Consider the following 143,018-nt stretch of genomic DNA (forward strand, 5'->3'; position numbering starts at 1 on the left):
TATCCTTCAATACAATTTTTTTAAAAAAAGAATGAATGGTTTCCCTGGTGACTCAGATGGTAAAGAATCTGCCTGCAACGCAGGAGACACGGGTTCGATTCCTGGGTCAGGAAGATTCCCTGAAGAAGGAAATGGCAACCCACTCCAGTATTCTTCCCTGGAGATTCCCATGGACAGAGGAGGCTGGCAAGCCCCAGTCCTTGGGGATGCAAACAGTCAGACACAACTGGGTTACTAACTTTCACTTTTCGATAAAATATTTTTTGAAAAAGGACGAATAGAGGTAGTAACAATGACTAGCCGAAACAACAAGAAGAGTTATGGTAAGGCCGTTTTAAAAGTAAAACGGATAAGTCACAATCTAGAATTTTGTAATCAAATATCGTGTCTTCCAAAAATGAAACAAAATCAAAACCTTTCAGACAACAGATTAAGAGGTTCGGCTGCTGGCAGATCTATACTGAAAGATACAGTAAAGAAGGTTCTTTCAAGCCAAAAAAAAAAAAAGCTCCAAATGAAAATACAGGAGATTAGAATAGGCTCTGGAATTAGTCCTCTGGGAGGACTAATGTGTGAATAATAAAAATAACTATATTGACTTTTAAAATAATGTTGAAAAAATATTCTAAAGTTTTAATTATATTTAAAGTTAAAATATATGACCATTAAGGCATAAAGGGATGGGAGGCAATCAGAATCAAAATGTTACACTGTCCTTTCTTGGTGAAGAAAAATAAAACTATTGATGCACAATTTAATAAGTGAAGGATGAAAGTTGCAATAAAAGGGGACAAAAAAGCAAAATTAGTTAATTCCATACTGTGGGATAACCTTGTTCCAAAAGGAAGGAAAAAATGAAACAAAGAACAGGTGGGGTGAATAGAAAACCAGAGGCAGACTGAAACCCAACTGTATGCGTGATTAATTTGAGTGTTAAAGTTCAACAATTTTAGGCAAAGATAAAAGCTTCTGAGCTGAAATATATTGAACTGAATACATGTATTTTGGTTTCAAAATGTGATAATATAAAACACGTGTTTTCTCATTGTTAAAAAAAAGAAAGAAAGAAACTAGATGGCTTCTGCTACCACTTAAGTTACGCTGTGCAGTGCTCAGTCACTCAGTCGTGTCTGACTCTTCGCGACCTCACGGACTGCAGCCCGCCAGGCTCCTCTGGCACGGGGATTCTCCAGGCAAGAATATTGGAGTGGGTTGCCATGCCCTCCTCCAGGGGATCTTCCCGACCCAGGGATTGAACCCAGGTCTCCCGCACTGCAGGTGGATTCTTGACCATCTGAGCCACCAGGGAAGCCCTAAGTTACACTAAGCAACATCAACATTTCCTAAAGCTCCTGGAAGATGTAATCCGAATGCCTTTTCTACTATGAATAGTTTTTCCTTCTTTGGTCAGAACACATAACCACCAACATCCTTACAGGATGAAGTCAAATGATAGGAGAAGCAGGCTATGGCTTCCTCTTTGCGCTGAGATAAAATTCTCTCTTTTGAAGTATAATTGACATATAACAATATGTTATTTTCAATGACTCGATATTTGTATGTATTGCAAAATGATCACCACAATAAGCCTCGTTAACATCCATTCCCATACATAGTTACAATTTTTTTTCTTGTGATGAGGACTTTTAAGATCTACTCTCTTAGCAACTTTCAAATATGCAGTACAAGATTATTGACTACACTCACCATGCTGTAGATTTCACCTCCATGACACTTACTGTATAACTGTAAATTTGCACCTTCTGAGTTATTTCATCCACTTGATTACACCTTTGGGGACCATAATTGGATTCCTTGGCACTGCATGTCAAACCTCAAAAGTCTTCAATTCTAGACTTCTTGTTTCAGATGGGAACAGAATAAACTCCTTAACATCACTTAGCCTCACTTTCTAAAACTTTTTAATGGAATTACTAATAACCACTCTTGATGTTTTACAGAGTGCTTTGAGGATGAAATAAAACAAAAGATGTGAGATGCTTAGTAAATCACTCAGTCTCTCTAAAAGATTCCTCTAGCTATCAGACGGTGCTGTCCAAGGTCATTGTGACTGATGCACCGCAGCAATGTCCCTGTGAAGGGAAAGGCCTCCAGCACTGAGACCCTGAAGACCACCTTGTGCTAAAATAAAATCAAGTGAACAAGGTTGCCCTGGGCACCGGGTTGTTCTCACCCTAGTGAGTTTGAATGAAGCCAGATTGGGATTTAAGGGTCTGGTGACTGATGTCTTGAAGGGGATTATTTGGACATGAAGTTCTCAGGAACAAGTTCTCCTGGGATCCATCCACAGCTCCATGCCTCATGTGCTGAATATTTTAATTAAAACCTTGCCTGTGGGGACCAAGTACTTAGGGAACTTCCTAGGGAAATTCATGGCCGTATGAGTTGTTATTTCTTTTCCAGTACACCCATCTGTTCTCAAAAATAAAGAAAAAGAGGCTATTAACATTCTCGGAAGCAGCTGATGCGGACGTCAGAGAGCAGGAAAGGAAATAAGGAGTGGGGTGCAGAACCGGACACACAGGCCCCCGACGACAGCACTTCCATCAGTCCTGTGGGATTTCTTCTCCTTTTTTTCTCTTTGGCCGTATCAATAAATACCCTTCTTTAAAATTAGGATATAGTTGCTTTACAACGCTCTGTTAGTTTCTGCTGTACAACAAAGTGAACCAGTCATATGTATACATACATCCCCTTAGACCTCCCTCCAGTCCGCCACCCCACCCCTCTAGGCCACCAGAGAGCACCAAGCTGAGCTCCCTGCACTACACAACAGGTTCCCACTAGTGATCTATTTAACACATGGTAGTGTGTATATGTAAATCCTAATCTCCTAATCAATCCCTGTTTACAATAGCCAGGACATGGAAATAATCTAAATGTCCATCAACAGATGAATGGATAAAGAAAATATGGTACATATATAAAATAGAATATTAATCACCCATAAAAAAGGAACGAAACAGGGTCACTTGTAGAGACATGGATGAACCTAGCATGAAGTTAATCAGAACGAGAAAAACAAGTATTGCAAACACGCTTCTGTGTCTACCGTGCCCCCTGTATTCTGACGTCACACCTGACTGTGAGCGAAACCCAGCAAATGACAGTCACTCCAACTTTAATCTCACCCAACACTGATCTTGGCTTCATTTTATGCACCTGCAGATGAAATTTTATTTCTTGGCTTTCTTACAATTAGATATGAGTTGAGTGGTTTTGGAAGTGATTTATCTCTAAGTGGTAAAGACCAGAGCTTCTTACATTAATAACATTCACATTACAAGTGACTGCAAAGGTTTCTGTGGGTTGGAGGAGACAGTGGGAATAAAAAGGCATGTGGAGTGCATAGATAATATAGAGAGCGATATATAATATCTTATAATATATTTAATTTTAGAAGCCACAATCTAAACTATCGTGATAAGCTACCTCTTGATTAAATAAGATAATGCGTGTCATAGCAAGCATTCAATATATATATGTAAATAATTACTTATTTGTCTAAGTACTGTTTTTGAGCATTGCAAACTATATGTCATGCTTATCTACACCAGTATTTCTGTCCTGGGTCAGAATTTATTTCAGTCTTTGCAGAGTTTTTCCATCTCTGTGGATATGAAGGCCCAAAATTCTCTTAGAGAATAAGATTTTTTAATTCCTCAGGAGACATAGCATCTGTCCAGTATGCCCTGCAAAATTCAAGGTGCCAATTTGAGTTCTTTATCCTCTGTGCATTGAAGTATTTTTCAAATTCTGAAAGGAGGTTCAGATGCGAAGAGCTGACTCTTTTGAAAAGACCCTGATGCTGGGAAACATTGAGGGCAGGAGGAGAAAGGGACAACAGAGGATGAGATGGTTGGATGGCATTACCGACTCAATGGACATGGGTTTGGGTGGACTCCAGGAGTTGGTGATGGACAGAGGAGCCTGGTGTGCTGCGATCCATGGGGTTGCAACGAGTTGGACATGACTGAGCAACTGAACTGAACTGAACTGAACCAAAAAAGGCTAAGGACCACAGATAGAACTGTCATGACTGAAGCACAGCTGCTCTATTTATGAGGAGCTGGGGCTTGCCGCTTTTCTCCCCTGTCTGGGTTCTGTATGTTCAGTGCCAGATAATACCTAGATGGTCTTTTTTGTCAGAGCCCTGTGGAATGCTGGTATCATTCCATAAATCCTAAAAATCCAGTGTCGTCAAGATTTTTAAAGTTTGGAAACAACATTTCAAACATCCCCATCCTAGAGTTCAAATGCTCATCAGCCTAATAAAGATGCTGAGAAGTACTGCAGTCAAAGCTGTTTAACTCATCTCCTCATGGAAAAGCTCTTTCCTGTGTATACCTATTAACTCCCGCATAGCATTAGTGTTTGGGGGAAAAAAATCTCTATTAGACAGAAGTGTGCAATCCATGAAATTCATACAAAGTATCCCCTGGGAGCAATTTATTTCAGAGTTGTATTCTTTGAACATTGCACGCCAACTTTCAGAAGATTCGTATATGACTTGCCATATATAATTCATGATTCTCTCTCATTATGCTGAGCATTTTGTAAGAACTCATTTTTTGTCACGTTTACCTTTCAAATGCCATCAAAATGTCTGAATGTTTTAGTTATCAATAAAGCCTTCATGCATAAATGAATAACTCAGAACCTTTTGTTTGTTTTATTGACGGGGAAGCAAGTAACCAACCAACTGTCCCAATTTTCCCAGGACAGAGGTTTCCCAGGACTGGAGTCTTTCTACTAAATCTGGAAAATTCCAGGCAAATTGAGACAAGTCGAACCCAGGTCTCCTGTACTGCGGGTGGATTCTTTACCGTCTGAGCCACCGGGGAAGCCCGGTGGGTCATGCTAAGTGGTGGTAACTTTTCGTTTTGCTGATTTTCGTTTGCAGTAGTTCCATTTGTTCACTCTGTGTGCATGTGTGTGTGCGTGTGTGTTGGGAATTGAACTAAACATCAGCCATGAATTTTTTGTTGTTGTTTAATCCTCACAATAATCCAAGGAAATAGGAGGTATTCTTTTGTCTCTATTTCAGTGACAAGGAAATTAAGACAAAGATTTCACACCTGGCTCAAGAATATACAACCTTTCTCCAAAGAAAACCATATTTGAAAAGATATATGCACCCCAGTGTTCATTGCAGTTCTATTTACAATAGCCAAGACATGGAAGCAAACTAAATGTCTATCAACAGATGAATGGATAAAGAAGTTATGTGGTACCTAACATACAATGGAATATTACTCAGTCATTGAAAAGAGTGAATAATGCCATGTACAGCAACATGGAGGGACCTAGAGATGATTATACTATGTAAAGTAAGAGAAAGACTAATATCATATGATATCACTTATATGTGGAATCTTAAAAAATGATACTAATGAAATTATTTACAAAACAGAAACAGACTCCCAGACTTTGAAAATAAACTCATGGTTACCAAAGGGGAGATGTCTGGGGGAAGGATAAATTAAGAGTTGGGTTAGGATTAACAGGTACACACTGCTATATATTAATATAAAATATATAATCAACAAGGACCTACTGTATAGCTCAGGGAACTATACTCAATATTCGGTAATAACCAATATGGGAAAAGAATCTGAAAGGAGCAGATATTTGTGTGTGTGTAACTGAATCGGTTTGCTGTACATCTGAAACTAACACAACATTGTAAATCGATTATGCATGCAAAGTCGCTTCAGTCGTGTCCTACTCTCTGCAACCCTATGGACTAGTACGGCTTACCCTGCGGAGTCTGGTAACCCACCGGACTGCTCTTTGTCCACGGGATGCCGTCCTCCAGGGGATCTTCGCTGGAGGGTGTAGAACCAGGAGTTTGGAATTACCAGATGCAAACTATCATATGCAGAATGAATAAACAATAAGGTCCTACTGTATAGCATGGGGCACTATATTCAATATCCTATGAAAAACCATAATGGAAAAGAATATGAAAAAAAATCAACTATACGTCAGCGTAAAATAAAAATTAAATTAAAAAAAAAAAAAAAAAGAATACCTCTGGCCCTGGAGCCACTTCTGTCCTGCCTTCCAAACTGGATTCTGCAGGTACGGCAAAGAGATAAGGTCATGAAATTCATCTTTGAAAATAAGTACTCAGTAATTCATGTGGGAAATAATGTGGAGAAGGCTAATCCACTTCCTGCTGGGGGAGATAGGGAGGGAGAGAGAAAGAAACCTGGAAAGCCATCATATTGACATTAATCCAAGAGGCGAGTAAATTTGAATATGAGTTTTTAATATGTTATAAACAGGCCAAGTGAGCCGAGAGTTATTTTTAGCTCTGAGTTATGAAACACAATCACATGGGGAAGTGGCCTACATTTTCAGCTTTATATCTGGTGAGGAGTTTTGCCACCTAAGTGAAAGTGACATTTTGCCAACCTGTTTGGAAAAGGCAGCTGGAGTCCTACAAATTCTGGGTGTGCTGGGCAGGAGTCTCCTTGATGTTGAGGGGAGGGAGGTGGGAAATCCGGGCCCACTCTCTGGCGACATGTCTCGGGTGGGGCCACTTAAAGCTTCTGTACCTCAGTTTCCTCGTCTGAGAAACAGGAGACAGTGGCAAGGTCAAGATACAATAAGAGGCACAGAGGGCCAACAGAGTGGGTTAGAATCCTGCTTCTACCCCTTAGTTCCTGTGTATCTGAACTTCAGTGTTGCCGTTTGGAAAACGAAAAAAAAAAAAAAATTAATTCACCTCTCACAGATTGAGTGTGAATTTTAAAGAGATAATGTACATTAAAATATGGACAACAACTGGCGTGATAAAGGTGTCCGATAAAGTCATAAATCCCTTGCCTTGAACGTTCAATCATCCATCCACTCAGGAAGACGTGCTGAACACCTGCCACGTGCCCGGTACTCAGTTAGGTGACGGGGGGTGGGGGGGTGGTTCTCAACCCGCTCATCACCTAGAAGGATCCGGTGACTCGCCTCCTCTTCATCCTTCAGGAAGGCACTCCACATCTCTAAGCCTTGCTTTTCATCAAGCATAAAATTAGAGATGGAGTGGGAATTTGGAGTTATCAGATGCAAACTATCACATGTAGAATGGACAAACAACAGGACCCTACTGTATAACACAGGAAGCTATACTCAGTAACCTCTGATAAACCATAACGGAAAAGAATGTGAAAAAGAATGTCTGTATATGTATAACTGAATCACTTAGTTGTACAGCAGAAACCAACGCAACATTGTAAATCAACTACGCTGCAGTTAAAAATAAATAAATAAGAAATACATAAAAAATTAAACTAGGATACTAAAGCAAATGCTAATAGAGTAATTGGGAGAAGCAAACGTGCTCAGCAGCTTCTAGAACACAGAAAACCCTCAGGAAACATTTAAGGAAGGGCGGGGGGGTCTCCGAGTCTCTTTACATCTGTAGGGAAGATGAACGCTGTGGGCTCCTACCCTCGAGGCTCTTATTTTCTGCTTGCTTCAGAAAACAAGTCTGGAGGTTTAAGATTCTATCTCTGATAGTTAGCAATAGAAATCATGATCCTGAGGGAGGTAAAACAATATCATTTGACCGTCAGAAACTATCATAGAGTTAAGAGTGAGTGAGGAGACTTCTTTTATCATATTCACTGAGAAAAGGGCTCTGAGGCTGAGATTCAAGTGCATGTGGCTCAATGCGGTGCCTTAGGGACAGCGCCTACGAGGGACCAGGGCTGTGATGCATTTGCAACAATAACAGCAAAAGTGAAAGCGTTAGTCAGTCAGTCGTGTCCGACTCTGTAGGACCCCACGGGCTGTGGCTCTCCAGGCTCCTCTGTCCGAGGGCCTCAGCCGATCCCTCCATGAGCTCTGCAGCGGAGACGGCCCCTGGGAACTGTCAGTTGTCGCAAGGAGACAAGGAGCCAGGCCTTTGTGTCCCTCACTGACCAGTCTTGGATACGAGTCACCTTAAGGGAGGTGGCTCTCTTCAGTCGAACATAATTCCTGGAGGGAGTTCAAGTGTGAGGTTTAATGAGAGAAATGCAAATCAAAATCAGAGAGGTCCCACCCCACACTGGTCAGAATGGGCAGGGTTTAAAAATCTACAAGTAACAGATGCAGGAGAAGGTGTGGGGAAAAGGGAGCCCGCCTACAACACTGGTGGGAATGCGAGCTGGTGCAGCCAGTGTGGAAACCTGTATGCAAGTTCCTCAGGAAACAAACACAGAGCTGCCAGATGATCCATCTTCCCTGTAGCTCAGTCAGTAAAGAGTCTGCCTGCAGTGCAGGAGAGCCGGGTTCAATCCCTGGGTCGGGAAGATCCCCTGGAGAAGGGAATGGCAACCCACTCCAGTATTCTTGCCTGGAGAATTCCATGGACAGAGGAGCCTGGCGGGCTACAGTCCATGGGGTCACAAGAGTTGGGCACAACTTAGCAACTAAACCACCACCGCCACCACCATATGATCCAGCAATCCCACTCCTGGGCATAGATCCAGACAAAACTAAAATTCAACAAGGTACATCCACCCACACGTTCACAGCAGCCCTATTTACAATGGCCAAGACAGGGAAATAACCTAAATGTCCATCAGCATATGAATAGATGAAGATGTGGTACATATATTCAAAGGAATACTCCTCAGCCATAAAAATGAATGAAATAATGCCATTTGCATCGACATGGATGCAGCCAGCGATTATCACACTAAGTGAAGTAAGTCAGAAAAAGAAAGACAAGTACCATGAGATATCGTTTATATGTGGAATCTAAAGTGTGGCACAAATGAACGTATCTGTGACACAGGAACAGATTCACAGACATAGAGATCAGACTTGCAGTTGCCAAAGGGGAGCGGGGGGAGCGCTGAGGGGAGAGGGATAGACTGGGAGTTTGGGGTCAGTAGCTGCAAACTGTTGCATCTAGAATGGGGAGACAGCAAGGTCCTACTGTATAGCACAGGGAACTATATCCAGTCTTCTGGAGTAAATCATAATGGGAAATAATATAGAAAGGAATATATATATATATATGTTGTTGTTGTGTCAGTTGCTCAGCCGTGTCTGACTCTTTGTGACCCCATGGACTATAGCCCACCAGGCTCCTCTGTCCATGGAATTCTCCAGGCAAGAATACTGGAGTGGGTTGCCATTTCCTTCTCTGTGGGATCTTCCCGACCCAGGGGTCAAACCCAGGTCTCCCGCATTGCAGGGAGATTCTTCATCATCTCAGCCACCTGGGATGTCCCATATATATATATATATATACGGGGTCCAAGCAACTCACCGTGCATCCTCTCTGGGAGACATTATCATTGACATAGGAGATGCTTGGAATTAAAGAGAGGAAACGTTCAGAGTAGCCAACTAGGGAACCAAAGAGAAGAAGATGCAGCGATTAACTTGAAAGGCAGCGAGCTGGCTCTTGGATATGACTTTCTCCAGCTCTAGCCAGGCCCACGTGTCAGGTAGGTATGAAGTGATGTTTTCTGAGAAGGCAGCAAGGAACGTGTTTGTAAGACAAAGGGTGATGCTGTCAGAAACACCCAAGGAGAAGCAAAAGAGGGTTTTCTCGAGCACAGCCTGGGTGGTGGCCACCCGCCACTGCGGTGTGTGTGGCGCCAGCGGCGGTGGAATCTGTCTCGGAGTCTCCCTCGGCCACTTTCTGGACATGAGACCACTTCCCCTCCCTGGGCCTCGACTTCCTCGTCTTAAACATGCAACGGTGGAATGGCAATAACCCTCAGGTCTCTTTTATTCCTGTGTACAAATAACTCCAGATCTGAATCGACATTGTCAGCAAGAAAATTTGGTTAAAAAAATGGATGACTTGACAATTGCTTAGCTTTCTGAAGGAAGTTTAATTTTGTAGTAAGGCTTTCTCTGTATCATTCATTTTCCTTCTGTCATGCCCATTGAAATGCTTATGGACTTTTGTATCACTGAGTGCTTTTTTCCTATTCTTTTGCCATTTTGCATTTCTACTCTATTTTTCAATTTCTTGTCTCCTGTTCACTGTACAGTTCCTGGATAATTGTCCCTCACGCAATAGATATATATGTTAGTTACAGAGATCTGCTCAGGCCAACATAAAGGGGGAAGATGGAGGTAACTGAAAGGACATCGGGAGGCTGAAAGACTCAAAGGAAAACTGGACCAGAGGCAGGTGGTTATTACTGTTGTTCAATCACTAAGTCCTGTCTTACTCTTTGCCACCCCATGGACTGCAGCACACCCGGCTTCCCTGTCCTTCACTATCTCCCCGAGTTTGCTCAAATTCATGGCCATCGAGTCAGTGATGCCATCCAGCCATCTCATCCTCTGTCGTCCCCTTCTCCTCTTGCTTTCAATCTTTTTCCTGCATCAGGGTCTTTTTAATGAGTCGGCTCTTTGCATCAGGTGGCCAAAGTATTGGAGCTTCAGCATCAGAGGAACCAAAGTCATCTCAGAGGCTAAGGAACAGAAGTCCGCAGCAGAGAAACCACGGCCTGACTGCAGTGGCCAGACACCCGCCGACGGGCAGATGACTCCAAGCCCACACGCTCCCCCACTTCATCGGCTTCAGACTTGAGTGGGGGAATGAGAACCTGTTATTGGCTGAACTGGGGACTCCTGTGAGGCCCGTCTGCCCCTCCACACATCACAGTTCAGGGATCTCTCGAAAGAAGGCAGGAGAGGAAAGACTCTCGTTGCCTCAGTTCCCACAGACTTGGGTGGGCACGGGAATTCTCTCGTCCATCCAGTAACTGAGACCACTCTTCAAGGAAGTCAGAACACTTTCAAGAAGGACCATGGATTCTGGACACGGCAAGAAATGGTCACTCAGTATGACAGACTGCAGGTTCTGTTATACTGACTGAAGTAAGTCAGAAAGAGAAAAATAGGCATTATATATTAACATCTATATTTGGAATCTAGAAAAATGGTGTGGATGAATCCATCAGCAGGGCAGGAATGGAGATGCAGACGCAGAGAACAGGCAGACGGATGAAATGGGGGAGGGAGAGGGTGGGGCGAACTAAGAGGGCAGCGTTGACGTATATACACGACCGAGTGCAAAGCAGACAGCTGATGGGACGCTGCTGTGGCACGGGGAGCTCAGCGTGTGCGCTGTGGCCGCCTAGAGGGCTGGGATGGGGGTGGAAGGGAGGTCCAGGAGGGAGGGGATGTACGTATACGTGTAGCTGATTCACGTTTTTGTACAGCAGAAACTCACACAACGTTGTAAAGCAATTCTACTCCAATTAAAAATAAACTTTAGAAGAGAGTATATAAAAAATGAATCAGTATGATCATCAACGTCAAAAAAAATGATCAATGGCTGTTCCAACAGGTGCGGAAATAACTTCTTAGTGGCTATGCGCTGACACATAAAATGCTGGACAATTTGCCGAAAGCAAACCGATGCTTTGTTTTAACAAAGATGCAGAGGCAAAGCCATTTTAAATGTTCCCCTGTAGTAGCTGGGATTCTGCCTTTAGCTCTGGCAGCTGCACAGTATCTAAGCTTTCTTTAGTGGTGTTAGAATCTATAGTATAAACTCGAAAGTCTTAATCTGCAAGAGAATGGTCTCCACACAGTTGGGCACCAGCTCACAGCCTTCCAAATTTATTTTCGATTATTTTTCTTCAAGAATATTACATTTCAGACAAACAAGACCGTTTGCTGACTGCGTCTGCATACTGCCCTTGCCATTTCCCTGTGTGTCTCTTCCTTGTCCAGAGCAGATGTCGTGTTCTTAGAGTCTCCACCCTGGGATCTAGCCTCTCTCTTCTACCACAGCATCTTATGTGCACCTCTTGTAGTTGTTTATAATTTTCCACATGGAACTAAAGCTACTTATACCTAAATATTGTCCTCACTGTATTTTATACCATAAACTTCTTTAATACAGGAGCTGTTTGATATACTTTTTTTAAAAACATTTCTGTTGTGAAATACACCCTATACAGAAAGCATAACCGAAATTTACATGAACTCCTTTAATATAGGAGCTATATTTGATTTACCTTTGTTAACATTTTTACTGTGAGACATATATATTTTAAGTGCATAAAACATGTAGGCTTAGTTTGACAATAGAAAACTCCAATATATCTACCATCCAAGTCAAAAATATAACAACAGCCTCTGTACATCCACACCCATACATCTGTTTGTATCCATTTGTGGTTTGCTGTCTTTTTATACAATAAGAGAAAAATGGCTGAAAGATCTGGGGGAAAAAAGTACATGTGTGTTTAATTTCATCAGTAATCAAATAAATGCAGATTAGGACAACAATCAGAAAAACACTGACCTCTCTCCAAATTGGCATAGTTTAAAAACCCAGTTATACCAAGCATTGGCAGTGGGAATTCACACACTGTTGATGGGAAGATAAATTGGCATAACCAGTTTGGAAAATAACACATATTATTTAGTAAAGTTGAAACTGGATATAGCCTATGATTCAGCAATTACACTTTAAAATAGATACACCCTAGAGAACTGAGTGTCTATGTGGACTGAAATACTTGACAAAAATGGTCACGTCAGCACAGCTCATCTCTACCCTAGAGATAAGCCAAATTAAGATGGACAATAGATTGAACAATTAAATTTTGTATTTTTCTATTGGGTTGTCTGACTTTCTCACTGATTTGTAAGAAGTTTAAAACAAACATTTTATACAAACATAGACACAAGTGCACACACACTAACTTTTTAGCTGGTTAAGTACACTACAAATATATTATCCAATCCCTCCTCCCACACACACAGACACACCTTGCTTGTGAATTAGTCACAGACCAGTGACTGAGAAGTCCCATGTTACGAATGGGTGATAGGACTCCTGGGCTTAGATCTGGATAGCTGAGCAGTGATATCCTACAGAAGTTTCCCCATAAAAGTGCAACTTCTCTGTGGGGAAACAATCGTTCTTATAAGTCCAGGTTCTTCATACGGTTTGATAGGAGCAAGTCTCAATTGTCTTTATTGCAGCATTACTTACAATAGCCAGGATATATCCTTCAACAGATGAATGGATAAAGAAGATGTGATATATATATAATATATCACATATATATATATGTATATATAGATGTGATATATATATACATATATATATATATATATATATACACACACTGGAATATTACTCAGCCATAAAAAGGAATGAACTGGGTCATTTGCAGTGATGTGGATGGACCTCGAGTCTGTCATACAGAGTGAAGTAAGTCAGAAAGAGAAAAAACTAGTATCATATATTAACACACATGTATGGAATCTAGAGAGATGGTACCACCAGTAAGTGGTAAGAGTTTTGACTAGAGGCTAATTCTTTTGTCTTGGAATTCTGGACGTTCTGCATCATCCCTTCAGAGTCTGGCTGAAGTTCTAACCTCTTCCAGGGAGCTTTCCCCACCCACAGGATTCTTTCTCACCTCTGAAGTGTTCTAAATATTATTTTCTTTTTTTAACTAGATAATTTATCAGATGCTTTCAAACTCAGTAAAACGAGCTGAGACCATAGAGTTTGGGAAGATCCATACACGACTGACACGATGTATAAAGTAGGTAACTAATGAGAGTCACCGCAGAGCACAGGCAATCTACTCAGTGCTCTGTGGTGACCTGGATGGGAAGGGAATCCAAGAAAAAAAGCAGATACATAGTGTGAGCTCTGTATCAGCTACACATACAGCTGATCCCCTTTGCTGTGCAGTAGAAACTAATAAGACAACACTGCAAAGCAACTACATGTCAATAAAAATTCATTTTTTAAAAAAGATGAGAAATGAATTCCCTGGTCTTTCCCTTCCAACTGTACACTGCCAGGATCTTTCAGTTTGTTTCTTTTCAAGCCTTGGTTAAAATGTCATCTCTTCAGAGGGGCCCTCCTCAACCCATCATAGCTTCCTAAATATTTTCTATACTCCTCCCTTAACAATAATCACAGGACTTCCCCGTTGGCACAGTGGATAAGAATTTACCTGTCAATGCAGGGGACACAGATTCGATCCCTGGTGCGGGAAGACCCCACATGCCACGGAGCAGCTAAGCCCGTGTGCCACACTACTGAACCCACGCTCTAGAGCCAGAGAGCTGAAACTCCTGAGCCCGGGTGCCTAGAGGCTGTGCTCCACAGCGAGAGAAGGCACCGCAGTGAGAAGCCCGGCCATGGCAACCGAGAGCAGCCCCTGCTCCCCGCAGCTAGAGGAAGTCCAAGCATGGCAGCAGAGACCCAGCGTAGCGAAAATAAATAAGCATCTTAAAAAAATAAATAAATAACCACAAGCCTTCGGTGGTCATCCATCTCAAAGTACGTGTCTTGTTCCACTACCCAGTTTGCAAGCTCCTTCCGAAGCAGGAACAATGCAGTATATTCCTGGCTCCTTCACGGCCCTCACACCTTGCCTTTCCTGCTGCTTGTACCCAGTAAATCCTGGCCGGGGTTTGGCTGTCCCCGTGGGGTGCAGCATTCAAAGAGCCAGGAATGACAAGAAGGACATGCCCTGGTCCATGCAGCTTCCGTAAGATAAAGGAACACTTCCTGCCAACCAAGTCATTGAACACTGAGTCATCCTAAAGTGCATCACATCAGTCATCATATATGCAGGAGGATTTGCTTTGTTGAAGTAGGAATTATATCTGATATCCTTAAATCCGTTTCTATTCTCCAGACTGCCTTGCCACACAGCAGGAACTTATCATGAAAGGCTGTCCTTAAATGATTTATACATCAAATAAGTCATCTATTGAAATTTACTACAATATGAGGCTACTTTTCTTTTCTCAGAAGATTGAGCAGGGACGTCAAGACTTATGTTCAAATCTGGGCTCCTTTTGTTACTACTCAGCAAGTAAGTTAACTTCTCAAAGAGTTGATTTCCTCAGCTGCAAAATGGAAGTACAAAAATCCATCCCCAAGTGAACCAATGAAAGTAAAATTTTCTTTTGATACATCAAGAATTTTACAGAAAGTAAAGGATGAATAAGAGTCAAGTAAGATTTGGTTCTTATGAGGGGAAGCAAGTTAAACTGCAGGGATCAGAGTTTTCGATTGTAAAATGAGAGAATTGGTGTAGATTATTTTTAAAGTCTATCATGGCTAAAGAGTCTATGAGTCTGTAATGTTCACTTCAATTGTCTAGGACTCTACATATTTTAATTTTTCTTTCCATATACATAAAAGCTAAACAAATTATCTCATGCACAAAGTTCAGTTCAGTTCAGTAGCTCAGTCGTGTCCGACTCTTTGCGACCCCATGAATTGCAGCACGCCAGGCCTCTCTGTCCATCACCAACTCCCGGAGTCTACCCAAACCCATGTCCATAGAGTCGGTGATGCCATCCAACCATCTCATCCTCATGCACAAAGGGAGACTCTTATTTAAAATAATTCAATCATGAATCTTTTTTCAAAAGGATAATCTACCCTGATGTAAATAATTGTCCCAATTCATGTGTTTTTTGCATTCTGCTTTTGGACATTTCAGGAAGGAATTCCTCCTGTGCGTTTATTGTGCTAACTTGAGTTGCAGGCTTTACCCACAGTGTCTGTCCTGCCTCTGACCAATGCTGCAGAGAGAAGGTGGGTGTTGCTAATAACCAAACGAACATATAGTCTCCGTTTGACAGATTTCCCGTGTGGACGTGAAAAGTTCGCTACAGTAATCTGTATTCTGTAACTGATGTCTTATTGGAAACAAGACGTCTCCTTCTGAGTAGCTTGCGTAAATGAATGCTCACGTAATATCAGCTTAAAATGGGTCTGCTGCAGAACTGGGGGCTTGGAGGACAGGAAGGTAAGTAATGGAGGGGCATAAAGGCTTGCACCCAAATAGGGTAGACAGAGTGGAGCAGTTCAGGAGCCAAAAGCGGAGCGTACAAGAACAGTTAAGTGAGAGCTATTGCAGGAGTCTCAGCTGCATCAAACATGCATTCTTTATGACGGGCCTGTTGCCATCCTTTATCTCGTGTTATCTTTACCGTTTAGGGCCTCCCAGTGGCTGAGTGGTAAAGAATTCACCTGCCAATTTAGGAGATGCAAGAGATGTGGGTTCAATCCCTGGGTTAGGAAGATCCTCTGAAGGAGGAAACGGGAACCCACTCCAGTATTCTTCCCTGGAAAATCCCATGGGCAGAGGAGCCTGGCAGACTACAGTCCATAGGGTTGCAAAGAGTTGGACACGGCTAAGTGACTGAGCACACACACATCTTTACAGTTTATCCCAAATGTTGGGTTCAAAGAAATCAAATGACTTTCCAGAAGTCATACCACTGAGAAGAAGAGTAAGAATTTTCATCCAGCCCTTGATACTGGAACCAGGACCTTTATACTCATTTGCTGTCACCTGTAGTGCTAGTTTGAGGTGACTTCAATTTAAAAAAAAAAAAAAAAAGCCATATGTGGGCATTAGGCTTTTAACTCTTAGAAGAGCCACATACTTTTCGGCCTAAACTGGGAGATAGAGGCAGGAAGAAACATGCCCAGAAACACACATTACTGGGCACTGTCATAGTTTTAATACAAAAAAGTTTAAGTTTTCATAGGACCTAAGTGCTTAGTGGTGAGAGAGGTTCTTGCCCAGGCTGAGGATGAAAAGAAAAAAGGAACACAAAACAGGAAGATGAGAAGGGAAAGAGGAAGTAGAAAAAGAGGAGCAGGGAGAAGAGGAAAGGGACTTCCCTTGTGGCCCAGGGGGTAAGACTCTGCTGCCAGTGCGGGGCGCCCAGGTCGGAGCCCTGGCTGGGGAGTCAGCCCCCGTGCCTGCTGCAACTGTGAGTCCACGGGCTGCCACTAAGACCCAGTGCAGCCAAAATAAATGAATATTTTTTTAAAGGGGAACAAGAAGGAAAAAAGTTAATGGTTATCTATCAAGTTAGAGAAAGAAGCTGAGCTATGAGCGGAATACACTCAATGCTCGCATAGCTCTTCCAACACTCACCTGCAAATCAGGCCCCATGAGCTCTGTAACTCCTAGAGTCACTGAGAAGGGCTCCTCGGTGAAGCGGATCCTGGCCAGTAAAGCCTGCTCTCCGGTGTGTGGCTGAAAAGTCCTCACTGCTCAGGCAGGGGGTGGGAGGATGGTGAGGCAGGTCCCGGCTGTCAAGGCCTCGGATCCACAGGAAGCCCCCATTGCTTTCACGTGATGGTGACCACGTGTGAGAGAAGCTTTCTCCTCCAGGTCGGCCTCATGTCCGTTTCTGCTTCTCTCTACACAAGAGCCATGGTCAACCTTCCTCAGACCGACGCTGCCCTGTGCATAGCAGAGTCTGATCATCTCAAAATCAGCTTGACCTTCTAAGCTCCCTGATTTAGCCCACTGAGATTTCTGGGTTTGGACTTCCCTGGTGGTCCAGGGGCTAGGAATCCCCCTGCCAATTCAGAGGACACAGGTTTGATCCTGGGCCCGTGAAGATTCCACATTTGGTGGGGCAACTAAACCTGTGCACCGCAATTCCTGAGCCCCTGTGCCGAAGCTACTGAAGCTTGTGGGCCCTAGAGACCGTGCTCCCAAACAAGAGGAGCCGCTGCAAGGAGAAGCCTGCAGACCACAACTGGAGAGGGGACGCCGCTCAGCACAACTAGTGAAAAGCCTGTGCGTGGCCGCAAAGACCCACCATAGCCAAGAATAAACAAATAAACAAAACCTTTTTTAAAAAAAGATTTCTGGTTTTCACATTGAAGGTAAAAAAAAATTTGAGATCTTGAAAACATGAAGTATGTGACAACTTAGACTCATCGTAGCTCTAAACATTAAGCAGTTGATGATGAGAAGTAAGATTAATCACCACTCCCTTCCCACCCACACACATCCGTTCATACCACCTAGCCCACGAAAGCAGACCTGAAGGTGGACTTTTGCTGTGAGTCATGGTCACTGCTATCTTAAGAAGTACATTTCCGCAGGCTTTTTAATTTTTGCTCGTCTAATTACAGAACATCTGAAAGGAACAGGATTTTCAGAGGTGAACTGAATTATTGAAAAAGCAGAAGCAATGAGGGCACAAAAGACTACCATGTGTATTCATAAGAGATTCACCAAACTTAAGGATGTGAGAGGCACGAGCATTTAATTCAAAGACAAATATCCTTTCTCATAGCCCTTGGGCAAAAATTTTTTTTTTCTTTAAACCTTCTGCAACCTTTGGTAATTATGTTAGATCAAGGCCAGAAGCATAGAACAGAGTGCAGGCACTCAAAACAGAGATATAGTTGTGCAAGTTAAATTTTAAACAATTTAACGACTGAAACAAGGGGGCTTATTGTTTTCTACGCAGGTTGCGCTAACACTTTAAAGGGAGGGACTTCCCTGGTCGTCCGGGAGTTAAGACTCTGAGCTTCCAGTGCAGAGTGTCCCTCCCTTGTTGTAGAACTAAGATCCCACAGGCTGCATGGTGCAGACAATAAATAAATAAAATGTGGGGGACACTTTAACAGAAGGAGATGGAGAATACAAAGGTGTACAGCCTGTGAGTGAGGCTGGGAATGCGAGCAGGCCCAGAAGGGTGGTGGGTGGAAGGACTTAATGCTTGGACCAGCTCCCTATCCTTTCAATTACAACCTTTTCTGAGACTCTATTAAACATATTGAAACATCCTCTGTCAGCATTAGAAATTTTAACTTTCAAATCCATGGATCGAAGAAATGAAAAGCATAATTCTGTGATAAATATTATTCAATGAAGATGTAGTCCTTATACCCAATTTTAGTAACAAATGGAAATTTCCTCCAATTAAAATAAGGAGAGGGAAATTCGGTGCATTCGGTCTCTGCTTTGATCTGCTTTAAAGCATGTCAGGAAATGAAGGCGAGAAAGATTCAAACATCCCAGGGTGTTGTTCGCTAAATACAAGGTTATTTCTTCTGAGTGAGACATTTCAAAGGGCTGCTTTTTACCACTTCACCTAAGTGCAGAAGTAAGCACTATTCTTGGAGAAGAAAGAACTGAAATCTACCAAACCTCGAAAGATGAGATGGCATCTAAGTCTGAGGGAAATTTTATCCATTATTACCTGCCTACTTCCTTGTTGTTTTTCAGTTGCTCAGTCGTGACTCTTTGTGACCCCATGGACCACATCACGCCAGGCCTCCCTGTCCATCACCAACTCCCGGAGTTTGCTCAAACTCATGTCCATTGAGTTGGTGATGCCATCCAACCATCTCATCCTCTGTCGTCCCCTTCTCCTGCTGCCCTCGATCTTTCCCAGCATCAAGGTCTTTTCTGATGAGTCAGTTCTTCGCATCAGGTGGCCTATGTATTGGCCTACCTCCTACTCACACTGAAAGACTGGGGATTAAGTTTGTTGAGTATTTTCCAGACAGCATTTTTCACCTCTTTGTTCCTGAGACTGTAGATCAAGGGGTTCAGCATGGGAACCACCACCCCGTAAAACACAGATGCTATCTTGTGCGTGTCCACCAACCGCGTGGAGCTGGGCTGTAAGCACATGACGATGATTGTCCCGGAGAAGATGGACATGGCCGGGAGGTGGGACGCACAGGTGGAGATGGCCTTCTTCCTTCCTTCTACAGCACGTGTCTGTGCCACGGCTACGCGTGTGAAGAAGTGGGAGATGAGGATGACTGGGGGCGTGAAAAAGCCGTGGAGGCTCAGGACGAAGAAGACCGCCAGCTTGCTGATGGCGTGCGTTGGAGCACGAGGGAGCCAGGGGTGGCGGGGTGGCGCAGAAGAAGTGATTGGTTTTATCTGAACCACAGGAGGAGAGTCCGGGTGTGTCTGCTGTGTGGATCCAGGCACTGAGGAAGCCACAGATGAAGAGCCCACCGTCAGGAGACGCACACGCCTGCTACCGCAGTGCGGGTGGGGTGAAGGGGCCTACAGACGGCTGCGGGGCGGTCATAGGCCACGGAGGCCGGGAGGAAGCCCTCAACCGTGGCAAATCCGCCAAAGAAGAAGGCCTGAGCAGCACGCCCACGGTAAGAGATGACTGTTCCCCGAGTGCGGCGCGCCCACCATCTTGGGAGCCAGGGCTGGTCAGTAGCCCAGATCTGCAAAGGACAGGCTGCTACGGAAGAAGTACGCGGAGTGTGGAGGCGGGGGTCCGGGTAGATGGCCACCATAATCCCCACCCACCCAAAGTGATGAGGTAGGTGGACAGGAATACCTGAACGAGCGGAACCTGGAGGCTGGCGTCGTCTGTTAATCCCAAGAGGAGGAACTCTGCTGCTTCTGTGCTCTTCTGCATTGAGGTTTGCTTCAGTTCAGCCTGGTGATTAAAGAAAAGGAGCCATAAACGCAGACGAAAGTACAGAGGGATGATATAAAAATAGGAAACGGACATCTAGCAAGAAAGTCCTATGTGTGAGGCACATGCTAGAGTCTTCTATCACATCACAACAGCTACTCCTGTAAGGCAGGTGCAACAGAGGGTGAGATGGCCTGATGGCATCACCGACTTGACGGACACGAGTCTGAGTAAATTCTGGGACTTGGTGATGGACAGAGAAGCCTAGCGTGCTGCTGTCCATGGGGTCACAGAGAGTCGGGGACACGACTGAGCGACTGAACTGAACTGAACTGATTATGTCCACTTTACAGGTAGGAAAGTTAAGGCCTGGGCACTTAAGACTGACCAGAACAACCTAATTAGTAGAGGCCAGAACTAAATTCCCATCTTTATACTTCTGAACCCAAAGTCCATACACTCAAAGTGTGAATTATTACCTGTTTACATCCTTGGAAAAACTATGATATGTCTGGTAGACTAGTTTTTAAGATTTTATTTATTCAGTTTTAAGTTGCGGAGGAAGGAGAGAAATGGAGAAAGATGGAATTCAAGGGAGAAAACGCTTCAGCTCTGCGTGACCTTGGTTTATCTGCAACTGCAGCGATTAGACTGATAAGGAGCCTTTTTTATCACATGAAAGGAGACAGTCCAGCCTCTTGAGTTTGGATGAGAATTACACACACGAGCGTGGCAGCTGGCGTCCGAAGATGGGTTCAGCTCGCCTGTAAAACGCTGTCACTCAGGAACCGTGATAATACTCCTGTACTAGCTTCCACTTTCCACCATCGTAAACAACGCTCCAAGGAATACCCTCGTAGATGTTTCTCATACCTCTTTCTTTTCCCTTAAGATAAATTCCTAGAATTTTCTATTTTTATCTTTCTCTTGCTTATTAACAGCTTCCATTCAGTAATGTACCAATTAACTCCCCAACCTGCACCAGTTCCTGTTGCATTTCGCCAGTCCTCTCTATTTTCTTTTTTCCCTTTTGATATTTGGCACAGCTGTGTGCTCTGTAAGTGAGCAGACACAATATCCTACCATCTACAGGAGGCAGTTTCCTGATGTCGCACATTAGAACACTGAGGCCTCTTAATTGCAGTGTCTGTACAAAGTCCCAGAGCGGGATTTATCAACCTCAGCGCCGTTAATATTGTGAGCTGAACAGTTATTCGGTTATAGGTGGCAGTGGCGGTGGGGGAAAGGCTGTCCTGTGCTGCGTAGGAGGTTTACAGTATCCCTGGCCTCTGCCCACTAGATGCCAGGAACACACCCCCTTCCTTAGTTGTGACCACCAGCAATTCTCCAGACCCTGCCAGAAGTCCCAAAGGTCCATGGCCTCACCCCTGGTTGAGAACCACTGTTCAGGAGATTATAAAACTCTATTTGTGTTCACACTTCAGGTAAGCACAATGTCATGAGTTATGTGTATTATCTGTTTCACAGCACACATATATATTATCGACCCTACTCAGGTATATGTGGCGTGTGTACTCAGGCACTAAGTCATGTCCGACTCTTTGCAACCCCATGGACTGTAGCCCGCCAGGCTCCTCTGTCCATGGGATTCTCCAGGCAAGAATACTGGAGTGGGTTGCCATTTCCTTCTCCAGGGGATCTTCCTGACCGAGGAATCGAACCCAGCTCTCCTGCATTGCAGGCAGAAAGTTTACCAACTGAGCTATGAGGGAAGCCCTTATTCACATATAGATGTATATATATGAAGAAACTGAGTCTTGGTAAGATAAACTGACCAGTTCAAGATCTAGAGCTCCAGCCAAACACTGCTGCTCACTGGTGAGGGAGTCCAAGGAGGGGAAACTGCTTGCCAAGTACCGAGGTCCCTCAGCTAAAGAGACACACACCTTCCGATTTCATAACCCAAGTGTCTTCCCCCAAAAACAAAGTAGGGTGAACAAGATGGAAAAACTCCAAGAACGAACGGCGTAGTCTCTGAATTCTATTCCAAAACATCTTCTCAAATGCTTAGTCAATTTTCTTGGTTAATGCTGACCACCCAATTATATGTACCTAAGCCATAGGTCTGATCTCTAACCTTTATTCCCACTGCCCATATTGAGTTGCTCCAGAATGGCATCCTGGTACATTATTAGCCTTCACAGTGTTTCTGTTCTCCTGATGGACAATCCCTTCCATTATGCGTTGCCATCACTGTTCATACATGTGTCCGGGCCCAGAGCAGCAGACAGAATCCTGAGTCAGGGCGGAGACAGGAAGGTCCTGCTGGTCCCCAGCATCTCTCACGGCCTGAATCCACACCCCATTGCTGAGTGCTCTGCCCCTCCCACCAAAGCCCTCCAGAGCACAAGCTTTTCTGCATAGCCCTGAAATAAATACCAGAAGGAGCCTTGAAAAAGCAGAGACATCTTAACAAGTATTAAAGACATTGCTTTATTTAAGAAGTAACAAATAAGAGGGAATTCTCTGGTGGTCCAGCGGTTAAGAGGCTGCACTTTCACTGCCCAGGACCCAGGTTCAATCACTGGTCAGGGAACTAAGATCCTACAAGCCACACGGTGTGGCCAAATAAATACATAACAAATTGGAAAGTGTGTTGAAAACTGAAAAACATTAAAACTTTAAGGATGAAGGGATAATAAAGTCGAAATCAGCAAGACAGATAATCTGAAAATAAAAGTGTTATCAAAATTGCTTCTAAAGGGGTTTGAAGAATCACCCTCAGCCATCACATTCCATGGGGGAATCTTCAAAAGAAGAATCTCAGTGGAAAACTGTTAGACTAAATTCCATGAAAAAGAGATAAAGTGTGAACCTGTTCTGTGCGTCAATCTCCACCGCCTAGGCCAGTGCCAGGCACAGAGTAGATTCTTAAATATTCATTAAATGAACGGATGGACTAGAAACTCAACAGTTGAGTGAGAATCACAGCTTTAATGTTTACAAGTGTGGGACTGTAGGCAAGTCAATTTCCTCTAATAATAGAGAATTATGTAAGATAAAATATGAGAAAATCTAGCCACTGTGTGGTCTATGATGGGTCCTCAATACAACTTAATTTATCTTTTTATCAAACTGTTGGTCAATCAAGAGAAAGCAAACTTATGGTTACCTAATGGGGAAGGAGGTTGGGGAGGGATAAATTAGGGGTCTGGGATTAATAGATACACGCTACTATATAAAAAGTAGATAAACAAGGTCCTCTCGTATAGCACAGGGAGCTATGTTCAATATCTTTCAATAAACCACAATGAAAAAGAATACATATGTATATATGAAAGAATGTAGATGTGTATACACATACTCATAATTGGATCACTTTGCTGTATCCCAGAGACTAGTGCCACACTGTAAATCAACTATATTTCAATAAAAAAAAACAAACATTTTTAAAAACCAACTGGTCAATCATATAACCTCGGTTCCTGGATTTTATTAGCACCAGCTGGTAGCAGCGTTGTACACAGAAATGACTATGTCATTTTCTGTTTAAGAAAAGGTGACCTAAAGATTGCCTAGGTAATTTTGTCTTGTCTCAAGTTTTCACACGGCAGAGTAAAGTGGGGAAAGTGGAATTGAGTCCTTTTTTATACCTTCTTCTGAGCCCCTTTCTCTTAGACAAGCCCATTATTTTTATCAACAATATGAAGAATGCTGGGGGAAAAAAAAAATCAGAGAAATCATACCCGGTTCCTTGGGAATTTTGAGGTCTTAATTCAGAACTGCCTTCAACTACAGGGCTTTTGAAGCCTGCAAAAGAAAAGAAGCACTGTTCAGTCTCTGAAGGCCTCAGATTTGAAAGAGTAAAAGATTTCCTGAGGCTACGGAGTGAGTGTAAAGGCAGTTCAGCCACTGTTACAGTTTGTTTCAGAGCTGAAGTGAGTGGTACCAAACTATAGGAGAGGCCTGGGACCAGCCATCTGTGTAGATGTGGAATCCTCTGGGAGGATGTTCTCTAAGTTCTCAACCCCAACCCAGGGCTAAGTACCGTGCAAACAAGTAATCAAAGCACCGGTTTCCTGACGGAATGAGACATCACCGTGATATGAAAGAGGCTGAAGGGCCCGGGGGAGGACCAGGCCTTCAAGCAAAGGCTAAAATGATTGATGATCACGTTCCATCAAAATGCCTTCAAAGGCACTACTGGGTCCAACCATCCGCACTCTGCCCGTGGAAGACTTCCTGTAAGTATTAGGATTTGGCTCTAAGACTTGGAGAGAGGTAGTGTGGTCGAGTGGTCTAAGGCCCTGGATTTAGGCTCCAGTTCTTTTGATGGTGTGGGTTCGAATCCCACCACTGCCACACCTTCAGGGTTTCACTTTTGAGACTTCCCTGGTGGTCCAGTGGCTAAGACTCCATGCTCCAAAGGCAGGGGGGCGTGGGTTCAATTCCAGATCAGGGAACTAGACCCCTCATGTTGAAAGTAAGAGTTTGCATGCCACAACTAAGACTCGGCACAAGCAAATAAATGAATATTTTTGGCCTTCCCTGGTGGCTCAGATGGTAAAGAGGCTGTCTGCAGTGCTGGAGACCCGGGTTCGATCCCCAGGTCGGGAAGATCACCTGGAGAAGGAAATGGCAACTCACTCCAGCATCCTTGCCTGGAAAACTCCATGGACAGAGAAGTCTGGCGGGCTACAGTCCATGGGGGTCACAAAAAGTCGGACACGACTGAGTGACTTCACTTGCTTCTAAGATTAAATGGGGAGAAATTTTAATTGTTATTTCACTTAATGTTCACTCAACTGTATAAGAACTCTATTATGTTTCAAGTCTTACAGTTGTAAAAACTCCAGTTTATATCTAGCACCCCAATCTTTTTTCTAATAATAATCTCTAATAAAAGGAACCAGGGCTCCTTGGAGAAATGATTGCTTCCAAGACTAGAGCGAGGAATACACCAGTCAGAGCTGGAGCATCTCGTGGCTCCAGAGGCAAGGAGATGCGCGAGCCTGACTCACTGAGTCTGCACACCTTTACGCTGTGCTCTGCTACTCCTTTCGGGAGCCCGTGCACAAGACCAGGGATGTTCTCAGAATCCAGAAAAGCATCCTCTTTTCCACAGGGACTCACAGATGTACTTTCTGTAGTGTCAGGTAAAAAAGTGAAGCTTATTAACCTGTTTCTTGTATGAAAATATTTTGCTTTACAAAAAAAATTGTGTTAGAATAAATTTAAATTTTTATTAAAAAAAATAATAAAGGAGAGGAGGGGAGGAGGAGGGGCGAGGAGGGGCGGGGGAGGGGAGAAAGGGGGGAGGGAGGGGAGGGAAGGTGGAGAGGAGAGGAGGGGAGGGGGAGGGGAGAGGAGAGGAGGGGAGGAGGAGGGGAGAGGAGGGGCGGGGGAGGGGAGGAAAGGGGAAGGGAGGGGAGGGAAGGGGGAGGGAGGGGAGAGGAGGGGAGGGGGAGGGGAGAGGAGAGGAGGGGAGGAGGAGGGAAGAGAAGGGGCGGGGGAGAGGAGAGGAGGGGAGAAGGAGGGGAGAGAAGGGGCAGGGGAGGGGAGGAAAGGTGAAGGGAGGGGAGGGAAGGGGAGGGAGGGGAGAGGAGGGGAGGGGGAGGGGAGAGGAGGGGGGAGGAAGGGGAGGGGAGGGAGGGGAGGGGGAGGGGAGAGGAGAAAGAAGAACAAGAAGGAAAAGGGAAGAGAAGAGGCAAAGGGAGTGAAAAGATGGGAAAGAGAAAACTTCACCTTGTAGGTCTAACATCCTAACTGAGACAATCTAGTCAGGACATCGGTTTCCATAAAGTAATTTAGTTCTCCCCTTTATCCGTGTTTGATACTATAAACAGAGTTAAACAGCTTAAAATGGAGACTGTTAACAAGGTAGAATGGAATAGTCTTGGGTCTTGGTGAGTGAGAACCTAGCATCCGCTGCTCATCAGTTCCTGGTGGTCCTGAATTTACCTCCCTCCTTTTCGCTCCCAAAGGCTCTGCGTTCCCAGGGGGACACTTCTGCCTTGACTCCTGTGGCTCCTTCACTGCTGGGAACCTCAGAAGATCAAGCCGTGACTTCAGCATCAAACAGGTATGCTCTGGGGCTTTAGCAAAGTGAAGGAGAAGGAAGGGGCCAGTTCTGACTCTTCCGTTAGTTCAAGGCCACGTATCTTTGGTTGAATGCTGCCACCTCGCGGCCACTGCAAGGCTTCCCTGCGATGAGCTCACGGGGCGCCGGCTGGGGGCCAGAGCCCGCGCTGCTGCACCGGCACCCTGACCGGCGCGCTCACTGGGGAAGGACGCTTGGGACTGACAAAGAGTGAAGAAGCCACTAGTCTTCTTAAAATGCTAACCTTATGGACCCATGGATGTCGGCGCCCTTTAAGACTCAAGAGATCACTAGGGGTTAAGGTCCCCAACACACCAGTGGCCTAGTGGAGACAAGGGCCGTCCCTAGAGCCAGGTGCACGGGTTCAAGCCCTAGCTCTCCTGGTCCCCAAGGCCCCTGTGCCTGGAAGTCTCGGTCAAGTCACTTAGCCTCTCTGTACCTCTCTTTCTTATTATGGGGTTGCTGTAAGAATCAAGTTAACAGATGTAAAGTACCTAGAATACTGAACACTATAGACATGGGTTATTTTGTAAATCTAATTTGATTGAGGATTAAACAGATTTATAGAGGTGAAGTGATCCACCTAAAGCCACAGAACTGATTAGCAAGATATTTGAAACTCAATGGACATAGTTGAGTCTTGGAGATAGTGAAGGACAGGGAAGCCTGGCACGCTGCAGTTCACGGGGTCGCAAAGAATCGGACACGACTGAGCGACTGAACAACCAAAGGCTCTAAGACCGCTGGCTCATTTCCATCCATCAGTTTACCCAGAATTCCCCAAGCTTCTCTTGAGTCCTCAGCCCCGCTGAGGGCTCTGCCCTTTCCACAGGTGACGTCATAGTCTTTCCCAAGATCGGGGCCACCTGATGTTAATGTCACCCCATCTAAATTCACATCGCCCGCTTCTGCCTTCCTAGCTGGGGCCTTGCCTTGTGCGCTTCCTTTTCCTCCTCCTCCAAGTATGCTGGTGATCCAGTCTCTGCTTACTCCTGTGACAGCTTTACTGTAGCTGCCGGTCCCATCCTTCATACCTTCTCTCACTCGCTCTTACCCTGTGTGTCCGCAAGCGTGCTTAAGTTACCCATCCTTTCCCCCAAACTCTCAGAAGGCGTTCTCCCTCCCTAACAGACCCGTGTGCTCCACCAGCGTCCCTCCTTCTACCATCAAGATCGTCGTCTACATCATCTCCCGCCATACCCTCAACCCACTGAACCACAGCCTCAACTGTTTCCACGTCCATTCAATGGAAACAGTCTCCTTAAAGGCCACTCCAGAGCCTGCCTCACAGACACGCAGTCACTGTCATCACACAGGCACCCATGCTCGGAAGGGCTCCATCTCGGGGTTTCATGCTCTGCAGTTGCCATCTTCAAGTTATTAATAACTGTATCTTCAAATGTGTGTTTTGCAGGTAAAATCTCCAAGCACGCACAGGAGGCTTGGGACCTCAGCTCACGAATGCTTGTACCTCCCTCCGCTTCCCCTAAAGGATAACGTGCAGCTTCTCCAGCCTGACAGTCAGACCCAACTAGCCCAACACACCTTTTTTGCTGTATTTCTCTCTTTTTTTATTTTACTTTTTATTTTATATCGGGGTATAGTTGATTTGCAATGTTGTGTTAGTTTCAGGTCTACTGCAAAGTGATTCGGTTATGCATTCACACACACCCGTTCTTTTCCAGATTCTTTCCACATACAGGTTATTACAGAATATGGAGTAGAGTTCCCTGTGCTGTACAGTAGGTCCTTGTTGATTATCTCTTTTATATATATTCAGTGTGTGCTGTGTGCTAAATTGTTTCAGTTGTGTCTGACTCTTTGCAACCCTGTGGACCATAGCCTGCCAGGCTCCTCTGTCCATGGGATTCTCCAGGCATGAATACTGGAGTGAGTTGTTATGCCCTCCTCCAGGGGATCTTCCCAGCCCAGGGATCAAACCCACATTTCTCACGTCTTCTGCATTGACAGGTGGGTTCTTTACCTCTAGCACCACCCGGAAAGCCCATATAGTAGTATGTATACGCTAATTCTCTTTTATTACTACCAAGTATCCTACTTCATCCACACACACCTGAAAAGGCGCACAGTGAATCCTCAATAAAGGAACTCCTCTCTCCACCTAAATACCAAGCACTATGCCCCTTTGCCTTACTTCTTGCCTTTCCCCCTGGGGTTGGAATGCCCCAGTTTTCCTTTCTCATTTTCACTTGAAGATTCAAATTAAAGCTGTCTCCACTGTGAAGCTTTTTGCTGAGATTATGAAAAACATATGTGTGTCCTTCTATGTATAACAGTTTTCCAAATAGCCTTGTAATATTTTGTTTTTTTTGTTCAGTCGCTAAGCCGTATCTGATTCTTTGCAACCCCGTGGACTGCAGCACGCCAGGCTCCTCTATCCCCCACTATCTCCCAGAGTTTGTTCAAATTCATGTCCACTGAGTCAGTGATGTTATCCAACCATCCATTTAGCTCTATACATCATCTGCCTCCTTTCATTTTCCTTCCTAGTTCCTGTGTCTCTCACTGCCCTGACCTCTGCTGCCAGGCAAGAAGTCCTTCTGAATAGACAAGCTCATATTAGGACTGGATATGTGACTTTCCTAGGCTGTAAGCTCCTCGAAGATAAAGACTAAGTCTTACTCATCTTAGCTTTTCGCCAGGAGCCTAGAACCGTGCCTGAAAATGGAATGAACCTACAGAATTTTGCACCTTCTATCTGATTCTCAGTTTAATAAAGTGGACTAGGAACAGAGATGTCACTTCAGGAGCTCAACTTAAAAGAAATGTATTTGTCTTTAACTCACCAAAGCAGCATTCAGATCACCAGACGTGGTACTGTTAAAAAGCACTGTATGCTTCTCATTAGGAATAAAAATGGAAAAGTATCTATTTGTAGATTTGCAAATCCTGAGGGCTTCTTCGTTTGTGAAAAATAAAAAAGAACAGCTTAAACTGGTGCTTTGAAATATCTCTCTCCCTCGCCTTTAAAAAAACCAGGGACCAGACCGTCAGCTGTATCCCAGAACATTTGCATGTGTAAACGCACAGAAGATGTACCATTCTTATAATGTCTCATCTCAGCCTCCATCTCCTCCGTTCCCTTTAGTATCATCTTCTTCATCTTAAGATGCATGGGTGCTAAGTCGCTTCAGTCGTGTCCGACTCTCTGCAACCCCATGGACTGTAGCCCGCCAGGCTCCTCTGTCCAGGGGATTCTCTATGCAAGAAGACTGGAGTGGGTCGCCGTGCCCTCCTCTGGGGGACCGTCCCAACCCAGGGATCAAACCCGTGTCTCTTATGTCTCCTGCACCAGCAGGAGGGTTCTTTACCACTAGCATCGCCTGAGAAGCCCTGGAGATGGAGCTAATGTAGGTTACATGAGGCCGTAAGGGTGGGACCCTGGGCCAGCAGGACTATTGTTCTTCTGAGAGGAGGAAACACCAGCGAGACACGCAGAGGCAGGGACAGGCGCGGACAGCAGGGAGGGGGCGAGACGGAGGGGGCCCTAGACGGAGGAGCCCTTAGGAGAGACCAGACTGGAGACACCTGCCTCTTGGACTTCCGGCCTCTAGAACCATGAGAAAATAAACTCCCGTTCTTTCTGCCGCCCAGTCTGTGGTATTTCGGTATAGCACCCCTGGCAATACAAGTGATAATGATGGCAAGGATTTTCCTGGAATTTTGTTTGAATTATGGTCAGGCCATTGACAGGCAGTGACCACCACGGCCTTGGAAGGCCCCTGAGCTCCTTTTCCCTGGGCTCTGCTTCCTTAACCTGGGCTCACTGTTTTCTGTCTACAGGAAGCCCCTAACTGAGCGGATTTCCTGCGCCGTGGAAATCATTTCGTCTCGAGCACTACTTTGTCAATACGTTGCTGCAAAGGGAGATTATCAGCTCACACTCAAGCTCTTCTCCTAATCTCCCAGCATTTTCAATTCCACCAGCTTTCATCCTGAGCCCTGAAAAAGATTTCTAAAATCATGTAAATACAACTAAAAGCCTGCTATATTTTCACAGTCTCCATGGAAATGCTAGAGATGGAAGCTATACTGACTTCCTCACATACCTCTTGGACTATTTTGTTAATGCCTTTTATGTGTGGTTCTTGGAGGTTTACAAAGCTCTTTTGCACTTATTATCTTGGTTAATCCTCAGAGCAAACCCACATGGGAGATATTATTACCCACGTTTAGCATATTATGAAACTGAAGTTTGGAGAAGATAAACAACTAAGGTTTACACCATCTGTAAATGGTACATTCAGCCTCTGAACTTGGGTTTGTCTGATGTCAAGGCTACAGTTCTTGCCACTATATCCCAGACAACAGAGGTGACACCACTGGGTCACCTTTTTGCCCAGTGCCCTCACTCATCCTTGAAAATCCCCTTCATGGGCCGCATTTCTGAGATGTGTTTCACACTGTTGAACTAAAGCCTAAGAGAAAGCGTCCCAGGTAAGGGGTTCCATAAGCAAGCACCGGCCTGGTTCTAGTGCCATCACTGAAATTGAGTGATCTTGGCCAAGTCGTGTAATGGTCATTTTTCCACGGGTAAAACGGACATGCCCACTCTTCTCCTCCCTAAACCCCCTCCACCGTCGCTACACTTGATGAAATGCATTAAGCTTTCTAGAACTGGGAACATTTTATTTGATTTTAGTTGGGGTAGAGTCGCTTTACAGTGTTGTGTTAGCTTCTGCTGCACAGCAAAGTGAATCGACTATGTGCGTACACACGTCCCCTCCCCCGTGGACCTCCCCCGCCCATCCCACCGCTCCGGTCATCACAGAGCGCCAGGCTGCGCTCCCTGCGCTGGGCAGCAGCTCCCGCGGCGATCAGTTTCACACTCGGCAGCGTATATGCGTCAGTCCTAGTTTCCCCTTCAGCACCCCCGTGCCCACACGTCTGTTCTCTGCCTCGGTGTCTCCATCCCTGCTCTGTGAATAGGCTCATCTGTGTCACTTTTCTAGGTTACACGTATGTGCATTAATATGCAGTGTTTGTTTCTCTCTTTCTGACTTACTTCACTCTGTACGACAGGCTCTAGCTAGGTCCACCCGTATCGCCATAAATGACTCAGTTCTGTCCCTTTTTATGGCTGAGTAGTAGTCTACTGCATACATGTAACCTATTAAAGTTTTGAAAACAAACGCTTACTGTACGTTCCAACTGGAGGAGGTGGCGGCAGCCCACTCCAGTATTCTACCTGGGAAATCCCATGGACAGAGGAGCCTGGCGGGCTGCAGTCCACGGGGTGGCACAGAGTCGGGCACGGCCGAGCGACTGAGTACAAGCGCGCTTTCCCAGCGTGATCTGAAGACGCTTCCAGTGAATCTCTTCCTACAGGCTTCCCTCCTCCCGGCTCCCCCACCGGCGCTCTAAACTCCCGTGTCTGTTGGTCCTCACTCCCTGCGGCACGCTGATGCTTCCCGCCGAAAGCTCTGGTCGCTCAGTCGCTCAGATCAGGGGCTTTCTCTGGTCAGAAGCAGATCCAGCTTGTGTGGAGGGCAGAGGTCGGGTGGGGGGTTGCTTGTCATCTCGTGTGGTCTGATAGATCCCAGAAGTCGTCAAGGGTTCTGAGCTCCGACTTTGCACCCCGGGAACTGTTTGTCGGTGCACGTTGGCCCCTGTCTCACTTCCCTACTCTCCTACCCGCACACCCACAACGCTTCTACATACACTGCTGCACACAAATCCTAGTCTCGGGCCCACTTCCAGGAAAGCCCAAGTTAAGAGAGGCCCCAGGGCGAGCCGCGTGGCAGGGCCCCGTCGCCGCCTCTGCCTCTCCTGCCCGCACGGAGACCGCGTCAGACGCCACCTTTCTCGCTTCCCCGTGTTTCCTGGAAGCGCGGAGTTTTCAACGGGCCCAGCTCACACATTCACTTACAGAGCCTGTAACTCCCTTCCCTTCTTTCTTCCCCCTCTCTTTCAAAACTTTCGAATTATTTTAGGAAAATCTCTCTCCCTCTAAGCATCCCTTAGAGGTACACCTTAAGAACAACTTATTTCTGAGCCTCCGATATCTCTTAACTCGTGTCTGAAAATGGAGGAGCAACCAGACAGGGAAGTCATATTTTCCAAGTGTCACTGGACACAATGAAAACCTTTACCCTCAGCCTCCAAAACATTAAAAAGCATCCCTACAAGCTCCTCTCAGAATTATTATGAATATCTTCTTTCTCTTCCTCAACTCTTTTTAACCCAATTTTCTCCAAGTACCAATTTTCAAGCTAAAGGTACATATAATAATTCTCTTACAATTTTCCAAATTGTCTTTTCTTTTTGTTTGCAAGTAAGAAGACATCAAGTTTCAAAAACATTTTCTCACTACCAATATACAGTATTCAGTATTACGGTGACATTACAGATTTAGCCATTTCCCACGGAGGGGCACTAGACAAAGCAGCATATGTAGCATGAATTTCAACACACTTTTTATCTCAGTGTCATTGCTTTAGTATGTTGTGCTACTTTCTGTTGTACGATGACACAGTTGTGTGCATAATACATGGCCTCCCTCTTAGACCTTCCTCCCACCCACCCTCCCCATCCCACCCACAGAGCTCATCACGGAGCAGCAAGCTGAGCCCCCTCTGCTATACAGAGGTTCTCTCTATTTCACACATGGTAGTGTGTGTACATCAGCCCCAATCTCCCAATTCGCCCCACCCAACCCTTCGCCCGCTGTGTCCACACGTCCGTTCTCTATGTCTGTGTCTCCACTCCTGCCCTGCAAATAGGTTCATCAGTCCCATTTTTCTAGAGGCCACCTGCTGCTGCTGCTTAGTCGCTTCAGTCGTGTCCGACTCGTGCGACCCCATAGACGGCAGCCCACCAGGCTCCTATACGTGTTCAAACATGATATTTGCTTTTCTTCTCTGTCTTACCTCGCTCTGTACAGATTTGAGATTTGAGACATTGCTGCCTTCTGGCTGACTTGTACATCTGTAACAAGCACAGCTCAAGCTTCAGCACTGGTCTGAGGCTTCTTTGCTCCTGATCCAGTGTCTCCCAGAAGATTTCCATTTCCCCTCTGACCTCTGGGTTAGCACGTACATGCTGCTCTGATGGAGAGTTTTGCCTAGTAACACCAACTTCACAGCATTTTGAGGGCAAGTAGTCACTTTTTCGGTCTCATATTTTAATGACTGCCACCTCTGTCCTTATTAAGGACCTGCTGGCTCCTAACAGGCTTCCCTTGTAGCTCAGAGGGTAAAGAACCTGCCTGCCATGCAGGAGACCCGGGTTCGATCCCTGGGTTGGGAAGATCCCAGGGAGAAGGGCATGGCAACCCTCTCCAAGTGTTCTTGCCTGGAGAATCCCATGGACAGAAGAGCCTGGCGGGCTACAGTCCATGGGGTCACAGGCAGTCAGACGAGATTGAATGACTAACAGACTCAGGATTCTTGCCTGAAAAACTCCCTGGACAGAGGAGCCTGGTGGGTTACAGTCCACAGGGTCGCAGAGAGTTGGACACGAATGAGTGACTGAACACACACGCACGCACACACACACACACACACACACTTGCGACGCTTGCCCCTAAACACGGTTGTCGCTGCTTCTCAGTTTTATTTCAGCTAGAAGATCTCCTTTCTCAGATTCTCCAGCTGAAGCTGCTTTGGAAGTCTCTTAATGCTGTGCCCACCCCCGCCCCCCACCCGGGGCCCAAGGAAGGTCAGTATCTGCCTCGCGTTTCCGTCACATCCTCACTCCTGGCTCCCCTCTGCTTTTACGTTCTCTGAAGTTCTCGGGGATGTTCCCTCAGGGCACAGGAAAGATCTGCTTGGTTACCTTCTGTAATATCTTGAAGCTCTTTTGCTCTTGAACATATATAGTCATATAAATTCAAGATTCATTGACCTCTTTTGGCCAATCCCCAGATTTTTTAAGTATCCACATCTTCTCCACAGAGCCCTCGTGTTTTTAAAAACTTAGTTCTGACCCTAACTCTGGAAATGATCTAGTTTGGTTTAAGGCGAGCTGCATAGTACAATTGCCCCAGCAAAAGTCACTGGTGGGTATTCAGGCTTCCCAGGTGGCTCAGACAATAAAGAATCTGAGAGTAACGTACGAGACACGGGTTTGACCCCACCCCCACCCCCTCAGCCCCCAGAAAAGGGAAAGGCTATCCACTCGAGTATTCTTGCTTGGGAAATCTCATGGACAGAGGAGCCTGGTAGGCTACAGTTCTTGAGGTTGCAGAGTCAGACGTGACTGAGGGACTTTTTTTCTTTTTTAATGTAATCTAAGCTAGTGCAGTTAGGATGAATCTCAGGACTTTTGCTTGCAAAGCTAGAGAAAAGCACTCTGCCTCCCTCTACTGCTCACAAACATGGAGCTTCTGCCCAGTAGCCATCCTACGAAGTTACATGCTAGAACTTGTATGGAAAAATGATTATTGTCTTTGTCTAAGTATCACCTTGGAGGACTCTATTCCAAAGAACCATTGGCTAAACTGAGTGATTCCTCCTTGAGAATAGAGTTCTCAATCAATGGCACATTCTTCCATAAAAATATATATCCTCACGGGCAGGAAAAACCCTGTCTTTTGAGAGTAGGTTTTATTTTTTAAAAGCTATAAGGGGACTTTCCTGGCAGTTCAGTGGCTAAGACTCTACGCTTCCACTGCAGGAGGCACAGGTTCAATTCCTGGTCAGAAAACAAAGATCCTGCATGCTGGGTGGCATGGCTGAAAAATAAAAACAAAATTGTGGAGACTTCCCTGGCAGACTGGTGGTTAAGACTCTGCACTTTCAATGCAGTGGGCTTGGGTTCAGTCCCTGGTTAGGGAATGAAGGTCCTGCAAGCCATGTGGCACAACCAAAAACATATATTAATTAATAAAATAAAACCTATAAATTACTCAGAACCAAGTAATCAGGGATATACCAGTGTGAGGAAAGTATTATTTTTTTAAAAAAGGAGAACTTTTAACTTTTGAGTGGTTTCCTTGTTGCTAAAACACTAGTCCAGAAGACAGAATCCCCTTTTGGACAAATATAAAACCACTTTCATTATGAAAATAAAAATTTTCACTTCTTAATTTTACCTTAGTAAACTGCGGTTTTTCTTTGACATTTTAGGGTCTACTGAAGTTTCAAAATAGCCAATCCTAAAAAAAAAAAAAAAAAAGTCACCACCTGAACGTTCTTTCTGGTTAAAACCTCAAGTTTCCTTTGTCAAATCCCAAACAAGCCATGAACACCGCCATCTTAACACCTGCAAACGCCATCACAGAGTCATATGCAGTCAAGAGGATGTTTAGAAAAGGAACATGTATTTTGCTTAGTCTGGCACTCTGCTAGCCAAACAGGACGAAAGGCCAGCTGGCTCCCTGTCTCATCAGCCTCCCTCACCGCTCGGGTGCATTTGGAGTTCCTATTTTGTCGAATTTCACTGTTACCACTTCTTTTTAACCCTCAAATCCCACTTACCATTCACTCCAATAAAGGGGGCCAACAGGATAAAGCTTGGCAAGAATCATTTCATCTGTTCCTGCCCTACTAGAAGTTCTGTCCCCATACTAATAATCTAAAGACATCAGTCTATTTTAAAAATTCAGTCCTATTTTAAAAAACACCTTCAGGGAAGGGGATTTCCTCAGTGATTTAAAAATTTTTCATAACAAATAATCATACAGTTATTTTTAATATCATGGTAAGAGAGATAAGTTACAGAGCATATCAAGATTTCTTTTGAGGAAGAGTCACTCCTTATGAAACTGGCTTGAGATAGAACTTGAGAAAGTCAGACTCTTGAATAGCCTTACAAGCTTTTCTACAAGTTTACTCATAATATCTTTCAGAGGAACAAATAAGTAAGTGGACTTTTTTTTTTGGCGGGGGTGGGGGGGTATTGGATTTCCTAATCCAAACTGGAAAATGGTGAAATGAGGTTTAACGCATCCTTCTTCAGAGATGCTCTAAGAATAGCCATCCTGCTTGTTTTTACGCGACAACTGTGAAGTTGAAGGAAAATGCACATTTCACTTTTTTAAATAGCTTTATTGAGATACAGTTGATATATAAGAAAACTGGACAAATACAACTTTATGAGTTTGGAGATATACATGCATATGCAAATATGAATTTGCAACTGTCTAGTGGAAATTGTTTTCCTCTGAAAGTAAACAAAGCAATGAAAAAAATTTTAAGAAGCTTTGCCATCTTTTAATCAATCACTTAAGTGCAAAAATATAAAGTGAAAGGTATGGGCCTAAATTAAAAGTCAATGACTAGGAGTCCCTCCTTTTCATTTCGTCTGATTTAAACAAAAGGGCCCATTGTATGGAAGTAAACAAGAGGTATGATACAAACTTAATTGCACATTGTGCCTAGTATGTAACATGGGAAGCAGAAAATTTATTTACCAAACTAATATGACACTGAGTCATTAAAACCACAAGTTCCTTTATTTATCAGTGATGTCAGGGGTCCAAGTTTTCCAGTTAAAACCTACTTTCTCTTGAAAAGGAGAAATACACAGAAGGGAAATACAAGGAACTTGAGGGTGACACCGTGTCTCCTAACAGCAAGAGTAAAGCCCTGCAGCAGCGGCCAGCACAACGGTGTAAAGCATCATCCTCCTGTTAAAAAAAAAAAAGGAACAAAGGCCACAGCAGTGATTGTGCGTAAGTCAGTCACAGGTAAAGGGCGGTAGCTTAAAAGACCCAGTTCCTAAGGCCAAATAGGGAAGATCTATCTGTAGGACCATCAATAGAGGAGAAAGTGGAGAAAGCCGAGGAAGGTAGGAGTGGAACAAACACGTGCATGTGAAAACACACCCGCAGAGGCACTAGACAGCAGGTCCCAGGGCAAACTTCAGCTGCGTTATTAAAAGAAAAAAGGCTTGAGATCAAAAGTTAAAGCCGGAAGCCTAGTCACGTCACCTCTAGACGCTCCCTGCTCTGTTCATCACCTTTGCTGTCTCTCTAAGCCTACCGAGCAGAAGGTCAGAAACTAGAAACGGACTCTTGCCTCTCAGCTTAAATTTTCCAGCAGATCAGAGGAGGGCACGTGTGGGTGCAGCTGAGGTTACACCGGGAAGAGCTTATTGAAGCAGGGGTGACAGTAGATCTTGTCGTTCTGCTCCTTGAAGACCCCCTTGGACAGCTGCGTCAGGCAGAAAGCACACACGAAGTGCTCGGGGTGGAACCTGTGGCCCATGGCGCTGATGCAGCGGCCGGTGATGGGCTGCCCGCATCCGCGGCAGAGGGTTCCTCGGCGCTGATGGTAGTGGAGCTCACAGAAGGGACGCCCGTCCAGTTCAAAGAAGGAGCCGGTAGAAAAACCGCTAAAGCAGTCCTGGGAGGTGAGGGGAAGAGAAAGACAAGGGGTGCAGATGTCAAGAAGTAAAGTATCAGCAAAATCTCAGCCTGGAAATCCCTGCCGGTTTCCCGCCGGTGGACACACACAGGTTAGAATATCGCCCCTCTGCAAAACAGACGAGCCAGGGCCCACATGGACGCTGTGTTTCAGGTTTCTTTTTTTAAAGAAACTCTTAATTCTGTATTGGAGTACAGCCGATGAACAAGATGGTGATGGTGTCAGGTAGACAGCAAAGGAACTCAGCCATACATAAACATGTATCCACTTTCTCCCAAACTCCCCTCCCATTCAGGCTGCCACATAACACTGAGCAGGTTCCCCATGCTATACGGTAGGTCCTTGTTGGTGATCCATTCTCAGTACAGCAGGGTGTACATATCCACCCCAGACTCCCTAACTTTCCCTCCTCCTCACCTTCCCTGCCTCCTCCGCAACCCTGAAGTCACTCTCTAAGTCTGTGAGTTTGTTTCTGCTTTGTAAATAAGTTCATCTGTATCATATCTTTTGTCATTGTTGTTCAGTTGCTAAGTTGTGTCTGACTCTTTGTGACCCCATGGACAGCAGCATGTTTCTTTTTAGATTCCGTATATAAGGATGTCACACTGGATTTCTCCTTCTCTGTCTGACTTCACTCAGCACGACAGTCTCTAGGTCCATCCATGTGGCTGCAAATGGCATTATTTCATTCCTTCTAATGGCCGAGAAATACTTGTATTTCTCTTAAGAAGCCCCTGTCAAATTCTCGCCCCGAGCTGTGAACCCTCATATCAGCTGCCCCCAGAAAGGAGAACCCTGACTTTCCTGAAACCCAAAAGATAGCGAGGATACCCACCCTGCACACGAAGCACTCTGGGTGCCAGACGGTGTCCATGGCCGAAAGGTAGTTCTCCAGCACTGGCCGGTTGCAGCCCCCGCACCTGGGTGCGAACATGGCTAGGAAGTCCTTCCGGCAATACGGCTTCTTGTCCTTCTCGTGGAAGCCTGGAGAGGGGGAAAGCAAGGGTTTGCTCTTGCGGTTTGAGACTTTAAACCAAGTTAGAGACGGAGAAGGGGGCAATGACGTAAACTCTCCCACATTCAAACTGAGCTAACAGACACCTACGTCAAAGGGCTGCTACACGAAGTACAGGAGCCCCCCGGCAAAGGGCTGCTACACCAAATACACAAGCCCGGGCAGCCACAGCGTCTCTGAACCGGGCCTGGTTCACATTTGCTGCTGCTCTGTCGCCAAGCGGTGTCTGAGTCTTTGCAATTCCATGAGCCGTAGCCCATGAAGCTCCTCTGTTTGTGGGATTTTATACTGGAATGGGCTGCCATTTCCTTCTCCAGGGGATCTTCCCAACCCAGGGATCAAACCAGCATCTCCTCTTTACCACCAAGCCACCAGGGAAGCCTGCCTGATTTGGGCAAGCATTTAATAAGCGTTAAGGTCTATTCCTCCTCAACGCCTCTGCTCTAAGTATTCCGTGGGCCTCCGCGTTCCCAGGCCTCGACACGGCTAGCCTCGCCTTGTGTTTCAGAAATCAGCTCAAATATCCTCTAATCAGAGAGGATCTCTGCAGCCTGTATCTGTCTCCTCATCTTTTTTTCGCTGCCTTTATAACGTATCCATTACACGAAATCAGCTCTGCGGCCTTTTCTCTCTCACTGGAATGTTTGCTCTGAAAGAAACTAAGTATTTTTGGTCTGGTCACTTTATAATCCCCAGTATGTAAAACAATATCTGGGGAGAAAAAAAAGGGCCTAATATTTAAAAATAAAGCAATATTACATAATAATTTCCAAATTGATGCAAGATCCAAATGTAATCATTCAAACCATACAAACACTTGAATTAAAAATAGACGGGGGCTTCCTTGGGGGCTCAGTGGTGAAGACACCGCCTGCCAATGCAGGAGACACGGTCAGAACCCTGATCTGGGAAGATCCCGCGCATCACGGAGCAGCTAGACCCATGCGCCACAACTATTGAGTCTGTGCTCCAGACTCCAGGGCTGCAGCTGCTGAAGCCTCAACACCCTTGAGCCTGTCCTCCACGACAAGAGAAGCCACTGCAGGGAGAAGCCCACACACCGCGGTTCGAGAGGAGACCTGCCTGTAAAGCTGCAGAGACGCCCTCACAGTGAGGAAGACCCAGCACAGCCCTAAATAAACAAATAATATATTTTTTTAATGGATGGGTTCCTCTTTAACTGGGGAATGAGAAAACAGTGATAAAACTGGCTCAAATTTCAAAAGGAAAAAGATTAATAAATTTAGCTACATTAGAAATATATAGGAATGACTTAACGTATGGCCAAAAAAGATCATTAGCAAAGAAAAGACAAAAGAGAAACAGGAAAATATTAGCTAACTATATATCAGAAAAACATAACTAAATCAAGGAGTTCCAAACTGGATATATGATTTCAATTATTGTTTTATAAAATGTAAAAAAATATATAAAAATCAATCTCTAAAATTTACATCAAGTTTTAGCAAATTAATCATATGTCAAATTGATGACATGACTAAAGAAGGCAGTAATTCATTCAATGGCTTTAAAACACAGTATTTTGACTGTACAATTTATTTATCCATCGGCTGTATTTTAAAGAGAAAAAGAACTACAAAAATTTTTTAAACTTTTTAAAATAAGGTTATAAAAGCATTTATTCATGGTAAAACCATTTATTCATAGTAAAAGATTTTTTTCAGTTTTCCTGTATGAGATGTATTTCAAGATAACTAAATAATTAATGATGAAATGGTACTTTCTATATAATCCCAGCTAATAAATGTGGAAAGAGTGATGGAAAAGTCATCATTTTACAACTGAGATCACTGGTGATAGGCAATGATCATCAACAGGGAACTTGAAAATGGAGAGGTCAGGCTGACACTGCTTGAAACCAATCATCAATCTTAGCATCAGTAAAAGTAGCTCAGGCTTCCCTGGTGGCTCAGACAGTTAAGAGACGGTCAGGAGACCTGGAGACCTGGGTTCGATCCCTGGGTCGGGAAGATCCCCTGGAGAAGGTAATGACAACCCAGTCCAGTATTCTTGCCTGGAGAATTCCATGGTCAGAGGAGCCTGGCGGGCTACAGTTCATTGGGTTGCAAAGAGTCAGACACAACTGAGCAAGTAACACTTTCATTTTTCAAAAGTAGGTCAACCAGTCACTACATACCTCTAGATATAACTCAATAAGGAGTACATAGCCTCCAGGATCTATGACCCTCTTGGCCCTCACCCCCAAAATACTAAACCTAAACTGAATCAAGTCTCTATGTCTAAATTAACAATTTACAGAAAATACAGGAGGAGGTGGGGTAAGATGAAGATAAAGCAAATAAGGTAAATTTCATCATGAGGCAGCAGCCAGTCAAATCAAGAATATGGGACATTTTATAGAACATAGGGTCCAGTTTCTTAATGAATCAATGCTATAAAAAAAGAGAGGAAGAGAGGATTGTTACAGAATTCAAAAATATTGAGGGATAAAGCAGTCAAAGGCAGTACATAAATCTTGCTTGGATCCTGATTCAAACAAAGCAACTAAAATAACACCATTTAGAAACTTGAGAAATTGGGATGTGGGTTTTAAATGAAAATAAGGAGCTGTTAATTTTGTAAAGTGTGAAGGGTGTTTATCAGTTGGAGATGACGTGTGCTGAAGTATTTAATGGTGAGAAGATATTATTTTTAGGATTTTCTGTTAAATTATTCCCTCAAGAGAAAAGGCTAGATGGTTTCGTAGTGGTTAAAGGAAATTTGTTTGGCAAAATGTTGGTATTTATTTAAATTTTCATAATAAAAAGCTAAAAATTAATTTGTTGAGGTATAAGTGCTTTTGTTTTAATACTTGAAATGTTCACTGTTAGGTGCAGATTAGAAAACCCCTGGCTCTTAAAGATCCTGTGTCCAGATAATGCAAGATAAGAAACCCATGGTGATTGCCTTTAAAAATCTTTGAAATAAGTCTGCTTCACAAATAGACAACTAGCCCAAGAAGAAATACTTCAAGGGATACTGTGTTCAACATTATGATTAAGAATGAAACATACAAGAAAGTACTGATGCTACAAGTTTTGCTAATTAGTAGTTTAATTTCTAATTAGCTAAGTAGTAAAAACAGTGTTATATAAATATATACTCAATGCTGCAAAATATATGGAGGTATTCACATATTTTTATATTCCTAGTGACAAAGATAAACATTACTATTCTATCATTCTTTTAGAAAGTCATTTGATAATGTGTATCAATATTTTTAAAATATATAAATATCTCAATCCTAGAAATTAATCTACATAAATAATTCAATAGAAGAAAATTCTATGTTTAGATATAGTCATTACAGCTCTACTAAGACACCAGAAGCAATCTAACTATACTGTTACAAATATATTTAGTTGTTTTCAGTATTTGGAACTATAAATAATGCTTTAGTGAACATCTTCAGGCATATAATCTTTTAAAATTTGACTACATGAAGCCCTGATGGAATAACTGATATTATTAAAATTATTATAAAACTATTAAACAACATGGGAAAATGCTTAAGTGGAAAAAAAGGAATTTCAGGTATACCGTAACTTTTATATATACATAAGCATTAATAAATGTAGAAAAATATTGGTAGGGCAAATTTTTTTGTTGCACTAGGTTAAGAAGTTAATAAATGACAAATAAAATTTTATGCAAGGTCTTATTGTCTTCACATTAAAAAAAAAGAAAAATATAATAAACTGATTTATCCTCAAGCACTTATTCATGTGACATATTCCCTCTGTTTCAAAAAATCATTTCCTAAGATACCCAGATGGTTTGGTTCTTCACTTAAATCAGGGGTCTGCTTAAGGAAACAACAGCTAGACCACTTTATTTCAAGTAGAACCCTGATACTCTCCCTAACCCCTTCTCCTAAGGTGTAGAGTAAGGTAGTTAATCAGTTAGTTGGCTAGTTTGGTTACTGTCTGTCTTTCTCACTAGAGCATAAGCACCACGAACGCAGGAACTTTGCTTTTTGTCATTGTCTCCCTGGTACCTGGAAATAGTACCTGATACATACACAGAAGCTGCTCAAAAACCATATATCAAATTAGCAGACCTGTGAACAATACTACAACAGCAAGGTTGAGACCACTGGCTTCAGAAGAGGGTCGCCCCGCTTCAAGATTAACTAGAACAGGTGTAAACAGGTAAACTTTTCTAGAAGAAACTCTCCTTAGCACTTACAAGGAGATGCTACCTAAAACAGAGAGGACCAGTAGCAATCCCACTTCTGCAGCACCTACTGTTTCACTGGTTCCAACTGAGGGTTCTCCCTGCAGGGCAAAATCGAAATTAGATTCTTCATCGCGATGCTCCTGTTTTACAAGGGAGAAAAGGGAAGCTCAGAGAAATTACATATAACCAACCAGGCAGTGGAGGAACTGATTCCAATCTGGGCCTAACTTCAAAGCCTAACTTGGATGTCACATCCCTGAGCTTAAACGCGTTCTCGCCTTGATCTCTCCATGGGAACCGTGAGTATCAGTTGAGCTCAAATATCATAACCCAATAATTCGGTAAACAGGACAGCTTTCTAACTGTGTGCCACTCAAACAACATGTAAGCAAAATACGCACAGTGGACTGGGAAGCAGCCCATCCAAGAAACGTTATTTCTAGAAACACACTTTGATAGTAGCTGCTGCTAAGTCACCTCAGTCATGTCCGACTCTGTGTGACCCCATAGACGGCAGCCCACCAGGCTCCCCCATCCCTGGGATTCTCCAGGCAAGAACACTGGAGTGGGTTGCCATTTCCTTCTCCAATGCATGAAAGGGAAAAGTGAAAGTGAAGTCGCTCAGTAGCAACCAGATCCAAAAAAGGCAATAGGAGGAGCCAGGGGTTGGAACCCAAATCGTGTAGCTGCAGTGGTCCATAACCTCGGGTCATTTCGTGATATGCCTTGCCTTGTTCAACTATGCTTTCTTTGAAAATCAGGCAATTTAATAGATTTCTGAGGCCTCTAGATCAAAGAATGCAAACTAATAATTTTTAAGCCATCCTGTGTCCTTCTTTTCTGCCGCTGAGACAAAGAAGAGCTCAGTTGTTCATTCTGTCAAAGAACATCTAGAGTCTGATCAGGGACAGCTGAAAGCAGGCATGCTAAGTCACTTCAGCCGTGTCCGACTCTTTGCAACCCTTTGGACTGTAGCCCACCAGGCTCCTCTGTCCATGGGATTCTCCAGACAAGAATACTGGAGCAGGTTGCCATTTCCTCCTCCAGGAGATCTTCCCGACCCAGGAATCAAACCCACATTTCCTGTGTCACCTGCATTGGAGACAGACTCTTCACCTGCTGAGCCATTGGGGGAAGCCAAGCAAACCAACACCCACAGCCGTCTTTCTTGCTTCTGCGGCACACAGGCCATAGCACACGCCCGTCACCCGGAGAATCGGTCAATATGCTGACTGCGTGGCCCCACCCACCCAGTGCTTCTGATTCAGTAGGTCTGAGCTGGGGCATTCTTGACAAGTCCCCAAGCTGATGCTGATGTTTCATAAAACAAATGAGGTAGAACTAAACTTGTCTAGAAGTAGGTGCTACTTGAGAAAATTGTGAGACAGGCCGACTGCCCTAGGAATGACCCTCGTCTAGGCATTCACAGGGTAGCTGGTCTGAAGCATGGGACAGCAGGGAAGTAACAGCCTCTGTTTCAGCTCAGGTGAGCCCCAGGAGAGGACTCAAAAGCAATCAGCCCAACTTGCTGTGATACCTCTGCAGTGAGTAATCCAATAAATTGAGAAAGTTTCAGCACTTAACTTTCCTGGAGGCTCTCTCCGGGGCCAATTACTCTGGAGGGCGGATAAGAAACACTAACAATTTGCAAAAGTACCTTGGAGAGAAGGAGGGTGTTTGTACTCCGGTGAGGCTGTAGCCACCGGGGAAATTAGGGGGCACCTGCGTGGCTTGGATAATGAACAATAAAAAAGAAAGACAGAGGCACTGGGGACCCCGTCCCTGTGGGAGGATGCTAAGGGCTGGTGTGCTTAGCAACTTGAGCCTCAGAGAGGAATCCTCCGAACTGAAACAAAATTGCAGATGAATTTAATTTCCCAGGAGGCTCAGCAGTTGCGCTGTCATTACAGAAACTTCGTGTGTGACTATGTGACTTGGGGCCAGGCACGATGCCACCTAATTAACGGACTAACCATATGGCAGGAGGCGCATTTACAGAAAACAAAGGATGAAAGGAAACATGCAACCCAAGAGGAGCTTCTGCTTAGTAAAGGGCCTTTTTTGTCACTTGTCTCAATAAATATGCTTTAAGCGTGGCTTCATATTGATTATATAAAGTCATAAATGACCAAATTAGCCTTGTCCAGTTAGGAGGGGCCCAAGCCAAAAACAACACGAACTAGCTACTTTCATGGCACTTTCTGGTTCTCCTGCGGAGAGGGTATTTTTCTTTCGTATCTAACTTATGTCTTTTCTTGAAATATGTACACACTGTTGTCTGCTCTCAGGCACCTTCCACATCATAATTATCCACGGGCAGCATTCACTTGCTGACTCTTCTACCCAACAAACCCTCAGACGTCTATGGCAGCCAGTGCAATATAAATTGACCATGACTTAGATTCCATCTCAATGAAAAACGCTGTTTAACTAAAGTGCAATCTACAAATGAAAGACCTAATGATTTGTGAAAAGCACTGAACAAGCTTCAGTGAGCAAGCCAGTGACTACAAAGCACTTCGGTAGCGGGTTTTATCAGTGCTGCTCTATCCAGGTCTGTCTTCAAATAAACCGCACCGTGCTTGTGCCAAAAAAGGAGAGACCCAACAGCACAAGAGGGATTCAGTCTCCACCAAGGGGCAGTTACGATGGTGCAGAAAAAATACATGGAACTTGCAGAAATGAGACCTGAGTCTAAATTCCGGTTCTTTGATTTTCTAGCTGCATGACTTTAAAAAAAAAAAAAAAAATGACTTTACCTCCCTGATGCTCAGTGCTTCCATCAAATACTTGGTAAAATTATTCTCCCAAAGTTGTGCTGGGGATTAAATGAATAAAATTAGGAATATACATAGGGTTTCCCAGGTGGCACTAGTGGTAAAGAAGCCGCCTGCCAATGCAAGAGACATGAGAGACGCGGGTTTGATTCCTGGGTTGGGTTCGATCCCTAGAGGAGGGCATGGCAGCCCACTTCAGTATTCTTGCCTGGAGAATCCCATGGACAGAGCAGCCTGGAGGTCTGGAGTCCGTAGCATCACAAAGAGTTGGACCCGGCTGAAGCAACTTAGCACACGTACATGTTGACCTGCCTGATATTTAAGGCCTGACCTCCAGGAGGACTAGCGTGACATGTGGGCTTATCTTCATGCCCTCTTGAAACATCACTGTCACGATAGGCAAAGAATCATTTAAAGCAGAAAGATCCATGGGAAAAAAGAGAAAAGGGAAGACCACGCCACAGGTGAAATATCAAAATCGTCTAAAATTTAAAGTAGGTGTTAGAGTGGCAACTAGCTTGGCGGAAACAAAACAAAACAAACAAACAACAACAACAAAAACCTGAAACCTAGATAACGAAAGAGGGAGACGCTGGCAAAATGGAAGCCGTCCCGGGACTTCCTGGTGGCCCAGCGGTCAACACTCTGAGCTTACTCTGCAGGGGAACTGGGTCTGACCCCTAGTCAGGGAACGAAGATCCCACATTCCACATGCTGGATAGCAGCCAAAGAACCTCAACCATCCTGAGCTCCAAAACATCAAAGGGGCTCAGGCTCAGACTATTTTAAATGCATAAAACAGTCTTCAAGGCTGGAAGCAGGATTGGTTGAAAGTCTGAAAACTGTCAGAAAATCAGATCCCCATCTAACCATAATATGCAATGATTATTTCTGTAAATTTCAAGTCAGAGGGGCTCAATGTTCACGCTTTCTACTAAAACTATTAGTTGCTCAGCCGTGTCCAACTCTTTGCAACCCTATGGACATAGCAGGTCAGGCTCCTCTGTCCATGGAATTCTCTTGGCAAGAATACTGGAGTTGGTAGCCATTCCCTTCTCCAGGGGATCTTCCCGACCCAGGGATCGAACCCAGGTGTCCTGCATTGCAGGCAGATTCCTTACCATCCAAGCCACCAGGGAAGCCTGACTGAATTAAAGTTATACATTTTTTAGGAGAAAATGGGAATTAAATAAAAGTTGGCATACTGAATGGTAAAAATCCCATCCCCTAATGCATTTTACTAATTTTTGTAAAGCTGACAGAGACCACAACTCTTTGGTAAAATTTATTCAAGACAGAAGACCTAAAATATTAATATTCAAGAGTCCTGCAGCACACTACCTGAGTACCAGCCCACCAGTCAGTGCATTGTTCTGCCTCACCCACAGAGCTTCCAGTTAGCATTATAGTGTCTCATTCATTCTTAAATAAAAAATGGGCAAGCAAAGGTCAGCAGCACTTGGCACAGACCAATGCAACAGGATAGGGGGCATCAAGATGTAACAGATGTCAAAGTTCAACGAGGGCTGCAAGACATTCCTCAAAGTAGATAGTTATGGACTGTCTGCATAAACCTTGGACTCTTCACTTACACAGAGAATATAAAACAGGTAAAGAGAAAGGATCTTTTCCCTGATGCTGGGAAAGATTGAGGGCAGGAGGAGAAGGGGACAACAGAGGATGAGATGGTTGGATGACATCACCAACTCAATGTCCATGAGTTTGAGCAAATTCCGGGAGATGGTGAAGGACAGGGAGGCCTGGCATGCTGCAGTCCATGGGGTTCCAAAGAGTCAGGCACGACTGAGTGACTGAACAGCAACCAAGAGAAAGGGAAACTGAGACGGGATTTCTCTGAGAAAGCTGAGCTGTGTGCTCCACCACCATCCCCGAGAGGCCTGAGGTACGGTCCCGGGGAACCTCAAGGCAAGAGCAGGACTGCAACGGGACCCCTCAGGGAGCGGGGTACAGGTGCCCTGCCAGTCGTGGGGTACAGTGATGGTATCTGACTCATCCCCGGAAAACACCCACAGGTGAGAGTCTGGGTAAAGGGCCTATGGCTGCTGAATCGAGAGGGGCACCTGAAATTAAGTGCAGTCCCACTGACTGCAAGAGAAAGATGCAAGGTTCCCATGGCCCATACTTGAAACAAGGAGTGAAAGAGTTAATCTGGAATCATAATCACTTCTAAGGGATCACCAGGAGAGAACAATGAAAACCCTGCAGAAAAGAGTCTGTGGAATGGATCCTCAAAGATCCATATGCTAAGGGAGAATGGCCTGCCAAGACAGGTAAAGAGTCATCCGCAGTCTGTAACTGGATCTGTTCCGAATGTACAAAAGCATCCAAGTAAAAACCAAGTTGGGCTTCCCTGGTGGCTCAATGGTAAAGAATCCGCCTGCCAGTGCAGGAGACTCGGGTTCAGTTCTCAGGTCAGGAAGATCCCCTGGAGAAGGAAATGACAACCCACTCTAGTATTCTTGCCTGGAGAATCCCATGGACAGAGGAGCCTGGCGGGCTATAGTCCACGGGGTCGCAAAAGAGTCAGACACAACTTAGCAACTAAACAACAACAGTAAGAAAGTCAAAGTCAAATATATGCCAAGCCCAGAGAGTTCAAAGCAAATTAGACAACTTAGAACTTTCTGCCCTCCAGGCTAAACTCTTCCACCCCTGTTTTAACCCTGGAGGGGTCAGCTATGGAGATTAGCAATGAGTGTGACGGCCAGGCCCTCTTCCCTGGCCTCCTGCAGCTTAAAGTCCCCACCAGGGGAGAGAGGAGCTGTCACTTTAAGTAAGTTGGAAGCTTTACTTATCACACAGAATGAATTACCTAAGGACTTGAATTTGTGTTTTGTGTGTTAAATTGATTTTCTATTTAGAGTAGTTCATTAAGAATAATCAAAAAAGACATAAGACTGCCTTAAATTTTTATTTAGAAGAAAACTTTCCCTGTGAATTAATTCTAAAAGGACAGGAAAAGAAAAAGAAGCTTTCTGATTTCATACATGAGTCATATTTGTTCAGAACAAACATAAAAAGAAGAAGTCAGGGAAAAAAATCAAGACAATGCAGAAAACAGAAGGGAATAAAAAGCCTGCAACAGGGGCAAAACGGGTCACATAGAAAGGGTCAGAATAAGAACAAACTCTGAACAAAAAAACTTTTAGCCATGGAGGCTGGAAGACAGTGAAGCAATGTCTTCAGAATGGTGAGGGAAATAGTTCCTGCCTAGAATTCTGTGTCCAGGATACTTAAGGTCAACACGATATTTTCAGACGCTCGAGGTTTCAAAGCTTTTACCAGGAGCTACTGGAGGGTGTGCTCCACCGAAACAAAAGCAGTGACCCAAACTCAAAGACGGAGGAGAGGGGTCAGTAAGAGGGATTCCCGGATACAGTGCTGCTTCCCAGCAGGCAGGCTGCAGCAGAAGGACGCAAGTCTCCTGGACAGATGTCTCCAAGAAAAAAAAAACAAAAACGAATGAAACTGACTTATTTCCAGACGTGGATGACTATCTTGAGAAGGATTTTGCAGCTCTGGCAGATAAATTAGTGATAATTACAATGAGAATTTGGAGAAGGCAATGGCACCCCACTCCAGTACTCTTGCCTGGGAAATCCCATGGACGGAGGAGCCTGGTGGGCTACAGTCCATGGGGTCGCTAAGAGTCGGACACGACTGAGCGACTTCACTTTCACTTTTCCCTTTCATGCACTGGAGAAGGAAATGGCAACCCACTCCAGTATTCTTGCCTGGAGAATCCCAGGGACGGCGGAGCCTGGTGGGCTGCTGTCTATGGGGTCGCACAGAGTCGGACACGACTGAAGCGACTTAGCAGCACAATGAGAATTAAGTGAATGAAAAAGGGATATAAATGTTAATTTCAGGAACTAACAAGTGTGTATGAAAAGGACACCGTGATAATGATCGTCATCTCCATTATCAGTCTTCACATGCCAGCCACTGGTGCAAACACTACATTGATACTATCTCTTAAAATCCCCATAATGACCCTATACAGTAAGCATTATCATTTTTTCTTACTTAAAAAATTTTTTTTTTGGTCGTGCCACATGGCATGTGAGAGCTTAGATTCCCAGCCAGGGATTGAACCCACGTTCCCTGCATTGGAAGCACAGGGTCTTAACCACTGGACCAGGAAGGAAGTCCTAAAGTAAGCATCATTTTTAGGTCCATTTTACTCATGAGGAAAGTGAGCTCCAAAGAAGGTTAAATAACTTGAACATCACATGGCTAATAAATACCACAGCCTAGATTTGAACCAGGCAGTCGAACCCCCAAATGCACACCGTACTATATCAGTTTGTTACATGACTCAGTTGTGAGCAATATTTATGTGACTGTCAACGTGTACACATTGAATACTGATCTGGCTTATAATTATGACCTAATTATAACTGAGAGAATAGGGGAGGGGAATTATGTTGGGGGTGGGTGGAGGAGTAATAACATTTCTAAATCCTTATCTCTCTTGATAGAAACTTAACACATAATGGCTAAAATTGGACAAAAACATCAATATAGAGGAATATACTATTTAAAATACACAAGTAAGTAATATGCTGTGCTGTGCTTAGTTGCTCAGTCACGTCCTACTCTTTGCAACCCCATGGACTGTAGCCCACCAGGCTCCTCTGTCCACGGAATTTTCCAGGCAAGAATACTGGAGTGGGTTGCCATTTCCTTCTTCAGGGGATCTTCCCACCACAGGGATGGAACCTGCATCTCCTGCCTTGGCAGGCAGGTTCTTTACCACTAGCACCACCTGGGAAGCCCCACACTTAAATAATAGAAGAAGCCAAAATATTTAGAGAGGGGAACTGGACTTGGGGATGGAAAAAGGAAAAGCAAGGGAGTGTTCTTTTTTAATACTACTCTTGGAGTAATATTTACATTTTAAACTATGCATTTGTATGCCTTTGATTTAAAATTTTCATTTAAGCAAAAGGAATCAATGTCAGAAACAGGTAGGAAGGGATGGCGTTTGGTACCGAAACGGGCGTCTGGGTGGTCGAGGCAGGAACCAGGGCCGACAGAGAAGACCAGGGAAAAGCCCTGCCGGTCCCCTTGTAACCACCCGGGTCGTACCTTCCTCACCGAACACCTCTCCACAGTGAGCGCAGAAGAAGTGCTCCGGGTGCCAGGTTTGGTTCATGGCCGTCAGCACTTTCTGGAAAAGCAACGGAGAGCGATTAGGAGGCTGAAGAGCTGTAAAACACGAGCCGGGCTCTGAGCGAGCGAGCAAAATCTGCGTGCCGGTGGGGAAGCGGGCTCACTCACGTCCAGGATGGGGGCGGCGCAGTACGCACAGCGAGGAGAGAAGAGGCCGTGGTAGTCCTTGGCGCAGTAGGCCAGGCCGCTGCGCTCGAAGAAGGGGCTGCAGCCGATCTCCGCTTTGCAGTGGGCGCACACGAAGTGCTCTGGGTGCCACGCCTGCCCCAGTGCGTGGATCACCTGCAGGGTGAGACAAGGCCTGGCGTGGGGGCCCAGGCGCTCTGGGGGCCGCAGTGTGCCCGGCTCTGGGGAGTGCTCACTCAGCAGCATCCATGCAAACAACACCCCCGCAGTCACACCACCCTGAGGCCAAGACCTCGGGGGCACTCTCGGCCTGTGGTCCATGTGTATGTGTGTGTGTGTGAGTCGCTCAGTTGTGCCCGAGTCTTGGCGACCCCATGGACTGTAGCCGACCAGGCTCCTGTGTTCATGGGATTCTCCAGGCAAGGATACTGGAGTGGGTTGCCATTTCCTTTGCCACCTGTGGTCCATACTTCATGGATAATGACGTGGTGTCTGCTTTCCAGACTTATAAATGCTCATTCCGCTCTCCTGCCCCAGAAAATTACAGACCCAAAATAGAGCGCACTGGTGACAGGCGACAGTCTTGGCCTGGAAGGGGTTCCGGGAACAGAAGACCAAGGACAGCTTTTATTCCTCTGATCTAAACACCTCATCTCATACCCCGTGGAAAGTCAGGTCTCAGCACCTTTTATTACAGTTTGGATGAAGGATGGTGCCCAAGCAGGAATTTGTGGTCGTGCTATGATGCTGGGAGCGGCTAAAAGTCATAATCAATCACTTCGCACTGGGAAGATTTGAACCAAGGGAGCAGAGGGAAAGTTATTCTCCATAAGGGCAGTAGAGGAAAACGGTTACGAGCTCAAACTCTCAAGCCAGAGTCTCCTGGATTTGGATCTTACATCAACCTCTTACTAGACCTTGGACATGTCAGTTAATGACCCTGGGCCTCAGTTGCCTCATCTTTACAAAGAGCTTGTAACCATTGAAGGGCTGTGTGTGTGTGTGTGTGTGTGTGTGTGTGTGTGTGTGTGTGTGTGTGCGTGCGCTCAGTTGCTCGGTCGTGTCTGACTCTTTGCAACCCCATGGACTGTAGCCCGCCAGGTTCCTCTGTCCATGGGATTCTCCAGGCAAGAATACTGGAGTGGGTTGCCATTCCCTTCTCTAGGGGATCTTCCTGATTCAGGATTGAAGGGATTATGCAACCATTAAATAAAAGAAGACTTGTACAGTGCTTAGTTCTGCACCTGGAGCACTGTAAAGGATTAGTAACTATTACTAAATTGTCTTAGAATGTAAGAAGAAAGAGCAGTCCTTGGAGGATGGAGACCGACATACACACAGACACAAACGGCTGTAGGATCCATGTCTTGGCCCGTCCCACCTTTCCAGCAATCGGTTTCTGGCAGGAGGCACAGTGGCCCTTGGGCACTGTGGCAATTCCCAGGTTCTGCAAGTCCTGCTCCAAGCCGCCCAGCATTGAGTCCAGGGAGGCCTTGTGATCCTGCTTGTCGGATACGGGTTTCTTGCTGGCATCTGCTTTCTCTGTAACCTGTACCAAGAAGAGAAGTCATCCTCATTGGCATCTTCTGCAACATCTCTTAGTCTTTCCCTGAGCTTCCTCCAAGGTGCTGGAAGAATCTAACATTGCGACACCAAAAAAAAAAAAAAAAAATGCTTTCATCTCCCTTTCATTCTAAGTTCCTCAGGCTGAATGAAATCTGACTAGTCTTCCTCTGTTTGCAAATCTCTTCTGGCAGTAGGAAATTGAATGTAGGAAGACGATACCTTATCTCTTATGATGACCACAGGTCAACAGTTCATCTTCTTTTATGTTGCAGTGTTTATTGGGCAGCTGGTTTGTGCCACTCATTGCTCTAGGCTCATGGTGTAGAGCAATTCTCAAGACTAACCAAATGTCTGCCCTCATGGAATTTCTTTTCTCTGAGTAATAGACAATAAGCAATTAAAGAAATAATAGATGATATGATGTCAGGTTAGAGATATGAATTATATATTGAGACAAAAGACAGGGTGGGATGATGAGGAAGAATTGATTCAGATGAGGACGATCGGAGAAGGCTAAGGAGCTGATACTTGAGCAGATATTTGAGAGATGTACTGAGACACAGAAATATTGATAATTGTGAGAAAAGCATTCTAGAAGGAAGGAAGGCCCAGAGGAATGAGATAGGCTGACACATAAAAAGTAAAAAGAGGTCAGTAGGGCTAGAACAGAGGGAGTGAGGATGAGTGAGGCAGGAAAATACAATGGAAAAAGAGGCAGTGAGCCCGCAGAGCCCGCAGGATAAAGCTTCGGTTTTATTATTTAATAAAAATCCAATACTTGTTATTATTTAATAAAGCTCCGTTTTTATTCCAAGCGTGATGGAACCATTAGGGCGCTTCAAGCATGAGAGGGAAAGCATCTGATTCACAAGATCCCTGCGGCAGCTGAGTGAGGAATTAGGTGTGGACAAGCAAGAGCGGTATCAGAGGCACTCGTTAGGCAGCAGATGTTCAAAACAGCTCGGATCAGAAATGACTTGGGCCAGTGACGGCGGAGAAGGTAGAGAGAAGTGGTCCGATAAAACTTGGTGATGGGTTGGACTTATTAAAGAGAAACTCCAATGCAGCTATGATAAAACATTCAAAGGGAAAACTTCAAATTACAGAACAGTTGCCCAACTCGTCTCTCTCAACTCCCAGTTTCCAGACTATTGCGACTTCCAGACCAGAGGACTGCAATGCTTCTCCATGCCTCCGGCACTGAAGTTGCAGCAGGAGGTGGACACTGCGTCTCCCATCCACTGCCCTCACTTTACCTTTCCGATTTCATCTTTGGTTCCTCAGTAAAAAGCCCCCATTGTTTAAAGCCAGCCGGGCTCCCAGCAGTCTCCCGAAAGTGGTCTGTTACCATTTGCCTTCAAGCCTCTGCCTGGGAGAACCTCCACTATCTCACTAATCCAAAATGCTCATTTCCCTTCAAGAAACTTATCATTTGACACATTTCCTTCCTCTCCTATTATATAATGTTGGTTAATGCTCAAGAGATTAGTGTTCTAAAGGTTAACATCGAAAAGACCTGAAAGCAACTAAGTAAAAACACAACAACGTATCTGTGTCTATATATACAATCACATCTATTTGCTGGTATATTTCAGAATGCTTCTGAAAGGATTATGTGAAAAATAGAAAATCCTGAGTACCTCCAGGGGGCAGAACTGGATGGCTGGGAACACTTCACTGTACACTGTTGTACTCTGGATTTTTGTATAGTGTGAGGGTGTGGCTAATTCAAAAAATAAACATAAAATTTTAAATGTAAATAAACTAAGACACATGCTAAATCAATTTAAAAATACAACACAATTAAAACTGCTACTGTAGATTTTTTTTTCTAGTATTCAGATATGGGCTTCTCTGGTGGCTCAGTGGTAAAGAATCCGCCTGCTGCTGCAGGAGATGCAGGGTCCATTCTGGGGTCAGGGAGATCCCCTGGAGGAGGAAATGGCAACCCACTCCAGTATTCTTGCCCGGGAAATCCAACGACAGAGGCTCCTGGTGGGGTACAGTCCATGGGGTTGTAAAACAGTTGGCACGATTTAGCAACTAAACAACAATGTTCAGATATACAGCGCAATGAGGAATGGACTCAGCTTTATTGTAAATATTACCAAAAGCAACTTGTTTCTGATACTTATTCATTGTCTGTCTAATAATATGCATTATTCATAATGTATCAGAAACAGCACTGGAAAGCCAAAGGTGAGCCACAGAGATAAGATTCCTGCCCTTCAATCACACGCTTTTTTATACACTGCCTTGAAATTACTTCTTAGTCACTTCACACGTGTCTATCAAATACCCCAACCAATTCAGAATGGTTGGATTCTCTACCTTAAGAATTCTGGCCCAATATTCTGTAATAACCTAAATGGGAAAAGAATTTGAAAAAGGATATGTGTATATATATATATATATAACCGAATCACTTTGCTGTGCACCTGAAATTATCACATTGTTGATCAACTATACTCCAACATAAAATAATAAAAAAAAAACACCTCTAGATGATAACTCCCTTAATAAATTCTTTGGTCCATTTGTGTGATTTCCATTCCCTGCCAGGCCAGTGAGCTCACTGCCCCTGCTCTAGAGACCAGGCCAGAGTGTTAGTCACTTAGTTGTGTCCGACTCCTTGAGACCCATGGACTGTAGCCCACCAGACTCCTCTGTCCATGGGATTCTCCAGGCAAGAACACTGGAGTGGGTTGCCACTTCCTTCTCCAGGGGATCTCCCCAGCCCAGGGATCAAACCCGGGTCTCCTGCATTGCAGGCATATCTTCACCAACTGAGCCACCAGGGAAGCCCAGAGACTAGACCAAGAGGGGTGGATTTTCTCTCAGTATGACTTCAGGACTCATCCTTCCTTTCAAAGCCATGCTTGCTCTGTCTTGCTATGCTCCAGTTTGCCATGGGTCTCCTCCATCTCACTCAGGGAGGTCTCTTTAACAGCCCTTCCACACTTTATCCAGCTTTAGAGCAAACAGTCTATCTTTTAGTCTAATAAATGTCACCTAGTCTTATGTCTCATTGTATCAAGTACACTCCAAGCCCCCTGAAATCAGAACCTGCACCACACTGTCTTTTATGTCCAGATAAGACGTCTAAAAAACCCAACACAGATGAACTTATATACAAAACAGAAACAAACCCACAGACTGAAAAAAAAAAACAAACTTATGGTTACCAAGGGGGTAAAAGGCTTCCCAGGTGGCGCTCGTGATAAAGACCCGCCTGCCAATGCAGGAGATGTAAGAGATGAGGGTTCGATCCCTGGGTCGGGAAGATCCCCTGGAGGAGGAAATGACAACCACTCCAGTATTCTTGCCTGGAGGATCCCGAGACAGAGGAGCCCGGCGGGCCGCGGTCCATGGGGTCGCAGAGAGTTGGACATGACCAAGCGGCTCAGCACAGACGGGGGTAAAGGGTGGGAGGGGTAAGTCAGGAGTCTGGGATTTTACCATGGACACATGACTATGTATAAAACAGAGAACCAGCTAGGACCTACCGCTGCACAGCACAGGGAACTGCGCTCAATATTTTGTAATAACCTATAACAGAAAAACGTCAGGTAGAGATATAGATGGAGATACAGAACTGACTCATTTTGCTCAACACTTGAAACAAATACAACACGCTGTAAACCACCTATACTCCAAGGAGCTCATCCACTGAGTTAAACTGAGTCCAGCAGAGTCAGTAAGGACTCAGGAGCATTTATAAAGGGGGATGGCAGGGCGGAGGTCCACAGAGAGAAGCCCTGCAGGCTGTCACAGGGCTGCGCTCACCTGATGCTGCATTTCACACAGATGGGCCATCAGCTCATCCAACTGTGTGGCTGCTGAGGTTTTAGAAGCTGGTGGTGATTCCTTTGGCTCTTGAATCTCACCGTAAGGAGGAAAGAAAAAAATCATACCAACACATCAAAACTCAAATAAGCATTAGGCCGTGCATAAAATACCAGAAAATGCAGTTTTAACAATTAATCCTTTGCATGCGTGCTAAGTGGCTTCAGTCATCTCCGATTCTTTGTGACACCATGGACTGTAGCCCGCCAGGCTCCTCTGTCCATGGGATTCTCCAGGCAAGAATACTGGAGTGGGTTGCCACTTCCTCCTCCAGGGGATCTTCCTAACCCAGGGATTGAACCTGCATCTCTTAATCTGCTGCATTGGCAAGTGGGTTCTTTCCCACTGTGCCACCTGGTTAGACCCACTAACCCCTTAGATATGACTAAAACTAGACCAATTCAGCAATTTTACTTCCAAGACTCTATCCTACAGAAAAACTAGACATATCTATAAAGATATATGCACAAAGACATTCCTTGAAACACAAAAGGAGTATAGTTTTATGAGCAAATTAAAACTAAACGGAGATATACTCAAATAAATTATGGTCCACCCACACTATAAAACACACTGTGGCTGCTAAAAAAAAAAAAATGTCAACGGATTTATATGAACTAAGGAAGACTTCTAATTTATACTGCTAACCTAAAAAGGCAAGGCCTAGAACAATATGAAAAATATCCTTCCATTTACATAATTTTAGAAACACAGATACATAAGTATGACGCTGTAAGGAGACAAACCTGACAGCAGTTACCTACGGAGCTGGTCATTAGGTTGTGGGAGGAAAGACTCTGCCGGAGGTGGTCTCATATTTCACCCCGGACATTTCCGATTTGTTTGACTTTTTTTGGTTTGTGTTTGGCTGCGCTGCGAGGCTGGTGGAATCTTAGTTCTCCGACCAGGGATTGAACCTGGGCCCGGCAGTGAAAAGACTGGGTCCCGACCACTGGGCAGCCAGGGAATTCTCTGCTTTGATTTTTTTTTTAAGACTATTTTTCAGAGCAGTTTTAGGTGTATAAGCAACAGTAAGCAGAAGATACCTCTTTGACTTTTTACGTACGTGAGTTTATAAAATAATTGTGTGTATGAAGTTATATTTTCAAAACAGAGGTCAGCTATACTAGACAAGAGACAATGATGGAAACAGGTGAGACGGCAGGAGTGGCAGGCTGGGCATCAACAGTGCAAGTCTCATGCACACGTGTATCTTAGATGCACACACACATTCATCAATTATGATTCCATTAAATAACTTTCAGTATACGACATTAAGAGCATCATAATGTTGCGATTCCTATTAAAAATTATGTTCAATATAAAATGAGTATGTTAAATGTAGAACATTTTAAAACTGCAGGGAAATACAAAGAAAAAAATGAAAGCACATATTCTCTTCCTTTTGAGAGGCACTGAATACTCTAGACATGATGGCTTATGTTTTTACGCTCTTCTATGATTGTGCATGATTTTAGGAAATTTGAATAGTACTGGTTTTCTTCATGTTTTAAAGTTAACATTTTTCCATACCCTAATTCACATCCTTATCTATCCTTTGCAACCATAATAGTTAACAATTATTGAGTGTGTATCTAACACTAGGCCCTCTGCAAAGGGTTTTACACATGTTCTCTTTAAATCCTCATAAAAACAATAAGAGGTAAGTAGTACTACCCCCAGATGAAGAAACTAGGGCCCTCGGGACGTTAAAACCTTGGCTCTACCCTATACAGAAGGCAAATAACAGAGTTCAGGCCTGCAGACTGCTAAGCTTGTGTTCTCTGTCACTAAATTATCTTTTAAAATGATGTATAAAGGCTACACAGCTTTCAAACGCATAATGTGCTATAATTTATTAAACCAATCATTTATTGTTAGACACCTAGATTGATTCCGATTTTCACTGTTGTAGTCAACACTGCTAAATAAATATGATACCTTCATTTCCACAGAGTACATTCTGAGAAGTGGAATTACTGGGTTATACAAGTAACGGACTCTGAATAGTGTTTGTAATCAAATTAGTCAAGAAGCTTAGCTAACAACCCACCAAACTGTGTGTGTGTGTGTGTGTGTGTGTGTGTGTGTGTATGAGAGAGAGAGACAGAGAGAAAGACACACACATAAGGCCACGTGTGTGTGTTAGTTGCTTAGTCGTGTCCGACTCTTGGCAACCCCATAGACTGTAGCCCACCAGGCCCTTCTGTCCACGGGATTCTCCAGGCAAGAACACTGGAGTGGGCTGCCATTTCCTTCTCCCATAAAGCCATAAATAAAGTTAAATATTCTAAGTCATTCACTAAATATGTTTTCATAAATGACAACAAAGTCTTAACTATTTTACTTATTTTATATATTTATAAACTAGGGGAAAAGTAGAAGAAAGATGGATATGTTCCTCTCTTAACAAAAAAAGCCCATCTCTTGGGTACAACATGTCCTGCTACTGACTCACATATGTTTGAATATCTAACAACAAGGAAAATGTAGGAGGAAAGTGGATCTTTTCCCCTCTTATAAGACTTTGTCCTTTAGGTGAAATATGGCTTCCTACCAGACACAAGTTTGGGTTTTTTTTTTTTTTTTGGAGGTGGGTAGTTAATGGAAGAACAAAAATGGTCAGGTATGCAAGTGGCAGATTTAGTCCTTGGAGGTGTCCAATAAAGTGCAAAGGAGCTCTCTCTCTCTCTCACAACTCTTTTCAGTCTTAATCCCTCAGGAATTGCTGCCACAGGCCTGTGTTTTAGGAATACAATAGGTGGCAGACTGAACACCTCTCTGCTGCGCCCCAGCGTAGAAAAAATGCAGCTTCTCATGCGGCCCTGTATAACCCTGAAAACCTGTTCATCTCACCGATGGGCATCCTTGTTCTTATTGAAAGGACTCTCACTGGTTTGTTCCCCCCATTTTTTTCGTCTGTGCTATGTAGCATGCAGAATCCTAGTCCTCCAACCAGGGATCAGCCCCGCGCCTCCTGCATTGAGAGTGCAAACCCTCAACCACTGCCTGCCAGGGGAGTCCCTCTCACTAGTTCCTAACTAGACGCCTAGTGCAGTGTATAAAGAAAGAGAGATCGTGGTCATAAAACCCTAGGAGTAACTGAGTCAACAGTATCAACTTCTAAATAAGAAATGGGAGACCTCTTGAAGTGCTGATGATGACTTCACTACAGGAAACACTCCTGAAAAGAGTGAAACCCTCAAATCAGAGCTGCTTTGATTCGTCCCTCGATCTCCTGAAGATGGTGTGTGAATGCTAAGCTGCTTCAGTCATGTCTGATTCTCTGTGATCCCATGGCCTGTAGCCTCCCCCAACCCCAGGTTCCTCTGTCCATGGGATTCTCCAGGCAAGAATACTGAAGTGGGTGGCCAGGCCCTTCTCCAGGGGATCTTCCCGACTCAGGTATCGAACCTGTGTCTCAGTCTCCTGCGCTGGCAGGCAGGTTCTTTACCATGAGTGCCACCTGATAAAAGTACTTAAGTATGCCATCAGTAACAACTTCATTCTGCAGAGGTCTTAATAATACAAATAGGGGTGTCAGGATGGCCCAGTGGTCTAAGGTACCAGATTTGCTGCATAGCACAGGGAGCTCAGCTCGCTGCTCTGTGATGACCCAGAGGGGTGGGCTGGAGCGGGAAAGGATTGAGAGGGAGGAGACATATGTATGCTTAGAGCTGACTCACACTGCTGTTCAGCAGAAACTAACACAATTTTGTAAAGCAACTATCCTCTAATTAAAAGAAAAATCCTATGATAAACCATTAAAAAAATACAAATATAAAAGTTGAGTTCAAGACTTCTTAAGTGAAGGGCTTAATTTTTTCCCCTATTTATTCCTCTGCAATATGTTTATGAAGTGTCCCCCCCTATTCTTAACTAAAATTATTTTGGGTCATATAAAAGATACATTTCTAAAAATCATCATATTGTTATATTCACAACTGGTATTGAATATACTCTCAAGGTTGAAAGTAATGTTTGGTTAATTTAAGCAAGTCAAAGGGAATGGTGGAAACAGCACGCAGGAATCTTGCTTCTGTGTCTCGTGCTGAATCTGTACATGGAAGCCTTGCAGGCTCTGAATTTTATCAGCCTTGGCTTTGGACCAGCCCATTACATATTGACTAGGTCGCCTGGATTTCATCTCATTCTCCTACACAGATCGACTCGGTGGGTATCTTTCGGTAACGCTATTTGTATCGATCGAGATCTGCTCAGGAAAACACAAAGACTAAGAAAAAGCAGAAGGAATTGAATCCAGCAGTTTGATTACACAGGTGACGGAGAGCCCAGAAGCAAACAGAAAGCACTGAGGGAACCCAGCGATCAGGTACAGCAAGAAGCCGTTGGGTCAAAGGCACAAAACAAAGAGGCAAAGGTACCAGACCCCAGGAGCCCAGGTTCCCGGGCATAGGACAGAATCAGAAGCCATAAAAGGAGATACAACTGCTGTCAGAGACGCTGTGGAGAGCGAGCCTGGGCGAGCACACGCCCTAAACGTCCTTGCCTTGCACCCCTCTCCCCCAGCACTCCCACCCGCCGGCCCAGTCTCCCCACAGTGCCTGCCATTGTTTGGAGCCGGTGGGAGCCTACGGACCCTGGAGCCTGTAAAACCCAACCCGCAGGGGTCAGCTCTCCTGGAACACAGAGAAGAGGGAGATGGGGTCTGACGGGAAACAGCCCAAAGGCCTGTACTCCAGAGGAAAGGCGTCGGTCCGGGCGCCGCTCCGGCGGTGGGTCATGAGGCCAGGTACGCGGGAAAGCGGCTGCCCGTTGGCTGGTTCCATGCTACACAACCCTGTGTTTACGAGTGATTCCATTCTCGTCTTGGTTTCCTCAATATAAAAAACAACGAAATATTAACTGAAATCCTACAGCGTACCACGTACTTACTGTTTTGTCGTTGTTTTGCTTTTCTTTTTCTTTCTTTTTTTTTTTTTACAAAGGAGAGAGGGGCACACCCACCAGGCAGCTTCCTGGGACTGGAATGAGCTGGTGATAGGTATTAGTAAGTTGGCTTCACTCTCATCGGAGCAGAAAGCCCCCCCTAAAATGGGAAGTCGTGCCAAGGCTTCAAAGAGAGCACAGGTCCTTCTTGTATTTTGGTGCCATGTGTGCATTACTGGTTGCAATTCTGAAACCAAGTTAAGAGGTGGTGTGGTTCTCTTCACCAAGTGTAAAGCTTTACCATCTACATTTTAAACCCTTTGATTTGTTTCGCAGAATGCTGCCTTTTTTTTTTTTTTTAATTTCAAGATATAACTGAAGAGAAAACAGAAACAGTGGCCCTTTAATTTTTTGGATCGTCAACCCTGCCTTGGCCAGGAGAGAGCATTTAGTAAGTAGAATCTGCAGCAACATGTAACTTTTATTAAAAGGAAATCCCTCCACTGCTAAATAAATGTTGAGTAACCCAGAATATTCATTGGAAGGATTGCTACTGAAGCTGAAGCTCCAATACTTTGGCCACCTGATGAGAGGAACCGGCTTGTTGGAAAAGACCCTGATGCTGGGAAAGATTGAAGGCAAAAGAAGGGGGCGCCAGAGGATGAGACGGTTAGATAGCATCACTGATTCAATGGACATGAGTTTGAGCAAACTCTGGGAGACTGTAAGGGACAGAGGAGCCTGATGTGCTGCAGTCCATGGGGTTGCAGAGAGGCAGACACGACTTAGCAACAGGACAAAAACAACCTATATTCATCAATCTGCCATGGAGACCCACTGTCTTAGTTCAGCCCTGATCCTAGCTCTGACTTTGTCAGCATCTTGCTGACATTTCTTGAGCTGTTTTCTCTTTTGTGAACTGAAGCATGGTATCTGAAATAGCTGGGCCAAAGCACCTGTGGTGACCTGGACTGTTTACATTTTTTCAGGAGGTAAAGGAAACAACAGCGCCCACCCACCCAGATGACTAGGTGACCCGTCTAGAAGCCAGGCTCCCTGAGAGACGGCCACGTGTCAGCTGGCAGAATTCCACCCCTGCTCACAGACCATGGAATGAGGGGGAGGGAAATAGGAGTGCTAGCAATAAACACTTGCAAACCAAATTATGGTCCAGACACAGGTTGATAACAATTCTCTAGTAACCCTAATTTTTAAATATTTAATAAAAAAAAATACCTGTAGACATTGGGTGCCTGGATTTCGGTAGTATACACAAGCTGCACCTAAGACATGCAAGTGACAGAGAAGAATAAAGAATGAATTTCTCATTATTTGAATGTTGAATAAACAACAAAGTCCTACTGTAAAGCGCAGGGAGCTATATTCAATATCCTGTGATAAACCATAATGGAAAAGAGTATGAAAAAGAAATAGATTATATATATATATACACATGTGTGTATATGAGAACTGAATTCCTTTGCTGTACATCAGGAATTAACACAACATTGTAGATCAACTATACTTCAATAAATTTTTTAATCAAAAATAAATTTTAAAAGAATACTAGTACTTACCCACAGCCAGAGTTAGAAGATGTTTGGAGCTTCTAAAGGGGGCTGATAACTAGCACATGTCAAATCTTTCACAAGGCAGAGGAGTAGCAGCCGTCCCATAGAGAAAGGCCGAGTTCTAAGCACGGCAGCTGGCTTGTGAACAAATACAGGGACCCCTCCCTGCCCTCAAAGCACTGAAACAGAGATGTCACGGGACTCAGAAAAGAACCACAAAATGAAACGAGTCAGAGCAAAGCCCCTTGAACTAGACAGGATGGCGTCTGGGCAAGAGTTTAACGAGATTCAGTTTAACACACCAGAAGAAATAAGGAGTGACTCTAAAGGGTAGCTGACCAGTAGTTTATTTCATGAACAAATATTTACTGAGTGCCTGTCAGGTGTGAGGGCTAGGGGATGCAGGAGTCAAAAAACAAAACAAAAGAATAGAAATTGTTCCTGAGCCTTAGATTACGGTGGTGAGAGACAGATAATAAACAAATTAATATGCAAAAAATAATAAACATTAATGATGGGAGGAGATAAGAAGGGGGCTTCCCTGGCGGTTCACTCTAAAGAATCAGCTGCCGATGCAGGACATGCAGGTTTGATCCCTGGGTCAGGAAGGTCCCCTGGAGAGGGAAACGGCAACCCACCCAGAATTCTTGCCTGGGAGATCCCATGGACGGAGGAGCCTGTTGGGGGCTATTGTCCATGGGGTTGCAAAGAGTCAGACACTCCTTAGAGACTAAACAACAGAGGAGATAAGAGCCGGGGGAGGGAGGGCGCTCACCAATATACTGGTTGAGGAAGGAGCACTGGGGCAAGGACTGAAAGGGAGTGAGGACAGGGTGCAAAAATCAAGGGTAACGCGGTCCAGAGAGAGAGCTTCTTGAAGCATCTGCGGAACAGAGACCAGCGTGAGCTGAGTAGAGGGCACCAGTGAGACAAGAACAGAAGGTCAAGGGCCCAGATCATGCAGGCAGGTGACATGGAATTTATTGTGCAGACTGGGACACCTTTGAGAGTGAAGTGAGGTGGAAGGCACTCAGTCGTGTCTGACTCTTTGTGACCCCGGGGACTATACAGTCCATGGAATTCTCCAGGCCAGAATACTGGGGTGGGTAGCCTTTCCCTTCTCCAGGGATCTTCCCAACCCAGGGATCGAACCCAGGTCTCCTGCATTGCAGGCAGATTCTTTACCAGCTGAGCCACCAGGGAAGCCCTTGCAAGTGAAAGAGAGTACTAAAAAGAACTAATATTACATTAATTTTTAAAATGTGTATTTTATGGACCAATATTTTTATTTTATCATATTGGTGGACGTATAAACTAATTCTACTCAAAATAAAAATTTCTAGAACATTTTAAAATGACACATAGCTATGAACATGAAAGCAAAAAAAATTTTAAACTTTTTATATTGATTACTTCGCATTTTAAAATGGCACAAGTAAATATTCTTGAGATATATGTATGCATATCTTAATTGGCTACTTAGCCATTGTTGTCTTTAACATTGTGATGTTAAAATTTTTCTGAAAAAAATGCCTTTTTTCAACATGATCTTATTTATTTTTACACTTTCTATTAAATTGCAGTCTTCTGTGAAGCTGTATTTTATGGTTAATATATCTGAAATTGTTGACACTGTTTCTCCATAGCCCATAATAATTTTAATTGAGAAGATACTCCCTGTCTAGATGGTGATGAACCTTTAAGTTTAGAGCAGATTCTGCTGAATGGAAGATATTCTCAATCTTATTTTTTATATTAAAATGTGTAAATATTTCAGCTCCAATATTTTCACACGTGCGGTATTTCTGCCTCCATTCAGTGCACCTTTTTTCGATATTTGTACAAGACAGAGCTCTTAAATGATGCCTTCTAACATTTCATCAAATGTAGATACTGCAAAATTATAGGCCTTCACAATTTCACCCAGTTCGGATGGGAATATAAATTTATTCAAGTAAAATCAGGAGGTCCATCAAAGTTGGGATGTTTCCAAAACATGATTTTCAAGTTAGATCATTAAAATGTTTGAGTGCTCATCTTTTGATTGGTTCATTTCCTCCCAGGCTTTTGTAAGGAGAAATCTGAGCTACTTCCTTTTTGCAAACTTTGTTGCACATAATTGCGACTTGTTTAAAAACTTCAAAAGCTGAATTTTCATGCTACATGCATTAAATAATCTGATTAAATATTTCCAACTGATTTTGCACATAACGTGGTCTACATTGAGGTTGCTTTACAAAGTGACTTTTCAAAGGCTCAGACATTTCTAAAACCAAGTTGATGGCAGGCAATTAATAGAGAAAATATATACAGCCATGCTAATATACATTTTTAGATTCAACAACAGTTTCTGTCACAGAAGTTTTGTAGATGAGTTATATATACGTATATAAATACACACCCTGCTTGTGTTTTTGTGCACAGATGATAAGCTGCTTAGACATGTCTGACTCTTTGCTACCCCACGGACTGTAGCTCACCAGGCTCCTCTGTCCTTGGGATTTCTCAGGCAAGAATACTGGAGTGGGTTGCCATTTCCTTCTCCACTGATTGTGTGTAAATATAGAGAGAGAGACTTTGTAAATTTTAACAACCGCAGTTTCTATTTTGATTGGTAGAATACTGAAGCTTATTTGAATGCAGTCATGAATTTGGTGCACATCACGACCAGTTCCAATACCTATCTGCTCCACAGGCTTTTAAGTATGAACAAAACATTGATTTTACCATTAGGGTGTGCTCCATCAAAATTTGTATTAGTATTATCACCCTCTCAAAACAACATTAATCTCCATTGTTGAACTTTTCAAGTGAATTTACAATGGCATTAGCAATATCAGACGTTTCATTTTAGACAGAAGAATAAACTTCTAAATACTTTACCGTGATGCTTTGAATGAGCTGTAACAATTAAACCAATTTGGAACTAAAGTTTCTAATTGGGGCCACTAACCGATTTAATCTGACATTATCTGGTGGCTTGCAAAAGGAGTCAATTAATTATCACTAGTTCGCTTTAGGTACAAGCACAAGAAAACTTAGAATTGAAAATGAGCAAAATTAATTGAGGAGAGTCATTTGATCTGCATGGAAGGTGTGCATCATAATGACGTGTAAACATACCTCCTGCAGCTTCACATATTGAATCGTCATCTGCGGGCACATTCTTCTTAAGTATTAACTTTTCAAAACCAAAACTACACGTTTAATTGTCTCAAGAAAGTTGATATCGGGACTCCCCTGGTGATCCAGTGGTTAAGAATCTGCCTGCCAAGCAGGGAACATGGGTTCAATCCAGGTGTCTCAGGGCAACCAAGCCTATTCACCACAAATGCTGAGCCCGGTTGCCCCAGCTCTTGAAGCCTGCACTCCCTACAGCCCACGTTCCTTGACAAGAGAAAGCGTACCGAAGCTAGAGAGAAACCAACACACAGCAATGAAGACCCAGTACAACCAATAAATAAATAATAAAGCCTTTTTAAAAAGAAGAGATGATGATGGGTATGTATTCTGCACGAAGTATTTGTTCAACTTTGTTAATATTTACCATCCAACATGGGGGGGGAAGTAGAAATATCATTGTCAGTTCAAACCAGAAGACACAAATATTATGAAGAAGCATCAAGATCTACTGCAAAAGTGAATATTAGCATAAATAGATCCCACTTAGGGGGCAGATGCTTAACCACTGGACCACCAGAGGAGTCCCAAACATCAATTTTATTGAGACAGTTAAATGTGTAGTTTTGGTTTCGGTTTTGATTTGAGCCAATACTGCTGGAAGTGTTCGTTATACAATTTAAAAGCATTACCAGATAATAAAACTAACATCTTTAGTATACAGTCAGTGACAAAACTGCTTTAACAAGAACATTTAGATCACACTGTACCCTATGGCAAGAGTGCTTAGCCTGTTTCTTCAGCAAGATGTATATGACATTAAGCCACGGTTTCCCATATTTCTCTCTGACCCTGAGGAGACTCTGCATCTCACAGATCATCTCATGGACCACGGCAGGGCATGAGTGGTGCTATGACAAGTGGCCAGCAGGGGAAAAGATACCTCATCATTTTTCTTGCCACCACTTAAAACCAGAGGAATCAGCTGCCGACGGCTGTGCTTGAGCTCTCGCTGTAACAGCCAGCATCCTGGGTATCACCCTTCAAAGGATGCTGCCAGTTAGATTTTGTCTTAACAGGATCAGGAAATGAGAGACAAGTAATTGTCTTTAGTCATCTTTTAGATCCTAGACTTCCCTAGTAGCTCAGTTGGCAAAGAATTCACCTACAATGCAGGAGACCCAGGCTGGATCCCTGGGTGGCGAAGATCCCCTGGAGGAGGATATGGCAACCCACTCTAGTATTCTTGCCTGGAGCATCCCATGGACAGAGGAGCCTGGCAGGCTACAGTTCATGGGGTCGCCAAGAGTCGGACACGGCTTAGCGACTAAACCTCATCTATTAGATCCAGCTATGATTAAAACTGAACATTCAAAAAACAAAGATCATGCCTCTGGTCCCATCACTTTATGGAAAATAGATGGGGAGAAAGTGAAAACAGTGAGGGACTTCCCTGTGGTACAGTGGTAGAGATTCTGCGCTCCCAATGCAGGACGCGCAGGTTCAATCCCTGGTCGGGGAACTAAGATCCCATATGCAGAACAGTGTGGCCAAAAAAAAAAAAATCATCGTTCAGAAACACAGATATGAAGAGCATCTTCTTAATTCCTCCTATACTAATCCATTCTCACCAAGTAAGCTTCTAATTATAAAGTAGATGCATGCAGACTTATCCATAGGAAAGGCTATATATCAACATATATCAACAAATGTTATTCGTATCTGTTCTACTTGATCCTTTAAATTCTAACCAGAAGTTAATAAATTGGATTTCCAGTGGTGAGGGGAGGTTACTGCACAATCTTTCCTGAGTGTAGTTTTCTTGTGTTGGTTCCCTAGAGCTTCCTCAACTTTGGATATACTAATAATTGAATTTCCTAATATATTCAGCAGAAACGAGCCAGAAAGTGATGACCTGAAAAAAGTCATCCTGAGAAGATTTAGCTAACCCATCACCTGGCCTTGCCCAAGTGATCTCTGGCCTTACTTAGTGACATTCCAATCAAACTGCAGCATGCATGTCTGATACCCAGATGGTGATATCAGAATATCCCAAGTGAATTACAGGATACTCTGCCAGCTCCAGGCTCTCATAAGAAAAAGTTTCCAAAGACTTATTCTTCTATGATGATTTTCTCAATGCTCCTCCTCTTTCCAAAAACAACCCCTTCATCATTTTTTTAAAAAATATTTAACTTTTAAGGAGCAATTTTTTTCTCTCTCTTGGATATGTGATTCTCCTTTTGCATAATTTTATTTGAGATACAATTAATTTTCAGAAATGCACTCAAATATGTATATTCAAGATACTTCAATAAATGAAAAGTTACCGGAAAGGGATTTGTGTCATCAGGAATGGAAGGGACCTTTGAAGTCTCAGCAAGGTTACTCTCCTTTCTGGAATGCTGATCCAGGGGAGGAGAAGCTGCCTTGGAGTATTCATCACTTTCCTGGAAGGCAGAGTATTCCAGTTCCTCCAACAAGGCATCTATATCAAAAGATACAAGGGAATCATGATATGGACTATGTACATCTTCTAGAACAATTATCCTCTGAGTATCCCCACTATGGTGCCATTCATCTCCGTCTTCTCTTAGGTTAACAGTTAAGTCTAAATCCAAGCATCCTCCCTTACTCCTTATTTGACTTCAGGAATACGGTCTATTTTACCAGGAGATGTTTAATGCCCTCTGCACACTGTAGCCTATTTCTTATTTCCAACAGCTGCATTCAATCGCATAGTCTCACTCTACAGTTTGACTTTCTATATTGCCCCATATTCATTATTATCATTTAGAGTGGACCACCCACGAAGATCTCCAATTAGAGAAACGTAAACAGGGATTTCCCTGGGGGTCCAGTGGCTAAGACTCCACACTCCCAATGCCGGGGGCCTGGTTTCAATCCCTGGTCAGGGAACTAGATCCCACACACCGCCCTGGAGATCAAAGATTCCACGTGCTGCAGCTAAGACTTGGCACAGCCAAGGAGATAAGTAAATAAACAATTTTAAAAGTAAAATTTTAGATATATTTTAAAATTATTTATTTTTAACTGGAGGATAATTGCTTTACAATACTGTGTTGGTTTCTGCCATATAGCAACGTGAGTCAGCCATAGGTATACGTATGTCCCCCCTCTTCAACCTCCTTCCCACCTCCCTCCCCACCCCACCCTGCTAGGTTGTTCCAGAGCAATGGATTTGAGCGCCCTGTGTCCTACGGAGAATCCCCACCGGCCGTCTAATGTTACACATGGTGATGGATACGTTTCAATGCCACGCTCAGTGTCTCCCAACGTCTCCATCCCCTGTTGTGTCCACACATATATTCTCTATGCCTGCGTCTCCTGCTGTCCTGCAAATAGGTTCATCAGTACCATCTTTCTAAATTCCGTATATATGTGTTGATATTTGATGTTTATCTTTCTCTTTCTGACTTACTTTGCTCTGTATAATAGACTCTAGGTGTAAATGCTACATATTTTCCTATCAGAAAAATATAAGCAATTATTTTACAGTTTTCCCACACATACCAGTACAGTAAAACTGATTCTTAATCCTGATTGTTTTTCCTTATATCCCCAGCATGTAACAAAATTCTCAAGGTATTGGTATTCTGCTTTTTAAAGTGTGGGGAGAAAAATGGATTGATTGGAAACATATTGCAAAATCAAACAAGATGCTGAAGTCCAAACAGTTGAAATTTGTTTCTCTTGTACTTTTCTTAGGAGAAACCAACGGACTTTCTTGTATGAGTATTACACTATCAGCTTTCTGTTTTCAGGAAATTAATATTAATAATTAATAAAATTAACACAGGACATATGTTTACTTATATTATTTATATAAATATAATTTTAATATAATATTAATATGAAGTGAAGTCACTCAGTTGTGTCCAACTCTCTGTGACCCCATGGACTGTAGCCTACCAGGCTCCTCCCATGGGATTTTCCAGGCAAGAGTACTGGAGTGGGTTGCCATTTCCTTCTCCAGAGGATCTTCCCCACCCAGGGATCGAACCCAGGTCTCCTGCATGGTAGGCAGACGCTTTACCACCTGAGCCACCAGGGAATATAATAGATAATAATATATGATATATATAATATTTATATATTAGTCATCCTAATACTTTGAATCAAGTGATAGTATTGTCCTTATTTTGTAGATTAAGAAAGAGAAAAATATCTTGTTTAAGGTCACACTGCTACTGACTGCCAGCTGATGGCTCAGAGGGTAAAGAGTCCTCCTGCCAATGCAGGAGTTGCAGGAGATGCAGCTTCAATCCTTGGATCGGGAAGATCCCCTGGAGTAGGAAATGGCAACCCAGTCCAGTGTTCTCGCCTGGAGAATCCCATGGACAGAGGAGCCTGGCGGGCTACAGTCCGCAGGATTGCAAAGGGTCAGACACGACTGAGCGACTAAGCACTCAGTCTACTGAATGCAGAACCTGGCTGATCCTGAATTATCTGATCCCTGACGTCTGCAACTCAGAAATGCCAGACCTCTTTGGCATGTGGATTCTCTGGATCATCTTTGCTTGACATGTGCTTCTCTGAGGCTGTTTTCTCATCCACATAATGAAGCAATTGTATCACAATAGTATTTTTTAAATTGCAGATCCACACCCAGGAGTGAACCTCCAGTGAATTTCTTATCAGAGACTGTAGTGCTTCAAACTTTACAAAACACTAGATTATATTACTCCTAAGGATCTGCCTAGCTCTAAAGTCTTCAGATGAGGAAAATGAACTTTACAGGTCATTAAAAAATGATTTTAAATTTCTGATGTTGGAGGATGGGTATTTCTTAATGGCGTAAGAAAAGATCTGATCATTTTTTACAAATGAAATCTTCTACAGATCTTTCTCAAGCATCCGTCTCACAAATATATTGAATTGTATGCACCATTTTGGAGATAAACAAACTGAGCTAAACTCTTCAGGGCTAATGATCCTTCAAAAAACAACCTTTAGTGGAAAAGAAGAGATGGAGGGGGCCCAAGAGGTTAAAAAAGATTCAAGAGATTTATAACTGATTCAGTGGGTGAATCCTAAATAAACAAGCAAGAACCACCAAAAAAGAAAGAATTAGAAATAGTAAACAGTGACTGAAAATTCAATAAGTAGTAAGCACTGTTAATGTATTTCAGGTTTGACAAGGATATTTGATAATATTGTAGTTTCTGTTAATATTTTAGGTGTGATAATGGTATTTCATGACATTAAGGAATTACTATTAAGAATTTTATGGATATGATGATATTATGGTTACTTGTATCATGATATATATATATATGTTTATAGATTAAATCATACAATGCCTGAAATTGCTTTAAAATAATCTAGGAGTAGAAGGAATGGGTGGATGTATAAATGAAATAAGATTGACCAAAAGTTGTTAACTGTTTAAGGTGACTCAGGGGTACATCAGATTTCTTTAAGTATTTTTTTCCTCTTGTAAATTTTAAAATTCTCTATAATAAAAGGTTTTTTAAAATCTTTTTAAAGAAAACTAAGGTAGAAATAGAAAATAAAACTTTTTCTCTCAGACTGAATGCCAAATTTCTGAGTTCTTTATCTTTATTCTGTAGCCCTCTATTAAGATACAACTTCTTTCTTTCCTACTTCCTAAGCTTTGCTCCAAACAGAAGTCATGGTTCCTCTTGGATTCAAAATAAAAAGGCATTTACAATAAAGATGAGGGGAGAGGGAAGAGCCTCTGCAAGCAAAGCAAACCATACCCCTAAAAGTAGAAGGTTACCCTTACAAGCACCAGCTAACCAGAGTTACTAAAACTCCTTTCGGGGTCATGAGTTAACAGGCCTTTCTCTTCCTGTTTCCTATGCGTATACGTATCACCAGCACTCCCAGATTATCTTGCCTTTTGGCCAGATTCTGTAATCTGAAGATGACTAATTTCAGAGGATGAGATGGTTGGATGGCATCACTGACTCAATGGACATGAGTTTGAGTAAGGTCCAGGAGTTGATGGACAGGGAGGCCTGGCACATGCTGCAGTCCATGGGGTCACAAAGAGTTGGACACGATGAGCGACTGAACTGAGCTGAACTGAACTGAATTTCAGAATGACAAATATGGGATTACTGGTGCGGGGTTTGGGGTATCAGACTGAAAACTCTACCATCCATTTTTATAGCCCTTCGTCTGAGGAAATCAAACAGTGTCAACTTCACAGCAAAAGAATTAAGGGAGGTCTCTTGAGGGTCTCACTGGATTGTAATGACTTCACTCAGAGCCACAGTTTGCTCCCGGTTCCCCCTTATGTAGCATCCTCCCATACTGAGGGTTTGGGTGAGACCTCCTGAGTGGACATAAACTACCCACCTTGGGGGCAGTACTGCCAAGAGGAAATATTGGCCCACTGGGCTGACTGTCCTCCCCACTGTTTCCCCACATTGGAGAAGATAGACCCATCCTGAGTCTTTCAGGCAGATATTGAGCTGACGGCAATCTGAAGAAGTGACTGAGGTGTAGTTATTAACAGCCTGATGAGGTTTGGCCACCTGGATAACACACATGAATGTTATCTTCCAGGCCACTTGGTAGTTTCTATATTTCTGGACCAAATTTCTCTGCCATTCATCCTGCTAAGGAAATGTAAAACTGCACCAATCTATTTTTTTTTTTTAATCTTTTAATTATTTGGGTTGTCCTATTGGCTGGAACACCAGGGCCAACAGACTTCTAAAAGAACACCTTGTCGTTTAATCGGGTTTTGGTCTAGTCATTTTGTCAGGTGTTCCTATGAGTGACGCTGAACAAGTTTTGTTTTTTTTGATTCCTTAGTTGAAAAAAAGAAGTGTATAATACCTATTTCAGAGAGTTGTTTGGAACACTAAAATGATTAACATATATAAAAATGTATAGTTTCAACTTCAGTCACTGAATAAGTATTAGTTCCCTTTCCAATTACTACATGAAAGCCATGACGTACCCCTAAAAAAGCAGAGGTAGATTTGGGTGGAACTCAGGCAAAAACGTCAATCTCTCCAACCCTCACACAGGATAAGAATTGGGATTCTACCCCAAGTTCAAAATATATTCTACTCCACGTATTAAAATAGACTTTACTTCCAAAGCAGTTCACATTTTCGTGTTAAATACCCTTTTCCTTTTCATTAACATCTCTTCCCTTCTGTAATTTGCTTTTCTTCCTTCCTCTACTCCTCTAGCTCTCAAAACATGTTTTAAAAAAATACAATATGTGAGATTTTTTTTGTTGCTGTCGTTTGCACTTTTGACATACAGCAACCCAAGACACCAAGGAATTATACAGCTTGGACACTGGGTAAAGTTTAGTGACTCAGCGTTCATAAGCATGATGGCAACAAAACTTGGCAAAGGATATGGCATGAGTCCCGAGAATGACAAGCCTGATGGCACGCCCAAGGTTTGAAATCAGGGCTCTCTGAGCAATGTGGCCCACAGCTTCAGTGCTGGTTTCAGTTGCTTTGGAGTGGAAGGAGGTATCATATTTGCAGGCCATGGTCATCTGTTCCTTCAGAATTGCTCTCAATAAAAAGCTTAGCAATGAAAGCACTGGAGTAGCAGTGCTGTGTCTTCTTGATGTAGTGCTCAATGATGGAACAAATGAAACCTCTGGCCCTTCTCCACCCTTTGCGGACGTCTTATTCTCACACTTCTAGTCCTTTTCTTCTCCTCACAACACCCTGTACCCAGTTCCCCCTTTTTCTTTTCCTCCCCAAATCACATCTCTGAACTTACCAACTCTATGACCCCCCTGTGATCTCCTCGCAGCCCCCCAAGGAGCAAAAACACTCCTAACAAAATCACAATTTCAAGCACAATCCAGTTCAAAAGTATTTGTGCAGAGTTTACTCTGTGGTTAGTGTCAAATTCTTTGCCTATTGTGCCTCTAAAAACAGCGAACCCATAGTTCCCCAAAATAACATAGTTCCTCATGCTTCACTCTTGGTTGGCCTGAGGTCAGGAAAGCAATGAAAATAAAATCTTCCAACACTATCCTCCATCTGGCTAGAAGTACACCCCACCACACATGGAAATGGCAGCCAAGTCTTCAAGCCCTTAGAGTTGCTCCTCCAAGAAGCTCCCCACTCACCCAGTTCTTCCATTGCCTCACACCCAGGATGCTCTGGTACACACACAGGAGGTTGCAGTGCACTGCTCTGGCGTGTGCTGAAGAAGAGGACCGCAAAGGGACTGAATGAGCCAGAGTGAGGCAGCCTCTATAACCCTTTTTGGTTCCTGTATTTGCTTAGCACTTCCTCTCTTTTGATGAGTTTTTTTTTTTTTTTTCCTAAGTCACAGTTTTAAAGATTGAGACATAGAAAAGTGGGTTGTTGGATTTGAGTTCTGGTTGTGCATTGGCCAAGGTGATAAAGAATCAAAATTGATTTTCAAAAATTTGAGAACCTACTATGCCCCTGGATTTATATTGACTTCATGGGAATGGCAGATTTGCATTTGTGTTTTTTTCCCAGAGTGGGTAGGGTAGCCTGCTGTGACTGTGTGTGAAAGATCCTGATTTTTTTTTTCCTGTGAAGCTTAAAGACCATGGAAGCATAATCTCCTTCACAAAATTTATCAGAGTTAACTAGCACTCAATTCATTTTGCTGTCTTTATTTACCTAATTATCCAGAAATTATGCTTACTTGCTTTTCTGAATAGATCATTAACCCATTACTCTGGACCAGGCTTACAGTTGGATTCTTGAGCCAGGTGTATTTCAATAGTTTAAAATGCAATCACCTAGAGCTGTCATGAAGAATGAAACTGGAAGATTTAAGACACCAGGTTCTAAGAGGCATATATTTCAATTATGCACACTTGCTGTCTAGTTATATGGCCTTAATTTCTCTCAAAAGAGACACTGGGGTCAACTTTCCTTCTCTTTTGGGTACTGGGATTTTATTCACGTTGAATAAAATAAGGCAATTTCAAAAGGTCTGCTATAAGGTGGGGAGAAGGAAATGGCAACCCACTCCAGTATTCTTGCCTGGAGAATCCCAGGGACAGCGGAGCCTGGTGGGCTGCCGTCTATGGGGTCGCACAGAGTCGGACACGACTGAAGCGACTTAGCAGCAGCAGCAGCTATAAGGTGGCAGTACATAAAGAACTAAAACTATGGTCTTGTGAAATAGATATTATCCCCATTTTTACCAGTAGTGAAATAGAAATTTGCTAAAGTTAACAGAATTAGTGGGTAGCTTTGTTACTTACCATAATACATATAATACAGATTTAATGTCAGAGCCTGTAATCTTTCCTTTAAAACTCAGTGGTCTTTTTTTAAGGTTCAGTTCAGTTCAGTTCAGTCGCTCAGTCGTGTCCGACTCTTTGCGACCCCACGAATCGCAGCACGCCAGGCCTCCCTGTCCATCACCAACTCCCGGAGTTTACCCAAACCCATGTCCATCGAGTCAGTGATGCCATCCAACCATCTCATCCTCTGTCATCCCCTTCTCCTCCTGCCCCTAATCCTTCCCAGCATTAGGGTCTTTTCCAATGAGTCAACTCTTCGCATCAGGTGGCCAAAGTATTGGAGTTTCAGCTTCAACATCAGTCCTTCCAATGAACACCCAGGGCTGATCTTTAGGATGGACTGGTTGGATCTTCTTGCAGTCCAAGGGACTCTCAAGAGTCTTCCCCAACACCACAGTTCAAAAGCATCAATTCTGCGGCACTCAGCTTTCTTCACCGTCCAACTCTCACATCCATACATGACCGCTGGAAAAACCATAGCCTTGACTAGATGGACCTTTGTTGGCAAAGTAATGTCTCTGCTTTTAAATATGCTATCTAGGTTGGTAACAACCTTCCTTCCAAGGAGTAAGCGTCTTTTAATTTCATGGCTGCAATCACCATCTGCAGTGATTTTGGAGCCCCCCAAAAATAAAGTCTGACACTGTTTCCAGGGTTTCCCCATCTATTTGCCATGAAGTGATGGGACCAGATGCCATGATCTTAGTTTTCTGAACATTGAGCTTTAAGCTAACTTTTTCACTCTCCTCTTTCACTTTCATCAAGAGGCTCTTTAGCCCTTCTTCGCTTTCTGCCATAAGAGTGGTGTCATCTGCATATCTGAGGTTATTGATATTTCTCCCGGCAATCTTGATTTCAGCTTGTGTTTCTTCCAGCCCAGCGTTTCTCATGATGTACTCTGCATATAAGTTAAATAAGCAGGGTGACAATATACAGCCTTGACGTACTCCTTTTCCTACTTGGAATCGGTCTGTTGTTCCATGTCCAGTTCTAACTGTTGCTTCCTGACCTGCATACAGTTTTCTCAAGAGACAGGTCAGATGGTCTGGTATTCCCATCTCTTTCAGAATTTTCCACAGTTTATTGTGATTCACACAATCAAAGGCTTTGGCATAGTCAATAAAGCAGAAATAGATGTGTTTCTGGAACTCTCTTGCTTTTTCGATGATCCAGAGGATGTCCCTCTTCTCCATTCCTCTGTGATTCTTAAACTTTTTAGTTTTTTTTTTAATGTAAAGGAGATCCCACCTCTGCATTACTTTTCCCAGCCGTTGGATGTCAGCGTCATTCCAAGTCTGCCCACTCCAAACACAGCTTTGAAAAACTCCCATCCACACTATGCCAGTTTTTACAACTGAAATGCCTTTAGCCCCATCAAAGCGCAAAACACTCCACAGAGAAGATGAACATTTGCCCAATCTGAAGTGGTAACTGAGCCAAAACACTGGAAGAAAAAAGGCTCTTCAGCACTTGGCTTGCAAAATATTGGACTCCATCTGGTTTAACTAAATGATTCATGTGAAATGTATAATTGGATTCTGAGATCTTGTTTCCAGTCACTCACTTTGGAGATTTTTAACCCCGGATGCTTTCCTTTCCGGGACTGAGAAGCATTCCTGCAGGTCGCCCCTTCATTATAATGGAGGAAAGAAAAAAAGGCGTGGGGAAGCCATGCAAGAAGTTCAGAGACATCACCAAAGGCAACTTGGAGCTAAGCAAACGGAAACTCCCGTTTGATGCATTGGAGCCATTTAGTTGCACACGCTGGTGGAAAGAAAAGACATTCTGACAAAGCTGCTGTTCTGACCGTGCTTCCTGTGTAGCAGCGACATTTAAAAACCGCAGAAGCAGATGGTTTCGGGGTGGGGAGTGGCGGGAGGTGGTGGTGGTGATGGTGGCGGTGGGGAGCCTTCAGTTATCTGGGGAGGTCACAAGAGTCACGCTAACAATGCCTCACCACCCTTCCTTCCAACCCAGGGAGCACGGCCAAGCCTAAGCAGCGGGTGCCAGTCCTCAGCCCTGATACCCAGGGGAAAAAAAGCAATTCCACAGGTCTTTCCACAAACTTTTATTAAGGATCAGATGAGGGGTAGGAATCGTGCCAGACCCACTAAGAGCCGACGGAACCAAAGTCCACCCCTGACCTCCAGACGCGCACAGAAGAGGGGATGATGCAGGAGATGTATGTGAACGCTAGCCGGTCCCCGCAGCGGCGCCGTCTAACCAGAGGTGAGGGCTACCGCGTGGCCACCCTGACATGGTTCGCCAACACCAAGCGAAAAGTTACGGGAAACTCTGCCAGGCAACTCCAACCGGCCACTGGCTCGGTAGGCGTACCCGGATGCGGGCGGGCGCCCAGGCCCAACCCGGAAACGCCGCCTCCCGGAAGAGCAAATTTGAACTGACGAGACAGCCGACTACCTCTCCCAGCGCGCAACGGTCAAAGCCTCCCAGCATCCTCTTCACCTCGGGGTTCCCATCTCTCTCCCGAAGGCTCAGGGGGAAGCGGAACTTCAGTTCCCAGGATGCCCCGGGGCGAGCCGACCACGCGCATGCGCCAGAAGGCGGGTCCTCCTTGCCCTCACGACCCCGCCTCTGTTCCACCGCCGCCATTTTTTCAGAGACTTTCATCCGGCGGCCGACGGGGCTTTTTTTCTTAAAGGAGAAGCGACAGCTCAAAAAAAAAAAAATTTCCCCCCTTCTTCCCCGCAAGACCTCGCGGCGCTGGGGACAGAAAGGCCACAGACAGGAAAGTGGGGCCGGGGTGGACGCGGAAGGACGCCGAGGTTCCCTCCGCGGCTTAAGGGAGAAGGATAGAAAGCCCTTGTGGCGTTAGCGGCTCCTTAGGGCGGCAGGTGCGCGCGCAGCCAGCCCAGGGAGCGCGCGAGGCGGGGAAGGAGGTGCGTTTCCCACCCGCCCCCTCGCGAGGCCTGCCCCTCCCACTGCCCCGGGCGCGCGTTGATCTCCGGAGGTGGGGGGGGGGAAGGTCACTTTGGGATTGTCGCGAGACGCAGCCGTTTAACGGTGAGAACGGGTGCGCGGGGAAGGAAACCTCGCGCGCTCCCTTGGAGCCGTTTCCTGATTGGTGGAAGGCCGGTGGGGGTGGGCGGAAGCCCGGGACGCCGCGACGTGAAAGCCCGCGAGGGGCGGGGCCAAGGAGCCGTTCCTTCCCCCTGATTGGCCCGCTGCGCTCCCGTGGCGGGCGCGCGCGCGCGCCGCCAGCGGTACCGGCCCTTGAGTGGCAGGGGGTGGGGGGGGCGCCCTCGGAGCCGGGCGGAGGGGAGGGGGGAGAGAGGCGCGGAGAGTGAGTGAGCCGGCCGCTCCGGGGGGCGGGGGGAGCAGCGCCGCGGCCGCCGCCGCCGCCGCCTCCGCCGCCGGGACCAGGGGGTGGGGGGGCGGACGCGTCCCGATGCCGGGGGAGACGGAAGAGCCGAGACCCCCGGAGCGGCAGGACGAGGGAGGGGGGCCGGCGGCGGCGGAGCCCCGGCCACAGCCCCCTGAGGCGGCGGCGGCGGCGCCCGCGGGGCCCCCCAGCAGCCGCGTGCTGAGGGGAGGCCGGGACCGGGGCCGCGCCGCCGCGGCCGCCGCCGTGTCCCGCCGGAGGAAGGCCGAGTACCCGCGCCGGCGGAGGAGCAGCCCCAGCGCCAGGCCCGCGGACGCCCCGGGGCAGCCGGCCCAGGCCGCGAAGCCGCCGTCCCCGGCCCAGGGCAAGAGGAGCCCGCGCCTGCTGTGAGTAACGCCGTCTCCGCGGCGGTGGGAGCGACCCCCCTCCGCCCGCGCGCAGCCTTCGCGGCTCCCGTAGCGGCCGCCCCACGTGACGCGCCGCCGCGCTGCCCCCTGCCGGCCGGCTCGGCGCCCCCCCGCCCGCGGCCTGCCTGCGCCCGGCCCCGCCGACCCCTTCCCCCGCGCGGCGGCCTCCGCTGCTGCGGCGCGCCCCCGTTGGGACACCGGCGGCGGGGGCTTCGATCTCAGCGCGCAGAATGAGGACGTTCCCCCCTTCCCTCCTGATCAGCCTCAGTTGTACTAGGATCGTTATGCAGTTGGTTTGGGGCTTTTTTTTTTTCCCCCACCGTAGTAAATTTTCACATTACTTTCCACTCGTTTTTTAAAAAAAACTTATTGGTAGGATAAAAACGTGGCTTGCCAATTTTAAGTGTAGACTGTGAAATGCGGTGTGTTTTTTTGACGAGTGTCAAAAGACCCAAAAATTTTCAATATTTCTAAGTATCATGCTTAGCATTAAGTGCTGCACTTAAAGTCTCAAACTCATTTCATCGAGCTTAACGTTATCTCCTATAGATAATAAAACTGAGGCACACACAAGTGTGTGTTTTTGGATATATTTTGATGCAGGGATTTTGTCCTTCAACATTTGAATACTCTGAAAGGAATTCTTTCATTCCCGAGAAGTCATAGAGGAACCAAGATCAACAGGAATCGACGTATTTTTCAAGTTGTTCTTCAAAATGTTCTGTGCCTAAAGTAGTGAAGCACACGTGTTTGTAAGTTGTAGAAATGAAGCGCATTAGCCATGGAATTCGTTGCTGAAGACTTTTGTGTCTTTTTGACTTTCAAGTGGAAAAAAAAAAAAAAACTTGGTAAAAGCAGGAAAAATTGAAGGTGCGGGGAGAAATCAGTTTTAAATGCCCCCGGCCGCTGCCGCCACCCTGCCTCCCCAGTAGAGATCCTGACAATATTTGGCTTACACAGGCCCGGTCAATTTAAAATTTGAAACACACCTATTCCAAAATTAAGAGTGAAGTCTGTGACCTTGGCATACTTGTCTTGGAAGACTCTCTGAAAGAAATAATATTCAAAGGTATATTGTGTTTTAGATGTGCTTTCAAATTATTGGATGTTATTTGGTTAACATGTGGTTCAGCTGGTAAAGTGGAGAAGGAAATGGCAACCCACTCCGGTACTCTTGCCTGGAAAATCCCATGGGCAGAGGAACCTGGTAGGCTACAGTCCATGGGGTTGCAAAGAGTCGAACACGACTGAGCGACTTTACTTTCTTTCAGCTGGTAAAGAATCCGCCCGCAATGTAGGAGACCTGGGTTAGGAAGATCCCTTGGAGAAGGGAAAGGCTACCCACCCCAGCATTCTGGCCTGGGGGAGTCCATGGACTGTATATAGTACATGGCATCGCAAAGAGTCGGACACAGTTGAGCTACTTTCACCAATTAACATAATTTAGAGAATTGTGTAAATTAAATTTCTGTGGACAACAAAAATCTGTACTTCTAAATGAGCTGCAGTTAGGATTCGATTAATAATTGCTGTAAATGAATTTCATAGACAAAAAATTTAAACAGTATTTACTGTCATAACTTTGAAAAGATATGTCGTTGGCCTTATTTGGATGTAAATTCCTTGGACAAGGTAACTGCTTGTACCTCAGTTTTGTTCTCTATAGGAGACGATGTTACGCTCAATGGGATGAGTTTGTGAGGCTTCAGTGCCGCACTTAATACAAAGCGTGATAGGTGGGAAATACTGAAAGTTTTTGTTTTGAGCAGTGATATGCTACCTGTTATATACCTCTACTATATATATAGTTATGTAGTAGTTATACCTCTACTGTAGTTATATAGTAGAGGTATAACTAGTGTGTAGTGGAGTTTTTCATGTAAATTCTGCCAAATTGGATTTTTAATTTTTTCTGTAACCATACACAGGAAGGTTAATAACTTAATCTTTTAAAATTTCCTTCCATTTTCACTACCCATTTGAAAGTTATATATAGCTATATCTCCTTAGCACGTTTCCCTCCCACTGATTGATCAGTTTTACTTAGAGAAAATCTCTTAAGTGTTAATTTTACCAGCTCTCATGGTTTATTATGTTCCCTAACTTCTGTCAAAACAGTACTCATGAGTCTTTGTGTTTCCACAATGTGAATGTTGGACGGTCGAGCTTGGATAGGGACTGGATAGGGACGGCCTCACCCCGCAGTGTTCCCCCACAGCGCTCCTTGGGGGGGAAAGGAAAGTCTTAATGCTTAAAAGTCCCTCTCTCTCTCTCATTCGGTATCATAAAAGATCATGGTGTTCTTTTAGCCTCAGAACTATTTCTTAACTGTATATTTTAAATTATGAGTTTTGATTGGATTGTTTGATAAATTTTCACTCTAATAATTTTTGGTTACACGTTTTCAATTTACTGCATACCCTGGAAATCTAAGAACTCCTAAAGCATTTCAGCTCAGTAAACCTTGATTAAGCAAATAATTGGGTCTGGTAGTGTGCTGAGCCAGGATTTATAAAGAAAAATGAGACATGGATTTCAGTAAAGGGGAAAGGTGCATTGATTAGTGGAGGTTTGTCAAATGTATGCATGGTTTACATTTTCAGAGTGATAAATTTTAAAAAGTAATTGAGAAACTTTATCCTTTAAGACATTTCAAGTTTTGAAATGTCTGATCCCTGAACCCTGGTCAAGTGCCTTCTGACCTTGATTCAGCTCTGTTTTCCAAATAACATTTCTCTCAACTTCCCAGTAATCAACTGTTTAACCTACCTTTGTTTCTCTTGATCAAGGAAACAGCCAAGTTACTTGTACAGTAGCTTCAAGTGTCAGTAAATAGACTTGGATTGATTGTAATCTCTTCCTCTTACAAGGCAAAATAGAAAAAAGCATTGCTTTTTACTGCTTACTAAGTGACCTTGGGCAAGTCACTTAACCTCCTTGAATATGCTTCTTCATCTTTAGCTGGTAATTTATGATTTGTGGAATGAGCTTTACAGTTAGATGGCAATTACTGTTTTTATAAATTTTCCTAATCTTATGACAGTTTTTCTATTTGCATTGACATACTCAGAAATTAATGAAAAAAATAGGAACTCTTTGTGAAGGGGAATAAAAAGAATTTTTCAGTGAATGTGCTCAAGCAAAAGGCATTAAGTTAAATCTATAATCATTTTAAATTAAAAGCTTAAAGCCTAACAGTAAGGAAAGATAAACCAAATTTGAAGAAAGGTTATATATTAGTACTAAGAATTAGGCTCTTTATTTGCTGTATTTTAGCCAATAAATTCCAGAGTTAAGATTCTTATGCTTCAAATGCGGATGTTTATACCCTCATCTAACTTAAAAATGTATAGGTATCTATGTATGGGTATATACAGATATCTGTGTATACATACACACTCCAGCTTATTTCTGATTTAGAAGTTAAAACATCCATTCTCTACTAATAGGAAAACACTATAATTGTTAAAATAAGATTACTTTAAATGCAGAAGACTTACTTTCTTCCTACTATGTGATAATAAGTCCTTTGATTATCTGATGCATTTCAGAATTTAATACTTACTTTTTTTTTTTTTTTAATTTCTCACTTAGCTGTTGAGAAAAGCTGTTATTTCCTCACCACAAGGAGTATAGGAATATAGGCTAAAACAGTATTCTTAGTGGTAAACCTACAGGTTCAGATGGGTTACAAATGAAACAAATGCTGCGCTGTTTTCCAGTATGTGGAATTCCATCTGGGGTTTGTTTTCTTGCAGAAAGGAAAATGGTAGTAAGCCTTTGCTTCACACTTTCTTTTTGTAAGGTGATCGTCATGATAGTGAGAAGAGGCAGTAATACTCTGAATTGGAAAAAATTCTGAATTCTGTGGCTCTTTAGAGAAGGCTTCAATTGTATAAGCCTGAAATCCCATTTCCTTTTGCGGTGATCTTGGTAAAGGAAACACTGAACCATTCCGATAGGCTTTCAGAAAGTTTATTGCATAGTGTTTCAAGATCTAACAATGATTTTATGTACTTTTCATTTAGAGCTAGAATGATGAGCAGTATTCTTGTGTTAGTTATTAATTGGGACATTAAAAATGTAATAAATTATAATACCAAGCTTTTAAAAAATAAATGAGGTGAGAAAATGATATCTAGTCTCTCTAAAGAGAACAGAATTTGTATTATGCTGTGGCTTCTGTATCTGCTTGGATATTCTTCGTAAAATAAGAGTCTTCATTTGTATTAGGTTTATTTTCAAAAAGGAGAAAACTATACTGCTCAGAGATGCTGTTGGGCATTTTGGGAAAGCTCCAAGACAGGTCAGCTTTGAATTTGGGTAAGGGCTATAGAGGAGAGTCATTATACTGTACTCAACAGTTCATGTTTGATAGAAATTTCCCCAAATTAAAAACGTGAATGACATTTTTTTAACCACCAGTTTATTACACATTAGACTTTTTACTCTTCCTATCTAATTTGTAAAGTTCAAGTTACATTTATTTCTAGGTCCAGTCTGCTGCCGTTTTAGAAATAGATTTTGACTTCAGTTTAACAAATGAATAATTTTAGGCTTTTCTTTTAGGTTCGTTAAATTTTTATTATGAGAATTGTCAAATATATCCACAGTAGAGGTAATAATGAAACCTCAGTATTTATCACCCAGATTTCACAGTGATTGAGATTTTGCCATTCTGACTACCTTTATCCTTTTTCCCTCTGTTTTTCTTTTGGCAGAAGTATTTTAGAGGATATCTCAAATATTTCATTGCACCACTAGTTACTGCATTTGTGTAAAATAAAGGCATTTTTCTTTTATGACCATTTAATACAACAAAATTGGCAATAGTTTCTTTGTACCAATATCTTTTTACAGTTAAAAACAACTATTTTGAATGATACTCTAGCTGTGTGCTGTCAAATATGATAGCTACTTGTGGCTATTTAAATTATATTAATCAAAACTGAAAATTCAGTTCCTCAGCTACAGAGCTATTTCAGTCACTCAGGAACCACATGGAGACTACCATATTGGACAGTACAGATGCAGAATATTTTTTGTCATTGCAGAAAGTTCTACTGGACAGTACTGCTCTAGATGTTTTCTGTATCACTCTGGAGATGAACCTGGAAAGGCTAAATGTTTGTATTTTAAGAAAATGTGCAAGATGATTCATGTACCATTTGATTCTCTTTTCTTTCAGATGCATAGAAAAAGTATCAACTGAGAAAGGTAAGATGGGTCCTTCTTAGCACTCATAAACCTTACATGATTACTTTATAATCTGACAGAAAATAGAATGAGCTTCAATCTGATCATTTGAATTGTTTCTGTTTAAAAGCGACTTACTTAGTAATGAATTGTTGGAATAGATAGGCCATATTTAAGTAGTGGCAGGTTTGGGCAAGTGGAACATTTTAGTGTTATTTAAAAACCTAATAATGGGAAATCAGATTATTTGATGTCACTTTATTGTAATTTTTAAAGTTACTTGGTTTTTCAGTAAAGTAGCAGAGAGGAATGATATACGGTATAGCCAAAATCTTGATGCTTGTGGAGTCATAAATGTGCTTTGAAGAATGCAGAAAGAAAAGTGTTCTAAGATTGCAGCCTTAGAAAAGTGTTCTAAGATTAAATGGGCTCATTAGGTTATTTCACATAGCAAACCAGATATATGTATTAAAAGTATTCTTATCTGGATTATGAAGGCAAGCTAATGTTCAAATTTTTTTTTTTTTAACGCTTTTTTAAAAAGACTGTTCTGGCTTTGCAGATTGGATTATTAAAATTGCCCATATCATGTTGAGCCAGTTGCTCATTTATTAAATTTTTTTTCCTACTTACTGACTTTGTTCCTTGATAGTGCATTCAAATACATAGCATCCTTAAAACTAAAACAAAGATACATTTAAGCATATTTCATTTACTTTGTCTAATCTTGGTCCAGTTCTGAAGTATTAATCGGTTAATTTGTTATGTATGTATGTAATATGAATACATATTATCCTCAGTATGGACTTTTCTCTTTTAAAGAATGCTTTGCAATATGCATGTATAGGTCAAGTGTAAAAGCTGAATTTATGCCATTTAGAAGAATGATAGTGTGGTTAGGAACCAGTAACTTGATTACTCTGTGAGTAATTAGGTATCCGTGACCAGGCCTTTTTTTCCTCTGAATTTTAGAATCTGCTAATACTTCATTTCATAGTATACCAGGCAGAAGGATTTCGTACTAGGCAGGTTTTTGTGTAGAAAGCTTTGCGTGACTGTTGTGTTTAGGAAGTTTTGGGTTTTGTTGCTGTTGATTCTTGAAAATTAGAATATGTCTGCCAAGAATGGAAGCTCTTGTGTTCCTTATTCAGAGATCGTTTTGGAAATTTCAGGGTGTGGGGGGAATGTTGAGACAGGTGACAAGCACCAGAGCAGTTTCTACTAGGACGACACAGCCTGCGTCTGCCAGAGCTGGACTTCTCCCCTGTGTCCGAAGACTGCGTCTAAAGGGATTATTCTGGGTTGCCTTGCAGTGAACTCACAGAATGTAGTGGAAATTTAGAACTCTGTTGCAGATGACTTTTTAATTGATTTTAAACCAGAAGTTGGCATGTTATGTAAAGTTTTGCATTGAGGAGAGATTAAAACTGCATTATGGGTAATTCAGTCTCAGTGGGTACCACTTTAATCCACTAGTTAAATGCCCTGGATTTAGAGTTAGAGCTCAGGGTTTGAATTCAATTTCTGTCTTTTATTGCAAATAAACTGCACAACAACTATTAGAGTTGATAAACAAACTGAGCAAGGTGGTGGGACACAGGAGTAACGCACGGAGACCCGTTGTACTAACAGACTTCTTTATGGTGACGTTGAAATACCAGAAAGAGAAAGTAAAAAGAAAAACAAACTCTCTTAAAATTGCCTCAAAAAGATAGCATAAAATACCCAGAAAAAAACCTGAGCAAGAAGGTAAAAGACTTAAATGTGGAGAAGTGCAAAACATTGATAAAGAAAACTGAAGGTGATTCAAAGAAATAAATATGGAACCACAAACGATTCAGAATTACCAGAGCAATTCTGAGAGAAAAGAACAAAGCTGGAAGCATAACCCTCCCATGCTTTAGACTATACTACAAAGCTACAGTCAAAACAGAGTGGTATTGGCACAAAAACAGACATGAATCAACAGAGCGGAATAGAGAGCCCAGAAATAAACACGTACACCTACGGTCAATTAATCTTCAACAGAGGAGGCGAGAGTATACAGTGAGGAAAAGACAGTCTCTGCAGCAAGTGGGGTTGGGGAAGCTGGACAGCTGCATGTGTACCAGTGAAGTTAGAACACGTCCTCACACCATACTTAAAAGTAAACTCAAATTGGCTTAAAATGTAAATATCAGATATGACACCATAAAACTCAGAGGAGGTAGGCAAAAACATCCTCTTACATAAATGATAGCAATGTGGACTGCGAGAAAATATTTGCAAACAGTGCAACTGACAAGGGTTTAATTTCCAAAAAAATACAAACAGCTCTTGCAGCTCAATATCAAAAAAACAACACAATCAAAAAATGGGCAGAAGACCTAAACAGACATTTATCTGAAAAAGACATACAGATGGCTAATGAGCACATGAAAAGATCTTCATCAGTGTTAATTATTCGGGAAATGGAAATAAAACTGTAATGAGGTACTGCCTCATACTGGTCAGGATCACCATCATCTGAAAGTCTACAATAGTAAATGCTGGGGAGAGCGTGGAGAAAGGGGGGCCCTTCCACGCCATTGGTGTGAGAGTGACTTAGTGCGGCCGCTGTGGAGGGCAGTGTGGACGTTTGTTAAAAAGCTGAGAAGAGGCATCAGGATGCAGCACTCCCTCTCCTGGTACGTTACCAGAAAAAGATGGAAACTCAAACTCAGAATGATACACGTGCCCCGGTGTCACACCGCGCTATTTACGACTGCCAAGAGGTGCAAGCAACCTAAGTGTCCCTCCACAGATGAATGGGTGCAGAAGACGTACTGTGTGTGTTTATATTTTCCAGTGTGTGCGCACACACACTGAAACATTACTCAGCCATAAAAACATATGAAATAATGACATTTGCAGCAACATGAACAGACCTAGAATTATCATACTAAGTAATGTAAGACAAATATAAATAACACATAATCACTTATATGTGGAATGGAAAAAAAGATAAAATGAACTTAAATTTATGGTTACCAACAGGGAAAGGAGGGGGGGATAAATTCGGAGTTTGGGATTAACAGATAACACACTACTATATATAAAATAGATAACCAACAAGGACCTACTGTATAGCACAGGGAAGTATAGTCAATATCTAGTTATGATGGGAAAGAATCTGGAAAAGTATGATGGGCGATATGTGTGTATAAAACGAATCCCTTCGCTGTACACTTGACACTGATGCAACATCGTAAATCAGCTGCGCTAAAATTTTAAAAAGAGAAAAACACCGGCATTATGGGTAAGTCAATCTTGAAGTCCCACTTTAATCCACTAATTAAATGCTCTGGATCTGGAGTTAGAGCTCAGGGTTTGAATTCAAGTTCTGCCTTTTATTGCCTGGTTAGTGCTTGGATGGGGTAAATTCTGCCTTCTATTGCACATAATCTGGTAAACTGAATCCAGTAAAGAATCAATAAAAAGTAACTTGTTAAGCTTATAAAATTTCAAAGAAATCCTCTCCAACTGCCATCTCAATCTCTGTGTAACTTTAGTTGCTACAGTAGTCGTTCAACTCTGAAGTGTATATATAGGTATATAAGTGTATCTTATAGTTCTACAACTAGATCACTGAATATAGAAATGGAGATGATTTCTAAAGATATCTCTTTGTCTCATTAGTACTGAAAAGATGTTTTCAGGGTTATCTTCACTCTTACTCCAGACAACTTGGAAAATATGTGCTCTCCAATTAAAAGTGAGAACGCTGGACATGTTTGATTAAATTATATTGTGCAATCAAAAAAGGAACTGGCTGTTGTTTTTAAATTATTAAATTGCAAAGTGCCGTGGTCATTTTTCAAGCTGAAATAATAGTAAAGAAGTGCATTAGGTCCCTGTGCCTACTGTGTTGACTTGACCCTGATGAGTGTGTATAAACCACAGTGGACAATTGCTTCCTGCAGAGTTTATTCAGCAGATGATTGTCAAGCACTCCCTGCGAGTCCCACACTGTCCTCGATACTGGGTTGTGCGGTGAACGAGTGTGCAGATGACGAGACTCCAACGGTGTAACACAGTGAAGGGAAAGGAGTGATTTGCTTTAGGGTAGTTAATAATCCCAGTGTTGCTTTATCTGCTAATTTTAATTTCACAGACTTTGTTTCTGGGTAGTATGCAATGTAGATACCAAAATACACAGCAGTTACATATAAGACAGCCCCTCCTTTTTTTCCCTTAAAGAATGTCTCATGAAATTAGAGCTTGGAGGAAACAGTTTGGAATCCTGGTTGTTTAAAAATTTGATTGTATTGAAGTGTGGGCTTCATCCTTTATTTAATATCATTTTGCTGTTTTTAGTTATTCTCCCTGTTGTAGTGATGTTTGGAAAAGATTGCCTAGACAGAAAGAATCACCAAGTGAGTTGATCAGATCTAGGGATTTATTTAGATTGTTTTTGTCAGAGTATTTCTGTTTTCCTGTGGTGGTATAGAAATTCTTAATTTTTACCATTTGAGTTTCTGCACAAAGGATGTACAAAAAAACATTGTATTCACAATGATACTCTTCTAAAGTTGGCTTAAATACTAGTTTTGTTTTTGTTTTTTAAAAAAGCAAAGGACTTGCTTTCCCTGACTTCTTTAAATATGTTGAGATTGGCTAATATTAATATTTCAAAATGGACTTTACTAATTATTTATGGAAAACAAAGTAGAGCTAATTATAGACATACACAAGGTAGCAGGATCAGGTTTCTGAGACTCAAGGTCTGACTGTTACAATGCTTATGTCTCAAGAGGCTGACAGTACACTAGGTAGTCATTTTATCCATCCTGTTTCCTTCCTAGCCCTTTATCTGAAGGGGACAGGAACCACATTATTCCTCTCAGGGTGAGAAAGATCTGCTCAACAACTTGTTCCTTGTTAGGAATGCCCCATAGCCTTCAGACTGTTTTTCTACTTCAAATATCCGGCCCTCCGATGGTTCTTCCTTTCTGTTCTAGTTTCCTAGATGTGCCAGACATACCTCATTTATGATTAGTGTGGATTGTGACATGGGCTTAGAAAGCCTTGATTATCAGTTCCTTTCGGTAATGAAATGTTGTATCAATCAGGTCAATAAGTCTTTCTGTCCCTTACATATAAAGAAGATAGGTGTATAATAATTTGCTTATTATGATTCAACATATCAGAACTATCTTGACACAGTTATAAGTTTATCTTGTTATATATAATAATTATTTTATATTGAGATCCCTTTTCCTCCAGAGCCAGTTGAGAGTTGCAACAGAACACCCTGGCAGAAGAGGCCTAAGGTCCTGAGTGGGCAAACCTACACTCAGCAGATAAGAATCGAAAACCCCTAAGAGATACTCGTCTCGATGTGAGGACATAATGCTATCTTTCCGCTGAGATTATGGGTGGGCAAGATCCTCTGACACAAAGAAATTAGCTCTGAGTTAATGACCCCTGGTCTTTTAAGTCCCAAGAAGGGTCAAGCCCCTCTGAATTAAAACTAGCTAGGTTGGTCTAACTGTTCATACACCCAAGCAAGCTCTGCCTTTAGCTTTAGTACAGTTGATTCCCTGCTGAGAATTCTCTAGGGTCTGTCTTTTGCTTACATACTTCCTTAAATGTGGCTTACTTGTTTGATCCTAGACTCCCAACTTATATCCTGCCTTCTTATTGACTGATTCTGTTTGTAACTTTAACTCGTTGAGAATTTCTAAACCCCATTTTCTTTCCTGTGACTCTCCCTATAAACTTCTGTGTCGGTTGTATATTGTATACACACTGTTCAAACCCTTGGAGGTTTAAAATAGAACCGCCTGTTCCTTCTCAGTCGGGCCACTCTCATCGGTGCCCTCCAGCTCAGACACTTTCACTTCTGTGGTCTCAGGACAGTGGTCCAAAAGCTGCAAGGCCTCTTGAAGCCATCCCACAGAATACAAGATCAGCTTACAAAAAGCAGTTGTATTTGTGTGTATTAGCATCAAAACATTGAAATTATAAAATTGTAAAAATATTGTTTACAGTAGTACCAGAAGTATGAATTACTTAGGGATAAATGTGACAAAAGATGTGAAGTATACCCTGAGAGGTACAAAACACTGCTGAGGGAAGTTATTGATAAAAACCTCAGTAAAGAGCGGTGTGCCTTGTTCATAAGTTTGAAGACTCGTTAAGATTTTATTTCTCCCCATATTGATCTGTAAGTGCAGTATAATCAAAATCAGAATCCCAACAGGTTTTTTTTTGTGATCAGTTTTGACATTGAAAACTTCTTGAAGAATATTGGGGACCCATAGGAGTTTGCCCGGGTTCGATCCCTGGGTTGGGAAGATCCCCAGGAGAAGGCAATGGTAGCCCACTCCAGTACTCTTGCCTGGAAAATCCCATGGATGGAGGAGCCTGGTGGGCTACAGTCCATGGGGTTGCAGAGAGTTGGACACGACTGAGTGACTTCACTTCACTTTATAGGAGTTTGCAAACTACACTGTGAAAACCATTAGTTTACACTCAAATCCCAACATGTTTTTAACAGTGGGATTGATTCTCTAAGGAAAAAGGAAGAGATGAGTTATTTCATGGGCTTCCAACTGTGACTACTACACGTAGCTGTTCTTTCTGCGTTTATTTAACTATTACTTGATTGAAGGACATTTGGTATTTCTCAGGTTCTCCCCCCACCCCCTGGGGCGGGTAGATTACAGGTGATTTTTTTTTTTTAAGAAATTATTAAGATACACCATACATGTACAAAAGTACACTTAACGGAAGTGTACAGCGTCATGTATATCCACAAAGCAAGTCCAGTCATGTAAACATTACCCACCTCAAGAAACAGAACACAATCAACCATCCCTGAGTGTAACCACTGTTGTTACTTTGAACAGCACAAATTAGTTTTGCCAGTTTTTGAGTTTTATATAAGTGGAGTAATACGTTATGTACTCTGTGTAGGGCCTCTTTTCCTCACCATTATGTGACATTCTTCTGTGTTGCATTTGTTATAGATTGTTTATTTTCATTGCTATGTAGTGTTCCATTGTGGGAATATATCACAGTTTATCCATTTTACTACTGATGGGCATTGGGGTAGTTTGAGTTACTGACCTTTATGACTCAATGCTGCAATGCCTGTTTTATTAACACAGTCTTATTGAGTCACAGTTTACATATTGATAGTTGAAAATACACACATTTTTAAATGTGTAATTCTGTCTATATAGGTACATCTTTTCTGACATCTTGTATACAGACTAGTACTTACAGTATGTGAGGTTTTCTGTTTTGAGTCTGGCTTCTTTCACTTAGCACAAAATTTTTTAGGCTACTCCATGTTGAAGCATGTATAAATATTTTCATTCCTTTGTGTGAAAATACTCCATTTGATCTGAACAGATTGTTCATCACTTGATCTACTTTTTAAATAGCTACTGTGAATAATGATGCTGTGAATGTTCATTGCAGTTTTAGATTAAGAATTCACTTTCTTGAAATGTTTCTTCTTGTGGTCTTTTAGGTCAGTGTCTTACATAAATGAGCCGCTCTTTTGGCACTTGAACCTGAGACTTGGTGGAAATGAACCAGCTCTCAAATCTGAATTAAGCTCTTGCACTGGCACGTCCCCATTTCTTTTTTATATGATTAGGCATGGCGTAGTGGAATGAATATAGACTTTGGACTTAGATATACCTGGGTTCCAATCTTAGCTCCACCATTTAATATGTGAGCTTGGGAAAGTCAGTTACTTGTTTTCCTCAACTATTTAAAAAAAATATTATTTGGCAAGATTATGAGGACTAAGTTTAGAAAAAGGGAGAAAATATTAGGCACTTAACAAGTATTTAAGGTTTGTTAGTTTTCCTCCAAAAATGTAAATATTTAAAGAGAGGTAAGAAGACTTTCGCTCGAGTTTGTTCCAGCCTGTTAACCAGCCGTCCCCTGTTCACCATATCAGTGTCAACTCTGTAATCTTGGATAAGTTGCTTCATTTCTCTCAGCCTCAGTTAGAAAAGTGAGGGGTAGTCTGAAGGAGGACCAGGTCGTATTAGGATAAAACTTAGAACTCGAAGTGTTTTATCGTGATGAAATGGATTTGATGTCGGATTGTTTTAAAAGGATTGTCGGCTGCTCTCAGATTGAGAAAATTCACTTGGTTTCATCTTTTGGTCCCTAGAAGAATTGGGAGAAGCATGCCTGCCAGCAGTACCAGTGTCTTTTTGTCTCAGTTCGTGGCATCCCCACTCTTGGTTTGTCCTTTCTTCCTCATCCCAGCACGTGGTCTTCACCGCACCGGCACTGGGTGCCTGGTGTCTTACTCACGTAACAGAATTAACCATCGTGAAACATAGATTCCAGTGACATTCAGCACATGGACAGTGTTGTGCTCCCGTCACCTCGATCTGCAGAGGCCCTATACCCATTAAAGGGGGTCCTTTCCCACCCAGCCCCTTTCCAGCCTCTAACAAACACTAACTTAGTTTTTTATTTTTTATATAGGAGTATAGTTTAACAATACTGTGTTCATTTCAGGTATACAGCACAGTGGTTCAGTTACACGTATGTCAGTGATTCATTTATACATGTATCCTTTTGATTCGCATTTAGGTTGTTACCCGAGCTCCCTGTACTGTGCAGTAGACCCTCGTCAGTTAGCCTGCTTTCAATAGAACAGTGTGCGTCTCTCACTCCCAGAGGTGCTTGATCGCTTCTTAGGAGTAATACTGCATTTCGTTTGTCCATTGGGTGTTTGACAGATGTCTTGGTTGTTTGCACATTTGTGGATTATACTGTTGCAGACATCCATGTACAAGTATTTGAATACCTGTTTTCAACTTTGAGGGTATATATGTAGGAGTGGTGTTGACAGGTACTTTGGCCACCTGATGCGAAGAGCCGACTCATTAGAAAAGACCCTGGAAAGACTGAGGGCAAGAGGAGAAGGGAGCGACAGAGGATGAGGTGGTTGGATGGCATCATCGACTCAATCAATGATCATGAGTTTGAGCAATCTTAGGGAGATGATGAAGGACGGGGAAGCCTGGTGTGCTGCAGTTCTTGGGGGTCACAAAAAGTCAGACATGACTTAGGGACTGAACAACAACCGATGGTAATTCTGTGTTTCTTTTTTTTTTTGAAGAACTGCGAAATATTTTCCACAGTGGCTGCATCATTTCACGTCCTCACTAGAAGTGTGCAAAGAGTCAGTCTCTCCACATTCTGATACTAGTTATTTCCCGTTTTTAAAATTACCATTATTGTAGGCATTGTAGTGTGTATGAAGGAGTAGTCTCATTGTGGTTTCGATTTACATTTCACTGATGACTTACAGAGAGCTTCTGTTTGTGTGATTTTTGAGCATTTGTTTGTCTTTGGATAAATATCTGTTCGAGCCCTTTGTCCGTTTTTTAATTGGATGGTTTGTCTTTTGTTGTTAAATTGAGTTTTTAATATTCTGGATATTAGACTCCTATAAGATATATCAGTTGCAAATATTTTCTTCCATTCTATAGACTTTCTTCACTTCTACGAGTTATCTAGTGCTAGCTCATCACATTTAGGTCTCTGATCCATTTTGAGTTAATTTTTGTGTATGGTATAGGTACGGGTCCAGCTTCATTCATTGCATATATATCCGTTTGTTGAAGAAGCTGCTCTTTCCCCACAAACGGTCTCAGCACCCTTGTCAAATTATTTGACCATAGATGTTTGGGTTCTGCGGGCTTTCCCAGTGGTCCGGTGGTAAAAGTATCCCTCGCAGTACAGGAGCCACGTTAGATGCGGGTTCCATCTCTGGGTTGGGAAGATCCCCTGGAGGAGGAAATAAGCATCCCACTCGAGTGTTCTTGCTGGGACAGTCTCCTGGACAGAGGAGCCTGGTGGGCGACAGTCCCCGTGGTCACAAAGGCAGACCTGACAGCGCGCACGAGTGAGCACGGATTTATACCTGGACCGCCGGGACCGTTCTGTTGGCGCGTCTGTCCACCCGTTTGCCAGTCCCACGCTGTGGTGCTGATTGACTGCTGTAGCTCTGTAGTAAGTTTTGAGATTGGTCAGAGTACTCCAAATTCACTTTCAAGATTGCTTTGGCTAAGAGAGGCTGCTTGCATTTTCATATGAATTTTAGGATCACATTGTCAATTGCTGCAAAAAAGGAAGCTGAGATTTTTGATAGGGATTATATTTAATCTGTAGATGTTTTGGGGGACTATTGCCATTTTAGCAGTATTTAAGTATGTTTTTCTTTTTGATTGAATTGTAAGTGAAATCATTTTCTTAATTCTCCTTTTTGGATTGCTCATTGCTGGTATAATTTAAACAATTAATTTTTGCCTGTTGATCTTGTATTCTACAGCCCAGCTAAATTTTTGTTACCTTTAATAGATTTTTTTTTTTTTTGAAGATTCTTTAGAAATAAGGTCATTTCATTTGCAGATAGAGTCAGCTTTACTCTCTCCTGTCTGCATGCCTTTTTCACTCTCGCCTGAGGCTCCGGCTAGAACTTCTAGTACAGTGTTAAATAGAAGGGGAGGAAAAGGGCATCGTTACTTTGTTTCTGATTTTAGGGAAGGAGCTTTTGCCAGTAAGTATCTTAGAGAAGAAAGCTGAGCGCCAAAGAATTGATGCTTTTGAACTGTGGTGTTGGAGAAGATTCTTGACAGTCCCTTGGACTGCAAGAAGATCCAACCAGTCCATCCTAAAGGAGATCAGTCCTGGGTGTTCATTGGAAGGACTGATGCTGAAGCTGAAACTCCAATACTTTGGCCACCTCATGAGAAGAGTTGACTCATTGGAAAAGACCCTGATACTGGGAAGGATTGGGGGGCAGGAGGAGAAGGGGACGACAGAGGATGAGATGGCTGGATGCCATCACCAACTCGATGGACATGGCTTTGGGTAAACTCCGGGAGTTGGTGATGGACAGGGAGGCCTGGCCTGCTGCGATTCATGGGGTCGCAAAGAGTCGGACACGACTGAGCCACTGAACTGAACTGATTTTAGCTCTGGGGTTTTGATAAATGTACTTTACTGGGTGGAGGAAGTTCCTATCGCATGTTCTTATCTTGAAAGTTTGTTGATTTTGTCAAATGCTTTTGAACTACATCAATTGGGATTGATGTTTCTGTGTTGAACCACCCTCATGATCCTGGGATCACTTGGTCATAGTTTTAATGTGCTGCACAGTCTAAGTATGCTGCTGGATTTGGTTTGCAGGAATATTGATCTGTAGTTTTCTTGTGGTTTCTTTGTCTGGTTTTGATATCAGAGTTATGCTGTCCTTATGGAATGAGTTGGGAAGTTGGGAGCTTCCTTCTAGACTTTTTTCTTTCTCACTGGGAGGTTTCTGATTACCAACTCAGTGTCTTCACTTGTTATTAAGTGTGTTCAGATTTTTGGTAATTCGAGCCTCCTTTTTTCCCCTCAGTCTAGTTAGAGACTTCGCAATTTTGTTGATCTTTTCAAAGAACTAATCTGGTTTCATCTTTTTCTCTGTTGTCCTACTGTTTTCTTATTTATCTCCACTTTTTATTCCTTTGTTTTGCTAGTTTGGGGTTTGTTTTGCTTCCCCCACCCCTTGTTTCTTTAAGGTGTAAAGTTCAGTTCAGTTGCTCAGTCCTGTCGGACTTCTCTGCAACCCCATGGACTGCAGCACGCCAGGCCTCCCTGTCCATCACCAACTCCCAGAGTTTACCCAAACTCGTGTCCATCGAGTCGGTGATGCCATCCAGCCATCTCATCCTCTGTCGTCCCCTCTCCTCCTGCCCCCAGTCCTTCGCAGCATCAGGGTCTTTTCCAATGAGTCAACTCTTTGCATGAGGTGGCCAAAGTATTGGAGTTTCAGCTTCAACATCAGTCCTTCCAATGAACACCCAGGACTGATCTCCTTTAGGATGGACTGGTTGGATATCCTTGCAGTCCAAGGGACTCGCAAGAGTCTTCTCCAACACCACAGTTCAAAAGCATCAATTCTTCGGTGCTCAGCTTTCTTTATAGTCCAACTCTCACATCCATACGTGACTACTGGAAAAACCATAGCCATGACTAGGCAGACCATTGTTGGTAAAGTAATGTCTCTGCTTTTTAATATACTGTCTAGGTTGGTCATAACTTTGCTTCCAAGGAGTAAGTGTCTTTTCATTTCATGGCTGCAGTCACCATCTGCAGTGATTTTGGAGCCCAAAAAATAAAGTCTGTCACTGTTTCCAATGTCTTCCCATCTATTTCCCATGAAGTGATGGGACCGGATGCCATGATCTTAGTTTTCTGAATGTTGAGTTTTAAGCCAACTTTTTCACTCTCCTCTTTCACTTTCATCAAGGGGCTCTTTAGTTCTTCACTTTCTGCCGTAAGAGTGGTGTCGTCTGCATATCTGAGGTTATTGATATTTCTCCCGGCAATCTTGATTCCAGCTTGTGCTTCCTCCAGCCCAGCGTTTCTCATGATGTACTCTGCATATAAGTTAAATAAGCAGGGTGACAATATACGGCCTTGATGCACTCCTTTTCCTATTTGGAACCAGTCTGTTGTTCCATGTCCAGTTCTGACTGTTGCTTCCTGACCTGGTGTAAAGTTAGGTTGTCGATTAGACATGTGTTTGTTGTTTGTTTGTTTGTTTCTGTTTTAATCTAGCCACTTATGCCACTCTGACTACTGCTTTTGCTGCAGTCCATGTTTTATGATATGTTGTGGAATTTGTTGGGGGGGGGGGGAGGGTGTTGTTTGCCTCTGTGGGCAGCATGCCAGATCTTAGTTCCCAGACAAGGGTTTGAACCCATGCCCCCGGCAATGAAAGTTTGGGGTTGTAACCACTGACCACCAAGGAATTCACTCAATCTTTTTAAATATCTTGAGGGGCCTAATATATGGTCTGTTCTGAATAATCTTGTGTGTTTACTTGAGAAAATTGTGTATTCTGTTGTTTTTGTATGTGTTAGTTGGGTTTTTTTCCTGTTTTCATTATTTTAAATACTGTTGTGCAGGTCCTCTATTTCCTATTTGAATTTCTGAGTAGTCATTTTATCCATTACTGAAAGTAAGATATTAAAGTTTCTAACTTATTTTAGTAATACCTGTTTTCCCCTTCAAATCTGGCGTTTTTACTTCATGTATTAGGTATATATAGATTTATAAATCTTACATTGTTTGGGTTGACTTTTATTAATATACAGTGTCTAACTTTGTGTTCTTACAGCAGTTTTTGACTTGAAGCCTATTTTGTCTGATACTTGTAGAGCTATTTTCTGTTGATTGGATTGTTTCTTCTCAAAAGATGTTGAGAACCTGTGAATGTAAGATTATTTGGAAGTAGGATCATAGAGCTTTTTGTTTGCGTGGATTTGTGTCTTTTTTTAGACTTCAGGATGTTTTGTCCTTTATTTCTCCGAGTATTCTTTCTGCTACAGTTACAGAAAACTAACCAAACTGATCACATGGATCAGTCTAACTCAATGAAACTATGAGCCATGCCATGTAGGGCCACCTAAGACAGATGGGTCATGGTAGAGAGTTCTGACAAAACATGGTCCACTGGAGAAGGGAATGGCAAACCACTTCAGTATTCTTATCTTGAGAACCCCATGAACAGTATGAAAAGGGGAAAAAACGACACTGAAAAATGAACTCCCCCCAGTATGCTACTGGAGAAGAGTGGAGAAACAACCTCAGAGAGACTGAAGAGACGGAGCCAAAGGGAAAACAGCGCCCAGTTGTGGATGTGACTGGTGATGGAAGTCAAGTCTGATGCTGTAAAGAACAGTATTGCATAGGAACCTGGAATGTGAGGTCCATGAATCAAGGTAAATTGAAAGTGGTTAAACAGGAGGTGGCAAGAGTGAGCATTGACATTTTAGGAATCGGTGAACTAAGATGGACTGGAATGGGCGAATTTAATTCAGATGACCATCATACCTGCTACTGTGGGCAAGAATACTTTTGAAGAGATAGAGTAGCCATCATAGACAACAGAAGAGTCTGAAATGCAGTACTTGGGTGCAATCTCAAAAACAACAGAATGTTCTCTGTTTGTTTCCAAGACAAACCATTCAATATCACAGTAATCCAAGTCTATGCCCTGACCAGTAATGCAGAAGAAGCTGAGGTTGAATGGTTCTATGATGACCTACAAGACCTTAAAACTAACACCCAAAAAAGATGTCCTTTTTCATCATAGGGGACTGAAATGCAAAAGTAGGAAGTCAAGAGATCCTTGGAGTAACATGCAAGTTTGGCCGTGGACTATAAAATAAAACAGGGCAAAGGCTGACAGAGTTTTGCCAAGAGAACTAACTCACTGGACATAGCAAACACCCTCTTCCAACAACACAAGAGGCGACTCTACGCTATACATGTACATCACCAGATAGTCAACACCGAAATCAGATTGATTGTATTCTTTGCAGCTAAAGATGGAGAAGCTCTATACAGTCAGCAAAAACAAGACCGGGAGCTGACTGTGGCTCAGATCGTGAACTCCTTATTGCCAAATTCAGACTTAAATTGAAGAAAGTAGGAAAAACCACTAGACCATTCAGGTATGACCTAAATCAAACCCCTTACGATTATATGGTGGGAATGAAAAATAGGATTCAAGGGATTAGATCTGATAGACAGAGTGCCCGAAGAACTATGGACGGAGGTTTTTGAAATTACAAGAGGCAGTGATCGAGACCATCCCCAAGAAAAAGAAATCCAAAAAAAGCAAAATGGTTGTCTGAGGGGACCTTACAAATAGCTGCGAAAAAAGAGAAACAAAAGGCAAAGGAGAAAAGTAAAGATATTCCCATCTAAATGCGGGAGTTCCAAAGAAGAGCAAGGAGAGAGAACCCTTCCTAAGTGACCAATGCAAAGAATATAGGAAAACAATAGAATGGGAAAGGCTAGAGATCTCTTCAATAAAATTGGAGTTACCAAAAAAAATAAAATAAATAAAAAAAAAAATTGGAGTTGCCAAGGGAACATTTCATGCAAAACTGGGCACCATAAAGGACAGAAACGGTATGGACCTAACAGAAGCAGAAGATATTAAGAAGAGGTGGCAAGAATACACAGAAAAACCATACAAAAAAGATCTTAATGACCCAGACAACCACGATGGTGTGATCACTCAGAGCCAGACATCCTGGAATGCAAAGTCAAGTGGCATCACTGTGAACAAAGCTAGTGGAGGTGATGGTATTCCAGCTTAGTTATTTAAAATCCTAAAAGATGATGCCGTTAAAGTGTTGCACTCAATATGCCAGCAAATTTGGAAAAGTCAGCAGTGGCCACAGGACTGGCAAAGATCAGTTTTCATTCCAATGCAATGGCAAAGAATGTTCAAACTACCGCACAATTGCACTCATCTCACGTGCTAGCAAAGCAATGCTCAAAATTCTCCGAGCAAGGCTTCAGTAGTACGTGAACCGAGAACTTCCAGTTGCTCAAGCTGAATTTAGAAAAGACAGAGGAAACAGGTCATATTGCCAGCATGTGTTGGATCATAGAAAAAGCAAGAGACTTCCAGAAAAACATCTGCTTTATTGACTACACTAAAGCCTCAGACTGTGTGGATCACAACAAACTGTGGAAAATTCTCAAAGAGATAGGAATCCCAGACCACCTTACCTGCCTCCTGAGAAATCTGTATGCAGGTCAAGAAGCAACAGTTAGAACTGGACATGGAACAACGGACTGGTTCCAAATTGGGGAATGAGTACGTCAAGGCTGTATATTGTCACCCTGCTTATTTAACTTCTATACAGAGTACGTCATGTGACATGCCCAGCTGGAGGAAGCACAAGCTGGAGTCAAGATTGTAGGAAATCAAGATAATCAGAAAATTTCAGTAACCTCAGATATGCAGATGACACTGCCCTTAAGGCAGAAATGGAAGAGGAACTAAAGAGCCTCTTGAGGAAAGTGAAAAGCCTGGCTTAAAACTCAGTTTTTAAAAATCTAAGACCATGGCATCTGGTCCCATCACTTCATGGTTAATAGATGGAGAAGCAATGGAAACAGTGGCTGACTTTATTTTCTTGGGCTCCAAAATCACTGCAGATGGTGACTGCAGCCATGAAATTAAAAGACGCTCACACCTTGGAAGAAAATCTATGACAAACCTAGACAGCATATTAAAAAGCAGAAACATTACTTTGTCAGCAAAGGTTACTCTAGTCAAAGCTATTGTTCTTCCAGTAAAAGCTATTGTTTTTCCAATAGTCATGTAGGATGTGATAGTTGTACCATAAAGAAAGCTAAGTGCTGAACAATTGATGCCTTCAAACTGTGGTGTTGGAGAAGACTCTTGAGAGTCCCTTGGACTGCAAGGACATCAAACCAATCAGTCCTGGGAAATCAGTCCTGAATATTCATTGGAAGGACTGATGCTGAAGCTGAAACTCCAATACTTTGGCCACCTGATGCAAAGAGCTAACTCATTTGAAAAGACTCTGATACTGGGAAAGATTGAAGGCAGGAGGAGAAGGGGACGAGCGAGGATGAGATGGTTGGATGGCGTCACCGACTCAATGGACATGAGTCTGAGCAAACTCCGGGAGTTGGTGATGGACAGGGAGGCCTGGCGTGCTGCCGTCCGTGGGGTCGCAGAGTGGGACACGACTGAGCGACTGGACTGAGCTGACTCTGCTCCGTCCTGTGCTCTCCTTCTAGGACTTTGCGTGTTGGTTTGTTTTAATGGTCCCCCACTGATCTCTTAGTCTGTTAATTTTTCTTCATTTCTTTCTGTTCTTCAGAGTGGATGCTCTCAGTTGACCTATATTAAAGTTTGCGAATGTGTCTCCTTTCTCAGATCTGCTGTTTAATGAAACCTTCTAATGAATTTTTCATTTCAGATATTATACTTTCTGGCCCCAGAATTTGATTCCTTTTTATAATTGCTCTCTTTTTGTTGGCATTTTTTCTATTTGTTGAGGCATCATTCTTCTGATATCCTTTAGTTTTGTAAGATTTCCTGTAGCTGTTAGAGCATATTTTGAAAAAAAATGTTCTTTGTCTCATGTGGTCTCTCTTAAGGCTGTTTCCTTAAGCTTGTGCTCAGCACATGATCTGACAGAGATTTGCTTACTTGGCTTGTATAACTTTTTTCATGCTTCGGTGTTTACTTGGTTGCTGTAAACCTATGACTATATCCCAGAGATCTTACAGAGTTGATTCTGGCAGGTGGTGTGTGTTTGCGTTTCTGATGAGGGACATTTTTGCTGTTGTCACTCTCTGACAATGTTTTTTCAAAAAACTATAGAGTTTTAGGTGATGTGTGTGTTACTCAATAAAACAGGCTGCTATGCTTTGTTTGTAAGGATACGCAATTCTCATCAAACTGCCATCGTTTGTATATTGTTTGTCCCGTGGATAATACCCACAATATGAGAAGATGTGGGCATATCCTTTCATCATGAAGTAGAGAAGATCTTTATTGAATATAGGAGGTTATGGACTAGGTTTCAACTCCACATTAGTGTAGGTAGGTTGAGTAAAAGAAATAATTTTCTCTTTATTATTTAATGTTGCAGTACTTTATAAAGGGTGTTGAGTTTTTCCCTTTGAAGAAATTTTCTTAAAACCAGTGGTGACCTAGATGTAAACTCCTTGATGACTAGCCCAAGACAAGATTTTTAATTTTAGGTCTACTTAGATAATTTTGTGATCTTGAACAAGTTGAAGTTCCCACTGCTATTCATCTCTGCATTTTAAATGAATTTTTTTTCATTACTTTAATATGGTCTCATAAAACTTTCAAACCAGTGTAGTTAAAACTGAAACAACTCCCAGTCACAACCTTGTTCTGCAGTAAAGGAAGCTAATTTTTCATATCTTTTTTAATAAGCACTTTCCCCTAAATATGGAAAGTTACACTGTTTCCATTTTTTTTTTTAAGTATTTTAAACATGCTGTAGTGGACCTCCATTGGACAGTTTCTTTCCATAGGGTAAGATACTCTGAGGTGGAATTACTGAAAGTGTTTTTAGATCTTGCCTGGAAGGTGGCCAGTATTTATGTTTCTTATAATTTGTACAGAAGTGTTGTGATATATATAGATTGATATATAGATAGGCAGATTTATACTATGTATATATACACATATATTAAGTGTGATCTTAGTTTTGTAGTATAAATTCCTAGTAGTTGAACTTAATGTGAAAAGGTATATGTACTTAAAATTTTGATAGATACTGCCAAATTGTCCATTATAGAAAGGTTTTACTGGCATACACACTGTTAATCTCTGTCAAGAGTCCTTGTTTTCCTAAGCCTTGCCAATACAGAGTGTTGGCAAACATTTGGATTGCTGCCAGTATTCTAAGGGAACACTACTATGGCACTGTTGGTTTCATCAGAGTCTCTCTTGTTATGAGTGGATTGAGCTTTGTTGTCATGTTTATTCACACGTTTGAAAACCATTTTTACTGAGTTGCTATCTTTGTATTGGGCTGTTAGACTTTGCTTATAGTGGAATTTGCCATGCCGAAAACTTTATATGTTTATAAAGTCAGATGTATCAGTCTTAAGATCTAAAATCCTGTGCTGTTCTTAGAAAGAACGTTTCCATTCTGAGATTATTGAAAGGATCTTCCATGGTCAAAATAGACTCACTTTTAATATACTAAGTAAGATTGAATAGATGCAAGGAAGGCACGGGAGTCCCTCTTGACGGACTTGCTCTTCGCGCTCACTCGCAGCACTGTTCCATCATTAAATCGTCTGGAGCTGCGCGTCTTTCTTGTTCACGCCTCGGTAGATCTGGTCCTCTTTTGGGGACCACTCTCTTCTGTCTTAGATCTAACGGTTAAAATATAGAACACAAGGTTAGATCTTAGGTATATTTCTCTTAGCATTTTATTTTTTAGTGTATATATATATATATATATGTATATATAAACTATAAATATAAAATTGCTGCTTTGCAACCTACAAAGCTGTTTCTTTAGACTGATGACAGTAAGGATAAGTTCTTATCAGATTTTTCCCCTCATCGTCTATTTTATCAGTAAAATTCTGTCCCTGGGTGGTTGGGGGGTAGGTATTATCTTTAGAGATATACAGAGATGATTATTGGTCAACTGTAAACTTTAAAAGAATGGTTTATGTTTTCCTCTAGATCCCAAGGAAGAGAAAGAGGAAGAGTCTGCCCTCCCTCAGGAAGCTCCCGCTGCAGCAGCTCGGCCTAGCCGGGGCTGGCGCAGCAGCAGCCGGACGTCCGTCTCTCGGCATCGCGACGCAGAGAACTCCCGCAGCTCTCGGTCCAAGACTGGTTCACTGCAACTCATCTGCAAGTCAGAACCAAATACAGATCAGCTCGATTATGGTACAGTGCCAGCAGAGTGTGATTATTTAATAACCAGTTGCCTATTGATTTTTATCTAATGTTGAACATTTACCAGAACAGCCTGACTTTTAGGGTCACATGTGGTGTTACAGGAAGGATCCGTTTTGATAGTTTACGGAGAATTCTCCATTTGTGTAATGACCCTAAACTGTAATTTGGTTTGAGTCTCTTGGCTTCAGAGAGAATATCTATACCTTCACACCAAAAGTTCTGTTTTATACTTTTTCTAGATGCTGCAGAAGAGCATCAGTCTCCAGGTGGCATTAGGTAAGAAACTTTGCACTATTTCTTAAACTCTTAGTGTCACTGAGCCATCTTTGCCTTGCCTTTATTTAATGAAATGAGAGCATGTCTAGGATTTTTGTGGATTTAGTTCCACTTATTGTTCTTTGCGGTAAAGCAGCTAGGTTGCAGTCCAGCTAGATCATTAGAATGAAAATCCTAGATAACTTGCTGTGAATCTTTGGCTGCGTCTAAGTAAATTGCTGAATAAACTCAGTCAGATATAATTTATAACAGCTTGGATTTCTAATCTCTTTTGGCTTCTTTTTAGCAGTGATGAGGAAGAGGATGAGGAGGAAGAGATGTTGATCAGTGAAGAAGAAATACCGTTCAAAGATGATCCAAGAGATGAGACCTACAAACCCCACTTAGAAAGGTATGTCTCGGGTTTGTTGGTGAAAATAAGTTAGGAATTTTTTGCTTGCTTTTATTTCACCTTGTTGCCAAACTAATGGATATGGACTTAATTTTTAAAGGAGTAATTTTGCACTTATTTTACAAACCTAGCATATCCTATTCCTCCCTGCTACAGCGCTCTCTTCCATTTATAGAACTTTGTTTTGCTCATATTCAAATTATTATGACATCTGCCTGTTTTATCTTAAGATGTCATGAGTTGCCTGAATACTTAGAATTTTTTACTTTTGTTTCTCTTTACATCTATAGTGAGATTTGATTCTAAGGCTTTGTTACAAAGCTTGGGGGTTGGGGTCATCACATTGGCTTTAAATATGTGTATGGTTACTGTCCATATGACAAATAGTGGCTGGAAACCACGTTTCATATACTGAGGAGCATAATTTTTTAATAGATCAGTGATAACTCCAGGCTTTACCCTTTTGTCACTGGTGTCCTTGAAAGGGTCCTTTGCTGGATACCAATGTTGAAATGTGTTTGTATTTTCAGGGAAACCCCAAAGCCACGGAGAAAGTCAGGGAAGGTGAAAGAAGAGAAAGAGAAGAAAGAAATAAAAGTGGAAGTCGAAGTAGAGGTGAAAGAAGAAGAGAATGAAATTAGGGAAGCTGAGGAACCTCCTAGGAAGTGAGTAGGCAGTTACTACTGAAAATGGAAGCTTAACAGATTTTCAGGTCACTGATGGAAAACAGGATAGGAGTGTGAGGAAAGATGTTGACGTGTACATATTGCTGTCTCAAGCAGCTGACAGTGTGATTGGAAAGACTCTCAAAAGCTTCATAAGTTTCATATCTGTTACAAGGAGAGTACCTTTTGTATTCTTAGGGCTTTTAGATAATAGACTAACTTCTACTTTTTCAGTTAACTTTTGGTGCAGTCCTGTTTATCAGTGAAGTTGCTTCAGAGGGAAATCTTTGGTTTTGCTGCATTTGTCTTTGGCTTTCTGTGTTCCGGGTTACCCGCTGTTTCTGCCTCCAGCGGCTTGGCCTTGAGCGTATCCTCAGTTCATTTTTATCTTCAGTCTGGACTGTGTGGACAGTTCCTCTGTTCTTTAATTACAGGAGAGGAAGAAGGCGAAAAGATGACAAAAGCCCACGGTTACCCAAAAGGAGGTGAGTGATTTCTAGTCCTCCAGGGCTGTGCCTTCTTTCTGGCGGTGGGCCCTGCACTCGTACGTTAATGACTAGTGAAGAATTTCACAAAAGCAGCTTCATCGGTGTCCTTGATGCAGAGCCACTTATGTTTTTATTTCCATTGCAGGACCTTAAAGTTTCTAAAAAGTTGTAACACTTCTTTGCCTTTGGGGGAGTTACCGGTTTATTTTGTGCTCTTTTTAAAACACTAAACATTTGGAAGTTTCTGGTTATTTCTAACATAAATTCTGTGCAAGCTATAAACTAGTCAAAGAGATTTTAATTCCTCGTACTGTAGAGTAGCTCTTCCCTATAGTGCGGTTTGAGTTAAAGGCCACTGCACACTGCCTCTCTTGTTGCTGTCTTTTCTCTTTCATATTGTCACTAGAAAAAAGCCTCCGATCCAGTACGTCCGTTGTGAGATGGAAGGATGTGGAACTGTCCTTGCTCACCCTCGCTATTTGCAGGTCAGTGAAGTTGTTTCAAATAAGGCAGACTTGCAGGTTACTTTACGTTACTAGTTCTCATACTTATTGAGACTTTATAGTTTGTGAACTGGTGTAGGCTTTATCATTAAATGTGTAATGTCAAGGACAATCATTTATTAAACATCAAATTACTTCAGTTGGGCTTTTGTTGTTGTTTTAAGTGGTTAAGAACCTGAACTTAAATGTTTCCTTGGAATCTTGGGATATTCCAGTGTTTCTCATGGTGTAAATACGTCTGATATAATAGATGATTGTGTAATAACACACTAAGACACAGTTAAACAGATTTTGTTTTTAGTGTGTATTATTAAAGAATAAGGTTAACAACTGAAACCTATGATTTCTTGATTACTATTTTGAATAAATTTTTAGCTTGAGGATTTTAAGTGAGTAGATTTTTTTTTTTTAATGAGCAAGGATACAACTTGTATTTAGGTCTAGCAGAAGACATGAAATACTGATTACTAAAGCTTAAGAAGTGTTTGATCTTTAGCAGCAAGTATCACGTACGACTAAGGCCTTACTCCCTGAGTCTGGCTCTGTTATAATAATGACAGGTGTGATTCTGTGCTCATGTGCCATTTGCTACACTGAGCACTGTGCAATATACGATCTGTGTCTTCCCACGACACTCCGACACAGTTATCATCGTCTCCGTTCTACAAATGCGGGCTGGGCTTGCAGTGTTGAAGTACGTCTTCCGGGGCCACACTGCTGGCGAATTACAGGGCCGGCTGCTTGATGGTTGTGCCCCCTGTTCACACACCAGGGGTTTGGGTTTCCTTCAGTAATTTTGACTTTGCAAAGGAATGAGCTAAGCTTTCTGGAAGCCTTGATTTTTATCTCTTCACTTTGTTTTACTGTTTTAGCACCACATTAAATACCAGCATTTGCTGAAGAAGAAATATGTATGTCCCCACCCCTCCTGTGGACGACTTTTCAGGCTCCAGAAGCAACTTCTACGACATGCCAAACATCATACAGGTACTTTCTTAAAACGTTTATCAAGTAGCTAAATGCACTGTTAAGTGTGTAGATGGGTAACAATATTTTTTTCTAACCTATCCATCCATCATCACCAAGTTTGTTTGTAGTACTCTTTGTTTTACAGCCAAGAAACCAGAGGCTGAGCAACATTAGGTAACTTGCCAGTGGTTACACAGCTAGTTTTTAGCGGGAAAAAAAAATAATAATAGTTTTGGGAGCGTTTCTAACTCTGCTTCAGTTAGATAGATACTTGTAGTGGCTACCTGGACTGAAATGAGGAGTGTGTAGAGAAAGCTTTGGTAGGAGGAGGCTCGTGTATGGTCTATCTCGCCCACTGACATTCTCCCAGACTGCTGCTGCTACTGGAGTCACAGAGGCTAGCTACTGAATCCACATGTAACCTCCTGGGGGCTTCCCAAGTGGCGCAGTGGTAAAGAATCCACCTGCCAGTGCAGGAGCCACAGGAGAGAACGGGTTCAGTATCTGGGTCAGGAAGACCCCCGGAGGAGGCATTGGCAACCCACTCCAGTATTCTTGCCTGGAAAATCTCATGGACAGAGGATCCTGGCAGACTACAGTCCATGGGGTTGTGAAGAGTTGCACACTGCTGAGCAACTGTGCATGCACATAACCTCCTATAGGAGCTGTCGACTCGAAAAGAGAAATTGAGTGCATTTGTAATACGTATTATTGAATGAATTCAGACATCATTCATTTTTAGCCACTTGACAATTTCGGTGCAGTGCAGCTGATAGGAACAGATTGGGCTGGGTGAGGTTAATGATGATACCAGTAACGCTGCATTACTGTAAGGATGAAGTGGGATAACATATAAAGTGCCGTTGACTGCACGGAGCGGGCACCTGGCGGGCTCAGTGCTGGGCTTTACCCTGAGGTCTCACGCACAGCGTACAGTCTCTGCACTCCGCTGCGTTTCCTCAGTGAGGACACCATCTCCCCCGTTTCTCTGCTCCTCCTCCCTGGTACACTGTTTCATTCTATAGAAAATAATTTCTGATAACCCGTTTAGACTACTTTAGCTAGATTTTATAAGCCGACTATGACAAACACTGTTGTAGAAATTAAGTCCATTACAAATATTTGTATTTAGTTAATACGATTTTATGATGTCAGTGTTAGAGAGTTTTACTTTTCCAAATGAGTGTGAATTGGCTTCCTTTGAAAATATAATTTACTTAAGTATGTGAAACACTCCACATGGGTTCGTCATGCTCCCGTGGAGCTGGGAATGTGGCCCAGACCTGAGAGATGGTGAGAATTGTTCCTGGGTTAGGAGTATAGCCAGCGTTTTAGACCCTGCTGTTCATGAGGAATGCAGACGGACAGGCCTTGCTTCGTGAGCTCCGAGTCCGCCTCCGTGTCTTGTAGAGCCCCAGGTGATGCCTCCTTGCGTTCAGGTGGGAGAGACGTGGCTCTTCTTCCACACTTGCTTTTAGAACTGTTTGGGATGGAGTGTAGGATTACATTGGATGTTGTTTGCCTCTTATCTTTGTGTTTTCACTGTGACTGTTTCTAGTCATTTTAAGTGAAAGGCATACAAAGAGTGGAGTGGCCATTTGTTCAACAAATAGACATCGATCATCTGTTTGTCCACTTTCTCCCCAACCAGTTGATAAAGAAGAAAATAAGTCCAGTGCTTCTTTGCCCCATAGGATTTTTTGACAGTAGTTTAAATTGTTTATCTTGGGTAACATTTTTTTTAAACCTGAAACAGACGATATGAATACCACTTTGTGTATGGATCAGTTTTCTTTAGGTAATGTCAAATTCTTTTTTTAATCTTGTTGTTGGTCGAACGCCAGCTTCTTTGTACGTAACCATTCAGCTTTCACCATCTGTGAAAAAGCTGTTTTAAGAATAAAAGCTATGAGAAATATAATTGTTTACTTGCTAAGCAATTTATCCTGCATCTGACTTACTGGTAAAACTGAGATTAGGATTCCAGTTCTCATGTTTCTCTCTAGCTGTGTTTTTTATTTTTGTTACTGTAAACAGGTTCTTACGTTAATGAATGACTAGACTGGAAAAAAAAAAAGATGAAAACGATACTTTTTTTTTGAGTGTGTTATGCAGTCTTTGTGGGATTTTAGTTGCCCCACCAGGAATTGCTCTTGGCCAAGAAACTGCGGAGCCCTAAACCACTGACTGCCCGGGAATCCCCTCATGCTGTTTAAGCTTCGTCTATTCCAGAGCGCTTATACTCTACATTGCTTTTACTCTAAATTCACCTGCCTGATTATCTGCTTGCTTTTTGTAAGCTAGGAAAAAATACTTAAGAGAGATTCCAAGTGGAATAATAATCACACTATTTTTCTTAGATCAAAGAGATTATATCTGTGAATACTGTGCTCGAGCCTTCAAGAGTTCCCACAACCTGGCAGTGCACCGGATGATTCACACGGGCGAGAAGCCGCTACAGTGAGTACTTGTTCCTGGGCACCTGGGAGAGGGGGGCCGCACCCCGCTTGAGGACCAGCCCCTCTCCTGGCATCCCAGCGGCCGCCAGGGTGAGAGCGGGTATTGACTGGGAGGGCTATTGCCTAGTGACCTTTTCCGATTGCTGACTCGTTTATAAGTGCGACCCTGACCCTAGATCAGAGGGCTGTTTACCTCTCTCTCTGATCAGCGGTTTCCTTTTTCACTCTCCTTAGATGCGAGATCTGTGGATTTACTTGTCGGCAAAAGGCATCCCTTAACTGGCACATGAAGAAACATGATGCAGACTCCTTCTACCAGTTCTCTTGCAGTATCTGTGGCAAAAAGTTTGAGAAGAAGGACAGCGTGGTGGCACACAAAGCGAAAAGCCACCCCGAGGTGCTGATTGCCGAAGCCCTGGCCGCCAACGCCGGTGCGCTCATCACCAGCACAGACATCCTGGGCTCGAGCCCCGAGGCCCTGAGCACGCCTGCCGACAGCCAGGGCCTGCCGCTGCTTCCTGAGGCCCTGGGGAACCCCACCCCCGGAGAGTGCCTCCTGCTGGAAGCCGAGGGGGTGTCCAAGTCCTTCTGCAGCGGGCCCGAGCGGGTGAGCCTGGTGGCCGACGGCAAGCTCTTCGTGGGCGGCGGGGGCGGCACGGGCGCGGACGGGCTGGTCATGAACTCGGACATCCTCGGTGCTACTGCAGAGGTCCTGATCGAAGACTCGGACTCGGCGGGGCCGTAGCCTGGGGCAGACCAGGCGCTGGGGCGACTCAGACTTTGTATTTAAAAGACAAAAAGGACAAAAAAAAAATTGAAAGCATTTAAAAATCTAGTGAAATAACTGAAGGGCCTGCTCTTTCCATTGGGTCACAGCACACACACACACACACCCATACACACACACACACCCCCTCTTCTCCCTCTGTCGTCCCCTTTATGAAATTGGCATTGCCTTTCCCAGAAAGCTCGACAAAGAAGCCACTGCAGCAGCTCTTAAAGGAAGGGTTCTTTTTAAACTCATTTCCAACCAGGCAGACTTCCTGCTCATCAGAAGACCCCCCTTTCACCCTGTGACTTCGATGTGCTCTGGATCAGCTTTTAACTCTTAATAATATATTGATATCCTCTCAACCCCTTCTCCTCCTTTCCCGCTGCCCTGTGGTTCTGGCTTCTACCCTTGCAGCACATGTATCTTCCAAGTATCATATACTTCTAATCTCTGGAGGCTGGCAGCTTGACTTGGCACTTTAGGGCCCCTGAGCAGGGTGAGCTGTTAAAACAGCGCACATCTCTCACCCCCTCTCCCTCCATTCCCTCCGGGTGAAGGAAGGCAGGCAGGCTGCGTGGGGACCACCTCCCTCCTCTTCACCTTCACCGCCTTCCTCGCCCGCTCCGCCCCACCCCCCCCGCCCCCCCAGCTCCTCCATAAGGTTCTCAATGGTGCTCACTCGCTTGCAAGCAGGCTCCCAGCTCGGAGGGGCCGCCCGCCGTGTGGTCTCTGGCCATGGACAGGGCTCTGTCGGTGAGACGGTGAGAAGTCCCAGACTGATGAAAGAAATTTGCACTTTGAACATGTGTGTTTTTGTGTTGTGGAACCTGAGATTGCTTATTTATTAACGGAAAGTCTGATTTTTTTTGGTCTTTGTTGCTATATTTTGTGGGGCCGGGCAAGATTACATTATTCTGACGTGGGATCCTTTGCATAAGAGGTACTTGTAGAAGGCAAGGTAGAGGGTTGAAGAAGCACAGCCAGCCTCTGAAATCATAGCGCTCCAGTGGCCTTTCCAAAAAGCTGGTCCTCAGCACTAACAGAATCACTACCGTGCTTTTCTGGAAGCCTCTTCAGGGAAGGACGGTGGGGGGTGTGGTAACTGGCACTCTTTGAGCTTGCAGAGCGTCGAGCTTCAGGAATTTTTGAGGGGATGAAGGAGGTTATTCAGGGTCTGAACTACAGATGCAAGGTTTTCTCTTGAGAATTCTGCATTTTCTTCGTCTCCATCATTTCTCTGTACGTACCCCGTCAGCCCAGCTCTGGCCCCGTTGTCTTTGCTTTGTTTCATCGTGGGTTCGTCCCAGCTCCCAGTTGGCCAAGGGCACTGCCGTCAGAGAAGGATCGTCTGAGACGGTTTTAAGTCAGAGGCGATTGTTCTGTTTTCTTTCTCAGTAACACTTCAGGAGAAGGAAGTCTTCAACCCAGTCAATCTGTACAATGCTTTGGCTTTCCCCTGAAATTCCAGGAATTACCACTGCCCTTGAGGTAGGGATTTTCACGGGGTGGATTGCTCACTACTGTCCATGGGAGAGAGATAGTTTTGTACAATTTCATAACTTCCAGAAGACTAGAAACCTACTTTGGCTCATTTTTAGAGAACCAGAAAGGCAGTTTCTACCCTACATACCTCAGAAACTGGGATGAAAGGCTCACCCTGTTCATTGTTCGTTAGAAACGTGTAACGGCTGCTGGAAAGAATGAAGCATTGCTGAGAACAGAATAAGGAACAGCTTGTTTTTCACAAACACTAAAACTACAAAGTTTATCAGTTTTCTCTTTGATTCCCCCCCCCAAAAAAAGAAGGGTAACAAAATGTCATCTCTGAGAGAGGCTTGCTCTATACCCACTGGTGTGAGTGTTGGAATGCCAGGGGGCAGGGAGGGCGAGCTGCGGTTTGGCGTTCAGTGCGGAGGCTTTGCCCTGGGGGCGGGGCAGAAAGAGGAATAAGGACAGGAGGAGCAGAGAATATGCTTTCCTGGCCACAGTGAGGACTTAGAGTTGACTTTGGTGTGTTGAGTAGATAAGAAACTACTATAAGAGTAATCAGTGGGTCTACAAGGAAGTCCTTTTCCGGTGTAAGGCCATTGTGCACTGTTCACTAGCAGCGTCTGTACCCACACTTGTCATCCTCACGGTTATCTTATCCTCGGTCTCCAAGAATTACACTTGCAGCGGTTACTCATTGAATGTGTTAGCCCCCTACACAAAAGCAGACTGCATTCTTAAAAGAAAACTTGGAGACAGAGGGAAAATACTTTCTTCCCTTTATCACACTCCTCCCCACCAAAAGCAACTCATCAGTTCTCATGGTTAGAGGCTCCCCTTTACACTCTTCATAGCTACCATTTGCTTGTAATTTGCTTCAATAAATTATTGCAGCAGATTGCGGTAAATTTTCAGGTATTTTTCATGGATTTAGTTTGTTTTATTTTTTCCTTTTGAGAAAGGGATGCCAGCAAAGGAAAGAGTTGTTTTAAGAAAATTGTCACCAGTTTCTCTTCCCTTTAACTTTGTGCTCCTCAGATGTTTACGTCATTGTCCTTCTAAGGAACTCAGTCTTAAAATTCTCCGTTTCCTACTCTTAATCAAATTCTGCTACATTTTTAATAACTTCTTCCCACAGCATATTCTCCATCTTTAATTGGCAGTTCTGAATTCTGAAAATGTACTTGATACAGGTGTTGTTTCTCCAAGGGGTGCTTTCCTCTTGTTTGTGGTTGCCCGGGGTTGTTTTGCATAATTGAGACTTAATATGTTTCGGAGAATTTAGATAAACACTGGCCAGGATGACTGGGAGGAAAAATAGAAACATTAAGATATGGAAAAGCGTCCACATGGAGCACTTGGACCTCCTTAGAACCTGTTTGGAGAAAAACGGAGAGTGTGCTGAGCCGCACTGAGGTTATTACAGGCCGGGCTGTTTGAAGCACCATTGTTCCCTCCTGCCTTTTCCCACCTTCCAATGTACTCAAGAAAATTGAAAAATTGTAATGAATCAATTTAAAATATTTTATTTCCTAAAAGCCTTTTTTGCCTGTTGTAATATGCAGGACCCTTCTCCTTTGATGGGAGAGAGACAGGTAGTTACCTGAATCTAGGTTGAAAAGGTTATGTAAAAAGAAATTATAATAAAAGGGATACTCTGCTTTTCAAATCCTTGTTTTCTCTTAATCTAGCTAAGGCATATCCAAAATAAAATGTAAAGAAGAAAAATAAAAATTGTCTTCATGGAAGCAGCTGGTCTTCCTTGGTTGTGCTGAGTTACAGTTGCGCTGGGGTGAAGTAGTTGATGCTGCTCAGTGAGAAAACCAAGGGCCCTCAGAGCAGGTTTATGTGGCAGAAACTGTTGTTTGCACTTGTTGAGAATCAGGTAGTTAGCTTTTGACTCTGTTTAGTTCTTGATTTCTAATACTGAGATGCCATTCTGATCATTTGGCAAAGTTGGAAATCCTTTCCATGTTTTGATGATCTGGAAAAGGTGGCCATCTTAATCTAGTAAGGGAAGCTATGGGGTTAATTTCACTCTGATAATGACAAACCCTGGTAGCATTTAATATCAGTACTTCTTCACAAAACTCAATGTCCATAAAAGTACTGAGTTAAAAAAAGAGACTCCTGCCACCTTCCTTAACGGCCTGCTGTGACAGCCACTCTGGCCCGTTTCTGTCCCCCTGGGTCCCCCGATCATTGTGGGATTTTCCCCTGAGAAGGCATGAGTTTCAATTTACGGTAGTGTCTGTGGTAAAATAGAGCGACTTGATTCATTTGGGGATGAAACATGTGACTCTTAACGCAGTTGGCATCACCCTCGAACCTACAGTTACATGCGATAGAACAATGCTATAAGCACTTTGAAACTCTGCCTTCGCTTCACAGTCCATCTCATTCTCTTATTTTGTTAAGAAGCAATGTGGTATGACTGGGATAAGGAAGAAAAAAAAAGCGTGTTGTCACTTGAGTGAGAGCGCCTCAGAAATGTTACCAAGTCAGCGTTGGGTGTTTCCGTCCTTTGGAGGAGAGCAGCCCTAAACAGTCCCTGCCTCATCCTGGAGGCTACAAGGAAGGCGCCATGATTGAGATGATAGAGATGCTCCCTTAGATGACTTGTAATCAAGTGCAAATTTAATTTCAAACAGAGCAAAAGGATGGGAGTGGGAAAAAATGCTGTATTTTTAGAGGATCTATTTCATGTAAACTTTGTGTCTTGAACAAAATATGAACCACCCAAAGAATGAAATTGGAAAGTCACTGGGAGAAACAGCTGTAGAATCAAAGACCTATATTTAAATTTTGAACCTAGTTACTGGATTTTGTGCACATTAAGTAACTTCTTTAAGCCTGCATTTCATATGTAAAATGAAGAAACTATTTATCTTGTAGAATTATTCTAAAGGTCAAATAAAGGCTTTAAAGCAGTGAACAGTGTCTGGCCCAGAGTAGATGCTTAATGAATGGCAGCTGTATCAGTAATAGTAACAATATGATTGTATACCAGGCCAAAGAAGAGAGAAAAGGACCTGGGGAGCACAGGGCAGGTGGTAATAAAATGAACTGATCGTACGTGTGTATGAAATAGGTTGCATTAGGCAGGGGCGTCCTGAGAATTGGTGTGACAGTGACCTTGTTGCTAAGCGCAAAAGCAAAACGGTGGCATGAAAACAAGCACACAAGGCCCTGAGGAGGAGAGGGATGGAGGCAGACGCTGCAGGACAAAAAGCTGATTGAAAGGGGCCTTTGATTCCACAGGCACAAAAATCCACAGCCAGGAATTCGCTGCCACCTCTGAGTCAGGCCAGGGGGTGGGGGTGCACAGTCCCGTTAGGAGAGAGATGCCCAGTGGATTTGGCCCAGTGTAGACAGACCCAGCTCCCTTGTTTGCTGGGACCGTCTGCTGAGTTCAGGGATGGCTTTCGCGGAGCATTCGCTGCTCCCCCCTCGCCGCCGGGACCTGTGTAGCCGCTCCATCTGGCTAGCACGGAAGATCCGTTCAGACCTGACTGCTCTGGTGGACTCTTACGTAAGTTGCTGACCTTGCTGTTGTCTGTTTTCACTTCATCTCTTCTGACCCCGCCCTTTACCATCATATTTTGGTCCTGTTACCGGTTACAAAAGCCCTAATCATGCAGTCGTTTTATACACTGGGCACTCGTAAGGCCTTTTTTTCTATATGCTGTTTAGGAAACATGTTCTTTAAATAACTATACATGGGGTTCTAGGTAGAATTGTCTGTCTGTCTTGGAGACTGTTCCTAATTTGAATACCTGTCTGAATTCTTCCAGAGGAGATGAACCATGAGCCCTCCCAAGTTTGGGTTCTTTATATATGAAACAAAAGTCTGAGTGAAGTGTATAGAATTGGGTGAAAAGCAGTATAAACCAACCAATTTTTCCTATTATAGTATTAGGACCCTATACAATCAGGAGTGTTCGTGTGTCTAAATAGAAAGGTCACCTATACTATAAAAAGCATCTCTTGGAAGAATCCCTGGAGAACTGGGGAAGTGTCTGACTGTTAAGGAGATAACCGTGGAGTTCAGGCACGTTTTCTGTAGAGGAAGGTCCCCGTCAGTCTTCACCTAGGACCTGCTGTGGAAACACTGCAGGCTCCCGTGGAGAGCTCTGAATTTAGGTTCTCAGAGGATTGGCTTATCTTCATAAAGCCCCAGCAGTCAGAAATCAGACTTTGAAATACAAATTATTGCTATTGACTTCTCTAATAAATGACTGTCCTCACCAGTGACAGTGGGCAGTGGAGAGGCCTGTTAGATCAGTTCTGTCATGGCTGTATTTCAGAGCTTCTTATGTATGGCCAGTGTCTTTAGGTATATTTAAAATATTTAAACTCCAGTATGATTGTAATATTCTAGGTGCCAGGAGGGAGTGTCAGGTGGGGAGGAAAAACTTCTAGACCAGGCAGTGGTTTTCAACCTTTGGAACCTAGCGAAAGCTGCGGATTCTCCCAAGAAAAATGAGCAAAGCAGCGTGTGTAAATTCTGGGAGAACAGGGCCTTCCTAACACCAGTCGTGGATCCCAAAGGAAGGATTCCTCTTCTAGACTTTTCTTTACAGTCTGGGTCCTTGACCAGGAAATGAGTAGGCTGTGTGAGACTTAGAGGTGAAGTGAGCGCGGTGGAGTGACCGCAGGCGTGACGTTTTTCTGTATCCTTGGCCAGATGCAGCATCAGGGTCTGAACGAGAACATGAGCCTGGACTCGGTCGACGGTGTGCCGGCGGCAAGCTCCTGTAGGTGGAGTGAGCTGACGGAGGCGGAGCGGCTCCAGGAGAACCTCCGGGCGTACCGCGCCTTCCACAGGATGTTGGCCCTGCTGTTAGAAGACCAGCGGGCACACTTCACGCCGGCGGAAGAAGACTTCCACCAGGCAATACACACCGTCCTCCTGCAGGTGGCTGCCTTCGTGTACCAGCTGGAAGAGTTGATGGCGCTCCTGGAGCACGGGGTGCCCCCCCGGGAGGATGACGGGCCGCCCCTTCTCGCTGGGGATGCTGGTCTCTTTGAGAAGAAGCTGTGGGGCCTCAAGGTGCTGCAAGAGCTTTCTCAGTGGACGGTCAGGTCCGTCCATGACCTGCGGACCATCTCTCGTCCAAGTGGGGTCCCCGCGCGTGGGAGCCGTTGTGCCACCAAGGACAAGAAAATGTAGCGGTTACGCTCCCTCTGATTTGCTTTCTCTTCCGAAGGAATAGACACTGTTCTCTGAGGCCTCAGTTCCCCAGTCTTAGTTTTGAAAACCTCTAAAACCACAGGCATTTTCACAGGGTTGGAGACATGGACAGATGGGCATACAGGTTTATTCTGGGGTGCGTGTGTGTGTGCACACGCGTGTGCCATAAAGGAATGATAGGCATACAGGTTTATTCTGGGGTGCCTGTGTGAGTGTGTGTGTGTGTGTGTGTGTGTGCGCGCGTGCCATAAAGGAATGTGGGCAGGGGCAACATTCCCCCACCTCAGTGTTCTAACCTCTCCTACCTACTCAACAACCTTTACAGGCATGTAACAGCCTCACAGGAGAAATATATTTTTTAACTCCAGTCGTGGATGACTCGTCTGAGAAGACTGAAATAGTGAATTAAAAATCATGGACTCTCGCCACTTCAAACTCTTGGATAATAAAGATCATGATTAACATTTATTGAGTATCTACTACATTGAACCACCATGGCAGGGGCTTTGTGGGATCATGATTTCCCACAACAACCCTCCGGAGGGAGCCGGGTATTTCCCTTTGGTAGATGCGAAGACAGGCTTGCAGAAATGGGTTACCCACCTAGCCAATGGCACACTGAATTTGGACCCAGCTCTTTGGCATCCCGAAGCCTGTGCGCCCTTCACTTTAAAGGCCTGATTACAGGCCTCTTCACTGTCCCTCTTTGCCCCAGAGGGGTGGGGAGTGCGGCTGTGTCCTCGATCCCCAAGGGCTGAGAAAACGCTCCCAACTGTGTCCTGAGGGCATTAGAGGCAGCGCTAGCATTGTTGCCCGTACTTGGCAAGGAAGAGAGCAGCAGAGACCTTAGGATCGCCCACCACACTTCTGGGAGCTGGCAGTGTGCAGGCATGCAGTGCGCTTTCAAGTGCCCGCTGATGCCCTAGAGTGTGGGCTTGGGCACAGCGTCCACCAGGCTGCCTCACATCCACTGCAATCAGCAGCGCAGTGAGTGACACAGGCCCTGAAACCCAGACCTCCCTGAGCGGCGGGTGGGACGCTGCTCGGGTGAAAAGTCTAAGGACTTCACCAGCGCCCTCTGGCCTTAGTCACGAGGAGGGCGTGAGGCCCACTGTTCCCAGTGGGAATGCAGAGCTTCTGAAGCCGTACAGCACGGCCTTCCTACGTCTCTACAAAGGGCACGGCTCTGTGCTTCATGTTCTTGAGAGGAACTCTGAAAAGCACCAACTCGTAGGCGCGGGGAGTAAAGGTAAAGGTCACTTACAGTCGGGCTTATGAGCCAGCGGGGCAGTGGGTATCAGAAGTCCCCAGGGTGGCATTCACTTCACAGTGCCAATGAATGCAGGCTCAGGCTTGGGGGCTCAGACCGATGTGGCTTCCTTACTCGAGCCTTCTTCTCTTCTCAAGGACCACGAGTCAGAGAGGGCCGGCTGCCCTGGCTCGCGTCCCTCTCCGATGGGCCTGTGTCCCGCGCTCCGTGCCGTCAGGGTGGACAGCGCTCGGGCCGGGCTCTGGCATGCAGGGAAGGCAGGGTGCGCATGCCGCGGCCGCGGGCACGCGGCAGCCCCGGATTGGACTGGACTCTGAGCTGCGGGTAAGGGGTACGCAGCTGAAGGCAGGCAGGGAGGGGCAGAAAGCGCTTCCCGAGGAAGCAGGGGTCCAGTGTGTCTCAGAGGCTGGGTGAGGAACGGAAAAACCATGAGAAGCAGGGAAGACTTGCCTTACCGGAGGAAATGAGGCAGGGATACACAGTTGGGTCCGGTCACCACTGGAAGTTTGCTGCTGTGTTTGTAACTTTGGTTATGGTATATATCATTTTGCAGTGAATGCATAGAGGTGTATTTCATTCAAGCTTTTCCTTGTTTAAATGGTTTCTTCTGCTTAAGAGCAGTATTTTGATAAAATACTTATTAATATGAAATGCTTAGATTTATCTATACAGTACATTAGGCTCTTTTGGTTTAATGAAGAATGATGTGACTGAAATTTCTTGGTGAGAATTACTGATGACAACTTTAAGTCCCCCAGTCGGTACAATTTTTTTAAAAGGATTTTGTATGTGTGTGTGGCGGCGGGGCGGGGAGGGGGGTGCGTTTTTAAAGCCTTAATTGAATTTGTTAAAATATGCTTCTTTTTTTTTGTTTTTTTTGGCCCAGAGGCATGCGAGCTCTTACTTAGCTACATAACCAGGGCTCGAACCCTCACTCTCTGCACTGGAGGGGAAGTTTTAACGACCGGACTGCAAGGGAAGTCCCTGTGCAATTTTTAAAGTGTATTTATTTTTCTGGCTTCTTCGGGTCTTGTGGGGTGCCCAGGATCTTTGGTCTTTGAGGTGGCATGCGGGATCTTTAGGTGGGGCCTACGGAATCTCGTTCCCCGACCAGGGATCGAACCTGGGCCCCCTGCATCGGGAGCATGGCGTCTTAGCCACCGGACCCCCAGGGACGTCCCTGTTGTGTGTTCATATTGAGCGGACGTGGCAGGGCAGACATCTGTAGAAGTTTCAGACATCAGTGGAGCATGGCTTCAGCTCTGCTGAGTCGCACATGAAGGAATTTTTATCTACTAGACTCAACATTTGAAGTGGCAGCGGGTGCGGGAAAGGTGTACTAACTACAGGTTGGGAGGAAGTAGAAAGATCGGGTCACAGAAGTAGCGTGTCTTCCGAGGGCATTCCCCAGCACTGTGCTAGGAGCTCTGTGCCGCTTTCTCCTGCAGGGAACTTGCAGTATGCCTCAAGAGAGACGTGGACAGACTTAGAAAAGGGTGAAGGGGAAACGAGCGCGTGTCCATAATAACAAAGACATAAACGTGGATCTGAACGCACAGACACTGCATCGTACTTATCTGAAATGGATGAAACGGACTAAAAGGACTGACAACATTCTGTACATGTATATAATGCTACATATAATAAGGTCTCTTAAATTTATTTTTAATTGGAGGGTAACTGCTCTACGATGATGAGTTGGTCTCTGCCATACGTCAGCGTGGAGCAGCCATAGGCACGCGGCATCCCCTCCCTCTTGAACCTGCCTCCCGTCTCCTGCCCCATCCCACTGCTCCAGGCTGTCACAGAGCACCAGGCTTAATAAGGTCTGAAAAGGCGCAAATTTAGTTCCCAGCCCCTAACTCTTATTTTGTAAAGAGAACTCCTGGGACTTCCTTGATGGTCCGGTGGTAAAGAGTCTACCTTCCAATGCAGGGGACAAGGGTTCGATCCCTGGTCAGGGAATTAGGATCCCATGTGCTGCCAGACAACTAAGCCTGCATTGCACAGCCAGAGAAGCCTTCGCCCCGCAACAAAGAGCCCGCGGGCAGCAGTGAAGACCCCGCACAGCAGCAGTGAATAAATAAAAGGCGACCACCGGAGAAGTCCTCTCTGTGGGGACAGATTCCTGACCCTGTCCAGGAACTGCATGGGTTAGAGTTGGCAAATTCTTCATGCACTGATTTCCGAAGATAATTTGGAAAAAGACTCGCAAATTAGCACAAACTGAAAGTCCACGCCTGGAAGAAAATTGACGTTAAGACAGGTTCGAGGGAAGTGAGAGTTTTAATGCAAATGGAAAGTGTGAAGTCACAGCCCTGGACTCGAAGTTGTTTCAGGCGGCTGTGGATTCAAGCCCAATGGATGACTCATCGTTGTGACCGCTGGTCAAAGAGGGACAGGACCAGTAAATAGCTGGAAAGTTGTTTAGAAGGATTTCTGTCTGAACCCTCAGCTCATGACATAGCTGGGCACCTTCTCTTTCTTTTGGGTAAAATAGAAATGCAGGAAGCAGGGGGATGAGACAGGGATTAGTGAAGAGAAAAAGGGGGGAAAAGAAAGATGTGGCTGTCACTCCAGCTGATGCATCTGTGTGTGTCTGCGTGAGTGTTCGGGCCATCCTTTAAAAAAGGATGCTTTCGCCTCCTGCCTCTCATCCTGCCTCAGCTTCAAGCCTCAGACCCAAGGATGAGCCATCCAAATGGAAGTTCATTTAAAAGGTGAAAATGAGGGACTTCCCTGGTGGTCCAGTGGCTGAGAGGCCAAGCTCCAAACGCAGGGGGCCTGGCTTTGACCCTTGGTCCTGGAACTAGATCCCACAGGCTGAAACTAAAGAGTCTGTGTGCCACAGTGAAGACCAAAGACCCCGAGTGCCCCACCTAAGACCTGGCACAGCCAATAAATATTTTTTAAAAAATGAAAATGATTAAAATCATCATTTCATTCAGAAGCTTCTATAGAATTCTAAGGTCTACAGATAAAAACGATAAAAACATAATTTGATCTTTTGATGAAATACATGTGGGGTGTGAGATATGAAAATGCACACGCATGTGGTTCTTAAAATATCCTATTTTGATCAGTCTATTTTTGGCAGAGGGATGCAAAAATGAAAGAATAAGGGAATTGGTAATGGCTAACAATAAAGATTTTGCCTCAGCAAGACCACGAGTTGCTGCTTTTATTTCTGTATCTGGATGAACAAGGGGAATTTCAAGTGATTTCAACATGGGATGAAATGTAATCCCTCCGGCCAGGGCCAGGCTCACTCGAGCGTGCTGGGTGAAGCTCCATGATGCCAGGCCATGGGGTGCGGCTCCCAAGGCCAGCCAGGCAGCCTCGAAAAGGGAGATTTCCCCTACGTTTACCAGCTTGCCTGCAGCTGAGGGAGATTTCCTTTTACCCAGTTTTATATGACACAGATGAAACTTTAGGCAGAAACCAAGTTGAGAATCCACATTGGAAAGTATTCAAACACGCATTTTTATCTGGAACTGCATTTTTATCCACATGTTCAAAGTCACATGAAAGGGAACACTGCACTGGCTCACGTTACACACCTCTACGCTGCTTTTATGTCATTGACTCTTCTGAAGCCCCTGATGCTGGGAAAGACCGAAGGCAAAAGGAGAAAGGGGCAGCAGAGGATGAGATGGTCAGACAGCATCCCTGACTCAATGAACATGGGTTTGAGCAAACTCTGGGAGACAGTGGACGACAGAGGAGCCTGGCGTGCTGCAGTCCGTGGGGTCACAAAGAGTCGGACAGGACTTAGCGACTGAACAACTCCCCTGAAATACTTTCACAAACAGGGCAAACACCAATGAGTGTTAACTTGTTGGAGTTCCCTCCTCGAGTATACAAGAGGTTTGGAGAGTTCTGGCTCCAAAGCTCACCCCACTACCCGTGGCTGCCATGGGACCCTAGGAATCAAGATCGCTCTAGCCTGAAATATCCACTCTCCATCCCTGTAATTCACTCTCCTGGCACACAGCCAGTGGCAGACTTTACAGGATCTCTAACAAGCTGTACTAAGTTTCCAAACTCGGGAGCAAGTCAGTTTTTTCTGAGCTGAAAACAACTCACTTCACTGGATTTCATGCAGCATAGACTCATTTGAGTATCTGAAACTGTTTGTCAGTGACATGCGAACATCGAGTATACCTAACGCCTCCAACAGCTTGGACTAATGGCAGACTTCTTACTGAGGACAGAGCTCTGCAAGCATCTCAGGAAGTAAGTCCCGGGCGTTTGCTAGGGGTCATCCGGCCGGAGCCTAGACTTCACCCGGCTTGTTGCACCGTGGGCCTTTGGCCACTAGAGGCCGACGTGGTTTCACGCAGAGCCTCCAGGAAATCACCCACCTTCCTGGACAGCTGCAGACACGTTCCGGAGACGCGTGGTAAAGAGCCAAGGAAACACGAAGACCAAGGCCCCCTCCAGGAGCAGTGGTAGTCGCTCAGTCGTGTCCGACTGCAGGCTCCTCCATCCGTGGGATTCTCCAGGCAAGAGTACTGGAGTGGGCTGCCTGACATACCAAGAAGTGTCGAATCAAGAAAGAGAAGACAGGACTTACCTGGTGGTACGGTGGATGAGAACCTGTCTCCCAATCCAGGGGAATGTGGTTCGATCCCTGGTCTGGAAAGATTCCACATGCCCAGAAGCAACTAAGCCCAAGCACCACAGTGAGTGAGCCTGAGTGCCTAGAACCCAAGCTGTGCAGCAAGAGAAGCCACCAGGATGAGAAGCGGGGACCACACAGCACAGTCCCTGCCTGCTGCAGCTGGAGAAGGCAGCTGTGTAGCAAAGAAGGGCCAGCACAGCCACAAACAAATAAATAGATAATAAAATTACAAAAAAATGCCCTATAAATAACCCTTAGATTAAACAAAAAGGGAAAGAGAAGAGGTGTGCAAAAATAGCGGTTCCAAAAAGGAAGGAGATTCTGATGCACTGTTGCTGTTCAGTCGCTCAGTCGTGTCCGACTGTTTGAGACCCCGTGGACCGCAGCACGCCAGGCCTCCCTGTCCATCACCAACTCCCAGAGTCCACCCAAACTCATGTCCATTGAGTCAGTGATGCCATCCAACCATCTCATCCTCTGTCATCCCCTTCTCCTGCCTTCAATCTTTCCCAGCATCAGGGTCTTTTCCAGTGAGTCAGTTGTTCGCATCAGATGGCCAAAGTATTGGAGCTTCAGCTTCAGCATCAGTCCTTCCAATGAATGCTCAGGGTTGATTTTCTTTAGGATGGACTGAAACATGCTATAGCACAAATGAAACTTGAAGACTTAATCTAACTGAAATACATTAAGCTGCTTGAAGCAAGCCAGTCACACGAAGGAAACTGATGTGTGGCTCCACTTCCCTTGGGCATCGAGTATAATCAGATTCTCAGAGACAGAAAGTAGCTCTCCCAGGGGTTGAAGGGGGAGAGTGGGGCCCGGGAGGTGTCACATGAGTGTGGAGCTTCAGTTTTGCAAGAGGAAAACGTTCTGGACATTGGTTCCAAACACTAGATATACTTAACACTACTGAACAATATGATTAGAAAAGGGTAAGATGGTAAATCTTACGCTACGTGTTTTTCACTGTAATTGAGGGGAAAGGAGAAAGACTTTCTGGCTCACAAAACAACCTGCCAAGTGATGTAGCTTGCTGTCTGCACTGCTTTCTGCTGGGTATTCCCCGCTTTCAGAATAAAGTACCACCAGGGGGAGCCATTTCATACTGTTCATGGAAACCCAACATTCAGAAAACGAAGATCATGGCATCCAGTCCCATCACTTCATGGCAAATAGATGGGGAAACAGTGGAAACAGTGACAGACTAGTTTGGGGGGCCCCAAAATCACTGCAGATGGTGACTGCAGCCATGAAATTAAAAGACGCTTGCTCCTAGGAAGAAAAGTTATGGCCAACGTAGACAGCATATTAGGAAGCAGAGACATTACTTTGCCAACAAAGGTCCGTCTACTCGAAGCCATGGTTTTTCCAGTAGTCGTGTATGAATGTGAGAGTTGCATTATAAAGAAAGCTGAGCACCAAAGAATTGATGCTTTTGAACTGTGGTGTTGGAGAAGACTCTTGAGAGTCCCGTGAACTGCAAGGAGATCCAACTAGTCCATCCTAAAGGAGATCAGTCCTGGATGTTCATTGGCAGGACTGATGCTGAAGCTGAAGCTCCAATACTTGGGCCACCTGATGCGAACAGCTGACTCATTGCAAAAGACCCTAATGCTGGGAAAGATTGAGGGTGGGAGGAAAAGGGGACGACAGAGAATGAGATGGCTGGATATCATCACCGACTCGATGGACATGGGTTTGAGTAAACTCCGGGGGTTGGTGATGGACAGGGAGGCCTGGCGTGCTGCGGTCCATGGGGTCGCAAAGAGTCAGACACGACTGAGCGACTGAACTGAGCTGAACTGAACTGAGGGGAAGCCATTTATCTTGTTGTCAGGACTTTGAAATACAGGCAGAGAAGGAGAAAAAATAGCTGAAATAGCTCAGTTCGGAGAGCGTTAGACTGAAGATCTAAAGGTCTCTGGTTCAATCCTGGGTTTCAGCAGTGGTTTGGGGCTTCTCTTGGGGCTCAACTGGTAAAGAATCCGCCTGCAATGCGGGAGACCTGGGTTCGATCCCTGAGTCAGGAAGATCCCCTGGAGAAGGAAATGGCAACCCACTGCAGTATTCTTGCCTGGAGAAGTCCATGGACGAGGACCCTGGTGGGCTACAGTCCATGGGGTCACAAGAGTCGGACACGACTGAGCGACTGCACTTTCACCCTCACTTCAGTGTGGAGAGAAGAGAGGCGTAAATATGTAGTCACACTTTGTTGTTGTTCACTGTTGTTCAGTCGCTAAGTTGTGCCCAGCTCTTTGGAACCCAATGAACTGCAGCACGCCAGCCCCCCCTGTCCATCACCAACTCCTGGAGTTTGCTCAAACTCATGTCCATTGAGTCGATGGTGCCATCCCACCATCTCATCCTCTGTGGCCCCCTCCCCTTCTTGCCCTCCATCTTTCCTGGCATCAGGGTCTTTGCAGTGAGTTGGTTCTTTGCATCAGGTGGCCAAACATACAAAATAGATAAACAACAAGGAGCCACTGTATAGCCCAGGGAACTATAGGGCTTCCCTGGTGGCTCAGACTGTAAAGAATATGCCTGCCATGTGGGAGACCTGGGTTCGATCCCTGGGTCAGGAAGATCCCCTGGAGAAGGGAATGGAAATGCACTCCAGTATTCTTGCCTGGAGAGGAGCCTGACATGCTGTAGTCCATGGGGTTGCAAAGAGTCCATCAAAAAGTTTATAATGGGAAAGAATCTAAAAAGTATATACATATATATGTATCTCTCTTCTCTCTCTCTTCAGTTGCTAAGTTGTGTCCAACTTGCGACCCTATGGACTGTAGCCCCCCAGGCTCCTGCATCCATGGGATTCTCCAGGCAAGAATACTGGAGTGGGTTGCCATTTCCTTCTCCAGGGGATCTTCCCAACCCAGGGGTCGAACCCAGGTCTCCCGCATTGTAGGAAGATTCTTTACCAGCTGAGCCACAAGGGAAGCCCAAAAATATTTCAATACAAAAAGATTTTAATAGTAAAATTTTAAAAATATTTTTTTAAAGCTCTCAGGATAGGACTCCCCTGTCAGTCCAATGGTTAAGACTCCATAATTCTTGACTTCCCTGGTGGTTCACAGGGTAAAGAATCTGCCTACAATGCAGGAGACCCCGAGTTCAATCCTTGGGTCAGGAAAATCTCCTGGAGAAGGAAATGGCAACCCACTCCAGCATTTTTGCCTGGAGAATCCCATGGACAGAGGAGCCTAGGGGGCTACAGTCCATACAGTCCATGGGGTCACAAAGACTGAGCGACTTAACACTTTCACTTTCCACGATTCTACTGCAGGGGGCATAGCTCCATCCCTGATCTGGGAACTAAGATCTCACACAGCACACTGTGCTTTCAAAAAAATGAAAAACAAAATAGAGATTAAAAGAAAAGCTCTCGGGCTTCCCAGGTGCCGCTAGTCGTAAAGAACTCACCTACCAAAGCAGGAGACCAACAAGACCTGGGTTTGATCCCTGGGTCAGAAGACCCCCTGGAGAAGGGAATGGTTACCCACTCCAGCATTCTTGCCTGGAGAACCCCACGGGCAGAGGAGCCTGGCGGGCTACTGTCCACGGGGTCTCAAAGAGTCGGACACGACTAAAGCACTCAGCACGTATGCACACGTGTGTTCTTAACTATTCGAGGAGACACATTAATCACAGTAAAATCAAACAGTTGAAAGTAATAAAAGAAAAATGATTAGGGTTAGTAAGGCAAGACACGCTCTCCTGGCAGTAGTGTATATCATAAATTTTTCTGATCCGTGGCAGAGTCTTTCCTAAACTGCTGTCTCACCTAGAAAGGCCCACTGGCCATAAAACAGGTTGAATTTATGGAAGGCGCTTCAGGAGGAGGCCAGCAAAAGATGGAAATTTCCGTTCTGGAAGCTTCACATGTTCCTTCCCACTCCGGCAGGGCGCTAGGCGATTTCTGCTTCCCACTCTGGCAGCGGGAAGGCAGTTGAGGGAGATAATGTGAAAAAGCTCCACCAAGGAGTGGCTCTCAAGGGAAGTCTTAAAAACGCATATTTGGTGGTCTGCTGCGGAGTAACAAATGACTCCCAAAACTGCTGGCTTAAAATAGCAATTCTGTATTACTAACTATTCTGGGTTGAGCTAAATGCTTTTTTAAAAAATAATTAATTTGGTTGTACTAGGTCTTAGTTGTGGCATGCGAGATCTTGTTCCCTGAACAAGAATCCAACTCCTGCCCTCTGAGTCTTAGCCACTGGACCCCCAGGAAGTCCCTGGACACTTTTTCTATCCGTGGCACGTTGGCTGGGAGCCCACCTACGTAGTCTCCACAGAGATGACGCAAAGGCTGAGCGAAGCCGGGATGCTGGCGGAGCAACCCTGCAGCTGTCCAAATAGTTTCCCTGTCTCTCCCGCTGTGTGTGGCCTCTACCGGAATCTAGCCGGACGGCTCAGGGCTCTCAGGGTGGCACGTTTCCTTGTTTCTAGGTCTTACATTTAGGCCCAGTGGTGACCCAGATGAACGCCTCCCACACTGAATTAGTTATAACAAGTCACAGTGCCAGTCCGATTCACTGTGGGTTAAGACCTCACAGGGCGCATGAATCCTGGGAGGGATGGTTAATTAAGGGTCACCATTGGAGACTGGTTCCAAGAGCAGGTGTGGAAAAGAGGCTGAGATATAGAAGGATGAGCAGAGAGAAAAGCATGGAGAAAAACACAAGGTATCTAAAGACACAAAAGAATGAGGGACGGTGTATGGCTTCTTAAAAAGAGTCAGTGGGCAATGAGTTTGTGTTGTAAGTGAGGCAACAGTCAAGCTCCTGGGGACCTTGTACCTTAGGCTCAGCAATTTGGACGTGATTTTCTCCAGCAGTTCTCCAATCAAACTGCGCCCTCGAATCTCCTGGAGACCAGGGAATGCCAGCTCCCCAAATATTATCAAAACAACCCCCTGATGAGACAAGGAGAAATTCATCTCCGCAGAGATTTGGCAGCGTCTCAGAGGAGGAAGGGCAAGGTTAGGATTGATTGAGAATGGGAAGTTTGGTTTAAGGCGTGTCCTTCAATGGGGAAGTGGGGAAGGTCCTTCTAAAAATTTATTCATTTGTCTACTCCTGGCCTTATGTGATCTAGCCAGCTAGTTGCAGCATGCCAACTCTTAGCTGTGGCATGGGGTTGGGGGTGTCTAGTTCCCTGACCAGGCATGGGACCTGGGGTCCCTGTGTTGGGAGAACAGAGTCTTATCCACCGGGGCACAAGGGAAGTCCTGGGATGGAGGTGGGGGTGGTCTTGACTCAGACTGAGCAGAGATCACAGTGCAACAGCCTAAGGCTGGCAGCAGAAGCAAGGGAAGGCAGAGAAATGACATGACCGTAGGGCACAAACTGGCGATGCTATCTTTGAGGAGCTGAGGAATATTTTGGAAAATTTCAGTGACGAGTAACTAGGCCCCTTGTCTAGGGAAGAACCTCCTGGAACAGTACAATTATGCTAATGAGAGGATGCAGAGGTGGGTTATGATGAAGAGTATGCTCTTGGAGCATAGGCGGTATGGGTCTCAGAACACGGTCAACAGACAGAGTCTCAGAACTCATCGTCAAAAGCTCCTGTTTGGTGGAACACAAGAGCCTCTATTTTTCACAGGCCTTTATTGGAATCAAGGCTATAAGCTGGCGTGTAGCAGGGCAGGTCCCCACAAATAGGGGGCTTTGGCGTTTTGCTTATTTTGAGCTAAATGCATTTGAAAAATAGCAAATGCTGGAAGAGACTCCTTTGAGTTTTCCTTATCTGCCTGAAGACAGATAATCCCAAAGGGGCTTTATCATCATAAACCCCCTCCCCAGGAGTTCATCGTCCAGGGAAGATGGACTCAACTCAGGTTAACACCGGACAGACCCAGGTGAACTTCATCACAAACAATCACATCTTCCACCTGTCTCCTAAGGGCCCGTTCACCTTTCCTAAAAGTCCCTTGCTGTCCCTGAAGACAGCTGTCCCCAAACGGTTTGGCACCAAGGGACTCGTGTCGTGGAAGACAATTTTTCCACGGTCCAGGGAGTGCGGGGGTGGGGGTGGGGGTTTAATGATGATTCAAGCATGTGACATGTGTGTGCATCTTGCTGCTGCTGCTGCTGCTAAGTCCCTTCAGTCGTGTCCGACTCTGTGCGACCCCAGAGACGGCAGCCCACCAGGCTCCCCCGTCCCTGGGATTCTCCAGGCAAGAATACTGGAGTGGGTTGCCATTCCCTTCTCCACAGGATCTTCCCAACCCAGGGATCGAACCCAGATCTCCTGCATTGTGGGTAGATTCTTTACCGTCTGAGCCACAGAGAAGCCCCAGAAGCATGTTGTGGTTAGCTTTTATGGGCTGGGCAATTTCACAGGCTAACGAGTGGGGACTGTTAGTCACTTAGTCGTGTCCAACTCTTTTCGACCCCATGGGCTGTGGCCCACCAGGCCTCTCTGTCCACAGAATTATCCAGGCAAGAATACTGGAGCAGATTGTCGTTTCCTTCTCCAGGGGTTCTTCTCGACCCAGGGGTTGAACTCGGGTCTCCTGCGTAGCAGGCAGAATCTTTACCATCTGAGCCACAGGGATTAAGCGGCGTGCTCTGCCCCAAATCCTGCTCCGCTGAACTTCAGCTCTCCTGACTACTTCTTTATCTTTATTGCTTCCTTCTCTTTGACAAGCAGCATGATATTTTTCAAGCAGCGTGATTACTTGGCATTTGTCCTTATTTAAAAAATATATACATATGTAATGCTACAGTTAATAATACTGTGATTCTATTGAAAGGAACTTCTTTCTTAGTGGTGCCATTTGAGATCACTTTGCATTCATCCCCATACATTCTATTCCATTCTCAACGAAGCATCTAGAGACACGTAGGGAGTGAAATGAGACTGAAATTAAACAGGACCCTGAAGCGCTCTGTTGGGTACAAAACTCCCTACCTGTCCCCAGTTTCTTATTTAAAAAAAGAAGAAGAAGAAGAAAACAAGGACTTTCTTCATGGTCCAGTGGTCAGGAATCCACCTGCCAATCCAGGTGACACAGGTTTGATCCCCGGTCCAGGAAGATCCTGCAGGCCATGAGGCAGCCAAGCCTGTGTGCTACTACTACCGAAACCCAGCGCCTCACACCTGCGCTCTGCAACCAGAGAAGGCACCACAATGAGAGGTCCAAACACCGCGACTCGAGCAGGCCCTGCTCCCCACAACTAGGAAAAGCCCGCAGGCAGCAGCAAAGACCCAGCACAGCCAAAAGTAAAATAAATAAATAATTTCAAATTTTAGAAAGATTTTTAAAAATTAAAAAAAAAAAAAGATTTTAGTCTTCTAGGCCTTCCCCAAGTTCCAAAGAGCAGGCTCAAGCAGTTATTAGGCAGAGAATCACAGGACTCTGAGCTCCTCCTGAAGGGCTGTAGATAACAGTCTGATACGCATCTCTCACTCTCCTCCTCCCCCCAACTCCACCCTGCTGGAGGATGATGACCACCTGCAGACCACGAGGTTGCAGGCATGTAGACCCAGGCTGGTTGGAACCAGAAGGTGGAGATTCCCCAGGTTCCTGTTACCCCACCACCAATCCATCAGAAGATACTCACGCACTCTGAGGTCCTCACCCCAAATTTAGACTTTGAAACTCTACCCTGGAAAACTCTGGGGGAGTGCGGGTCTTTTCAGCGTGAATTGCCCATTCTCCTGGCCTTGCATCTTGCAATAACCCTTCCTGAGCTCCAAACTCGGGACTTATGTGCTGACTCAGTGGGTAAGAATACTCCTGCCAATACAGGGGACACAGATTTGAGCCCTGATCCGACGATCCCACAAGCTTCAGAGTAACTAAGCCCATGTGCCACACTACGGAGCCTGCCCTCTAGGGCCCGTGAGTCATAGCTGCCGAGCGTGTGTGCAGCAGCCACTGAAGCCCAAGAACCTCCAGCCTGTGGTTCCCAACAAGAGAAGCCCTCGAAACGAAGGGCAGCACCAGCTCAGTGCAGCCAGAGAAAGTCCGCACAAGCAACAAAGACTAAGCGTAGCCGTGAAGAAATACTCAGCAAATAAAAGCGAAAACCTCTGATTCTTAGGGTCACAGCATCGCGCACTAGAACTTGGGTTTGACCAGAAGACCCTACAGACAGGGGCCAATATTCAGCCAGTAACCTCAGGAGGCCCGCTTGCAGCCAGTGAGTTCTCCTGGCTTCCCCTGCCACGTGCAGGGTGTTAGGGATCTGGACTGCTTCTCCTGCCCGTGGGCCAGGGTACTCGCTTGTGAGTCCTCCCCATGCTCTAAGCTGGAATCCCCCCGGCCCACGACTAGAGGCAGGGTGGGGAGTGGATTCAGCCTGCAAGTCGGGACCTGGGGACTTAGATCAGTTCCCTGCCAAGTCTCTCTCTGTGTGACCCCATTTTCCCTGGGAACCCCCTTCTCCACAGTAAAATCAACACATGGCCCAGCAGCACTTTTGCAAAGATGTCTGCGTGCCTGGGTGCACGTGGCTGAGAGGATACACACCCACCTGATCACAGTGCTTATCTGTGGAAAGTAGAACTGGACAACGGAGGCTTTTTCATTTATCTAATCTCTTGACTCTTCATTTTCCATAAGAATAATTTGTTGTGGTTTTTAAAAGTGAATGGACTTTTCCCTGATAGCTCAATTGGTAAAGAATCTTCCTGCAATGCAGAAGACCCGGATTAGATTCCTGGGTCGGGAAGATCGGCTGGAGAAGGGATAGGCTACCCACTCCAGTATTCTTGGGCTTCCCTGGTGGCTCAGCTGGTAAAGAATCTGCCTGCAATTTGGGAGACTTGGGTTCCATCCCTGGGTTGGGAAGATCTTCTGGAGAAGGGAAAGGCTACCCACTCCAGTATTCTGGCCTGGAGAATTCCAGGGACTGTATAGTCCATGGGGTCGCAAAGAGTCAGACTACAACTGAGCAACTTTCACATTCACTCAAGAGTGAATAGCTAGAAAAGTCCTATTTGTTCCCGTTTTACAAGAAGTCACACTTTTTGTCCAAGGTCCCACAGGGCAATGGCATCTGACTCAAGACCGTCCTGCCTGTGTCTTCCTTATGTTGTCTTGGGACAATTGGGGGATGGGAGTGCTGGGCACTCATTGACCCTTTTAATGCCCGAGTCTCAGCCAGTGCTGCCCAGGCTGGTAAGAAAACATCCTCACAATTTTCCTTGCTTTCCTCCTGCTGGCATCTGATCCCCACTGGCAAATGCTTAGCTACCATTCCAGTGAAGCAGGTCTATCTTTTCTGGTATCCACTGCTATCAAATGTAAGAGCTATCACCCAACATGGTAAATACCCAGCTTCTTTTGAATTTATGACATGAGGTACTTGTTCCTAAGTCACAAGTCCAGAATGTGGGAAAGCAGCGTGAGGACTTGTCCTTGTCACAGGAAGATACACTCAGAGCTGGGGGAGAGCTTTACTGTTTACTCTGAAAACAGTCTTCTCCCTAGCAAATCATCCCTCCCAAATTATCTTATGATAAACCGGTGACACTTCTGGATGAAAGAAATGCAAGCATAAGCGCACAGAGACGGGAGGGAAGCCCTGGCGGCAGAAGGGGCACTAGGCTTGGATTCGCACCAACTCTGCAAACGCAGACCTGAGCCAGCCCCTGAGCCCATCCCGCTGAGTGAGCACCCTATTTTGTGCCAGGAAACGTGCTGGGCATCTTTCTTCAGTGGCTGGAACCTGAACAGCTTTGTATCACTTTCATCATGGAGCAGACAAGGGAAGTGGACTCAGAGAAGAAAATCATGCTAGTGGGAGCACCCAACTGATGAAATGACAGAGACTGGGCTCCAACTCAGATCTCGGGAAGGCAAGGCCAGTATCCATCCCTCAGGGAAGGGAGAGTCTTGCATTTCCCACACAAGGTAGGGTGAATAAACCTCTGCTCCCAACACATCACTGCGAACTGGTGTAACTGGGAGGGACATCACTGGGTCAGGTGATTCCCTGTGCCCTCTCCAAGAGTCTTCTTAGGACCAAAAGTCCTAGGGGAGACAAAAACCAAGAAGATCCCGAGAGGCAGCTGCAGTGCCAAGCGGGAGCTGGGTGGGGCTCACAGCCGGGATCAGCACCATCGAGGTGGTGAAGCAGGAGATCCAGGTTCCATGGCAGCCGGCCAGTGATGCAGGCGAGAGCACTGAGCGCCTCCAGTGGGACGTGCAGGGAGAGAGGTGGGCCCAGGGCAGGGGAGGCTGAGGTGGCCTCTTTGAGCCTAGGATCCAGCTGGTTGAAGAGGAGCTGTGCTGAGCTCAAGAGCGCCTGGCCCCTGCCCTGCAAGAGCTGGAGGAAGCCAAGAGAGCTGTGGAGGAGACCGAGAGAGGATGAAGGTATGAAAACCGAGCCTTAGAAGATGAAGAAAGAAATGGAACTCTGGGAAATCCAACTCAAAGATGCTAAGCACACTGCAAAAGAGGCAGACAGGAAGTAGGAAGAGGTGGCTTGTAAGCTGGGGATGCGAAGAACTGACTCCTTGGAAAAGACCCTGATGCTGGGAGAGACTGAAGACGGGAGGAGAAGGGGACGACAGAGGATGAGATGGTTGGATGGCATCACTGACGAGATGGACATGAGTTTGGGTGGGCTCCGGGAGTTGGTGATGGACAGGGAGGCCTGGCATGCTGCAGTCCATGGGGTCGCAGGGAGTCGAACACGACTGAGTGACTGAACTGAACTGAAGCTGGGGATTATGGTGGGGGACTTGGCACGCACAGAGGAGCGAGCCGAGCTGGCAGAGTGCCATTGCCGAGAGATGGATGAGCGCATCAGACTGATGGAGCAGAACCTGAAGTGTCTGAGTGCTGCTGAAGAGAAGTACTGTTGAAAAGGAGACAAATACGAGGAAGAGATAAAGATTCCTACCTATAAATTCAAGGAGGCAGAGGCCGGGGTTGAGTTTGCTGAGAGATCGGTAGCCAGGCTGGAAAAGACAATGGACGATTTGGAAGAGAAAGTGAAATGTACCCAAGAGGAGCACCTCTGTAAGCAAAGGATGCTGGAGCAGACGCTGCTTGATCTGAACGAGACGTAGAGTGCCCGGTCGCCCCTGCCGCTGCTCCTTCCCCGACCCCGACTCCCTGAGAACACCCTGCCCGAAGCTCACCTGCAAACTGAGGGCTGATCTTTATTTAGCTGGAAGCCTGCTTCTCTCCTTCCGCCACCTCTCCCACCCCCACCCCTGTGTCCCTTTCGCCAAACTGTCTCTGCCTTTCCCCAGAGACCCCAGCTGGGCTAGAGATGGAACACCTTTGGGTACAAAGTTTAAGGGAATGTGGGCACAGTGTGAAGTGTCTTTAAAAGCCTGCTGTGATGTACACATTTTGTAATTACCTTTTTCTGTTGTTGATTTAACAACCATTTGTAAAAACATTCTAGACAATTCCATGGTTCTGAAGCAACAGTCTAACCCCTTTCGCACTTTTGGAAGGTAACCGTTTTGGCTTAATGCATATCACCTTCGTCATCAGTTCAGTTCAGTCGCTCAGTCGTGTCCCACTCTTTGTGACCCCGTGGACTGCAGCACGCCAGGCCTCCCTGTCCATCACCAACTCCTGGAGTGCACTCAAACTCATGTCCATTGAATCGGTGATGCCATCCAACCATCTCATCCTCTGTCGTCCCCTTCTCCTTCTGCCTTCAATGTTTCCCAGCATCAGGGTCTTTACAAAGACCTTCTCCATAGGGGAGGGGAAAAGGTATGGGCCTGCCTTACTGATAGCCTTGCAGCCCAGAGAAAGACTCTTATTTGGGGAAGCCTCATTGCTCTGGAAAAAGTACACGCCAAACCACAAAGATGATTGCAGGAGGAGTTAGCCAAAAAAAAAAAAAAAAAGTGCTGTTCCAGTTTTCAGCTTTACAGTATCTTTGAAACTTTTTTTTTCTCTTTTTTCATCAGAAGTGACCCAACAAATTTAAGATGGTGAAACCTCTAAAACCAAATCTTTGTCCCAGCTCTACCCTGTTCTCAACCTGGGCTGACAGAATGGATCATGTGGCCCTTATGTTGAGGTGAACACATTTGCTCTCTGCCTCCTTGAAAGAAAAGGATGTTTTGCACTGATTTAACCATAGGAAACCTGTCTCACCACCCTTTTCTGGGTCTGAAGCCGCTGTCTCTACAAGTGTCATCCCACTGTGCTTTGTGTCGGTCACTGCTGGAGAAAGCTGGAGGAGCTTATGCACAAACCTGCTTTTAAATGTTATATTATTTTGGAACTTTGCTTCTTTGGGGTTGGGGCATGCCGGTGACCCCTCTGGCTGTGAGAGCTGTCTACAGTCTGTGGGCTGGCAGTGTGCTGATCTTTCAAAGTTTCTTTCCCTACCCAAGCCCCCCTTTTGGATGAGGTTTCAGTGAGGTCTGCTAGGTGAGTATGCTGCAGCTTAATTTTCTTAAAGTGTTCTGTCCTTTGGTGTGGTCTCTTTGGGGATCAGTTGGGAGAAAAAAAAAACCAATGGTGTAGCTGTTCTGATACTGAAAATTGATAAACATTTTTTGAAATAAAGAACAAGTCCCTCCCTGATGGCTCAGATGGGAAAGAAACTGCCTGCAATGCGGGAGACATGGGTTCAATCCCTGGGTTGGGAAGATCCCCTGGAGAAGAGGCTGGCAACCTACTCCAGTATTCTTGGCTGGGAAATCCCATGGACAGAGGAGCCTGATGGGCTACAGTCCATGGGGTCGCAAAGAGTTGGACACGACTGAGTGACTCAGCACACACGTTTCCCCTCCAGAAAAGAAGATACTGACACTGAATAGGAAGAAGAAGCCCTAAACCAAGATCAGTGGATGGAAACTGTGCTTTGGCATCAGATGAGCCTGGATTCAAACGCTGGCTCCAATGTGAACCCGTGGTTTTGGGCACTTCACATGACTTCTCTGGGGCCTATTTTCTAACCCGTAAAAAGAGACTATTATGTGTGTTAGTTGCTCAGTCATGTCCGACTCTTTGCGACCCCATGGGCTGTATCCCCCCAGGCTTCTCTGTCCATGAGATTCTCCAAGAATACTGGAGTGGATTGCCATTCCCTTCTCCAGAGGAACTTCCCAACCCAGGGATTTAACCCTGGTCTCCTGCATTGCAGGCAGATTCTTTACTGTTAGAGCTACAGAGAAGTCAGGGGAAAAAAAGAGAGAGACTGGTGAGAGTTTAAAATGCGAGTATAAAGCCCTGAAAGTGAAGTCGCTCAGTCATGTCCGACTCTTTGCGACCCCATGGATTGTAGCCCACCAGGTTCCTCCGTCCATGGGATTTTCCAGGCAAGAATACTGGAGTGGGTTGCCATTTCCTTCTCCAGGAGATCTTCCCGACCCAGGGATTGAACCAAGCTCTCCCACATTGTAGGCAGACGCTTAACCGTCTGAGCCACCAAGAAGTCCTAGCCAAAGGTATTCAGAGCAGCTGCTGATCTCAGGGAGGGGGCTCCTCGCAGATGCAAGGGGAGGAGAAAAGTTCTTGGGCCCTGGGCTGTCGGTTGGTCCTCGGGCCATTCCCCAGTCTAATCTACCCTGCCCTGGCCCCAAGCCTGGGATCAGCTTCACACCGCTTGATGCTTCTGATAAGAGACGCCTAGCTCCTCAGTTGGGAGGACTTCCAGCAGAGGCGCCTGGGAGGGGCCGCTGGCTTGGGGAGGGGCCTGAGCGGGGCTGAGTCCCTCTGGTCGAGGCTGAGCCTATTTCAGCTCCAGGCCGGGGACGGCCCCCCTCAGCGACCTCGGGGTCCTGGAGGAGATGAGGGGCCGCAGGCTGTCCCGGCGAAGCTCGCCCCCGGCCCTGGGCCTGGGCCTGGCGCCCCTGCTGGTCCTGCTCTGGGCCGGGCCGGGCGGCCGGGCGGACGGGGGTCCTTGGGGCTTCCAAGGCTGCAAGCAGCAGCTGAACGTGTCGGTGCTGGGGGCGCTGCCTGGGGCGGGCTGGGACAACCTGCGCAACCTGCAGCTGGGGCTGGTGCTCGGGCGCACCTACTCGCAGTGCCTGACCACCGAGGACGGCGAGTACCTCATCCCCGACGGCATGCTGGCGGTGCCGCAGCGCGAGAGCGTGGCACAGACCCGCGCCGAGCTGATGGACAGCTGGGTCAGCTACACCGACGCCTGGGCAGCCTCGGTCAACGCGGAGTTCTCCTTCCTCTCCATCCTCAACGGCAAGTTCTCCATGGACTGCCAGAACGTCCGGAGGTACAGCCTGCAGTACCAGACGGTCACCACCCGTGTGCAGCGGCGGCACAGCATCTACTCCGTGAGGGTCCGGGGAACCCCCGACTTTCACCCCGACTTTCGGCAGCGCCTGCTGACCCTCAGTGACCACCTGGAGAACAACCAGACCCGCGAGGCCGAGTACCTGGCGGAGATGCTCGTCTTCTCATACGGCACGCACGTCCTCACCGAGGTGGAGGTGGGAGCCACCCTGGTGCAGGAAGACCAGGTGAGGCGGGAGCTGGTGGGCCACGAGGACGAGGACAGGCTCAACGTCTCCTTCGCCGCCTCCGTCTTGTTCGACCAGAAGATCGGGGTGGGCGACGCGGTGTCCTGGGACAAGGAGAGCCAGCTGGTGCAGGCGTACCAGCGGGGCACAGTGGCCTCCAAGATACACAGCCGCGGCGGTCCACCCTTCTACGAAGGCCTCACCCTGCAGAAGTGGCAGGAAGGCATCGCCAACCGGCTGGTGGCCATTGGCCACTCGGGCCTGCCGCTGCCCGCGCTGCTGCAGCCCGAGGCGCTGCCCGAGCTCCCGGCGCCCGCTGTGCGCCGCGTGGAGGTGGCCGTCCGCCGCGCCATCGGCCGCTACTACGCGGTCAACATGCACCCCGGGTGCGTGAAGCGCGGGGCCCCCAACTTCGACCCGCTGGCCAACGTGGACGACGGCTCGTGTGCTGACGGCCAGCGCTCCAACTTCAGCTTCGGGGGCGTCTTCCAGGAGTGCGAGGCAATCACCGGCCCCCAGGGGGGCCGCCTGTGTGCGCCCTACACCATCCTGAACCCGCTCACCGGCCAGGCCTCCTGCCCAGCCAACTACACGGCCAGCCTGCTGAGCAGCGAGGTCAAGGTGTGGAGCGAGAGCAGCCATGAGTGCTGGCTGCAGTGCCAGACCTGCTGGCTGATCTTCAGTTGCTGCCAGACGGTGTGCGGCAACGTGGAGATCCAGCGCGTCGTGCGCCTCAACGCGTCCTGGTGCGCGCCCTCGGGGGCCGCCCCGACGGCCGCAGCCGGCCTCCTCTTTGGAGGCCTCTACAGCCCCGGCCACCCCAACCCTCGCACCGGGGCCCAGGCCTGCCCCTCCTCCTTCTCCACGCTGACCCTCCTAGGTGACCTCAAGGTGTGCGTCAGCAGTGACTGGGAGCTGGGCGCGGCCCACGCGGTCCCCTTCGGGGGTTTCTTTAGCTGCCAGGTGGGCAACCCCTTGGCAGCCCGGGCGAGGGGCCAGGGCCCCAAGCTCCTGAAGGAAGTCTTCAACCTGAACGTCGCCACAGATAACCCCATGACCTGCCCTGCAGGCTACAGCCAACACCCGGCTTACCTCAGCAGCGGCTGCCAGATCCTCTACTGCCTCCGGGCCGGGTTCCTCTTGAACCCGCAGCAGCTCATGGTCCGGCTGCCGCCCTTTGTTGCCCGCCCCTGCCTGGTGGGCAACAGCAGCGGCCGCCGGTCCTCGGTCCTGGTGGACGCCAGCGGTCAGTGGGCCTGGGTGAAGCTGCAGGGCTCCAGCCGCTGGCAGCAGGCCGATATCCACGACCCATCCCTGGCAGCCCAGCTCCTGGGTCAGGGGGGTTCCCGGCCCAGTGCTGGGGCCATCGTGGGCGCCTGCCTGGGGGCCGTCTTGGGCGTGGTGGCTCTGGCTCTGGGGGTAACCTGGGGCTTCAGGCGCTACCAGAAGCGGGGTTACAGAAGACTGCCGGAGGGCATCCTGGCAGAGGAGCAGACGGTCTATGGGACCGCAGAAGCCACGGAGAGCCCAGCTCCGTCTGACTACTCAGAGAACGCCGGCAATTCTGTCTAGACTTGGGCCAAACGGCATCATCCTTCGTCCCTAGTCAGAGCGTCAGTCCACTCTGATTCTCCCACCGCCTGAGCAACGAGATGTCCGATACCTACTCGCAGACCGGGCCCCGCTTTCTCAGGGAACATGTTGGGAGCACCCCCCCACACACAATTCTTCTTGCCATATTCTTATGCTGGGCACTTTCTTTGTTGCAAAAAGCCAGTAAACCCAACTTTGTTCAAATACAGGTGTGTTCCTGGTGTTCTTTGGTGGGGGATGGGATGGGGTAGGGGGAATCAACAGAGAAGATAGAATCAGTATTGACCCCAGGACATATGATGTAGCTTTGTGTTAGATTTTTTTTTTTTTTTTTTGGTGATTGTTATAAAATTTATTTTGTCCGTTCGTTTTCCCAGAATCATTGTCTTGAACCCCAAAAGTTCCCTCTTGGACTTGTTGTAAGTTAGAGGGTCTGTTATTTTTGTTTTCCAAATAGGGCCTGACCTACTTGTGGATGATGGAATGAATTAGGTTTTTTAATCACATTTTTTTTTTAGCAATTTTTGTAATGACAGAAAACACAGTATATTGCATGAAACAGCTATAATGATTATTTTGTGAAATAAGTTAATCACATAAAATTGCACAAATCCAACCATTTTGACTCACCCTAAAATGGCAGGTATATATACACACACATATATATGGGGTCACAATGTAAAATGTGATACAAACTATGATCACACTCAAAAGACTTGAAAGCCATGGGAAAACCCTTCCACTTCATCGTCTATTCTGTGAAACTCAGCTTTGGAAAACTAAGAGTCCTCACCCACGATGGAAGAGGTCTCCCTTTGCAGATTCTATTTTTCTCCAGTACACCAGAGTAAATGTCATTCTTTAATCCAAGACAAGTCTCTTGGGGCCAGTGTTCCATTTTGTAACGTTCTTGCAACAAAAGCCCCATCACGATTTAAGCCCAGAGTGTGGGTCTGTAGTTGTCACAAGGACAAACTCAGAGTGTCCCATTAAACCCTAACCTTGAGACCACAGGACCTGCAGGACCGAGTCCAGATGATTCCCTCATGTGGGAATTTTAAAGCCAATTCAGAAGGCACTTGGAGAGGCCCTAGGTAACTAGCAAGTGTCACCCCCCTAGGGTGGACAAGACCCCTGTTTCCATGGCCTGAGTGACGTAGGTGAGTCGTTTTACTTCTTGCAGTTTCACCGACTCTAGCTGCGCAGTGGAATATTCCCGGATCCGGATGGGATGGTATTGGTGAGTCCTGAGAGAGCAGACAATAGAAATCCAAGCGATTCCGGGATGTTTGAGCTATTTCTCCTGGTCTGATATGCGCACACTGGAGTAGGCTGTCAGCTAAGACCTGGCTGACTGGTGGCTCTCCTGAGCTTTCTCCAGACTTGTGGTCATTCCCATTCACAGAGGCTTTCTTTACGGGAAAGTTACCTTTATGATAGCATCTCACTTCATCTTCACAAACCTTAAGTAGGTAAGTAGTTCTCATGCTATGGTGAGGAAATTTGAGGTTCAGATGTTGACCTGCCCAAAGTTACATGACTCAAATATTAAGAATAATAATTGTGGGGCACCCCTGACTGCCCAGAAGTTAAGACTCTATGCCACCAATGCAGGAGGCATGGGTTCGACCCCTTGTTGGGAAACTAAGATCTCACACGCCTCGTGGCATGGACTGAAAATTAAAGAAAAGAAGAAGAAAAAGAAAAATTGCTTGTGCCTCCTGAGTATTTAGAATTTGCCCTTTGGAAAGATTATTTATTTAATTATTTGCTGAGGACCACAGTAAATCTACGGGCTTGGTCTGGGTCAGATATGGGCCTCTGGAAACTCCCTGTGCCTCAGTTTAGTCTCCTGTTACATGTAGATAGCATGTTAAATTCTCAGGTCACCTGAGGAGATTAAATTAGCGAAAGGATGCAAAGTCCCTTGAAATAGTTTGTTGTTGTTCAGTCGCTCAGTCGTGTCCGACTCTTTGCGACCCCATGGACTGCAGCACGCCAGGCTTCCCCGTCCTCCCTCTCCCGGAGCCTACTCAAACTCATGTCCATCAAGTCGATGATGCCATCCAACCATCTCATCCTCTGCCGTTCCCTTCTCTTCCCGCCTTCAGTCTTTCCCAGCATCAGGGTCTTTTCCAGTGAGTTGGTTCTTCACATCAGGTGGCCAAATTGAAATAGCCTGGCCTTTCTCAATCTGGTACTGATGACACCAGCATTATGGGGGCTGACTTGCCACTGCTTTAAGAGTGGCATTCCAGAATCAAATCGGACAAACTAGGTTTGAGTCCCAGCACAGCTGCTTCCTAGCTCTGTGACAATGAGAAAATGGTCTCACCTCCGTGAGAACTAATCTCAGCTGGTAAATGGGGATGATCATAAGACTGATGTCATATGTTGTCACAAGGATTAAATGCGAAGCACATGGACGTCCCTTGGTACGGGGGCCTCTCATCTGGCAGCGCCCAGTGAGCTGTCTCGTCATGAGGTCTCAGGACACAAAGGTGTATGTTTGGGGCCCAGTTGAGTGGGTAAGACACCTACAAAACACAGATCATTGGTAGTAAAAATGTCATAGAGCTTCAAATGAAACATTATGGGAAAGCGAATTAGGGTCACAAATTCTCGCTGGGAGGGCACTCATAGGATTTCTGGCATGGGACTGGACTCCTGGGTCAACTTGGCATATTTTCAGATTAATTCAGTTCTCCTGGCCTGGGAGGATCCTTTCATCAGAAACTGAATGCCCATTTCTGATGGTCTCAATCCATTCCCTAGAACAGTCTTCCAGGCTTCAAAACCTGGGCTCTCCGAGTGATAAGAGCAGCGGGCGGATAGGGGCGTAATAAGAGGATTTGGTGTGGAATAAGAGGAAGGGGGCGAGATGGACCGCCCTTTAAGGAGACTATGTGACTGATCATCCGTATCTGGGCCCTTGTGGAGACCAGAAGGAAGCACTATAGATAACTACGTGAAAGTGAAAGTGTTAGTCGCTCAGTCGTGTCCGGCTCTTTGCGACCCCATGGACTGTAGCCCATCAGCCTCCTCTGTCCATGGGACTCTCCAGGCCAGAATACTGGAGTGCATGGCCATTGCCTTCTCCGGGGGATCTTTCTGATCCAGGGATTGAACCTGAGTCTCCTGCATGGCAGGCAGATGCTTTACCATCTGAGCCACCAGAGAAGCCCAAATGATAATTACCTAGGACCTGCTAATTGAAAGATGCGTCACTCTATTTTTTTTAAATTATTTGTTTATTTTGTTTTTGGCTGCACTGGGTCTTCGTTGGGCTTGGGCTTTCCCTAGTTACGGTGAGTGGGGGCTACTCCAGCCGCAGTGTGGGGGCCTCTCACTGAAGTGACGTTCGTGGAGCGCGGGCTCCAGGCCCTCGGGCTTCAGGCGTGGTGCAGAGGCTCAGCTGCCCCATGGCCTGGGGCATCATCCTGCACCAAGGAGCGAACCTGTGTCCCCTGTGTGGGTAGGTGGATGCCCAACCCCTGGGCCACCTGGGAAGTCCTCACTCCGCTTTTGGAGGTGACTGTATCAGCGGGCACAGGGCGACTCTGTCACCCTGAGCCTCTCCCCGTGTCATGCACTCACTCTGCTGTACACGCTGATTTCCACGTGAGGTCCAGTGATGACTGGTGACAGCCTGTTCATCAACCCAGACTGGGTTCAGGGCCTAAGAGTCCATGTTTTGAAACGAGAGAAGCCACCACAATGAGAAGCCCGTGCGCTGAAACTAGTTAGTAGCCCCTGCTCACAGCAACTCGAGAACGCTCATGGGTGGCAACGAAGATCCAGCACAGCCAAAAGCGAATAAAGGAGAAAAAGAAGGACTAGGGTCAAAGGTCACCTCCCTGAGAACACAGGAGAATACATTTCTAGTTGCCCTCTCTCCCTTAGCGCACATCACCATCTCATCAGCTAGTCGCTCAGTCGTGTCCGACTCTTTACCACCCCACGGTCCTCCAGGCTCCTCTGTCCACGGAATTCTCCAGGCAAGAACACTGGAGTGGATTGCCAGTTCCTTTTCCAGGGGATCTTCCTGACCTGGGGATCGAACCCATGTCTCCCCCATTGCAGGCAGATTCCTTGCCATCTGAGCCACCAGGGAAGCCACACATTCCTTCCATCTCCCAGGAAGACTTTGTCCCTTCCTCCTCCTTACCTCTTTAAGCATGTAATTGTGAGCCTGTCCCTTTACATGAGCTCTTCATCCAACCTGATCAGGAGCTCCCTGAATTGGGGAAGAGAAGGTGCTGTGCTCATTGGACTTATTTCCAGAGCTCAGTGTCAGACAGAACACACAGTAGTTGCTCTACAAGTTTGCTGGATGAAAGAAAACCAGAAGAGATCTTGGGAGGCCCCAGGTGATAAGCCCCAGCCATCAAATCCTTTTAGGTTCCTTGCCCTTCTGGGCTACTTACATGTATTATGTCATGAATGAATGAGTGTTAAGCCTCATTTTGCTAGTATGTGATTGAATAAATACAATGATCAATA

The 143,018-nt window shown here is 44.7% G+C and overlaps 3 protein-coding genes, 3 non-coding genes and 1 pseudogene across 13 annotated transcripts; 4 read left to right on the forward strand and 3 right to left on the reverse strand.

Moving 5' to 3' along the window:
- Positions 1 to 19,256: 19,256 nt before the first annotated feature.
- Positions 19,257 to 23,970, reverse strand: LOC145527107 (olfactory receptor 5B21-like; annotated as a pseudogene). Its single transcript, XR_014069500.1, has 2 exons — positions 23,907 to 23,970; positions 19,257 to 20,220 (listed from the first exon to the last, which is right to left on the reverse strand). The product of XR_014069500.1 is annotated as an olfactory receptor 5B21-like (transcript).
- Positions 23,971 to 24,440: 470 nt separating this feature from the next.
- Positions 24,441 to 24,522, forward strand: TRNAL-UAG (transfer RNA leucine (anticodon UAG)). Its single transcript has one exon. It is a non-coding gene; the product is annotated as a tRNA-Leu (tRNA).
- Positions 24,523 to 36,249: 11,727 nt separating this feature from the next.
- Positions 36,250 to 74,104, reverse strand: LPXN (leupaxin). 5 transcript variants are annotated; one of them, XR_014069499.1, is made up of 10 exons: positions 74,002 to 74,070; positions 68,228 to 68,385; positions 62,443 to 62,489; positions 56,257 to 56,345; positions 52,286 to 52,453; positions 50,887 to 51,060; positions 50,695 to 50,776; positions 38,426 to 38,574; positions 37,243 to 37,569; positions 36,250 to 36,851 (listed from the first exon to the last, which is right to left on the reverse strand). XR_014069499.1 is itself a non-coding variant. In XM_081544544.1 (10 exons), the coding sequence occupies exons 1-10, from the start codon at positions 74,012 to 74,014 to the stop codon at positions 37,300 to 37,302; spliced, it is 1,161 nt and encodes a 386-aa protein (XP_081400670.1). In that variant the 5' UTR covers positions 74,015 to 74,104; the 3' UTR covers positions 36,250 to 37,299. The 5 variants fall into 5 exon arrangements, 4 of the variants coding, with proteins under 4 accessions (XP_081400670.1, XP_081400669.1, XP_081400671.1 ...); XM_081544544.1 differs by adding an exon at positions 59,482 to 59,485 and having other exon boundaries at positions 36,250 to 37,569; positions 56,257 to 56,352; positions 74,002 to 74,104; XM_081544543.1 differs by having other exon boundaries at positions 36,250 to 37,569; positions 74,002 to 74,104.
- On the reverse strand, positions 69,901 to 69,972 carry TRNAG-ACC (transfer RNA glycine (anticodon ACC)). Its single transcript has one exon. It is a non-coding gene; the product is annotated as a tRNA-Gly (tRNA).
- Positions 74,105 to 78,430: 4,326 nt separating the features above from the next.
- ZFP91 (ZFP91 zinc finger protein, atypical E3 ubiquitin ligase) lies at positions 78,431 to 113,164 on the forward strand. 3 transcript variants are annotated; one of them, XM_081544541.1, is made up of 12 exons: positions 79,088 to 79,984; positions 83,149 to 83,221; positions 84,104 to 84,132; positions 103,187 to 103,393; positions 103,645 to 103,681; positions 103,971 to 104,072; positions 104,603 to 104,737; positions 105,172 to 105,222; positions 105,632 to 105,710; positions 106,601 to 106,715; positions 109,058 to 109,157; positions 109,391 to 113,164. In XM_081544541.1, the coding sequence occupies exons 2-12, from the start codon at positions 83,187 to 83,189 to the stop codon at positions 109,899 to 109,901; spliced, it is 1,401 nt and encodes a 466-aa protein (XP_081400667.1). In that variant the 5' UTR covers positions 79,088 to 79,984; positions 83,149 to 83,186; the 3' UTR covers positions 109,902 to 113,164. The 3 variants fall into 3 exon arrangements, with proteins under 3 accessions (XP_081400665.1, XP_081400666.1, XP_081400667.1); XM_081544539.1 differs by lacking the exons at positions 79,088 to 79,984; positions 83,149 to 83,221 and adding an exon at positions 78,431 to 78,894 and having other exon boundaries at positions 103,968 to 104,072; XM_081544540.1 differs by lacking the exons at positions 79,088 to 79,984; positions 83,149 to 83,221 and adding an exon at positions 78,431 to 78,894.
- An 836-nt stretch (positions 113,165 to 114,000) lies between these two features.
- CNTF (ciliary neurotrophic factor) lies at positions 114,001 to 117,078 on the forward strand. Its single transcript, XM_081544548.1, has 2 exons — positions 114,001 to 114,948; positions 116,104 to 117,078. Exons 1-2 carry the CDS (start codon positions 114,835 to 114,837, stop codon positions 116,587 to 116,589), a joined length of 600 nt encoding a protein of 199 aa, XP_081400674.1. The 5' UTR covers positions 114,001 to 114,834; the 3' UTR covers positions 116,590 to 117,078.
- Positions 117,079 to 124,376: 7,298 nt separating this feature from the next.
- TRNAF-GAA (transfer RNA phenylalanine (anticodon GAA)) lies at positions 124,377 to 124,449 on the forward strand. Its single transcript has one exon. It is a non-coding gene; the product is annotated as a tRNA-Phe (tRNA).
- The last annotated feature ends 18,569 nt before the right edge of the window (positions 124,450 to 143,018 follow it).

Source organism: Giraffa tippelskirchi, chromosome 11 (genome assembly GCF_054371585.1).
Source record: "Giraffa tippelskirchi isolate mGirTip1 chromosome 11, T2T-mGirTip1v1.2.pri, whole genome shotgun sequence".
Taxonomy (NCBI): Eukaryota; Metazoa; Chordata; class Mammalia; order Artiodactyla; family Giraffidae; genus Giraffa; species Giraffa tippelskirchi.

Excerpts from the sequence above, each read along its gene's own strand:
- LPXN (XM_081544544.1), bottom strand. Across the intron at positions 38,575-50,694 it reads AGAGGTGTTCGGTGAGGAAG|GCTTCCACGAGAAGGACAAG; the intron begins GTACGACCCGGG and ends CCCCCTCTCCAG. Across the intron at positions 37,570-38,425 it reads CAGAGTGCTTCGTGTGCAGG|GACTGCTTTAGCGGTTTTTC; the intron begins GTGGGTATCCTC and ends CTCACCTCCCAG.
- CNTF (XM_081544548.1), top strand. The coding sequence starts at position 114,835 with ATGGCTTTCGCGGAGCATTCGCTGCTCCCCCCTCGCCGCCGGGACCTG. Across the intron at positions 114,949-116,103 it reads CTGCTCTGGTGGACTCTTAC|ATGCAGCATCAGGGTCTGAA; the intron begins GTAAGTTGCTGA and ends ATCCTTGGCCAG.
- ZFP91 (XM_081544539.1), top strand. The coding sequence starts at position 78,575 with ATGCCGGGGGAGACGGAAGAGCCGAGACCCCCGGAGCGGCAGGACGAG. Across the intron at positions 105,711-106,600 it reads CTCACCCTCGCTATTTGCAG|CACCACATTAAATACCAGCA; the intron begins GTCAGTGAAGTT and ends TTACTGTTTTAG. Across the intron at positions 109,158-109,390 it reads ACGGGCGAGAAGCCGCTACA|ATGCGAGATCTGTGGATTTA; the intron begins GTGAGTACTTGT and ends CACTCTCCTTAG.